The sequence below is a fragment of the Phyllobates terribilis genome, unplaced genomic scaffold (genome assembly GCF_046119375.1).
Source record: "Phyllobates terribilis strain yellow unplaced genomic scaffold, ASM4611937v1 Scaffold_12__6_contigs__length_324123572, whole genome shotgun sequence".
In the NCBI taxonomy this organism is placed as follows: Eukaryota; Metazoa; Chordata; class Amphibia; order Anura; family Dendrobatidae; genus Phyllobates; species Phyllobates terribilis.
Window position 1 is genome coordinate 29,075,697 of NW_027362772.1, and position 144,179 is coordinate 29,219,875.

At 46.2% G+C, this 144,179-nt stretch overlaps 1 protein-coding gene and 1 pseudogene across 2 annotated transcripts; one reads left to right on the plus strand and one right to left on the minus strand.

The window, feature by feature from the left end:
* The first annotated feature begins 19,036 nt into the window (after nucleotides 1-19,036).
* On the plus strand, nucleotides 19,037-28,822 carry LOC141171646 (phospholipase A2 inhibitor and Ly6/PLAUR domain-containing protein-like; annotated as a pseudogene).
* A 3,652-nt stretch (nucleotides 28,823-32,474) lies between these two features.
* Nucleotides 32,475-108,797, minus strand: LOC141172977 (uncharacterized). 2 transcript variants are annotated; one of them, XM_073657588.1, is made up of 11 exons: nucleotides 108,529-108,797; nucleotides 108,323-108,439; nucleotides 78,605-78,751; nucleotides 48,083-48,202; nucleotides 44,703-44,849; nucleotides 44,030-44,170; nucleotides 42,703-42,810; nucleotides 42,512-42,601; nucleotides 41,075-41,218; nucleotides 39,904-40,041; nucleotides 32,480-33,984 (listed from the first exon to the last, which is right to left on the minus strand). In XM_073657588.1, exons 1-11 carry the CDS (start codon nucleotides 108,626-108,628, stop codon nucleotides 33,779-33,781), a joined length of 1,458 nt encoding a protein of 485 aa, XP_073513689.1. In that variant the 5' UTR covers nucleotides 108,629-108,797; the 3' UTR covers nucleotides 32,480-33,778. The 2 variants fall into 2 exon arrangements, with proteins under 2 accessions (XP_073513690.1, XP_073513689.1); XM_073657589.1 differs by lacking the exons at nucleotides 78,605-78,751; nucleotides 108,323-108,439; nucleotides 108,529-108,797 and adding an exon at nucleotides 49,775-50,010 and having other exon boundaries at nucleotides 32,475-33,984.
* Nucleotides 108,798-144,179: the final 35,382 nt, after the last annotated feature.

The following is a 144,179-nucleotide window of genomic DNA, read 5'->3' on the forward strand; positions in this document are numbered from 1 at the left end:
TAGGCTAGATGCATTTAAAAATTCTTATTAGATACACAGGTGGTGCAGCTTGATTCGCAGCTGAGCTACTATGCCCAAAGTATTGCCTAGGCTAGATGCAGTTAAAAATTCTATGCTGACTAGCAGACACTGAAGCTTTGGAGCAGACCTCTGAGTAAACAGCTCTTCAGACTCATCCATCTGTGTTACCCCAAGCCATAGTGTATGTAGTTTCTTACAGTTAAAAGGGGGGGAGCGACCAAACCCACCTGGAATTGACGATGCCAACGTCACGTAAAACACAGCAAGGGGACTCCAAAAAGAGTCTCCATTTTTTCCAAAAATTGTAGCACAGACACCACTTAAGTGGCATCAATTGCCCCAGAGTTGCTTAAAACGTGAGGTGATTTTACCAAATCCTCAAGCTTTTAGTCTCCCCAGGATGACACAGGGGTAGAAAAGTCCTTGCGGATCCATGATTTGTTCATCTTTATGAACGTGTGTCTGTCTACATTCTCAGTGGACAGCCGCGTGCGCTTATCTGTCAGCACACCACCAGCAGCGCTGAACACACGTTCAGAGAGAACACTGGCTGCAGGGCATTGTAGCGTCTGCATCCCTGCCTCCTGCTAGGCAGGGACGCTGTTCCCCTCACCTCTCCACTCCGTTCCCGGCGTCCTCCTCCCGCTCTGCTGGCAGCGCGCGCTGCTTCCCGGCCACTGTGCTTAGGGCGCGCGCGCGCGCTCCCCTCTCTTAAAGGGGCCGCGCGCGCCGTCCTAAGGAGTCCCCGGCCAATGGCCGGAGGACCTCACCATATATAAGGCACCTCCTCCAAGATGGAGGTGCCCGAGCAATGTTGTTGCAAAGCCTTCACTCTGCTTCAGCCCTCAGGTCCCGTTACCAGTTACCTGCCAGTCACCTGCCAGATTCCTGCCTGTTACCTGCCAGTCACCTGCCAGATTCCTGCTTGATACATGCCTGATATCCATTTACCTGCTTGCAAGCCTGCGGTCCGACGGTCTGCCTTCCGCCACCTGTCAGTCTGTCTATGGACCAGCCTGCCCGCTCACCTGGGAGCGCTCATCTGCTACCTGCCTGCTAGCCTACCTGGAGGCTCCGCCGTCACTTGCCGTGACCACCTGCCTGTCCAGAGACTCTTGACTGCTCACCTGGGAGCGCTCATCTGCTACCTGTCTGCTAGCCTACCTGGAGGCTCTGCCATCACTTGCCGTGACCACCTGCCTGTCCAGAGACTCTTGCCTGCTCACCTGGGAGCGCTCACCTGCTACCTGTCTGCTAGCCTACCTGGAGGCTCTGCCGTCACTTGCCGTAACCACCTGCCTGTCCAGGGACTCTTGCCTGCTCACCTGGGAGCGCTCACCTGCTACCTGTCTGCTAGCCTACCTGGAGGCTCTGCCGTCACTTGCCGTGACCACCTGCCTGTCCAGAGACTCTTGCCTGCTCACCTGGGAGCGTTCACCTGCTACCTGCCTGCTAGCCTACCTGGAGGCTCTGCCGTCACTAGCCGTGACCACCTGCCTGTCCAAAGACTCTCGCCCGCTCACCTGGGAGCGCTCACCAGCCACCTGCCTGCTGTCCTTCTACCCAGAGACTGTCCCTGTCACTTGCCGTGAGTACCCGTCCTTCTACCCAGAGACTGTCCCTGTCACTTGCCGTGAGTACCCGTCCTTCTACTCAGAGACTGTCCCTGTCACTTGCCGTGACTACCTGCCCTTCTACCCAGAGACTGTCCCTGTCACTTGCCGTAACTACCTGCCCTTCTACCCAGAGACTGTCCCTGTCACTTGCCGTGACTACCTGCCCGTCTTCCCTGGGAGCCACCCGCTTCCTTACAAGGACCGCCCCCTTGTATAGTTGCTCAGAGGTTCCGCCTCCCAGACCCGTTACAGGCATGACAAGATCTCCAAGGCGTGAGTGACGAGCTCCAGCCATTTTTCCAGATTGGAAGACCAAAATGAGCAAGGGTCCAGTGACTCAGTCATAGCTTCGATGTTCAGTTGGAGATACTCCTGTACCATCGTCTCTAGGCGTTGACTATGTGTCAGACTTCTTGTCTCCTGTGGCCTTGCAAAGGATGGTCTAAAAAAGTGGTGAAACGATTCCACAAAATTGCTGTTACCAGCAGATACTGTGCCACTGTTACGGTTTGAGTGATGAAGACTCGACAGTCCCACGGTTTCAAGTTAGGACTGTGAGATTCACTACGTGCACCACTGGTGTTTTGTGGAAAAGCACATGTAAGATTCTGCAACAGCCTCTGCTGATACTCCTGCATGCGTGAATCCCTTTCTATGGCAGGAATTATGTCGGCAAATTTACTTTTGTACCGGGGATCTAAGAGTGTGGCAACCCAGTAGTCGGAATTACTTCGAATTCTCACAATCCGAGGGTCATGTTGCAGGTAGTGCAGCAAGAAGGCACTCATGTGTCTTGCACATCCAGGAGGACCAAGTCCTTGTTGTGTTGGTAGCAAGGTAAGAATCATGCTTCCTTCCTCTGCCCTCTCCCCCCAACCTCGCACAACAGAAATGTGATCAAGGTCTCCCTCATCTGATGAGTCTTACATGCCCATCGCCAGTTCGTCCTTTACTTCTTCCTCAGCTCCTGCACCTTCCTCAACAGTTTGGCTGCTAACTTGCGCCCTGGTTAATCCCTCTCCCCCACCCTCCCATGCATGCTGCCTTGGTGCTGCCGACCGTCTGGACGTTGGAGATGTTATCCCTTCTGCATACGACTACTCTTCTACTTCCTCCACCTCCTCTTGTCCCACCACCTGACTCTGAATTTTGTTTAACGTGTGCTCCAGCATGTAAATCACCAGAATAGTCATGCTGATAATGGCATCGTCGTCAGCACTAAACATCTTCGTCGCCATTTCAAAACTGTGCAGAAGGATGTGTGGTGCCCCTGAGGGTTCAGTTGCCACAGAGGTACTGCATCTCACCCAGAGGTGTGGTATCTCACCCTCAGGTAAGGAAGGAGTATGGTTTGGGACCCTAACACCTGCATCCAACACATACCCGCAGTGGGGGTAGGGCGAGATTGCTCCTAAGGGAGAGCACAGTCCCAGGTCCCTAGCTGGTGGGAGGGTCCTATGTAGTGGGTGTGGGTGGAGAAAGCAGCTTAGGGGAGCACATGACAGGGAGAGTATAAATAGGAAGCCATCTTAGAAAGAGCAAGCCAGTCAGAGGAGAAGTGACAGGAGCAGAGGCTCTGCATGAGCTCTGCTCCGGAGGCGGGCCTAGCCTGGGAGGCCCAGGACTGAAGGAGAGAAGAGAGGAGTGGGAGCAGGAAGGCTCCAGGAACCGAAGGGACCCTAGGGGTACGGGCCACCCGTACGTCCGCTGCTACCAGGAGGTAGAGGGGTCAGGCCAGATAAGGGGAACCGGTCCCTCAACTAGCGGAGAAACAGCAAGGCTCAACTAGAAACCGGAGGCTGCAGCAGTTCATGTACTACAGGCTAAAGTCCACACCAGTCTCACTAAGAAGGTAGCCACATAGGACCCAGGGGACGGAACACTTTTCGCATGCCTAGGCCCGAGGATACCGGATAGAAGTGTCACTGGGTGTGAGGTGCAGGGAGAAGGCCAGAGAAAGGACACACATAAGGGGGTCCTGCTAAGTACTCCGGAGCTATCTGGGGGTGGACTTAGCCCCTCACTGAGTGCGCACAGCACGACAGGGGAGATTGCTCTGGTACCTGTAATCCGGACTGCAACAACTGTGAGTAAAGATCTTGGGACTGCATCACACGGACTCTGTGTTCATTACTGACTCCCTGCACTACAACCACCATCATCCACCCACACTGCCCTGAAGCTACACTCTTCCTGTGGGGAGTAATAATACCATTGCTGCAAGACCACCAGCTTCAGAGGACTGTTCCGCAGCGGCGGCCCCTTTGGCCGCACTCCACAGGTGGCGTTGTCGGACATTATAAAACTCATATATACAAATTACCCTTGGATTGACCGCCCTGGGTCATGGACCGGGTCGCCGCCACAGTGCATGCAACCCCCAGCGTCTACCGGCCCGGCTCTGGGTACCCCACGGCCCAAGGGGCGCGTCAACTTCATTGGTCCCTGATCTGAGACCACTCCTGCAGTGTCATTTGCCCCTCCTCTGGATCTCGTTGGCCCAGGCTATAAATCAGAACGTATTGGACCAGGGCTTGTCGGTGCTGCCACAGTCGCTGCAACATGTGCAGAGCTAAATTCCACCATGTCGGCACATCGCATTTCAGCCGGTGAACTGGCAGGCCCAACGACTTCTGTAGAGATGTAAGTCGTTGAGCTGCGGGATGCGAACGGCGGAAGTGAGCACACAGCGACCGTGCCCTCTGCAGAAGGCCATCTAGTCCGGGATAGTGGGCTAAAAATTGCTGGACAACCAGGTTCAACACGTGAGCCATACAAGGCACGTGTGTGACATTGCCGCGGCGAAGGGCCGCACGCAGGTTTGCAGCATTGTCGCACACGGGCTTTCCTGGTTGCAGGTCCAGTGGAGACAACCATTCATGAAACTGGGTCTCCAGAGCTGACCACAACTTCTCAGCTGTGTGACTCACATTTCCCAGACATATCAAAGTAAACACTGCCTGATGCCATTAAGACCTGCTGCCAGCTCAGTAAGGAGGTGTGCAGGATTCCTTCTGCGCAGTTAGAAAGCGGGTGGCATTACCAGACAGGCTTTGGGTGCAGGTGGAGGACCGAGAGAAGGTTGAGGAGGCAGAAGCAGTGGAGGAACTTCTAGATAAAGAGGATTGACGTACAACTCGTGGGGACGGCAAGACTTGGACAGCAGGACAGCCCCTTGTCCTGCTGTCACCATAGTTACCCAGTGCCCAGTCAGCGACATGTAACGCCCCTGTCTATGCCTACTCGCCCAAGTGTCTGTGGTGAAATGCACCCTGTCACACACAGAGTTTCTCAAAGAACCTGTGATGGTGTGTGCGACATGCTGGTGCAGCGCAGGCACACCTTTCTTTGAGAAGTAGTGCTGACTGGGCATCTGGTACTGGGGCACTGGGACGGACATAAGGTCTCGAAAATCCTCTGTAACCACCAGGCGGAAAGGCAGCATTTCTGTAGCCAACAGCTTGCAGATGGTGAAATTCAACCTCTTAGCTATATCATGGCTAGGAGGAAATGGTCTTTTACTTGTCCACATCTGAGGGACCGATGGCTGGCTGTTGTGCTTAGACGGGGTTGAGTAGGGTGTCCCCGGCACACTTGCCAGTCTGTGAGGAAGATGCAGGTGGAAAAGTTAGGTTGCCTTGATCCAAAGGTGGTGCTCTCAATGTCGGAGAGCGCTCAACAGCAGCTGGTGTTTCCACTTCCAAATGAAATGATGACCTGCCAATCACACTGGCTGTTGCGGCTAAAGAGGTGGCAGGTCTGCATCCAAAAACATGTGTGACTGCTTTCCCCCCAGTCACAGAGGATGAAGAGGCCACGGATGCACAAGATGGGGCAGACGGTGGTTGGCTCGGCCCGCTAGGCCGCATTGTAGCACAGTGAGCTTCCCACTGCAACTTATGCTTCATATCCATGTGACGGTTCATGCATGAAGTACTCAAACTATGGATTTTTTGGCCTCTACTTAGCTTTTGGTGACAAATATTACAGATAACACGAGTTGGGTCATCCTTATCGATCTGAAAAAATGCCCAGGCTATGCAAGGCTTAGAGCCCATGCCACCTGAAGAGCCACTACGACTTGTGGTCAGAGGCAGAGTTGTGGTTGAGGATGCAGTTGTTGACGTACTTCCAGTACTCCGTCTCTGTCCAGGAAGGAGCAACCTAACCTCGTCGTCAATAGCATCTGTGATGCCCAGCTGCACTTGGCATCAAAGATCCTAGAACAGTGCATTGATGGAATCCTCCACAAGAGGCCCCCATAAACATTCACACATCTCTACCTTCCACCTCAGACTAGCAGAGGGAGCCCATTAGGGATATAAATAGGGAAGGTGGAGCTAGGCAGTTCAGTTCCTCTGAAGAGTTCCTACAGTAGAGAAGCCTCAGAGAGGTCAGTCTGCAGTGGAACTCAGTCTAGTCTAGAGAACTCAGTTAATAGTTCAGCAGTGGAGCACGAGGCTCCTGTTAGCTAGATTCAGGGAGCCCAGTTAGAGCTTAAGGTGTGCCGGCGCTATAAGATCGGTGAAGCGGGGCAAGCTGCCATTAGTGTGTATAGCCTAGTGAGGGCCCGAGTAGGCCGGAGGCGAGTGGAGAGTTAGTACATAGTGGGCAGAGGAGCTTAACCAGCTCACCCCGAAGCATTTACCGGACACCGGATCCGAGCTTACCGGGATCTCTATGACCCAGTAAGGCATAACCGGAATCCCTGGAGAAATACAAGTTCCAGGATCGCTAAGGTGCTGATATGTAACAGAGCCAGGAGACAATTAGGCCCCACATACTGGGAGCGTGAACTCCAAGACAATGCCCTACCACAAGGTCAGCCAGTGCAGGACAGAGACAAAGTTAGGCCTAGCTCCAGGCAGGTCAGAAGCTTACTACGCAGAGGCAAGAAATAGGAGGCCCTACACCCGCTCATTGGGGAGTATCCTGATATGCACCCTTCACCCTACAGTACTCCGGGATGTGCCTGAATTTCCACCAGTAAAAGGTACTGAAGTGACTACCGTGTCCGTTCCCGTTCTTGCTCTGACCCAGCTGGGTCTCGCCGGTCCTGCATTCCCCCTGCATACGCTTTTCTGAGGCCTAGCTCCACCTGTGGGGAGCTATACCATCGAGCTGCCTTATCACCGGCCTCAGTGGACTACTGCAGCGCTGGTGCTTCTCACCAGATACCACAGGTGGTGTCACGAACTCTTATAAAATTAACAATTATCCACCCTTTTAAAGACTGACCCCATGGTACGGGCCCGAGAGCCGACCACCGCGACATCCCAAAGGTCAGGCAAAGGTCCGGGTACCGAGTCATCCCCATCCCCTGGACTAGTCACATCCTCCTCCATCTCCTCTGCTGACCTCATCGACTGGCTGACTGTGGGTTGACAGTAAGTGGGATTGCCAACCTCGTCATCATCACCCTGTGTGTTCTCACACCCGTCGTCCTCAAAGCCAACCTCTTCCTGCCCTGACCGAAAAGTCAAGTTGTCGCTCCAATCATGTATTTGAGTCTCATCATCGTCTTCATCATTGTCTCCACCAACAGGAGTTACAGTTTTGGAACGAGGGTCTACATTATGCTCAGAAGCTTCTTCATCTGGTCCTGGATCCGACTCATAAAGATTCTGGGCATCAGTGCAGATAATTTCCTCGTCTGGATTAATAGAAGCTCTGGAGCAGGCCTCAGTTTCCCAGGCTATAGTATGAGTAAACAGCTCTGCAGACTCAACCATCTGTGTTACCCCATACTCAGACGGGCAGCTGGAGACTTGGGAGCTGTGAGGAAGCAAATGCGATTGGGGTGACACCTCTGAGGACTGGAGTATTTGTGATGTTGAAGTTGAGGTGAAGAAGAGCCCACTTGAAAGAGCACTTGATATCCGTTGAAGCACCTGCTGTTTTTGTGCCTCAACTGGAATTTGTAGCGATGGGCATGTCCGTAAGAAAGGGATCGTATTACATTGTCTACGAAAAGAAGTAGACATCTTAGTTTGGCTGGAAGATGGTCTTTCTTCTGCAGATGTTACTCCTCCCCATCGCGGGGGGGCTAGACCCACCAGCAGACAGGCACCAGTATTGGGAGAGGGTGGCTGGCCGTCAGGGTCCACCGCGGCTCTGGCACAAACCCGGCGACATGGAGGTCGCACGGGCAGGAACGGACTGGCCGTGTCGGCTTCGCACTCCAGCGTAGTCCCTCTGCCCGCTCACGCCCGTAACCTCAAAGGGATGCTCAAGCGGCTTTTCTCCCCAGGGCTATTCCCCGCCCAGCAGGAACGTGGCGGATCTCAGGTCGGCCTTCCACTGAACTCTCTTACCTCCCTCACCCTCTTTCCTTCTGTTCTCCATCTAACCCCTCGGCTCTGTGGTGTCCGCTCTCCCTTCAGCTCTCTCCTTCTCACAGGTGGACTACCACGTGTATTCACACTGTGGCGAATCTTTTAGGCCCAGGCATAAGAAGTTGTCGAGGTAATGGATAATATGTGCCCCCTTAGAAATGTCCATTACAACCCATTCGAGGAAGCAATTAAACGCCTCAAATAGTGAGCAGGATCTGAACCACCCCATGGGCAAACAGCTATCTATATAGTATGCCCCTTCCCTGAAGCAGCCCAATAAGTGGACACTATTTGGAGACACAGGTAGTAAGAAACCGGAACGCCGCATCAATGTCTGTTTTGGCCATTAGGGTGACCCTTCCCAACTTCTTGATCTGCCTGATTGCCTTGTCAAAGGATGTACAGTATATACTACTGTACTTGGTTCCACGTCGATGTTGTCGTTTACTGACCTGCCCCTTGGATATGACAAATGGTGGATTAGTCCGAATGTATTGGGTTCCATTTTTGGCACAACTCACAACGGGGATACCACTACGTCTTGTAAGGAAAGTGTTCTGACTGGAACCGCCATTCTACCTAAAGATATTTCTTTTTTTAATTTTCTTGTCACGACGTCTGGGTGTTGGTAGGCTGATTTTATATTTTTACTCCAGCCTTTCTTGATTTTAGAAGGGCATGACATGCCTATATCTGTGTCTCCCCCTCCTTTTACTCCTCCACCTCTTTTCTTTTCGCATGACTATATGTACTTGTCACTTTTCCATGTGTTAGTTGTGTCTTCTGAGCAGTTTGTCAGCTTTTGGACACCTTTGAAGTGTTTTCTATGTGTTTTCTATGTGTTCCTATGTGTTTTTGTTTGCCTGCCATTGGTTTTAATGATGTTCGAAGGTGTTCGACGAACAGTTCGATGAACAGTTCGACGAACATACGGGTGTTCGACGAACCGAACCGAACTCGAACACTACAGGGGTGGCTCAACACTAGTCTATAGCCTGTTCTTCCAGCTATTGTGGGGGAATAGGCTGAACCTAATCAAGAGGGAGGTCATGTACCGCACAAAGAAACTAGGAGGGTTGGGTATGGTCAACCCAGTGGTGTTTCTAGTAAACAACTTTCTTAAGGCAAACATCGCCAACCTCTGGTTAGAGAGGGCTGCTCCGTGGGTATTCTCCTGTGGGAGGTGGTTTCGGCCTTTCTTCTAGGAATGGGAGACAGGAGGGCAGGTGAAGGACCTTCGAACGCCTCATGGGCATCTTCTGGCTTATGCTACCCCAGTTCTGAAGGTGATCCGCCGGAGGGGTCTGGGAGTGTGGGAGATCAGGACATTGTCAAGGAGGTTACTTGACAATAGGGTCCTGTTGACCCACTTTCAGAAGCCCCTGGCGCTCAAGGATTGCCCAAGCCGGGATTTGGATGTAGGGCTTGGGTTATTAAACTCTAAATGGATCCCCTTGAAGTTTTGAGACTTGGTTTGGCGCTGCTTCCATGGGAGACTGTATGTGAGGGACAACCTGAAGTACAGGAACTCTGATGACCGGGATTGTCCCCACGAGGAGTGTGGCGGCATGTTTGAAAGCATGGAGCACTTCCTGCTTCAGTGTCCCTTTAATACAGAGGTCTACAGTAGGGAGGGTGCTTTTATTGGCTGGCCGAGGCTGGCAGGCCTTTCCTATGCGGAGTGGTCCTATGGGGCATTCAGGTCCCTTTTTCTTCTTTTTTTTCTTAGTTAGCTTAGTGACTAGGTTCTACACGTGGAACGCCCGGTGTTTAGTGTCCACCCAGCAGAAAGCCCTCCCCCGGGAAGAGGTGATTAGGAACATCCTGGGTGACCTGGCAAAAGTGCGCTCACTGGAGTATGAGAGGCTGGGTGCAGGGAGGGCTTCCCTTCTATGGAGGGGGTTCTCATTTAATGTGCCCTAGGGAGACTTAGGTTCCGTGTGTCTGTGATAGGGTGAGTTAATCTCTTTCTATATTTTATATTTATTTTGCAGGGTCAGACAGTTGTTTAGGGTCAGGGAAGAACAGATAGGGACAGTCTTCAGGGACAGGTAGTTAGTATTAGGTTGGTAGAGAGGGCCAGTGAGGGACAGGTAGGGACAGGTAGGGAAAGATCGGTAGGGACAGGTTTTCCTTTTTCTTTATTAGGGAGGGACAGGATAGTGTGTGTCAGATTAGGGTGAGAGCCTCTGTAGTCTCCAGTTCCCTGGTGGTGGGCTGCCACCCTTACTTGTAGTCTTTTGTTTTGTGATATTGGAAACTGGAATATAGGTCTTGCAAGCACCAAACTTGGGTCTGATTTTGGTTGTATCTAGTTCCTTAGGGTAAATTGTTATGTTGTCTAGATATATTGTTATGTTGTGTATTGTACTGTTATGTTGCATATCGTTTATTGTATGTATATTAAGTGGTATGTGTATTATGATGCGTGTGGGGAGGGGTTAGTTTAGGTTGGGTTGGGGGCTTTAGGGGGCAAGGGTTGTGGTGTTTTGTGGGAAAAATTGGACGTCCTGCGGAATGCCGGATAAGGCAAAAGGACCTTTTTGTGTGAAATAGGCCACAAACTTTAGTGGGACTTTGTTGTGGTAAGGCCACAGACTCTCGTGGGACCTTGGGTGTTAAAAAATGGTGGTGGTGGTGGGGGGAGAATAAAAAAAAAAAAAAAAAGACAGGGTTTTTCGTGTGTATAGGTGTTACGTTTTTTGGCCAGGTGGCCTGTCTCTTATTTTAGGCGATGGGCCAGATTTTTTAGCTTTCCTTTTGTTAGGGGGTTAGGTGTGAATGCTTGTGAATGTGAGCAAATGTTGGGGTTATTTTGAAAGGATGTATTAATAAAGGAAAAGATAAAGTAAGGTGTACATAAGGTCTTTCCTTGCCAGGGACATCCTTGGAAAAGTAAGGACATTTCTGAGTGCATGTATTTTGCTGGACTCTGGACTCAGGAGATTCTTGGACTCGCAGGATTCTAGGACTATACTTTGCTTGGGTTTTTGTTGTTCTTGTACAGTGTTTGTATTTCTGTTGTGTTTTTGTACTTTTCTAATTAAAAAAGACTTCCAGTTTTGTCTGCTGCTGGTGCTTTTACAGATATTTCTAGAAATAGCCCCAGGTATCAGCGGCAAGGAATATTTTGTTTTTGGATCTTAATCCTGATTATTTGCTTAAAAAGCAACCCAGAGAACACCGTTTTTCTGTTGCATTTGCTTGTTGGCACTGCAGAATACAGCCAGGTCCTTTCCATATTACAGCACTAAAAATCCATCTATTTAAAACTGTGGTTTGTCTGTCACACAGATCACATATAAGTGCGCTGAAAATTCTTCCATTTCTGGCCTCCATTGAAATTTTGTTTCAGTGTGTCAGTGAAGTTATTGACACGAGGTCGCTGTTAAAAATAGTTACCTACAGGCCAGCTATTTAAAATTGTGGTTTTCTGTCACACCTATCACAGTTCACTGCGGTTCAGACCCAGCCATTTGTAGTAAACGTGGAAAATATTGTCCTCCATTTAAAATGGGCAAGGCATGTAGCAAGGGACGGGGAAGTTGACGTGATGGTGATGATGGTGTATGCAGAGGACGAGCCAGAGGCCATAGGCTAGCCAAAATTGTGTCACAACAAAACCCACATCTTCTCGCTTGACCTTCCTGTCCCAATTAATAGTGGACAGCAGAACACCATTATTCAATACAGAGCAATGTGAAAAGGTTATTGGTTGGATTGCAGAAAATACTTCCAGTCACAAAGCCACCTCCACCATCACCCTGTCTTCCACACGGACATGTTTCAGTAGCCGTGAGTCTGGACTGCATATTCCTCACCCTGATCTTCCTTCCTCCTACCATGCCAAGTGCCCAGAGACAACTGATCCCACACTTGGACACTCCGAAGAGCTGTTCACTTTTCCATTTATAGATTCGGGCCTCTCGCCATGTCCACTTGAAGCGGGGCAACAGGAGATCGCATATAGCGATGCCCAAATATTTGGGCAACCATGGTCAGATGAAGGCGACGGTGGGAAACTGTCACAAGAGGTTGACGATGATGAGACACAATTGGCAGAAAGTCAGGAGGAGGACCAGGGTGCAGAAGTGGAAGACGAGGTGGTGGATGATATCGTAACAGACCCAACCTGGCAGGGGGACATACAGAGCGAGGACAGCAGCACACAGGAGGAGGGAGGCGTAGCACCAAAACAGGCAGGAAGAAGCAGTGTGGTGGCCACTGACAGAAGATGGTCAAAGACTTCCCGTAACATCAACATGACGGAAATTGCCAGTGCAACTATTAGGTTTTCCCGAGTCTGGTTGTTTTTTAAAGACTCTGCCGATATCCCCAAAAAGGTTATTTGCACCACCGCCAGGCCAGCATCAGCAGGGGTAGTAAACTTACCAGCCTGACCACAACCAGCATGATCAGGCACATGGCAGCAAAGCACCCGACAAAGTGATCTGAACCCCAGGGTCCAGGAACAGAGTCTGCGGGTGACACCACTGTTTCTTCCACTGTTGTGAGTACAAGCCAATCCTTTGTTCATGGTGCATGCAAAGATGCCTCCTGCCCAGCACTTGTTGTTGCACACTCTTAACTAGCACTATCAGCAAGCACGTCCACGTCCCTGTCCCAGCATTCACTTGTCCCTACCCCAGTCCTTGGAACGCAAGGGCAAATGCAGAGCCAGCGCCCCACAGGCCACACTACTAAATTCACACATTTTGCGAATGTTTACACTCAAAATGTTGCCTTTTAGTCTCTTGGGGATGGACGCAACCTGATGTTGGCAGCCGTCCCTTGGTACTCGGTCCCCAGCCGCCACTATTGCTCCCGGTGTGCCGTCCCCGCATTACACAAGCACGTGTCCCACAACATTAGCCGTGCCCTCAACAAAGCAGTCTCTGGGAAAGTCCACCTAACCACGGACAAGTGGACAAGTGTTTGTAGGCGGGGACAGTACATCTCGCTGATGGCACACTGGGTTAACATAGTGGAAGCCGGGACCCAGTCGGACCTTGGGACTGAACACATCCTCTCGATGCCAAGGTTTGCGGGCCCTGGGTCAATCAGGGTTGCCCTCACATTCTACAGCTCCTGCACCTCCTCCTCCTCTTTAGCATCCATCTTCGAAATGACCACATCATCTTTGAGACTACCTTAAACAAATGGTGGACACCGTGTTCTATCACATCCACATCTGTGTTTGGCTTCTACACCTCTCAGTTTACTGCACCAACCTGGCTTTCGCCTCATACATACCATCACTTATAATCTGTACACCGATGAAGGTCCTTTGCGACCTAAACATCTGCTTGTTGTACTATACAATTATTAAATATAATTCATAAAAAGAATTAACAAGTCAATCGAGTGCAAGGTTATTTATTGGTAGCTCTGAAAGAGCAGGCAGTTCTGTGGCTGGCACCACTGAACCTACAGCCAGGCATGGTCGTGTGTGACAATGGCCGGAACCTGGTGGCAGCTCTGAGGCGAGGCGAGCTCACACAAGTACCATTCCTGGCCCATGTGCTTAACCTCGTGGTTCAGCGGTTTCTTAACGCCTACCCGGAGCTGCCGAATCTGCTTGTCAAAGTATGTGTGCCCATTTTAGAAAGTTACCTATAGCTTCTGCCGCCCTTGTCGTGTTTTAGCAGCGTTTGCAGCTTCCGGCTCAATGACTGATTTTTGATGTCCCCACGCGTTGTATCTCTACATTGCAGATGTTGGGAAGGATTTGTGAGCAGAAAAGGGCAGTTGTTGACTACCAGCATCAACAAGGCCATCGGTATTCAGTTCAGACTCCACACATAAGACCTAAGAAGTGGACATGGATGTCAGGCATATGTACCATCCTCCAAAACTTTGAGGACTCTACCAAGATGGTGAGCGGCAACGACGCCATTTTTAGCATCACCATCCCGCTTCTCTGTCTTCTGAAATGCTCTCTGCTCACAATCAAAGAGGATGCTTTGCAGGCGGAGCATGGTGAGATGGAGCAAGGAACCATACAGGGTGACTACACACAGCCCAGCCTCATCTCATCCCAATGTGGATTGGGGGACAATGAGGAAGAGGAGGAGAAGGAGCTCATTTCAAGAGCTATAGATGGTACTACCTGCACAACTGTCATACCGTCTGTTCAGCGTGGATGGCCTGAGGACAGGGAGGAGGAGGAGAGCATGGTCAGCCTTCCTCTTGGTGAGAACACGGAAGTCTTGCCTGTTAGCAGTCTGGCATGCATGACTGAGTTTGTTACGCTGCCTTTCCAGTGACCCTTGCATTCTCAAAATTTTGGGTGACAGTCATTACTGGTTGGTGACACTTCTAGACCCACGCTACATGGAGAACTTTCTATCTCTTATTCCCGAGGTGGACAGGTCTACTAAAATGGGGCAGTACCAGAAGGCCCTTGTTGCGGAATTATTAAAAAAATTCTCATCTGAAAACGCTGGCAGCAGAGGTCACAGTTTGTTGGACAACCAAGGAGTACAGACAAGGGAGACACAACTCCAATCCAGCAGAGGCAGGAAAACAGTGTCAAAGTTCTGGGACAGTTTTCTCAGACCCTCCCATCTTACAGGCCCTGAGGCACGGGGTACTCTAACAAGGAGTGCAAAGTTTGGGAAGATGGTGAGGGAGTACCTTGCCAACCGTACCAACGTCCTCCGTGATTCCTCTGTGCCTTATAATTATTGGGTATCCAAGCTGGACACGTGGAATGAACTAGCTCTTTATGCCTTGTAGGTTCTGGCCTGCCCTGCCGCTGGCAATTTTCTCAGACTGGGTTTTTAGTGCCACCAGTGGAATTATAACCGATAGGCGCATTTGCTTGTCACCTGAAAATGCTGACAGGCTGACTCTTAGAAAAATGAACAAGGGTTGGATTGGGCCAGACTTCTCAACACCACCGAATGATAGCAGCGTAACAAACTCAAAAACTGTGTCTTTTTTTGTGAGGTCTAATTCTATTCACATGCACCTCTTCACACCCAGACGTGGGTATACGCTTCCTGATTTTGTCCATTTGCTCTTGTCCTCCTCCTTCTCCTCATCCTCTATCACCTTATCATTCACCACCATATCTATCATATCACCTCCTCTACGTGGCTTGCAAGGGGCATTGGAGTTCCTCCAATTTTTTGGCAGTTTTTGCATTCACTGCATAGGCAAACGCTATGGGAGACCCACTTCCTAATAATGGGAACATTATTTTTACGAGGCTCTCCGACCTCTACGTCTCTTCCAACTGGCATTGGAGTGCCTCCAAATTTTGGGCAGCCCTCGCAGTCACTCTATATGCAATAACAGTATAGGAGACCCACTTTTTAATAATGGGAACAACAAAGCATAGCCGGCTGATGGCTCTCTAACAATAGAGAGAGCCGACTGCTGGCCCTTTAAGAATAGTAAAGGCCACCTGATGGCCCTATAAAATAGGCTTTGTGACTTTCAGAGTTTTTCCATCATAAATGAAACAGGATGTGTCTGATGTGTCACACACCACATGGCCAGATAAGGTTGTAAAATGTTAAAATGACATTTCCCCGTGAATGCATCTGTCACGGTTGAAAGCAATGCAAAAGTGCAAAAAAGTGTCAAAAATGTTACGTGTGAACATAGCCCAAGGTGTGGAGGAGTATTTTTGTTTTTGGTTATTTATTTTGCCTTATATACATGTCATTACCCTGGAAAAGATGTTCCTTAACATATTTCCCAGGAAAATCCATTTTGGATTTGTTTTTGTATGTTTTATTGTGAATCCGTAATAGCTGCGTAATACCCCTGACAACGTTGATGACAGCAGTGACCTAGGAGTCAGAAATGCTTCAAGGGGTCTTCCCCATGCTGTTCCCATGCCATTTGCGCACTGTTCCCATTGATTTGGGCAATTTTTAGGCAATCCGCAGACCTCCTGGGGAAGCAGCCTGAAAAATGCTTGAATTTCTCATAGACTTACAATGGGCTCGCTGCTCGGGTCGAGCATCCGAGTATTCCAATGTGCTCAACCCGAGCATCGAGCACCCGAGCATTTTAGTGCTCGCCCATGACTTGCAAGGGGCATTGGAGTGCCTCCAAATTTTTGGCTGCTGTTGCTTCACTGCATAGGCAAACACTAAGGGAGACAAACTTCCTAATAATGGGAACATTGTTTTCAGGAGGCTCTCTGACCTCTACGTCTCTTACAAGGGGCATTGGAGTTCCTCCAAATTTTTGGCAACCGTTGCTTCACTGCATAGGCAAACACTATGGGACACCCATTTCCTAATATTGGGAATATTTGTTTTCAGGAGGTCCTCCGACCTCTACGTCTCTTGTAAGGGGCATTGGAGTTCCCCCAAATTTTTGGCAGCCGTTGCTTCACTGCAAAGTCAAACACTATGGAAGACCCACTTCCTAATAATGGAATATTGTTTTCAGGAGGCCCTCCGACCTCTATTTCTCTTGTAAGGTGCATTGGAGCTACTCAAATTTTTTGGCAGCCGTTGCTTTACTGCATAGGCAAACACTATGGGAGACCCACTTCCTAATAATGGGAATGTTCTTATTAGGAGGCCCTCTGACCTCTATGCCTCTTGCATGGGGCATTAGATTTCCTCCATTTTTGGCAGCCATTGCTTTACTGCACTTTAAACTCTCCTGAAGGAGAAGCCAGGGCCCACCGGAGGATTCTCCGTTTCTCTGGTGGGCCAGTATAACCCTGCAAGTGGTATGTGGAGGATGTTGCTGTAACTTTTTTTTCATGCCTGACTTACCAGTACCCTAATGACCCCAAGCCATGCTGATTCTATCTTCTACATTGCTCATTACCTATCAGTAACGGTCCAGCATTATGGACTAAACAAAAAATCTTCATGGAGTGAGTGTTTCTATCATTTAGTGAGTGTTTCTATCAACAGGCAAACTGAGATCTACTGGTCCCCGCAATAAGATCTACTGGTAAAGTACTATTTTGATATCATGGCTTTATGGCATACAATATACCCTAAATAATTTTGCAAATCGTAGTGGAAGTAGACAGTCAACTTTAGGTGCCACCAGATGAACACTATGCTGATTATTTCTGTTGCCAATCATATGATTAGTCCTATACATAAAATTGAAGTTCTAAGAAGTCAAACCTGCATGTAACAGGGTAAATCGAGGGTGATCAACAGGGCCACTGTGGCGCCCCTGAGGGTTCGACCACCACAGGGATGCTGCACCTCTTTAATGGGGTGTAGTGTCCCTCCTTTGAGGTAAGAACAGTGCGATGGTCAGGACCCTACCTCCACATCCAACACCACACTTCTCCCACCAGAGGGGGCTAGCAGGCACTAGGTGCTGCCCCTACTGGAAGTTGGGAGACTGGGGAACCAAAAGATAGGGGAACCAACTAGTGGGTGAGGGTGGAGGATTCACATTTTAGTGACACTTTAAATTTCATATTTAATAGACAGCCATCTTGGTTCTGGTTTCTTTGATCGTGACCTTCCTCCCTGAGCGTGGATCCTGTGTGGACCTGCAGAGGATGGAGGCACGGCCCTCGTACCCTGGCCTTGGGTCGAGGGGCAGGTTGCAGATAATGTATGTCTCAGCCCGGTCAAGGACCATGAACAAGAAGGCCCGGAGCTTAGGAGTGTAGCTCCACCGCAAATGGATCCCGGGTGGGGGATGCAGACGGAGCGGTATACGCAACCTGTCCTTGCCAACCTGATCTATTCATAGGGATTCCGGCTGCAAGAGGGGTACCGGCCCCCGACACCTGACCTTGCCACCCTACGTCCTGGTCAGGGAAGTCCGGTAGTCCCTGAGGATCCCACCTGGTAGCGGAAGGAGCGGAGCTGCTGCCGTACCCTTTTTCTGAGTGAAGTTCAGAGGGAGACCCGGCCTATCTACACACACAGAGACAGGAATGGACCTGGTCTGAAGTCTAGGAACACTCTGGTGCGGGGTCCTGATTGAACACTTGACTTACTCGGAGGTTGTTGGACCCCCGTTCCTGGTGACCGCAGAACTCCGCGAGGTGCAGGGAGAAGCCTTGCAGCTGTACTCTCCACCATGAGTAAAAACCCAGGAAGTTAACCCCTATGGCCTCTGGACTCTTTATTCTGCATTGCACCGGACTACGCAGCACTAGACCTCCTAGACTACAACCCCCTCCATCCTGCCTCTCTCTGCCCTGAGGCCCTGCTCTGCCTGTGGGGAGTAGTAACAACGACGGCTGCCATAACATCCTGCCTCAGCGGTCTGCAGCAGCGCTGGTGGCCTTCCCCAGGTGCCACAGGTGGTGTAGTCAAGATCAGCCACTCAACCCGGATAAGCCTTACCATCCTTTTTAGTGTGATGGCCCTGGGCACGGAGCGGGTCCGGGCCACAGCTGCACCCCATCTACCACACAGGACCCGGCTCTGAGTCCCCCATCTCCCAGGGTAGGGCATCCAGCGTCCGTCAAACCACCATCAGGGCATTACTGCCCTTACTGGTGTATGGGGCCCGGTGACCAAAGGGGCCCAGACAGGCCCCCCCTCTGCTCACTGGGCCCCAGCGAACTGAACTTGCGTCCTCGGATGCACATTCACTTTAAATCTATTACCATGCGGGAAGCTCCTCTATGGCAACAGTTAATAGCTGTCAGCCAATCACAGGCCAGCAGCTGACGTCAGCGCTCACGTCGCTGGAGTATGACTTCACTGCTGGGCCTGATCGATGATATCTGAGTGATCGAATTTTAATACCTTAACCTTGTGTACAAAGACAGTATATTCTGCCCCTAAATATACCATATATACTCACAGTACTGAAACTTATAATTGTTGGAGATCCATTGATTGTGTGGGACATTAGAAAACAAACAAAAAAAAAGCTAATAATGGGTCCACAAATGTATACAACATAGGGCGAGAGGAATGTTATAAAGTATAATTGCGCCTTGCTGTAATATTCGGGTTCCCCTGTAACATTATTCTTCTCATACAGTCAGTATCATTCTCTTTTGTTGCTCTCCGCCCATTAATTACTATGACACAAATGACGGAGTTTCTTCATAGAGTAACGCGGTAATCCAACACCTGCCATTCACCAGGAGGAATAATGAAGCCTCTGCGATTCATGTTGGTCCTCGCCGCTCTTATAACAAAAGGTAAACTTCCTGCTTCCGAATAATGTAGATGCTTTATAGATGTCCACACAAGCGTTATAATGTGATGTATATTGTATTTGTAGCTTACGGTGAAATAATTCATAACGGTTACTAATAAGTGATGGCATTAGCTGAGTCTTACCGGAGATATAAATGATGACTATAGACATGTTAGTGGTGCCCATCTGGGACGTGTTCCCCTCTCCATGGGCATCATGCCAACCACAAAGGAATGGGGGGGGTATATATGGTATATCAGGCAGATATTCTTGCAATAAATAATAAGTCAGCTTATCCCTTGTTATCAATTTTTTCTGCAAGAAGCTTAAATCAGAGTTGACCACTTATGTACAGAAGATCTTCTACCAGTTGCCCGAAAGTAAGGTGAGTATTTATTGCTTTTCCAAATTGGTCGCAAACTGAAACTGGAAAGTGGATAATGTACAATGGTCGGTGACAAGCAAGCTCTACCATACAATAGTCATCATGTTTCGCTCCATTCCTGGTCATATTCTAGTCTGTCCAAAGTTGAACTCACGACACCCCCATACACACTAGATAAAAGTAAGCAGAACCTGACAATTTCTTTATCATTGACTGACCATCTAACTTGTATGAGGGCATCGTGACTTTTCCCACACAGATGACGTCAGAAGTTAGAAGGATCAAGCCTGTTTAATTTTATGGATGATCCTTTTGTTCTCCTTGTAGATAAGTTACTGCCAGAAGTCTGGAGGGTATAGAGGTGTCTGGTGGACTGAGGATTCTGAAGGGCACAGAGGTGTCTGGTGGACAGAGGAGTCTGTAGAGCACAGAGGTGTCTGGTGGACAGAGGAGTCTAGAGGGCACAGAGGTGTCTGGTGGACAGAGGAGTCTGGAGGTCACTGAGGTGTCTGTTGCACAGAGGAGTCTGGGGGGCACAGATGTGTCTGGTAGACAGTGGAGTCTGTAGGGCAGAGAGGTGTCTGGTGGACAGAGGAGTCTAGAGGGCACAGAGGTGTCTGGTGGACAAATGAGTCTGTAGAGCACAGAGGTGTCTGGTGGACAGAGGAGTCTAGAGGGCACAGAGGTGTCTGGTGGACAGAGGAGTCTGGAGGTCACTGAGGTGTCTGTTGCACAGAGGAGTCTGGGGGGCACAGATGTGTCTGGTAGACAGTGGAGTCTGTAGGGCAGAGAGGTGTCTGGTGGACAGAGGAGTCTGGAGGGCACAGAGGTGTCTGGTGGATAGATGAATCTGGAGGGCACAGAGGTGTTTGGTGGATAGAGGAATCTGGAGGGCATAGAGGTGTCTGGTGGACAGAGGAGTCTGTAAGGCACAGATGTGTGTGGTGGAAAGAGTCTGGAGGACACAGAGGTGTCTGTTGGACAGAGAAGTCTGGAGGACACAGAGGTGTCTGGGGGAGAGAAGATTTTGGAGGGCACATAAGTGTCTGGTGGACAAAAGAGTCTGGAGGACACAAATGTGTCGCACAGACAGAGGAGTTTAAAGGTGACATAATAGTCTGGAGGCCACTTAGATGTTGGGTGGACAGAGGAGTCTGGAGGGTACAGAGGTGTCAAGAGGGAACAGAAGTTTGGAGAAGCACAGAGGAGTCTGGTGGGGACGTAGGAGACTGGAGAGAACGGAGGTCACTGGAAGAGACAGATGCGTCTAGAAGGGATAAAAGGGTTTGGAAAAAGACAGAGGAGTCTGCATGGTACAGGTAAGTCTGGAGATAATGGAGGGGTTGGGATTGGGCAGAGGTGTCTGAAGAGGACAAAAAAGTCAGAAGGAGGCAGAGGATTCTGGAAGGGGCGAGATGTGTTTCAGCAAATCTCTAATAGAGAACACATGAGCGCTTGACCATGCCAAGTGTTTATTTGTGTGGGGGAATTGGGAGAAAGAGCTGTCAGCCAAACAATTGTTTAGCAGTCAATTATCTAATGTGTAAGGGGCCTAAACATCTATCCATCTATATGACAAATGTGAGAAACTCTCCACTCCACACTCCAGTTCTCACATGAGCTGGTCTGTAAGCTGCCATCCTCTGTTGTGAAGCTCTTCTCTTCTTTCATTTTTTTCTTCTCACCTCAATCCAATTAGTTTTTCTTTCAGCAAGAAGCTTTAAGGTAAATTTCCCAATGGACTTATCCGCTTGTGTACAGAAGAAATTCTATTATTGCCTGTAAGACAAATGATAACTACCGTTATCTCAAACTGAGCCGAAACTCAAACTTGAAAAGAGTAAAAATATTAAGAGCACAAACAGACCTGTCACGACTCTCACTGGGGAAAGTGACTGAAAAGATGCAAAAAAATCATTTCAGGAAAAAAATTCCAGTGTGTCCTGTAGCGTATCCCTTCTGAAAAATCTTCTTGATCCCCAGACGTCTAAAATGCATTGTGTGCACATACCATTAGGACCTGATTCATCAAAGCAATTTTGCCAGAATTTTGGTGTAAATTGCTTTGAAAAGTCACAAAATTTTGGAACGGCTCAAAAATGTCCAAAAAACTTTGCGACTCTTGCCGTTTTCACGGTAGTTTCTCCTATCTGCACCAAAATGAGTGGAACAGGGGTGTGATGGGATGCAAGAGGGAGTGAAGCCATAGATCGAGCTAAGGCATATGGCATAACTTACGCCAGAAATCTTACTCCAGTCAGGCACTGGTGTAAGTTTTCTGGATTGGCGGTAATGAAACGTGCGTCTGACAATACCATGCACCTCATCAAGACCAGCGAGAGAATCAATGATGAATTGGGGTCTTAATGTACCCGTAAGAGCCATAAAGGTGTAACTTTAGATAAAGCTTCTGGAAAGCATTTGTTGAAGAATAACCATTTTTTTTGTTATTATTTCATAAATGAATAGAACACATGAAAATAAGCAACTGTGTAATATATCTTATCTGAGAAATTTATTCATGGGTAAAATCTCTAAAAATCAGTAAAGACAAATCTTCTCATTACTGAGATAGAAGTTGACAGTTAGTGCTTCACAAATTCTATGAAGGGGTGGAGTTACAGTCCACCATAGAACCTTATGAGCACCAACTGTTCTCTCTCATCTCAGGAATGGGAAACCTGAGGACAGATTGAATTGAGAATTTTGGAAGGGAATGGAAAAGAAAGAGGCAAATTTCTCTAATACGAAAAATTGCAAAGTCTCTTATTTGCACTTGCATTATTGATTTATAAAAAAATAAATAAATTAATAAATAAATTAATAAAACAACAGTTACTCGTTAAGGTCCAAAAGTCCTATCCCTGCATAGAAAAAATAGGGACCAGAGGAGAAATCAAAGTGGGACCCAATTACGGGTGCTAGTTTATCTCAATCACAATCCACCATCCTAGCAGTGGACCCCCTGAACTCTTTTCCATACTGCACACAAGGAGATGACACCATAGTATCTACAGTATATATTGTGTAATCCCCAGACACCACTTACTGTATAGCTTCTATGTATCTACATAAACTTACATTGCGTCCGACTTCTAGTTACATTGTTTCCTTCTGTGCCCAGTGACAAGTCTCTGCTCAGCAGTGGAAACTTTGTGACACTGGATATGAATGGTTGCCATGGACACCAGTGATACTTTGAAATCTCACAGACTTGATACAATGTAACTGTTTGCTTACAGTTCTCTTCACATGTGTTTGTCTCTTCCGTGAAAGTCCCAGAGGTTTTATTTCATCACGCTAATCAATTTCCCTCCGGAGTCATCAAAACATTGAGTCATCTGCTGATAACTGTTATTTATCACTGTACTGCTTTATAGCCCAGAGATTGGATGACAATCTAATGGACCTAAAGGTTTTTTTCACCCGGAGACCATAAAGATTAGGACTTTGTGAGACCATTATATTGAACAAAATCGGTAAAAGATAAATGTTTATTTCACAAGACAATGAGGATCTTAACGTCCCTTCCTCAACTGGATCAGTACTGAGCATGTGCGACCATTGCTCTACTCAATGTTTGTAGGAGTTGTGGTCGCACGTGCTCTGTTGCTACATTCACGCAGGTGACTTTAAGACCCTTTTATTGGAAACATTGGGGATATCAGCAGGCGGACCTCTAGCAATCAATCATTTATCATCCGTGGATAGGTTGGAAATATTGTTTATTGGAAAATTGATATCATTTCCAGGAAAGATAACACTCTAGAGAAGCGTGACCCTAAGGGAAAAATCATAGTAGAAAAAATGAACATGGGAGAAAATCACGGGAGAGAGACCATGATGTACTCGATATAAGAATAAGGAACCTGTACTATCGTCATAACAGGTACCATGTGGTCAAGAGCGAGCCTCCAAGTACAGGATCGCCATTTACTCCTGGATGTTTTTGGCTTCATTCCCTAAGGATATATTTTCCTTATTTTCAATAATTGATGCATTACATGTATTTACATACTTTGTATTTTTTTGCAGGTTTTTCCATCACATGTGAAAGCTGTTGGCATTTAGAGGGTGATCTGTGCGATGCCCCATTCATTACTTGTCCCACCGATCACGTCTGTTTGGCTACTTACTCTGTGACTACAGTAGGTATGTCATTAATGACAAGTGTTGGAAAATGAGAAAATAAAGAATGGAGGCTAACATGATCGTACCAGTTTGACATAGGAATTCTCTCATTGGTGTTCTTTCAATCTCTGTCTTGTCCCACCCCCACGGAACCTGCAGTAGGCATAATAAAGGGCATCCGGTGGAAAGGGAGAAAAATGAGTCTTTGCTAGTAAATATTAATTTTATTGAACAATAAGTTAAAAAGTAATACTTATTAAATACATAAAAAATATAATGGCAAACACAACAAACAACCAAGTAACAGGGTTGGTAATGTCACCATACATATAACTATATTTGCTAAGTGCTACACAGGATGATGCAATACTATACCCCTGAAATAAATACCACTCCTGCTTAATAGCCAGAATAATAGGTTATGTCCCTTTGTTGGATTTGGCAGCTGTCTGACCTATTAGAAATCCATCCAATAAATCCAAACAACCAGGTGCATATGTATGTATGTCATAAATGTATTAAGAGTATATTATCACATGGACTGCGCATCCATAAGACATCAGACATATAAAAATATAATGCAGGGGTATAGGAGGGATAAGCATGTATCAAAATAATTTACCCATGATCCTGTGTACTGGTGGCACACCAGCCTGCCGTGGCCCCGACGCATGTGACGCACCCCCTGGGGCCATGGGGTACTCGGTAGCTGGGCCGGTTGGTTCTTTTTGGGGTAGTCACGGTGGCAGTGACCCTTTCCGTAGCCCAGGGCGGTCGATAAATAAAGAAAAGAGGGGAATAAAGTTTTGGGTATAAAGTTTTGTGATGCCACCTGTGGTATGGCTATAGGTGGCCGCCACTGATGTTCAGATCCACTGGGGCCGTTGGTGACGCAGCAGAGATGGTTCAGCTCTCCACTGGCAGAGCTAGGCCCGAGGGCAGTTAATTAAGAGATTTTAGATGTTGTTGGTGTAGCGCAAGGCAGGTGATGCAGCAATTAAGTCAAGGACACAGCGGGGTGCAGTCTTCAAGTGTTTACTCACAGTTTTTATGGTGTTCCAGGTTACAACTGCTAGCCATGTTATAACAGCCCACGGAGTCCTGTGTCCTCCTGGGAAGTACTCCAGCCAACTCTCGGATAACTTGTGTGCACTTGATCGAGACCCCCTTCTTGTATACCTTCCCGGGTCGTCTCACTGCGCTGGCTCTCGCCTTCCTGTCCTGCGCCTCACGCACAGTGTCCCGAGCCAGTGGCCCTGGGCCCTGTCAGGCAACGTCCTCTCTGTCCCCTTGATCATATAAGGCCACCTTTTCAGCGAATATGTGTGGTTTTGGCTACAGCACTTAGAGATACCGCAGCCTCCGGTTTGCTAGCTGAGTCTTGCAGTCCTCCACTAGTCTGGGTCCAGTCCCCTTCTGCGACCTGATCCCTCCACGGTCAGCGTGAACTCGGGTGCACAGGTGGACTCCGCACTTCCCGTGCCCCTAAGAACCTCTCTCTGTCTCTGGAGCCCTTCTCTGACTCAGGTCTTCTCTCTTCACTCCATGTGACAGGCTCCTGTCACTAACTCCTCTGACTGACCAACTCTCTAACTCCTCCACGGTCCTCACTCACTGCGCTCTTGCTCCTAGAACCCTTCTAGATCTTTCTATCTTTCCTCTTATACTCTCTGTCATGTGACCCACATCACCAACCGTCACTCTATGTAGTTCCCTCTACATTCAGTCCTTCCTTGTGCTCCCCTAAACTACTTCCTTCACCTACCTCCTCTACCTAGTTCCCTCCTCCAGACAGGGACCAGGACTGTGCTCTTCCTTAGGAGCAATCTCGCCCTTCCCTTCTGGAGTGATGTGGTGTTGGATGTGGGTGTGTGGGTCCCGGGTAGTGCTCCCTCCTTACCCAAGAGTGGGGTACCACACCTCTGGCTGAGATGCAGTACCTCTGTGGCGACTGGACCCGCAGGGGCGCCACACATGTTTCGCTCTGTTTTTTTCCTCATCGCCCCCCGAGGAATTTCTTTATCATGTTCTTGTCTATAATCACAGTGTTCTTTTTACTGTATGTTGTACTCAGGTACATTGGTCATGCCACAATATTCGGTAACATGTGGGCTTCGGGGACATTGTAACGTCACTTGAAGTCTGACATTCAATAATGGCTCCATTAAATCGGGGACTTCATGCTGTAACACTGATAAGTGCAATCCGCCTCATCCAACATGTGAGTGTCAGGAGGAAACTTCATAAAACTTCTTTGTAGTTATAAACCATAAATAAGTGAATGATCAATAGGTAAAGCTCAAAAATTGAAAAATAGATAGATCATTAGTAGTTGATTCTAGCTCAAGTTAAAGTGGATCTGTCGCCTGATACCATATATACTATTAAATAGATTTCCTAGACCTGATGACACTAGTAAAATCCATGGCAGAATGGTTGTATAATCCTTTATGAAAGTTTAACCTTCATCTACTGCCACATAGCTTGATTGCCACGTCCTCAGTGTCTCTCCTCTCCGTTGTTGCTGAAGCTCTGCCTTCTTGTCCAGATTGACAGTTCCTCAGTGTCCCTCTTCCTCTGTAACCACTCAGATCTCACGCTGCTCAGTACGAGCTGCAGCCAGTCGGGCGGAGATTGAATACACTTGGAATAACAAAATCTCTCCCCCTATAGATGCAGTTCTCTTAATTTGAGGATTATACAACCATTCTTATATGGATTTTCATAGGAAGTACACTATGTTTACGTGGTTTATAAGTTCTAATGAACAATGTATGCAGTTTGTATTGTGAAAATTATGACAGATCAGCTTTGAATTCAATTTTTAAGAACATTTCTTTAGCTTTCTTTTTTCCCCTTTCGGCTGAAGTGCCGGCTGACAATTCATCAAGAAATGGATTGAGTTGTAGAACCTGCGCATCGGACACCTCTGATTACTGCTACACTGGAGAAACCATGAAGTGCACTGGAAATGAGACCAAGTGTGCCCGAATGTCCAGGAAACTGTCAGGTATCACACTGTAATGGGTGACTACTCCCCCTATGCTTCCATTCTATATCAAGTATTGGCTTGTTATTTAGAACTAGTTATTATGAGTCAATCTCCGAAAATTAGTTTCCCACAGATTGGATTTATCCTGAATCCAACTTGGGCATTGAACATTTCTCCACTCCACCTATGCATAGTAAATGTAGAACTGGGAAGGGATTAAAAAAATAATTAAAGATTATTTTCACCTGTTCTAGCACCATTCACCTGTCCTGCCACCATTACCCGCTAACCAGTGTTCTGCTGGCCTTGGATCAGATCTTCCTGCACTGTCTGCGCCTTATTTGGTCACTCTGCGGGCAATGATCATCGTTAACGTCAAGGACGTGTGTCACACCCCACGTGGCCATGTGAGGTGTGTGTCTTTAGGTGTCTGACTCAATATGTAAAGAGAGGAAAGAACAAGGCGCAATGGGTGACTCAGTATTGCAATTGTTAGAGGGGTGTGAGGATGGCTACTAACCTTATGAAGTTGTGCACCTCTGCACAACCCCAGTGTAAAGCTCCACAAGCTCCGCTCTGTTGGTGGCTGTCATCTAATTCCAGCGGCGTTCACAGATCCCGATCTCACGGTGGTGGGTCACGTGATCAGGTTAGTTGCATGTAACGCCGAGATGGGCGCCCAGCTTCACCAACACCCCAGGCAGCACAGCTTAGAAAACCTGGGTAGTGATTCTAATTAAATTCCTCCCACAGGTGAAAGAACAATAGATTAAAGGCAGCTCTACCGCACCCCAACAGGGGGAAAGGGACTGACACCTCTCCTTCACTAACCCCTGGGCTTGATGTCAGCAGACATTACACAGATGACATGACATCAACCCCCAAACCATTACCCTGTTTGTCAATGCACGAGGGCAATCGGGAAGAGACAAGGCTAAGCACCAGAATTGGTGCATCTAATGGATCAACCATTTCTGTGCTGCTGAGAGCTGGACTTATTAGTCTGGGAAGGAACCAATTTCCATTTTCCTTGTTTCCTTCCCAGCCTATTAATATCAGCCTGCAGTTGTCTGCTTTACCTTAGCTGGTTATTAAAAAATGAGAGACCCCATGCCATTTTTTAATGGTCCCTCCATTTTTAATAACTAGCAAAGGCTGGAGGTTGATATTAATAGATTGGGGAGGTCCAGGGATATTGGTCCCTTCCCAGACTGATAAGACCAGCTCTTAGATGTCTGCTTTCCCTTAACTGGTTATTAAAATAGGGGAGACCCTGCGCCATTTTTTTTACATTGGTTCCTAGAAAGCTGCCTGATAAGCTCCACAGAGCTTATTAAATATCTTGACTGCTATCTCTCTCTGTCTATCTATCTATCTATCTATCTATCTATCTATCTATCTATCTATCTATCTATCTATCTATCATCTATGTTCCTCATCGCTATCTACACTATTTCTATCTTTGAACATATTTAATACATACTGTAACACTCTTTAATTTCTATGCTGCATTTCATTCCATACGTGTCACACTGAAAGCACCCGGACACAGGGATACGGACAAACAAGTACACGTGAATGGCACGTGGACATGGACCACGGATCCCACCAGTACTTTTTTTTCCAGTACCAGAAACACCAAGACATGTGACGAGTGACTAACATTGTAAGGAAATAGTGCAGCTGATCACAACTTATCTGCTGGTCACTGCGGGTCTCAGTGGTCAGACCTGCTACAATCCCTTTAATTGATAAAATGCATTTTTTTTTTCCTCCTTTCACAGGCACAATCTCAAATACTCAGACCACACGTGGCTGCACAACCAAAAGCTTCTGTGATATACTTGGCACTCAACTTGTGACTATTGATGAGCTGAATGTTGATATGAAGATTTTTTGCACAGATGATGCTCTTGCCATCTATTCCACAGTGTTATATTCCATATTTGCTGCCATATGGGTGATATTCCTATTTCAGAAAGGACTTGCCATATTCAGCCTATATACCCTTGCTTGAAAGGACTCTTCACCTTTAAAAAAACAAGAATGGTAATAAAGCTGTGCATTATGGGTCGACCTGCAAATACCAAACTGTCTTGTAGGAAGTCGGGAGATAAATTTCTCTGATCTTTTTGTTCCCTTGATGATCCACTAGATCTTGGGAAGTTCTCGCTTAAATAACAGAGGAGAGTGTAAATTTGCATGGACTCCAGGGCAGAAACAACAGTAAGAAAACCTCTGTTATAGTAATCTGTCTGTCAGACAAGTAATCAAAGTAACCAGAACTCTGAATAATGCGCTTAACAAGGAAAAGAGAAGACAAAAAAAATACTTGGAGAATTCTCAAATGTTTATTCTATTTATATATTTAACATTAATAAAAGAATCAACACAGAAAGAAAGAATAGGGGATCTAACTGAGGATCATCACAGATAAGTAATGTTTGTACACAGTGACTGCACCAGCAGAATAGTGAGTGCAGCTCTGGAGTATAATACAGGATGTAACTCAGGATCAGTAATGTATTGTATGTACACAGTGACTGCACCAGCAGAATAGTGAGTGCAGCTCTGGAGTATAATACAGGATGTAACTCAGGATCAGTAATGTATTGTATGTACACAGTGACTGCACCAGCAGAATAGTGAGTGCAGCTCTGGAGTATAATACAGGATGTAACTCAGGATCAGTAATGTAATGTATGTACACAGTGACTGCACCAGCAGAATAGTGAGTGCAGCTCTGGAGTATAATACAGGATGTAACTCAGGATCAGTAATGTATTGTATGTACACAGTGACTGCACCAGCAGAATAGTGAGTGCAGCTCTGGAGTATAATACAGGATGTAACTCAGGATCAGTATAGGATCAGTAATGTAATGTATGTACACAGTGACTGCACAAGCAGAATAGTGAGTGCAGCTCTGGAGTATAATACAGGATGTAACTCAGGATCAGTATAGGATCAGTAATGTAAAGTATGTACACAGTGACTGCACTTGCAGAATAGTGAGTTCAGCTCTGGAGTATATTACAGGATGTAACTCAGGATCAGTAATGTAATGTATGTACACAGTGACTGCACCAGCAGAATAGTGAGTGCTGCTCTGGAGTATAATACAAGATTTAACTCAGGATCAGTAATGTAATGTATGTACACAGTGACTGCACAAGCAGAATAGTGAGTGCAGCTCTGGAGTATAATACAGGATGTAACTCAGGATCAGTATAGGATCAGTAATGTAAAGTATGTACACAGTGACTGCACTTGCAGAATAGTGAGTTCAGCTCTGGAGTATATTACAGGATGTAACTCAGGATCAGTAATGTAATGTATGTACACAGTGACTGCACCAGCAGAATAGTGAGTGCTGCTCTGGAGTATAATACAAGATTTAACTCAGGATCAGTAATGTAATGTATGTACACAGTGACTGCACCTGCAGAATAGTGAGTGCAGCTCTGGAGTATAATACAGGATGTAACTCAGGATCAGTACAGGATCAGTAATGTAATGTATGTACACAGTGACTGCACCAGCAGAATAGTGAGCGCAGCTCTGGAGTGTAATACAGGATGAAACTAAGGATCAGTAATTTAATGTATTTACACAGTGACTGCACCAGCAGAATAGTGAGTGCAGCTCTGGAGTATAATACAGGATGTAACTCAGGATCAGTAATGTAATGTATGTTCACAGTGACTGCACCAGCAGAATAGTGAGTGCAGCTCTGGAGTATAATACAGGATGTAACTCAGGATCAGTAATGTAATGTATGTACACAGTGACTGCACAAGCAGAATAGTGAGTGCAGCTCTGGAGTATAATACAGGATGTAACTTAAGATCAGAACAGGGTCAGTAATGTAATGTATGTACACAGTGACTGCACCAGCAGAATAGTGAGTGCAGCTCTGGAGTATAATACAGGATGTAACTCAGGATCAGTAATGTAATGTATGTACACAGTGACTGCACAAGCAGAATAGTGAGTGCAGCTCTGGAGTACAATACAGAAGGTAACTCAGGATCAGTAATGTAATGTATGTACACAGTGACTACACCAGCAGAATAGTGAGTGCAGCTCTGGAGTATAATACAGGATGTAACTCAGGATCAGTACAGGATCAGTAATGTAATGTATGTACACAGTGACTGCACCAGCAGAATAGTGAGTGCAGCTCTGGAGTATAATACAGGATGTAACTCAGGATCAGTAATGTAATGTATGTACACAGTGACTGCACAAGCAGAATAGTGAGTGCAGCTCTGGAGTATAATACAGGATGTAACTTAAGATCAGAACAGGGTCAGTAATGTAATGTATGTACACAGTGACTGCACCAGCAGAATAGTGAGTGCAGCTCTGGAGTATAATACAGGATGTAACTCAGGATCAGTAATATAATGTATGTACACAGTGACTGTACCAGCAGAATAGTGAGTGCAGCTCTGGAGTACAATACAGGAGGTAACTCAGGATCAGTAATGTAATGTATGTACACAGTGACTGCACCAGCAGAATAGTGAGTGCAGCTCTGGAGTATAATACAGGATGTAACTCAGGATCAGTAATGTAATGTATGTACACAGTGACTGCACCAGCAGAATAGTGAGTGCAGCTCTGGAGTATAATACAGGATGTAACTCAGGATCAGTAATGTAATGTATGTACACAGTGACTGCACCAGCAGAATAGTGAGTGCAGCTCTGGAGTATAATACAGGAGGTAAGTCAGGATCAGTAATGTAATGTATGTACACAGTGACTGCACAAGCACAATAGTGAGTGCAGCTCTGGAGCATAATACAGGATGTAACTCAGGATCAGTAATGTAATGTATGTACACAGTGACTGCACCAGCAGAATAGTGAGTGCAGCTCTGGAGTATAATACAGGATGTAACTCAGGATCAGTAATGTAATGTATGTACACAGTGACTGCACCAGCAGAATAGTGAGTGCAGCTCTGGAGTATAATACAGGATGTAACTCAGGATCAGTAATGTAATGTATGTACACAGTGACTGCACCAGCAGAATAGTGAGTGCAGCTCTGGAGTATAATACAGGAGGTAAGTCAGGATCAGTAATGTAATGTATGTACACAGTGACTGCACAAGCACAATAGTGAGTGCAGCTCTGGAGCATAATACAGGATGTAACTCAGGATCAGTAATGTAATGTATGTACACAGTGACTGCACCAGCAGAATAGTGAGTGCAGCTCTGGAGTATAATTCAGGATGTAACTCAGGATCAGTAATGTAATGTATGTACACAGTGACTGCACCAGCAGAATAGTGAGTGCAGCTCTGGAGTATAATACAGGATGTAACTCAGGATCAGTAATGTAATATATGTACACAGTGACTGCACCAGCAGATTAGTGAGTGCAGCTCAGGAGTATAATACAGGATGTAACTCAGGATCAGTAATGTAATGTATGTACACAGTGACTGCACCAGCAGAATAGTGAGTGCAGCTCTAGAGTATAATACAGAATGTAACTCAGGATCAGTAATGTAATGTATGTATACAGTGACTGCACCAGCAGAATAGTGAGTGCAGCTCTGGAGTATAATACAGGATGTAACTCAGGATCAGTAATGTAATGTATGTACACAGTGACTGCACCAGCAGAATAGTGAGTGCAGCTCTGGAGTATAATACAGGATGTAACTCAGGATCAGTAATGTAATGTATGTACACAATGACTGCACCAGCAGAATAGTGAGTGCAGCTCTGGAGTATAATACAGGAGGTAACTCAGGATCAGTAATGTAATGTATGTACACAGTGACTGCTCCAGCAGAATAGTGAGTGCAGCTCTGGAGTACAATACAGGATGTAACTCAGGATCAGTAATGTAATGTATGTACACAATGACTGCACCAGCAGAATAGTGAGTGCAGCTCTGGAGTATAATACAGGAGGTAACTCAGGATCAGTAATGTAATGTATGTACACAGTGACTGCACCAGCAGAAGAGTGAGTGCAGCTCTGGAGTATAATACAGGATGTAACTCAGGATCAGTAATGTAATGTATGTACACAGTGACTGCACCAGCAGAATAGTGAGTGCAGCTCTGGAGTATAATTCAGGATGTAACTCAGGATCAGTAATGTAATGTATGTACACAGTGACTGCACCAGCAGAATAGTGAATGCAGCTCTGGAGTATAATACAGGTTGTATCTCAGGATCAGTAATGTAATGTATGTACACAGTGACTGCACCAGCAGAATAGTGAGTGCAGCTCTGGAGTATAATACAGGATGTAACTCTGGATCAGTACAGGATCAGTAATGTATTGTATGTACACAGTGATTGCACCAGCAGAATAGTGAGTGCTGCTCTGGGGTATAATACAGGGTATAACTCAGGATTAGTACAGGATCAGTAATGTAATGTATGTACACAGTGACTGCACCAGCAGAATAGTGAGTGCAGCTCTGGAGTATACAGGATGGAACTTAAGATCAGTACAGGATAAATGATGCATTATAGTGCAATTCTATTCATAAGCTGTAAAGAAAATTATGGACAATCCCTTTACATTCTGTACTTTGTCAGTTTCTTTTTTAGATATCATCAACTTCTAATGGTGATTACAGGTATAGTCACAGTGATATGAATGAGATCCTCCAGCTTTTAGCCATTTTTATTATAAACGTTGGACATTCCCTTTTATTAAATGCGTAAACAAAAAACATCCAAACAATTACTAACTTTGTTACAAAATCTACATACATAAATAGATATGATACTATATTTACCAATATGCATCTACCCCGTCCCAGTGTCATCATATTTCATATTTGTAAATATTACAGTCACATTCATGTCCGGATATTACACCAGCAGACAGACATATCACATCTCCACATGACAGCCCACATTCACCCAGAAACCTGCCGTTGCATGCCTCCTTACACAAGCACGTATACAAATGTAATTTCCATTCCCCGCTGATTGTCGCCATGATGAGTTAGAGGCGATCGTCATCATCAAAACATTTATAGCAACAAAATAAGGATTCACGAATTATTATTTCATCATTCCAAGTAATAAATAACGATTGATTTCGGGTTTTGCAAAAAATGCTGATAAATTCGGATTTTTTTATACATCTATACGTTGCAGCGGAACGAGGGCCCATTAAAAATATTGAATTTATTTTCTATTTAGTCATTGATTAGAATCAGATATTTTAGAGTCAGCAGAGAGATGACAGCCGCGGTGACGAGGTCTCTCCGCACAGGAGCCGCTCCGCTGGTGCAGGTGAATTTAGTGGCTGAGGTTATTCCATCCACGGTGTAATCCTGCCTGGTGAGATCACAGATGCTCCTAGTGGTGCAGCTACGCATGGCTATTGAAGCTTTGGTTTTTCCTGGCAAATAGATAAACTTTATTTATACAAGTGTATGGTAAATGTCTGAATTACGTAATGTAACATAAGCTGCGCAATACCTAAGTTCACCTGAAGAGGTGCCATAGATAAATTGACCACTTAATCTAGACTTCTATTAAATTGCTTAAGGATGGGATAAGGCATTTTGTTATTTTCCTTTTGCAGATACGCCCTTCTAAGTGTAGGTTCACATGATTGAAAAAACGGACAGTATTCAAACCAATGTTATTCCATGGCACAGTGCGGATAAGCGTTTTTTTTTCTTTTTATAAAAACCGACCTAATTAGCACGTGAAAAAAAAGGCATCATGCACTAATTTTTGGAGTCTGTCATATGAGACTCACTTATTCTAGTCTATGGGTGAGTAAAAAAAAAAAAAAATCAGATTTCATATGTAGCCACTAGTGATGAGCGAGCATGCTCGCCACTGCTCTGTACTCGCCCTAGCATCTCAGTACTCGAAATGCTCGGAGCTCGCCGAGCACTTACGCGATGCTCGGGCGGGAGCTCGGGTCCCCGTCCTGCCTGTTTGGCGCTATTTAGAGCACCAATCATGCAGGGATTGTCTGCCACTCACTGTAATGTCACAGCCATGGTGGTTGTGGCATTACAGTGATTGCCCAAATCGATGGGAACAGTGCTCACAGTGAATCATGAAAAGACGGCAATTCAGCAGCGGCGTACACCGGTACCCAACAATGTAGAACAGAAGGACTAGAGCATCACACATAGATTAGACAGATAGAAACATGTCAGTCACATATATAATAAGTACAGTGACAGTGTTGGTTACTGTACTTGTTATTTAGTGTTAAAATAAAGGATTTATTAAAAAAAATAATAGTGTTTTCATGCACCGTCTCTTTAAAAAAGCCGGCCGGCAATTCATCAGCGGCATACATCGGTACCCGACAATTTAGAACAGAAAGAATAGAGCATCACCCATAGATTAGATAGATAGAAACATGTCAGTCACATATATAATAAGTAGAGTGACAGTTTTGGTTACTGTACTTGTCATTTAGTGTTAAAATAAAGGATTTATTTAAAAAAAAATGGCGTAGGGTTCCCCGTAATTTTAGTCTCTAGCGGAGGTTAAGCAGAAGGCTGGGGCAGATGTTTGAAGCCTGGGAAGGGGGTAATACCAACGGAGCTTCCCAGGCTACTAATATCAGCCCCCAGCTGAATACCTAGCCTTTACCAGCTATTAAAATGGGGGACCCCCCAAAAAAATGACGTGGGGTCCCACCTATTTTAATAATTCGCAAAGGCTAGGCAGACAGCTGGGGGCTGATATTAATAGCCCCGGAAGGGTGCCATGAATAGTGGCCCTCTCCCAGGCTAGAAACGCCAGCCGTCAGCCGCCCCAGAAATGGTGCATCCATAGGATGCGTCAATTCTGGCACTTAGCCTCGCTCTTCCCACTGCCCTGTAGCAGTGGCAGTGGGGTAATAGGGTTGGGGTTGATGTCAGCTTATCAAGCGCAGGTTAGTAATGGAGAGGCGTCTATAAGACACCCCCAATACTAACCCCATAGTCAAAGTTAAAAAAAAACACAAACACCCAGAATAAAGTCCTTTAATTGAAATAAACACACAATTCTTTAATGTTCTAAATTGAACCATACTTACCATCACGCCCATTCCAGCTGAAGCCAACGATCTCCTAAAATAAAAAAATAAAAATAAACCAACCTCATCCCTTACCTTTCCATGGTTTCCAGGACGGATCCAGCTCTGCTACATTCACATGACAGGCTGGATCGCAGCCGAAAGCTGCCATCCAGCTTGCCGTGCCGCAGACACTGAGAAGCGCAGGCATGCATGCGCACCTCAGCGTCTCGCTGTGACGGCATCCAGATGAGCCAAGTTCATGTCCAATGAATTCAGCTCACCTCATGCATGTCACTGACAGCGTGGGAGAATTCTCCTGCGCATGCGGTGAGCATGAGAGAATTCTCCCACGCTGGGATGGCATTGAGATGACATGCTGGATCGCAGCTGAGCGCTGCCATCCAGCATGCCATCCTTCATAGACACTGCAGAGCGCAGGCATGCTTGCGCTCTCCAGTGTCTCTGAAGGATGACAAGCCGGATGGCAGCACTCAGCTGCGATCCAGCCTGTCATCTCAATGCGATCCCAGCGTGGGAGAAATCTCCTGCTGAAGCACTGAGCGCAGGTGATTTCTCCCACGCTGTCAGCTAGGCAGCTGGTGGCTGGAATCCGCAGCGCAGGGAAGCCCAAGCTTTCTGGGCCCCACCCGCTGCAAATTGCAGTCCGCAGCCACCCCAGAAAATGGCGCGTTCATAGAAGCGCCATCTTCTGGCGCTGTACCCAACTCATCCAGGGCCCTGACAGCATGGGAGAAATCTCCTGCGCTCAGTGCTTCAGCAGGAGAATTCTCCCACGCTGGGATGGCATTGAGATGACAGGCTGGATCACAGCTGAGCGCTGCCATCCAGCTTGTCATCCTTCAGAGACACTGCAGAGCGCAAGCATGCCTGCGCTCTGCAGTGTCTATGAAGGATGGCATGCTGGATGGCAGCGCTCAGCTGCGATCCAGCCTGTCATCTCAATGCCATCCCAGGGTGGGAGAATTCTCTCACGCTCACCGCATGCGCAGGAGAATTCTCCCACGCTGTCAGTGACGTGCATGAGGTGAGCTGAGTTCATTGGACATGAACTCAGCTCATCTGGATGCCGTCACAGCGAGACGCTGAGGAGCTCAAGCATGCCTGCGCTTCTCAGTGTCTGCGGCATGGCAAGCTGGATGGCAGCTTTCGGCTGCGATCCAGCCTGTCATGTGAATGTAGCAGAGCTGGAGCCGTCCTGGGAACCATGGAAAGGTAAGGATGAGGTTGGTTTATTTATTTTTTTATTTTTATTTTAGGAGATCGTTGGCTTCAGCTGTAATGGGCGCGATGGTAAGTATGGTTTAATTTAGAACATTAAAGAATTGTGTGTTTATTTCAATTAAAAGACTTTATTCTGGGTGTTTTTTTTTTAACTTTGACTATGGGGTTAGTAATGGGGGTGTCTTGTAGACTCCTCTCCATTACTAACCTGGGCTTGATGTCAGCTGGCATTATAAGCTCACATCAACCCCAACCCTATTACCCCACTGCCACCGCTACAGGGCAGTGGGAGGAGCGAGGCTAAGTGCCAGAATTGGCGCATCCTATGGATGCGCCATTTCTGGGGCGGCTGACGGGTGGTGTTTCTAGCCTGGGAGAGGGCCACTATTCATGGCACCCTTCCTGGGCTATTAATATCAGCCCCCAGCAGTCTGCCTAGCCTTTGCTAGCTATGAAAATAGGTGGGACCCCACGTCATTTTTTTGGGGGGGTCCCCCATTTTAATAGCTGGTAAAGGCTAGGTATTCAGCTGGGGGCTGATATTAGTAGCCTGGGAAGCTCCGTGGGTATTACCCCCTTCCCTGGCTTCAAACATCTGCCCCAGCCATCTGCTTAACCTCCGCTAGAGACTAAAATTACGGGGAACCCCACGCCAATTTTTTTTTAATAAATCCTTTATTTTAACTCTAAATGACAAGTACAGTAATCAACACTGTCACTCTACTTATTATATATGTGACTGACATGTTTCTATCTATCTAATCTATGTGTGATGCTCTATTCTTTCTGTTCTAAATTGTCGGGTACCGGCGTATGCCGCTGATGAATTGCCGGCTTGCTTTTTTAAAGAAACGGGTGCATGAAAATCGGAGGGCATTAGTGTGTTCCAAGTGCCCTGATATGTTTTTTATGCACCCTCCTATATACCCTGCCTGCCTATCTGCCTATATATTCTGCCTGCCTGACGTTTAATTGAGCACTGTTCCCATCGATTTGGTCAATTTTTGACCTTCTGCAGACCGCCGGGGGGACCACCAAAAAAATGCTCGAGTTTCCCACAGACTTACATTGGGCTCGTTGCTCGGGTCGAGCACCCGAGTATTCCAATGTGCTCGTCCCGAGCTTGGAGCACCCGAGCATTTTAGTGCTCGCTCATCACGAGTAGCCACCATATAGCATCCAAAACTTAGCAATTCTTTATCATAAAAAACTGTGTTTGGTCTTATAAATTTTTAATTGCCGCTGCTCTATGAAAATGGATTGCATATGGATGACAAATGAGAAAAAATTTAAACAATTTTTCTAGATGAAAGTCGAATAATTTTTTTATATTATCATTTTTTTATAAGGGTATAAAGTAAAAGAACAATCCAGGAAGCCCCTGGAGATTAGTCTATAAAAATACAAACACTCCAGGAAGCCCCTTGGAGAATAAAATCATATGCCTATGTATTTCTTCTCGTCTTATCGGCCATAATATGAAACCCAGACTCTTCTATGATGAATTAAGTGAAATTCTAACATTTTAAAAAATGTTATCCTAAGAAAGAAACCTATTTAAGGGCAATATTTTGGATAAATGCTCTTGATAATAATTATTATTTTGCAGATCTCACTATATCTTTTATTACTAGTCAATTTCATGCAGTAGTGACAACAGGCAACCAAATATTTACATACAGTCATGGTTGAAAGTTTTGGCACCTTTGAAATTGTTCCAGAAAATGAAATATTTCTCCCAGAAAATTATTGTAATTCCACATGTCAGTGTGTATTTGAATAACACAAAAAAGCACTACATTGCAACCAAAAATCCTTTGGTAATCTTCAGATTTCATGATGCCTTGCACACAGTCAACGCATCCAGTGCGGGAGGCAGTAAAACAACCCCTAAACATCTTTGAACCACCACCATATTTGACTGTAGGTACTGTATTCTTTTCTTTGTAGGCCTCATTCCATTTTCAGCAAATAGTAGAATGATGTGCTTTACCAGAAAGCTCTATCTTGTTGGTCTCATCTGTCCACAAGACACTTTCCCAGAAGAATTTTGGCTTACTCACGTACATTTTGGCAAACTGCAGTCTACCTTTTTTCTGTCTCTGTGTTAGCAGTGGGGTCCTCCTGGGTCTCCTGCCATAGGATTCCATTTCATTCAAATTTCAATGGATAGTTTGTGGTGACACTGATGCACCCTGAGTCTGTAGGACAGCTTGAATTTCTTTGGAACTTGATTGGGGCTACTTATCCATAATCTGGTCTATCTGGAAATGCAACCTTTCAGCAATTTTTCTCTGCCATCCACGTCAAGGGAGATTAGCTAGAGTGCCATGGGTTGCAAACTTTTTGATTATGTTGCGCACCATGAACAAAGTAACATCAAGATCTCTGGACATGGACTTGTAACCTTGAGATTGTTTATGTTTTTTAACAATTTTAGTTTCCAAGTCCTCAGACAGTTCTCTTCTCTTCTTTCTGTTCTCCACGCTTAGTGTGGCACACACAGACACACAATGCAAAGACTGAGTCAACATTTCCGCTTTTTATCTGGTTTCAGGTATGATTATCATATTACCCACACCTGTTACTTGCCACAGGTGAGTTTGAACGAGCATCACATGCTTAAAACAAAGTTATCACCTTTCCAAAAATATGAGTTAACAACTTTGTCCAGAACATTTTTGAGGTTTTGTGTGAAATAATGTCCAATTTTCCTTTTTTTTCTCTGTTTTTTTTGTGTTGGTCCAATACACACAAAGGAAATAAACATTTTTTCTGGGAGAAATACTTAATTTTCTGGAACAATTTCAAAGGTGACAACTCTTTCGACCATGACTGTTTATTGAATAAGTATACTTTGTGATCCATGTAGACTTCTAATCTAACAGCACACCTTGTGGTCTGGTATAGTATTGCAAGTAAAAGATTTATGTCAAAAGTTAAGAATATAACTGATAATGTGCTGATAATAACAACACTTTTTTATGTAAGATTTAAGACCACATTGATATCTCATAGAGCTGGACATTTTTTATGACTTACCAGTGAGCTGTGTTGTCTGTAGTAGGCATTCTCGTTCATCCCCAGTACATTTCATCGTCTGTGAGCTGTAGCAGTCAGTATCTGCTGATATGCACTTCCGACATGTCACACCATTAAGTTCCGTTTTCTCTATTGGAACTTTTAAAAAGAAATGAAAAATATCAAAATTTTGCAAAAACTCTACATGTGCATTGAAAATCTTAGAAGAACATGTCGAGGTCTGATTTTTGGTCCCAGAAACAGCACCTCACTTATCTACAGGATATATCCAAAATTGCAATTGAAGCCTTTTTTGCTCCTTTTCTGTCCATCATGAAGGAGGTACAAGTGTATGGAGCTGCTTAGGTGCTGTTTTATGCAGCCAGCATGTGACTGTACCAGCAGCGACTGGAACTAGCTCCAATCACTGCTGTTTAACCACTTAAATGCCATTGTCAATCTCTATCAGTGGTATTGTAGTGGTTAAATCAAGCTGATGCTCCAATTCTAGTGCTCATCTTTCCACTTTTCAGGATCATAAAGTACCAATATTGTTTGTTGCATATAGTAAACCCATACAGTGCCAGAGGCTGCAAAACAACCCCAAAACATCTTTGAGCCTCCACCATATTTGACTGTAGGTATGTACGAAATAATTGCAATATATAGTAAAATGATCAAATGATTGCAGGTTCAAGTCCCCTAGGAAGACTAAAAAATAGAGTGAAAAGTAAAAAATGTTTTACTAATATAAAAAAAAAATACACCCAATATTCTGTGTGATACTATTTTGAGAAAATAAAGTAAACCCTTTTCTTTATTCTCATGCAAAGTTTTTAACAATTTTTATTATCTTCTGCCAGAAAGAAATATTTAGTTCCTCACTGATCTGGACATTTTCGAGAATTCTTGCTTGTAACGTAAATCTACCTTGCTAAACTTGCTGCATCGTTGCGCCGTTGCATTATCAATGCTAATGTTTAATAATGACAAGCTACTTGTTCTACTTGTAATACCAAGTCTGGCCCCAAGGCAGAAAATATACTAGTGAGTAAAAGAACTAAAATTTTCAAATAAAATTGTATCGCCATCTAGTGGTTGTAAAATATTTTTGTGCACAGATTGTGACTTGTGTCACAATAATAAATCAAATCAAATTAATCAAATGCAATCAACTTAAATGGCCGCTTACACTCTGGAAAAGATAAACTGCAGTTATCTATCGAACAGACAGACATTATCTTCATATTTCCATTAGGGATACTCGCAATTCCTGATATTCCACATTGATTTATGGGTGAACATGTTTTGGTAAATCGTTCCGAGCTTGCATCACCTATATGGCAATACAATAAGAAAAAATAAAAAAAACAATAAGTATTTCATATACTTTCATACACATTCTTATTAGAAAGAATGAGGTTATACCAAGAAGTTAAAGTTTAACTATATTTTCAAGTAACTTTTCAGGATAAGCCATCATGTGTGTCTGTACAGGAGAAAGTAAAAATAAAAGAAAAGTTTTGAAGTCTGAGCTCTACAATGGAGGTAGCTGAGCCAAACAGAGGTAAATTGGATGTTTTATTGGATTATGTGTTTCGGGGATGGCCTGTTTCCTTCATCAGGTACCTGCAAACAGGATGTCAGGAGGTAGAACACTGTTCCTGGCTATTATATAACTTGTATCTTGCATTTTTAGCAGTTACTCCTCTGCAGGCTCGATTTCTTAATTTGCAATTGACTCTGAGCTAGTGGGAAGAAATGAGCTCATATGATAACTAACACAACACACACACAGAGGAATTCCTGCTCTTCATTCCTTAGTTTGTTCGCAAAGTTAAGCAGCAGAAACATGGAGGACATTATACAGCAACACCGAGCAGTGTAGACGTGAATCCAGCTTTGCAGTGAGGTAAAAGACTTGTTAGAAAGCTCAGGACAATCTTTCTTTGTCTCTTTCTACCTGTTTTCTCACTCTGCTCTTAAATCTCCCTCTCCATAAAGTATAATAGGAGTTGTTCTCTGACACATCACCATCCTGACTGTCTGGCTTGTCTTGGGCAATAAGGAATGAAACGGTGTTTTTTCACAGTTGCTGAATGGGGTGGGGGTGGGGGAAGAAATGGAGGCTGGGGGTGGGCGAAGAAGTCTCTGATAGTTGGAGAAGAAAGCAGATTTCTCTTAGAAAATATATTAAAATAATTTTACATTCATCTGTACAATTAATTTAGGAAAAGATTTGTTGAAAGTGTTGCTCCCATTTAAAGGAATTGTCCACTTTGTTCAATTTCATTTTTATAGAGTGAGATAAGTGATTGGAGCAGTTAATATCAGCTGGTGGGATTTTCATCAATCAATTTATTAACATCAAGCTTTCCATTTTTTTTTTCTGCAGCGCCACCACAGGGTAGATGAATTATTGAATGGTTCTCATTAATGCTTCTTATATGCACTGAATGAAGGACATCCCCCTTTTTAAAGGAATTGTTTGGATTTTTATTTAAAAAAAAGAGGCTGTTCTTTTTTTCTAGAAATAAGTGCTTTGTAATAACTCCGATGTCCCATAAACAAAGAAGTGAAAGATTTGGGTAAATTTTGCTAAATTTTCAATGACTATTTTTTTTCTTACCGATAGTAGTGACGGCATGCACTGTGGCGCAAACGGTGCCGGCAGCGCAGGTTACATTGGTGTCTGAACACATTGTGGATGTGGGAGTTCCTATATTATTGAGAATATAAAATAATTGTGAAAAGGTGAGCAGCAGCAATATCCCCCCAAACACACTGACCCTATCTATCTCAGTAATAAGGGACCGTTACCTCCACAAGTGCAGGTCAGGTCATATGCGATGTTGCTTCCATTCACATTGTATGTTTGACTGCCGCAGAGACTTTTTGATGCACAGCCTCGAAATGAAGATTTGTTCCCTGTTTACAAAAAAAATATTGCAAAAGTTTAAATCCCTACATCTTCTTGTATATAGTAATAGTCACCATTCTGGAATGACCTGGGCATCCTCTGTATATTATTATAGGTACAGCTGCTATAACCTGGACATCTCCAGTACATAATTATATATGTACAGCTGGTATAACCTGGGCATCTCCTGTATATAATTATATATGTACAGCTGGTATAACCTGGGCATCTCCTGTATATAATTATATACGTACAGCTGGTATAACCTGGGCATCTCCTGTATATAATCATATATGTACAGCTGGTTAAACCTGGGCCTCTCCTGTATAGAATTATATATGTACAGCTGGTATAACCTGGGCATCTTCTGTATATAATTATATATTTACAGCTGGTATAACCTGAGTATCTCCTGTATATAATTATATATGTACAGCTGGTATAACCTGGGCATCTCCTGTGTGTATATATATATATATATATATATATATATATATATATATATATATATGTACAGCTGGTATAACCTGGGCATCTCCTGTTTATAATTATATATGTACAGTTGGTTAAATCTTGGTATCTCCTGTATATAATTATATATGTTCAGCTGGTATAACCTGGATATCTCCTGTATATAATTATATATTTACAGCTAGTATAACCTGGTCATCTCCTGTATATAACTATATACGTACAGCTGTTATAATCTGGACATCTCCTGTATATAACTATATACGTACAGCTGGTATAACCTGGGCATCTCCTGTATATAATCATATATGTACAGCTGGTATAACCTGGGAATCTCCTATATATAATTAATCATATACAGGGGACGGCCAGGTTATACCAGCTGAACATGTCTAATTATATACAGAAGATGCCCAGGTTATACCAGCTGTCTATATAAAATTATATACAGAAAATACCCAGGTTTAACCCGCTGTACATACATAATTTTATACAGGAGATACCCAGGTTATACCAGCTGTACATATATAGATATGTACAGCTGGTATAAATTATACATTGACTTGTTTATAGCGATCTGGATTATGCTGGTATAACCCGGGCATGTTTGATATGCTTTGTAATATACATTACAATTGAAACTTGTATATTCTGGATATCTATAGTTAAAGTATCATTTTACTGCAGATTTGTAACATTGTCTTTATTAAAAAATGAATTCATACAATTTGGATAAAATAAGAGAATTTGATTTACCGTCTCTTGTTGTAGCATGCAGGACACAGACGTTCTCAAACCCTGAGCAGGGTAAAGTATCGCCACTGTAACACCAGTCTGAATCTGACGCCTGGCAGCTAGGACAGATCACCCCATTGGGCTGTGAGCTGAAAGATGGCGCTATAATAGGGGAAGGACATGCAAAGATCAAATGTCATTGTCTTCTTAATATTATGCATGGTACATTGAGCTGATACACAGCTCCAAATCCTCTGCACAGACATTACAATTCCATAAAATAGTCACTATTAGGGTGTTTTACAGTGTATATATGTACAAAGTACACATTATGTGGTCAGCTCCAAAGCTCCCTCTAGAGGTGGTAGAATTATATACAGTATGCAGTCAGCTCCAGAGTTCCCTCTAGTGGTGGTAGAATTATATAGCTTTATTTCTATGGATGTGACTGGACGATTTTTTCTTTTATTTTTCTTGCATTTTTGTATTGTCTGATGGCATAAAGTTATATACTTGTACATAAAATATATTCAATTTTAAATAGTAAAGTTTCAGCAAAAACTATGTTACGACAACAGGGGCTAAGCAATATTTTTCTGAAATAAAGCTTTAAAAGGAAACTCTATGTCCGTATGAAGTGTATGACATGACAATAAGGAAAGGAAGAGAATAGAAAAGATGGCTGGGTACTCACCTGTGGCATTGGATAATGTGCAGTTGTCAGATTCACAGCATGATGTGAACATCCACATCTTTCCGGATGGAAAACTAATGGTCCCTGAAATGTTGCACTGACTGTTTGGAGCACAGGATCGGATGAATTCTAATGAGCTAGTTCCATCTGTGTACAGTATATAGAAGATCATTAAATGAAGAGTCACTATAATGAGATGATGATCGAATCAGTTTGTCACGAATCACTTGGGGATTCGTGGCAGCTCTGGATATGCTGTAATTTAAATGTAGTTTTTTTTCCTTTCGTCCAGCATGGGTTAATGTTAGTCTCTTACTGGCAGCTTTTTGAGGATGGTCAGCTGATGTTGGTTGGTGCCACTCCCACATTTAAATAGCCACATGACCCATCAGCTGACCGCCGGTTATAGTTCATTCTATGCTTACCTCTTTGAAATAGCCAGTCTCTGGAGAAGCTGCGGTGCTCGTTGTAGCTGCAGCAGTGAAGTTTCCTGTTCGAAAGCTAAATGTTCTGTCTTCCATTGTTTGTCTTCCCTTCCTTGTGTTGTCTTATTGTGGTGGTAAGACTAGTTTCCCGCTGGCCTGTGCACTAGTCATGTTAAGTCAAGGGCCAGCGAAGGTTTAGGCATGTGATCACGAAGGGGGGGAAGGACCTGTCTAGGGACGCTAGGGGAGCTTAGGGACAGAGACAGATTGGTGTCAGGAGGTGTCCCTTACCTCGTTACCTCGTTCCCTACAGTTAAGGCCGTCTTCCCCCCTGTATAATCCCGCTGCATCCGTGTGTTGTGCCATCTGCTGGACATCCATTTATCCGTCCGTGACACAGTTTGAGGAAAATGAAATTAACTTCAAATTCTCCCCAGAAATCAAATTCCTTTAAATCTGATATTTTTGTGACTCGGTTTGTGCAAACTCAATGAAATCATGGTCATCCGGTCACTATATTGATGATTTGTAGAGGGGTGGAAAAAAATACTCATCTCACCCGCTACAACCTCACGTCCAGTCCTCCGCAGAGCCTCTTCTGGTACTGTGCACATGCCGCCCTCTTCTCCCCTTTGGGCAACTTTACTTGATTTCGGGGCTTCCGGTGGCTAGTAGACCTCTGTGGTCACGACGCATGCCTAAGGTTGTCAGGAGCACCTCGGGTGATGCAAGTCATGACGTAGTAAGATCACTATGCACATCATGGTATCAAGCAATCTATGACTTGATGATAGAGGCCCTGTTGTCAAGTTAAAATGCCGGAATAGACGTTCTCATATGCAGTGCCGGAGAGATATCTTCAGAGGACAAGATTGAGGGGCTGAGACGGTAGAACAGATGAGTATTTTTTTCCACAATTCGAAGCATAATAAAGAACATTTGATTCCCATCGAATAACTTCAATGTGGATGTGACATATAAAACATTAAGATCAATAACACACTCCAGTGAGGGGGCATTTACCCCCCCTCCTCTCTCGCACAAAATTTCAAGGAGAAAGAGCTTGCAATCTAAAATTTCTTGAAGTAGAATTACACAGTTGATATATAGGAAGTGAGTAATTTACGTATAGCTAAGAAGTGACAAAACAAATTAATCCCTTTTTGGAAGCCCAGACTCCCTGGTATGGATAGGTAATTAAGACTGGTATATTTGCTAGGAATGGTCATAAAGTCTGGGGTTTGTTTTATTAAGGGAGGAGCAGTAGGCTCTACTCCAAGATGAGCTGCTATGATGAAAGAACTTCCCTAGGCTTTGTGTCTGTGATGGAAAGTTATATATTGAATATTGGGGTTTGTATAGATCCAATATTGATGGGACATACATTTTCAACTTCATGACTATTAGAGGAAGAATATGCATATTTTTTTCATAACTGTGACACCTGACTATAAGTCACAAATAAATAATAACCAGATCGATGACAACAGCCATGCCATGTTTCATCTATGAAAAGGTAAAATCCCGATAAAAAGTATGACAGCAACATCGAATGTCTGTGATCGTCAGGAGTGACGATAATGTGAATGTTGATAATATCATAATTTTCAGGAACTGAAGCCACATCTCATGACCATCCCTATTGTGAGTCATCAAGGGGAGATGTGTGGGTGCTGATAAAAGAACAAGGCAAAGTATGATCTTTGTTCTCTGTCGGAAGTTACCTAACAGTGTAGGCAGGATCCATGTTTACGGACGTTTTCAATCGGATAGCTTCCATCTGCTTAGCTGAGCCATCTCTGTGACCAGCGTACCAAGTTTCTCTGTTAATTCATTTTATTTTAAGTAACTATATATTCTGTATTGTTTGTCCCCTTTGTAAAATCTTTCGTATATTTTTTATAAACATCTATCTTTCTGGATTAAATATAAAATGTAATAATCCTGTTCCATTTGTTCTGTAAAGCACACTCCTAAAAGCCATACACTACCTGAAATGGTGTCCAATCGGCCGTAAAACGATTGGTGGTGGCAGCTAATGATAGTTCTTGGATTTTTGTGGAGTTAGCAGTGACCGTACTGGGGTATATATATATATATATATATATATATATATATATATATTCGATTGGTTGGAATCGGAGGTGTATTTACCATCCGCTCACTGTTAGTTTCTCAATAACAGGCCTAGTAGTCGTAACAGCCTGCGGCCTCCTCCATTAATTGATGGTCAATTGCGTAATTGTCCAGACGATATGCAGCAGTAGAGGGCTGTTCATGACAAAAAGTTAACAGTGTGTTGAATCCAATGTCCCCCCTCCCCATCTGTGATGCTTTGAGGGAACTGATGAATTCAAATTTTGACAGATTCACTTATATCTAACCATAATGTATCATGGCAATTTTATGCAGTACATTGTACTTATCCACCTTTGTATACACACAACCAATTTAAGTTAAAGGGACTCCATCAGCAGGTGCTTGTTTTGTAATCTGAGAGCAGCATGATGTAGGGGCTAACACCACAATTCTAGCGATGTATCACTTACTGGGCTGCTTGCTGTCAGTATGACTAACTATGACTGTTGTCTCTGCTGCATATCTAGCAGTGCTCAGAATGCTGAGCTGTGTATAACCATACCCACAACACTGATTGGCAGCTTTCTGTGTACATTGTATATTGAGAGACAGCTTTGAATCAGTGTTTGAGGACGTGGTTGGACGAGGAGGCACGAGACAACTAATCCTGAAATGATAATCTCCTCCTAATAAAAGAGAGATTTTATTGAGAAAACTACACAGAGCCCAGTAAGTGACACATCGTTGAAATCAGCATCTCAGCCTTTACATCATGCTGCTCTCAGATTGCATAGCAGAAACTTGCTGAAAGATTCGCTTTAATACTTGCTATATCAGTACACTCACAGATTTGCACAAGCTGTCTCTAATGCTTACCATTATTCCGAGTCTCAGTGTAGGAGGAAGCACAGACATAATTTGTACTACACTGCACACTCTCACCAGTGCACGAGGTGGAATTTGTCGTCCTGCATTCTGTACAATTCAGGGAATAGGCTGCAAAAGAAAATAAAGTCCTGTTGATTGATCTGATGATCCCCTTGAAACTGTTCTCATGGAGTCATTGCACCAGATAACGTTTTCCAGATAATATTTATTTGTGACAATGTGACAATAACGAGAGGTGTGTTTGGGAATGGATCTCATATGGACACTCATTGGGCGTTTTTGTTTTATACCAAGGAACTGTCCCACCAGGACCACCCCTGTCCTTGTGCCCTATTAAAAAATATGGACATCAGTTATCAGTATAAGGAATAAGAAAGAATGTGTCACGGTGTGTCAGATGTGGCAGTTGGTTGCAGAAGATCTTTTCGTTTGGCATTACAGACATCTTCTTTGCTATTTCACTCTGGGACCCAGCGGCTACCTCCCTCCTGCTCTAATTGACACCCTTGCCTGGGTGTTTAAGTAGTTTCACTTTACTACTGGGCAATGCTGATGATATTCACATGTTTCCTTGTGAAATCTTGGAGCGAGTGCAGTCAGTTACTTCCTCTCTGGTGCTTTCCCCCATTTCTACCTACCTTGTTTTCTTTAGTTGTTAGTGGGGAATGACTAGTGCTCACTCCCCCCTTCTTTATCCAGGGCCACGCACTAGGGAAATACAGGGATATGTTCCTGTGCAGCGATTGGAGAAGAACCAATATAGTGATGGTAAGGGAGACAGGGTGATATCAAATCAGCCTAGGAGGTCTCCACTTCCCCCTTTCCTTAGAGTCTGGACTCCCTTCCCTTCTTCCCTTTGTGTTGCACTTAATCTTTCCCAAGCCTTGCGTGACAGAAGGGGTCTGGAACATAACAATACAAGAACTAGTACTGTACCGATCTAGTAAATGTGAACGTGACTCACAAAGAACCATCTTGATAATTTGTCCCAGAAGGTTATCACAGACAGCTTAGGATATTTGACAAGCTATTGACAAATGCCAAGTTAGGTGTCAAATTCCATTGTTTTGTGGGAGCATATCACTGTGATGTGTTATCAGAGTCAAGGTAACCTTTGGTAGACCTGTAGCACAAATTAGAGGTGGAGGTGAAACATAATTCGGCCAAATTCAAATTGGAGTTGATCTACCTGAATCAAATTTTGAGATATGAGCTCACCTACAAAAGAAGGCTTAATATCTTTATCCAGTTTGTGGCAAAATTTACTAAATTTCTACCACATTTCTCCCTTACTCTTTAACTTTCTACCTCAATACTACTCTCTCGCCATACAGAAGACATGAGCGCTCCCTCTGGAGCGAACCGCTCCTTCTCGCTCGAAACCATCAAACACAACCTTAAATTCCCCTTCTTAATGAAATCCTGCAAGGATCAATATCTTTTCTTCATCCACGCTGACGCATGAGCAGTTTTGACCTACTTTTTTCTTAACTTTTAGTTTGTCAACCCTGATTCGCATGGTTCCTACATATTGTGCTTAGTTTGCCAGGAGCAGTTGTTCGATGTCTCACTAAGTATAATCTGTATCTTTACAGCTCATGAACCATATCATGTTACATTAATGGAACTCCAATATACTAATATTGAAGGACTAGACCTCCAAAGCAAAGCCATACTTACTGGTGGATGGAAGAGTAGAGAGCAGACACAGGATCCCGACTAGGAGCATTACTTTTAGCACTCGCCAAAACTTTCCTCCGTGGTTCATTTATTCCCCAGTTGTCTTTTCAGAAGGCTTTCACTGCGAGTCATGTATACTGGATGGAGATCCACCCCAGAGGCTGATTGTCGATGAAGGTGGGACACCGAGGCCAATCCTTTTCTCACATACCTTCCAGTGTTACGCTCGCAGAAGAAGAAGTGCTGGATTTCTTAGGTGTCAGGACATGTTTCACAGAAAGATGGTATTTTGGAGACAAAGGTCTGCTCTCATCATCAGCTGTGTCAGTAGAACAATATGTCAGTAGGTATGAAGACTGGTGTTGTTATTAGGGTGCTCCGTCATTAGGCTCTACGGTAAAGGATCAGTGTCAAAGGATGTAAACACCTGCAGGTGTTTTTTTTTTTACTTAAAGCGATTTAGTCACTAGGTTTTTTACCACCAGAGAGCAGCATAAAATAGAGAGAGTGAGAAACCCTGATTCCAAACAATGTGTCAATTACTGAGCTGCTTGCTGTAGTTTTGATGAAAACGGAGGAGGAGGAGATTATCACTAGAGGACCAGTAAACCTGTTGCAAGGTAGTCTTCCAGGCAGCATTGGCAGTTGAGTACATTCATATGGGCGGAGTTATGCAGAGCTCAGAATTCAGAGAACTGGAGGATCTGTTACAGAAAAAACTGTGATTGGTTCAAAATTACAGCAAGTAGCCCACTAAGCGACACATCATTAAAATCAGGTTTTCTAACCCTAAATTATGGTAATCTCAGATTACGTGGCAAAAAAAAACTGATGACAGATTCCCTTTAAAGGGTTTGTCCCTTTTCAGAAAACTTTTTCCCATAGGCTAAATTGGGTGTAAAAAAACAATTTAAAAATAACTTACCCCCCCGGTGTTCAGCGCAGAGTTTCTGCCACTGTCCCATTTTGTGTTGTTTAGCTGCAGCATTGATAGCGCTGCAGCGAATCACTGAGCTCAATGGACTAGTCACTGAGCTCAGTGATTGACTGCAGTGCTGTCAAAATAACATCACAATTGTGGCCCCCAGCATGTGGCTCCCCAGCAGTATTCAGGTGGAGATACAATGATGCATAGGTTACAGCATTGATATTTCTATATATTTATCATACGTTAACTGCAGATTTATTTCTAGACGAGAGGGACGCAGAGATCTGTCTGACTACAGTAAGATCAAGGAATGTGGAGCGACTTGTTTTTCTGGCAATTGTATCTCCATTAAGCTTCTACACCCCTGGAGTCAAGTCTGAAAAATGATTTAAGGGACCATGTATGTTACTTCGGCTTCACATTTCATTAAGTAAATCTTTTTAGCCCATTATTGTGAGCCGAAGTGAGAATACAGCAGAGATGAGTTTGTCTATTGGTTGAGCTCAGTGTCAGACTGGGATGCCAAGGGCTCACCAGTAACCAACTCCAGGGATTCACTTTTCGGCTTCATGCAAAAGTGACATTGTCCTCCATCACAAATTTATATAAAAATTTATATAAAAATGAACTGGGTAGATTGTTAAATGAATTTGTCTGTACATAGTGATTCAAGTATATTTTGCCAAGTACTGCTCATCTAAGAGGGTGGTGGCCCACTTTTGCACAGCGGCCCACCAGAGGATTCTCCTGTTCTCCAGTGGGCCAGTCCAAGCCTGGTTGAGCTCATAAAAGAATCAGGACGTGTCACCTACAGGTTTACAAAAGATTACAGGTACATTTATTTATGGCAGATGTCAGTTGCTAATATTTATAGATTGGTCTCTAAATTAGGTACATTTGAACCCCTTCTTATTGAGTGATACACTGGCACAGTACATAACACAACAAGTATCAGTGTATAGAGCAGGCTCAGGATGTGAGTGCATGCCATACAGGGTGTAAGGTGGCAAACGGTCGCATAGTCGAAGGGAGGTATGTGTCAAAGAGATGGCTGTCCTCTGTGATGTGACCCGGAGTGTCGCTCTAGTGCATGTAAGCACTAAAAGGACTGACTGGTGCACCTGGGATTGGGTTATGGGTAGTTTGGAGAGCTGGTCGGGTCCAGATACCTACATACCTCACCTCTGAGTGTGGTTAACAACCTATAAAATGGAGGCCGTTGTTAGGCACATGTGTGGCCTGTGTGTTTGGAGGGAGAAGGCCCCCTGTGTGGTGTTGTCTCCAGACCGAGCCAGGATACTGGATGCTATCCAGCCTGTGTGCCCACAGGACTGGCTAAGCAGAGACTTGCTTAAAGGACACTTTACTTTGCTTGCCTGAACTAAAGGATGTTCGTTTTTCCTTTTTGCTTTTTGGTTTATGAAGTAATAAACCGACATGGAACATGCTTTCTGTTTGCCTCCTGTATCACCCAAGTGAGTAAAAACCCTACAATGGGAAATGACAGCTGTGTTATACAGCCAGCTCTTGCCCCTAACAGCAGCACCTGGAGCTGGGCTCCTATCACTTCTGTTTAAATTCTGTTGTTAATCTCTAACAGGGAAGACGAGCAAATCTGGGGGTACTTGGTTTCAGGCGACAGTCGACATCCTGCCCTGCTTATCATGGGGTACCAACAAGTTGCTGAAAGACATTGTCAATGCCATCTTGGTACTCCTTAAAATAGTAGATCGTAATTCTTGCCATAAACTGTAATATAATGGTGTTGCAGAATACAGAATAAGCAATCAAATACTTGCATGTTCAAGTCATCTCTGGGGACTTAAAAAAAAAAGTTATTCAAAACTAGTAAAAAAATGGAAATTTACATCACCCCATTTTTACCCTCTTTAAAAATACAAAAAAAGACATTGGAAAAAATAAAATATATAAAGATATTTCCTATTACTGTATCCAAAAATGTCTGGGGTATCAAAATCTAAAATGATTTAAGTCGTGCAATGAACACCATGAAAAAAAGAACCTGAAAAGCCAAGAGAGTTGTTTTTGGTAGAGTGAATAGTGTCATAAATTTGCCATGCAAATATCAGGCCATCAGATTAATGGAAAAATGAAAAAAATATCACTCTTGATAGAAGGGAGGAAACAAATAAAAGAACTCAAATGAAAATTTGTTCAGGCAAGAAAATATTAAATTATGCCTCCTGATATCAGAAATTCACTGATAGTTCTCTGTTCTCTTTTTGCATAGAATTCTGGCATTTTCCTGCAGCTGCCACTAGGGGGAGCGCAACACACAGATCTATACAGCAACCATTACCATAGCGGAATAAGTTAATATGTATTGTGCTCCCCCTAGTGGAGAATTCAGGTCTATCATGCTCTGTGCATCAATTTAAAGGGATTTATCATTGTATTTTTGTCAGTTGGTAAGTTTAAATAGAGAAAAGGTATTTAAAAAATTAATGAATGTTTCTACCGAATCTCACAAAAAGTAATTTTAGGCCAATCCATTTAATGGAAAAAGTGTTTGTTTTATTATGGCAGGTAATATAGAAAGGTTCTTCTATGGAGAGGTGGAGGAACAAGCTTGTTTATATCAAGATGATCTCTTGGTCCTTATAGTAAGTGTAAACCTGTTGCTATTCAATATTGGAGCCTTAATTACCAAATCTGTAGAATGCTTTCAATCACTTAACATAGAATGAGCTACAAATTGGAAAAACAAAATGGGAAAATGGTGAGAAGAAATTTTGATTTTTTTATTTTAAGTCATTTCTTTTGTTATTGCATAAATTGGACATGTAACCAGTCGACGTGATGTAGCTGAATATGTTTATTTATTTTTTTATTTCCTTATTTTTTAATTGGTAAATGGTGGTGCTTAAACCTTAACAATTTTTTTTTTGTAATATTAATACATTTTTAACTTTAAGTTAATTTTTAATCCTTATAAGGAACTTGAGCATACCCAAACTTTAAAGTTTGGAGCTCAAACCGATGTTGAGCTTTGAACACTGTCTTCTCCCGGAAGTCTGTTTTAATGTTCAAAAGTCCGGGGGAAGAAAGAGAGAGAGAGAATTTTCCAGGTGCAAAATTTGGGTCCCAACAGAATTCAATGGGATTCGAGTTCAGGTTCAAGTTCGGATAAAGTTCTGGTACCCAAATCGAAGTTTGGTCGGGTACCAGAACCCAAACTTCCATGGATCCGCTCATCCCTACATACCATAATTTGATTGATTGTACTATAAACTTCAAAACTTTAGTTCTTGATCCTTTCTCATACAGCTACATCTGACTTATAATGTATTATTTCAACATACGTTGGGAAGGAGATAAATATCTAGGACTTAAAGAGATTGTCCACTACTTTTACATTGATGGCCTATCCTTAGCATAGGTCATCAATGTCTGATCGGTCGGGGTCTGACACCCGGCATCCCCGCCGATCAGTTGTTATCGGTGATGGAGGCCAGAAGTACTTAGTTGCGGAGCTTTCCATCTACTTGTAGTGGTAGGGGCTTGTTACTGCACATCCTCTGTATCTGCACATCCATAGCCATCAATGTAAAAGTAGTGGACAACCTCTTTAAGGTAAGTAGAGATGTAGGTGAATATCTGTTCATTAAAATAGTTGCTCAAATAATAAAAAAATGTTTTTCAAAAAGCTAAGCCAGATTTACAAAAGGAAAAGAAATAAAAGAATACTTAACCTCACTGATTCCCCATGGCTGCTGTTTTGATGCTTATCTAGTGCCCGACTTCCCGTACCCTCCCAATACACCAAAATGATAAGAAAAAGAATGATCAGCCAATCACTAGCCACAGTGGTGACACGCCTCTTTCAGTGATTGGCTAAAGGATCATTTCCTGATATAAGGTTGAGTTGAGACCAGGAAGTAGAGACCAGCAGGGACTAGAGTCTGTAGGGGATCGGTGAGGGTGAATATCTGCTTTTTTTATTATTTTTTTATCCCACTTAAAAATATATAGATTTTTTTTTACACTAAACAACCATTTTCAAATTCCTGAGTTCATTGTTACACAAAGATATTGCAAATAATGACACAAAGACAGTTTGTACAAAAGTAACTTTATCAGCAAAAATATATACAGTACAGTACAATCGGCGATTTATATAGAGAGGAGGAATCTGACAGCAAAGAGATCATTGGAGCTAATGATCTTCCATCACGGTGCTAGGTTTTACCACCCAGGACAGAAGGGTCTGGAGTTGTTTCCATAAACCATGAAACGACTTCTAAGCTCCTTTCTTTGATACAAAAAAATACTTCCAGTACAGAGGGAAGCCCTTCCCCATCTGGAAGCATAGACGGCGCTGGGCTTCATCTTTTCTCAGTTACCATAAATCCTATACTTTTTGCTTCTATAGTGACTGTTATGATTTAGCTGGAACGGTTTTATGAGCCATACAACAAAAATGGTGTAGTTTATGAAATCACACCCAAAAATAGACTCAAATTGTTAATTATTACTCCTGAGGAAGGACCACAAATATGGCCACGATCTGAGCAAAACATCATAAGATATATTTGTTCTATAGTATTTGTGATTTCGGTTTCATCTCTGTTCTCAATGGCAGTGAGGTAGATTTAGTTGGTGCCTGTATTCAACCAGATAAGTCCATGTATTAACCGGTTAGTACAATAATTTAGAAAACTACTAGTTTTGGTGGCCCCAAAAGATTACAGCTGATCTCTCTCTGTTCCTATTATTACCAAAGGCCCCACACTAATAAAAGGAGATAGTCCAGTGTATCAGAACAGTCCAGGACCCAGTTCATCACTTACATTAGACATTAGTCATATTTTTATAAGAACAGAACCAAAAAATGGAGTAAGAGAAGTTACCCGACAATTTATATAATATAATTTTATTAGAATATTATTAAAAAGTTAATACAATAATCAGATATCAGAGAAGGGAATGTTGATCTCACAGCAATAAATCTGGATTAGATTAATGAATATATAATTAGATCATAATATAGATATATGACAAAGATTATGTTCCGGGCCCTAGAGAAAGCCGGAAGCGAAACATGACTCTGGATAAAATGGAAGTCACAGCATTTACTACACTTATGTGTCACCCTGACCTGGATGCCACAAGAGTAATTAAAGCTGTGTCTGAGAGCAAGGGGGAGGTTCTCTAGTCAGGGGAACATTAGCATGCAATGCCTCCTGTCTCAGGCCAGTAGGGGGAGCTGGCTGCCCCTATAAAAGCTGGTACTGAGGGCAGGGTTAGGGAGAACTGGATTGCCTGTCTCAGCACTGAGAAGTGTCCCAGAGTGGAGCAGGGACAGACAGTTGCACTGCACCTAAGAGGAAGTGTGGCAGGAGGAGAGCCACAAGCCAGAGACAAGAGGCGAAGAGAGCCTGTCTTGGCAGAGAAAAGACTTAATTTTACCAGACTTTGGTGTCTGAGGCTGAGAGGATTCTACATCCTCCAGCAGATAACCAGTCCGCAAGGGACTGTATATTCCTTGGCCTAAGAAGCCTGGAGGCCCTGCCACAACCGAAGGGACCAGTAAAGCCGTACAAGGCTGGGAGCAGAAAGAAACCCACGTCGCAGGCCATACAGGCGATAATACACGGAAAGCTCGGAAACGTGGGCTGTTACCCTATCAGGAGGAGATAGCCAGAAGGAGCGCAGAAAGCACGGTAGGCCTACACCCTCACCCTGACCAGGGCCAATTTCCCCGTTGCTCTCAGACATCCAGGTCCCCTCCTAGCTGGGACTGTTTATGGGTCAGTTTACCTGTTTCAGTAAAGACCCTGGACTGCAACCTGTTGTCTGTGTGCTCCTTGCTCCTCAAGCACTATCGGCACTGGGACTCTCACTACCATCACTCCCACCATCCACTACACTGCCCTGGGGCCACACTCTTCCCGTGGGGAGTCACACTACCCTAGCTGCACACCTCATCAGCCCCAGCGGTCTGCATGGAGCGGCGGTTCCTAATAACCGCAATCCACGGGTGGCGTAGTCGGACATTATCAATAACACATAACGGGCTACCACTGGCCTGACCACCCTGAGCCACGGAACCGGGTTGCCACTACTACTCCCATCGTTCCCCTATTGCCCGGATCCGAGTGCCCCACGGCCCAGGGGGCGAGTCAGCTTTGGCGTAGTCGGCAGGATTTCGTGCCCGCAACCACCGGGTACTGCGTGCCTGAAAAAGACTTACCTGTGGCAAAGTTTCCCGCCGTCCGGAGTCGTTTCCCACCGTCCGGAGCCGATTCCCGCCATCAGACACCATCTTGGACCGTTTCCCGCCGTCTTCTGCCTTCTTCCCGCCATCCGCAGCTGCTTCCCGCCATCGGACGCCATCTTCAGGACGCCGCGCGGGAAGAAGAGGGGCGTGGACGTCAAAACCGCGCGAGATAAGGAAGCTCCGCCCCACGCACAGACGCTGCGCAAGGTCCAGGAAGGGAGAGAGAGCGACGCTGACGTCATCAGGACGCGACGCCAGGTCCTCGTCCATAGCAGCAGCAGCGGAGCCGCGGCCTACAGGAGAGGATCGTCGGAAGGTAGGCCACGCTTAACTAGGGGGGAGGAAGATGTCGGATACAGAGGCTCCCACTACCACCAACGCAGCTGCAGCAGCGGTGATGCCCTTTTCCCTGCCTTACATCCATGGAGCGGCCTGGCTGCCCAAATACTCAGGGGAGCCCCATGCCCTAATTGACTTTAAAGAAAGGCTGTACAGTTTGTTCCAGGTTTACCCCTTGACAGAGGAGCAGAAGGTCAGCATATTGACAGGGCAGTTAACTGGCGCAGCCCAAAGGGAGGTAAAATCATGGCCCACTGAGGAGAAAAGGACTGTGAAGGGTATTCTGGCCCGGCTGCGGGGTACCTTTGACACACGTACCTCCGCTGAGATTAAAATGAAGTTCTATGGATGTAAGCAGCGGGCACAGGACAGCATCAGAGACTATGCCCTAAATCTGCAGGAAGCCTTGAGGGCTATTCAACAAACTGAACCTGGCAGTGTGCAGGAAACGGATAAACTGCTAACAGAACAATTCATAGAAGGTCTGCTGTCTAGCGTCCTCAGGGCCCAACTGCGCCTCATGTTCTTTCAGAACCCCGACCTGACCTTTGCCCAATTTAAGGACAGGGCCATAAGGGTGCTCCGTGAATCTGCAACCAGTGGCGCTATAAACCCCCGGCGCCCTGCTATCACCTACCACCAGGAGGCGGCGCCCTCCTCTATGGACCCCGTGGGGGCTGATGCACAGGCCCTGAACCAAGCCCCGTCGAAAGACCTGCACCACCAAGTCCAGGAGCTGACCAGGAGCGTCACGGCATTGACCAGGACCGTCCAGGCGTTGCAAGTGGACCCGTCAAGACCCATCGAGCTGGCTTCAAGTCCGGAGGATGTCCCGTGGCGTCGACAGAGGAGGATCCCGTCATTCCGAGGGAGGCCCACAGACCGCTACGCAGAGGATGGACAGCCCATTTGCCGTCGATGCAACCAGCCCGGACACATTTCCAGGTACTGTAATTTAAACGGGTCCAACCTGGGGCAGAGGGCCAACCCCCAGGCATAAGATCACCAGGCCCTTACAATTGGCGTAATAAGTATGTTGGGGGGCGCCCAGTTTTACCCGTGGTGCTGGACAGTATCCCCATGAGCGCCTTGCTGGATACTGGGTCACAAGTAACCCCTATCCCTTATGTACTTTTTAAGCAGTATTGGACTGATGCTGATATCACACGGTATCCAGACAGTAACTTGAGCATCATCACCAGTAATGGCTTACCCGTGCCGCAGATGGGGTTCAAGGAGATGACCATTAAAATTGGTAAAGTTGAACTGCCGGCACAGGGAGTAATTATTGTGGACATTGACCATCGTGAAAGTCACCCTAAAATAACTGTGGGTACTAATGTAATTGAAAATTGTCTTTCAGAGGTAATTGTAATTCTACAACAGGTGGCGGTGAATGCTAGTTCCAGCCAACAGAGAGTCCTCAACAAGGAGATAAAAGCCCTGATGAGACGGCAGCAGGTAGAACTGTCTGGTGGTGAGATCGGTAGCGTAAGACTGAGTGACCCATTCCCCATTTCCATGCCTCCCAAAAGTGAAATGATGATCTGGTGTCGGACTGCAATCGGGTTGAGAGGTAGAGTCTACCAAGCCATGGTAGAACCCGTGTACTCAGACAGCAGGCCCACCATTTTGACAGCCCGGGGGGTGGTTGATGTCCGTCATGGGAGGGTGCCCGTCCGCATCCTCAACATTGGGGAGAGGGAGGTACACTTACCCAGGTACGCTACACTCGCCAAACTGTTTGTTGTCGAACACAAAGCTATCAGGGCCGTGGAACCCTTGCCTCCATCTCCTCAGGCGGAGGGTAATGGCTCCCAGAAACAAAAGGAGGACTGGTGCCAGAAACTCCATATGGGTGCTGACTCCACTCCCCTGCACCAAAAAAAAGGAGTTTACCGGGTGGTACAGGAGTACGAGAGTCTTTAGTAAGCACCCGCTAGACTTCGGCAGAGTAAAGGGGATAGAACACCACATCCCCACAGGGAGCCACCCACCAATAAAAGAGAGACACAGGCCTGTACCCCCTGCACATTATCAGAACGCCAAGGGTATGCTGCGGGAAATGAAAGAAGCTGGGGTCATTAGAGATAGCTGTAGCCCCTGGGCAGCCCCACTGGTTCTGGTAAAAAAAGAAAGACGGCACCATGAGAATGTGCGTGGACTATAGACAAATCAACCGTATCACCCACAAAGACGCATATCCGCTGCCTAGAATAGAGGAGTCTTTAGCCGCACTAAAATCTGCTAACTTCTTTTCTACTTTGGACCTTACTAGCGGGTACTGGCAGGTTCCTGTGGCAGAGGCTGACAAGGAGAAGACCGCCTTCACCACCCCGATGGGACTGAGCGAATTCAACTGCATGCCCTTCGGGCTCTGCAACGCACCAGGGACCTTCCAGCGGCTGATGGAATGCTGTCTAGGGCACCGAAACTTCAAGACGGTCCTCCTTTACCTGGACGACGTGATCGTCTATTCGAAGACCTACGAGGACCATCTCAAACACCTGGCTGAGGTGTTCGAAGCCCTGGCAGGCTATGGCCTGAAGGTGAAACCATCGAAGTGTCACCTGCTGAAACCATAGGTCCAGTACCTAGGGCACATGGTAAGCGCGGAAGGAGTGGCCCCCGACCCTCACAAGGTCACGGCAATCAAGAGCTGGCCAAGCCCCTCGAACATCAAAGAGGTGAGACAGTTTCTCGGGTTGGTAGGCTACTACCGAAGGTTCATCCCCGGGTTCACTAAGATGGCAGCTCCTATGCAGGACCTCCTGATCGGACAGTCTAAGTCCAGAAGTCAAAAGCCACCCTTCAAGTGGGATAAACCGGAAGAGGAGTCCTTCCGCCAGTTGAAGATGGCCCTCACGGGGGATGAGATCCTGGCCTACCCTGATTATGGCCAGCCTTTTATTCTCCATACAGATGCCAGTAATGTGGGACTTGGAGCAGTACTGTCCCAAAACCAACAGGGCAGAGAACGGGTGATCGCGTACGCCAGCCGGAAGCTGAGACCCACTGAGAGGAACCCGGAGAATTACAGCTCCTTCAAGCTAAAATTCTTGGCAGTGGTGTGGGCCGTGACGGAACGCTTCAAGCATTACCTGGCCTCCGCAAAGTTCACCGTGTACACGGACAACAACCCGTTGACACACCTGGACAATGCAAGACTGGGTGCCCTAGAACAGCGGTGGATGGCCCGTCTCTCCAACTATGACTTCGTGATCAAGTACCGGGCCGGCAAAACCAATGCCAACGCTGACGCCCTATCGAGGATGCCTCACTTACCTGAAGGTGACGAAGACCCAGAAGAGCTGGAGGAGGTAGAACTCCCCGCGTTTCACCGGTATGGAGCCGCTCAATACTCTCACCGCGTGAAGGAGGAGGATCTAACAACTGTGATGATCAATCCCCTACCTCACCACAGCTGGGCCGAGACCCAAGATAGTGACCCTGCAGTCCGCCTGGTGAAAGATCTGCTGACCCGGGAAGACGCCCGCTTAGATCCAGATGCCCCAGAGGAAGCCAAGCAGCTATGGAAGGAGAAGAGCAAACTGTTCCTCTACGAAGGCAAGTTGTGCAGAAGGATTGTCAACCACCGGACGCACGAGCTGACCTGGCAAGTCGTGGTCCCAAGGCGGGATGCAGCTATGGTCCTGGGGGCTTACCATGACTGAGCGGGACACTTCGGTTGGAAGAAACTGGAGTTCCTGCTAAGAGGAAGGTTCTTTTGGGTCGGCATGAGAGGAGCTGTAGAAAATTGGTGCAGAGACTGTGGCCCTTGTCACCTGAGGAGGAAGGACCGTGCCAGCCAGAGGACACCCTTGAGGCCCATCGTCACCACGCAGCCTCTTGAGCTGGTAGCTCTGGACCATGTCAAATTGGCTCCCAGCCGGTCAGGATACATCTGTGCCCTGACAATCGTGGACCACTATTCCCGTTTTCTAGTGGTGGTCCCGGTAAAGGACTTGACAGCCCAGACAGCCGCCAGAGCCTTCCAGCAATACTTCTGCCGTCCACACGGGTATCTGGAACAGGTCCTGACAGACCAGGGTCCTGCGTTCGAGGCTGAAATCTTCCAGGAGTTCTGCAACCTCTATGGCTGTAAGAAGATTCGTACAACGCCTTACCATCCACAAACCAACGGGATGTGTGAGAAGATGAACAATATAGTCATTGATCTCCTGAAGACGTTGCCCCTGGAGGAACGCAGCCTGTGGCCAGAAAAACTGCCGGACCTGATAGACCTATACAACAATATCCCGGTGAATGCTACAAACTGCACCCCGGCTTACCTGATGCGAGCTAGACCAGGTAAGCTGCCCGTAGACCTGGAGATGGGAGTCCTAATACCTGAGGACACCTCCCCGGATGCGGACTGGGATACGGAAAGGCAACTGCAGTACAAGAAGGTACAGGAGAGTGTGGAGAAGAGCCTGGCCCAGGTGAGAGAGAGGCAAGAAAAACTCTTCAATCAACACGCCCCTGCTGGTCCCCTAGAACCTGGTGAGCAAGTGATAAAGCGAAAAAGAAGGCTACATAAGTTGGACGACCAGTGGGAAAGGGAACCCTACACCGTACTGCAGTCTGACCACGACAACCCAAAGGTGTGCGTGATCACCAAGGATGGAGGAGAAACCACTAGTGTCGTCTCCAGAGACCACCTCAAAAGGTGCCCCGAGCAACTCCGTAGTGCAGAAGAAGATCAGAGTGACCTTGAACCCGCAGAGGACAAGGAAGAAATGATCAGCACCGTTCTCGGAGAGTTCCCTCAGTCCTGGACTCGCATAAATGATGCCATAGTGGTACCCGTCCTGCATTTCCTGCAACCGGCACAGCAACAACCAACACCAGAGCCAGAAGGTGAAGAGGAGCAAGCGGTTCCAGAGGCAGAAGAGCCTGTACCAGCAGCCCAGGAGAGTCAACCCTCTGCTGACAGTGAGCCTGCCATGCCTGCGGTAAGCCAAAGGACCCACAGACAGCTGCCTGCCCTACCTGTACACCCAGCTGGTAGCTGTACCCCTAACGCTAGTCGGGAAAGCCAGGTTGGTCCACCACCAGACAGTGGGCTAAGGAGGTCAACCAGGAGCACAAAGGGGCAGATACCCGCTCGCTGGAGAATATAGAGTGTACTAAGATTGTAAATAACCCTGTTACCAACTGTTGAATTGTTTGCCAAGTTACGTGCATGTTTGGTAATTCTGTGTTTCAGTTTCTTGCAGCTACCGTAAGGACTCAAAGGTTATGGACTTTTTTATAACCGGGACCTTGTATGGACTGCATTCGGAGCCTAACCCAGGAATGAACTAAGACTGTAAAGGACTTGGGGTAGGACAGACCCCCACCTGGTTAAGGCTCCCGTTGTATTGGTGATATGGACACCCGGTCACAGACCATACTGTGACCTTAAGAACTCAATTTGTGCGTCGTCTGTCTATTAATGTCTATTAATGTTTTATTGTCTTTGTTTATTGTTTAGTCCCGGAGTACTAAATTTCACTAGGGGGGAATGTGTCACCCTGACCTGGATGCCACAAGTGTAATTAAAGCTGTGTCTGAGAGCAAGGGGGAGGTTCTCTAGTCAGGGGAACATTAGCATGCAATGCCTCCTGTCTCAGGTCAGTAGGGGGAGCTGGCTGCCCCTATAAAAGCTGGTACTGAGGGCAGGGTTAGGGTGAACTGGATTGCCTGTCTCAGCACTGAGATGTGTCCCAGAGTGGAGCAGGGACAGACAGTTGCACTGCACCTAAGAGGAAGTGTGGCAGGAGGAGAGCCACAAGCCAGAGACAAGAGGCGAAGATTTAATTTTACCAGACTTTGGTGTCTGAGGCTGAGAGGATTCTACATCCTCCAGCAGATAACCAGTCCGCAAGGGACTGTATATTCCTTGGCCTAAGAAGCCTGGAGGCCCTGCCACAACCGAAGGGACCAGTAAAGCCGTACAAGGCTGGGAGCAGAAAGGAACCCACGTCGCAGGCCATACAGGCGAGAATACACGGAAAGCTCGGAAACGTGGGCTGTTACCCTATCAGGAGGAGATAGCCAGAAGGAGCGCAGAAAGCACGGTAGGCCTACACCCTCACCCTGACCAGGGCCAATTTCCCCGTTGCTCTCAGACATCCAGGTCCCCTCCTAGGTGGGACTGTTTATGGGTCAGTTTACCTGTTTCAGTAAAGACCCTGGACTGCAACCTGTTGTCTGTGTGCTCCTTGCTCCTCCAGCACTATCGGCACTGGGACTCTCACTACCATCACTCCCACCATCCACTACACTGCCCTGGGGCCGCACTCTTCCCGTGGGGAGTCACACTACCCTAGCTGCACACCTCATCAGCCCCAGCGGTCTGCATGCAGCGGCGGTTCCTAATAACCGCAATCCACGGGTGGCGTAGTCGGACATTATCAATAACACATAACGGACTACCACTGGCCTGACCACCCTGAGCCACGGAACCGGGTTGCCACTACTACTCCCATCGTTCCCCTATTGCCCGGATCCGAGTGCCCCACGGCCCAGGGGGCGAGTCACTTACATTGAATTATATTGTCTGTACTCATTATTTATCATCTCTCAGGGAGTTAGCACTTGCACTTTACTTGATGCTTAATTGTTTCTGTTGCTATACTACTGTCAAGGATATATATTGTACTCTACATTAAATATAAACTTTTGCTCAACAGAACCACAACATTTGCACTTTATTATTATTATTTTTCCTGTGTATACTTTTGGTTATCAAATAATTTGGGATAAATAATCATATATTGATCTTATTTCGGGGATGTATTAAATCATGTACTTCTGGATTGTATGAACATTCTCTTTGTTATATATCTAATTATTTATTCATTAATATAATCCAGATTTATTGCTGTGACATTAACATTCCCTTCTCTGTTTTGATACCCTCCTTATTGACCTCAGATCAGTTTATTAAAGAAGTTGTCCACTACTTTTACATTGATGCTCTTTCCATAGGATAGGGCATCAATGTATAATCGGCCGTGGTCCCGCACGTGGCACCCCCGCCGATAAGCTGTTATCGGTGCCGGTGGCGTCCGCTGGCCGGAAATGCTCGCCTGCGGGGCTCCGCCGTCAAGTGGTAGTGGCCGCTGGGGTATACTGCACATCTGCCTCCTATTCAATTGAATGGAAGGCGGATGTGCAGTACACCGTGGAAGCCACTACCACTTGACGTCAGAGCCCCGCAGGTGAGCACTTCCGGCACCGATCATACATTGATGCCCTATCCTACGAAAAAGTAGTGGACAACTCCTCTAACTTTTTAATTATTTTCTAATAGAAATTATATTACATAAATTGATGGGTGATCTCTGTTACGCCTTTTTTTGGATATATATTGATGGAGGAACCCTCTAAATTAAGTTGTGTTCCTGAGCGAAAACAAAATAAGTTGTTCTATATCTATTCCATATTAATCATAGTTTGCCTAATTCGTAAAATATTCCCCAATATTTTTTTTTATTGTCCCTTCATGACCGGAGCATTTTCCGTTTTTGAGTTTTTGTTTTTTGCTCCCCTTGTTCCCAGACCGTTTTTTTTTTAATTTTTATTCAATATGGCCATGTGAGGGATTATTTTTTGTGGGACGAGTTGTACTTTTAGACGCCATTACTAGTTTTACCATATTGAGTACTGGAAAATGGGAAAATAATTCCAAGTGCGGTTAAACTGCAAAAAAATGCAATTCCACAGTTTTTTGTTTTTTTTTCTTTCCACGTTCACTGAATGCTAAAACTGACCTGCCATTATTATTCTCCAGGTCATTTTGAGTTCGTAGACACCAAACATGTATAGGTTCTTTTTTATTTAAGTGGTAAAAAAAAATTCAAAGTATGCTTTAAAAAAAAAAAAAAAAAAAAGCGCCATTTTCCAAGACCCGTAGCGTCTCCATTTTTCGGGATCTGGGGCTGGGTGAGGGTTTATTTTTTGTGCACAAGGCTTATGTTTTAATTGATACCATTTTGGAGTAGAGCCGATGTTTTGACCGCCCGTTATTGCATTTTATTGCAATGTTGCGGTGACCAAAAAATCATAATTCTGGCGTTTGGTATTTTTTTCTCGTTACGCCGTTTACTGATCGGATTAATTCTTTTTTTATATTGATAGATCGGACCAATCTGAATTTGGCGATACCAAATATGTGTATGTGGGGTTTAATTTGTATTATTTTATTTTGAATGGGGCTAAAAGGGGAGTGATTTAAACTTTTTTTTTTTATTTTTTTAAAAGCATTTTTTTTACACTTTTTGCTTGTTTCTATAGTCTCCACAGGAGACTAGAAGCAGCAACTGTCCGATCGCCTTTGCTACATAGAGGCAATGAGCAGATCACCTCTATGTAGCAGAAATGGTCCTGTGCTATGAGCGCAAACCACTAGGTGGCGGTCATAGAAATCTTTACATGACAACCACTGAGGTCTGCTGCAGACCCAGGGTTGTCATGTCCACCCATCAGTGACCCGCGATCAGTCAGTTGTGAGTGACGCGGTTCCGGTGTGGCACTGTTAAATGCCGCTGTAGAGATTGACAGCAGCATTTAACTAGTTAACAGCCGCGGGTGGATCGCGATTCCACCCGCGGCTGTTGCGGGCACATGTCAGCTGTATAAATCAGCTGACATGTGCCTGGTTCAGTGCGGGCTCAGCGCCGGAGCCCCCGCTGAATCGGCCTTTCCAACATGGTGCGTACTATTACTGACCACTTCGGAAAGAGGTTAATTCATTCATTCATCATATTAAAGGCAGCTGATGGACACAAAGATGATTCCAAAAGAACAAAACATCAAACCACTTTGCAAACCAGTCGATTGAAAGAGCATGAATATCTTGGAATATTTGACGATGGCAGACCACAAGAACTTGAAAAGCTTTCAGAAGAACCATTTCAGCAGTAGAAGACATGCAACGGTTGGAGTCAAGACGACTTTGACAGCACCACCAGTGCACTCATACTTAGTCTCCACTATCATTCCAGAATGGTTACGGACTTGTAAGCCAAGATCGCAGAGGCTTTGCGTTGCACATGCTGCCACGTATGATGGTGAGTTGTGTCCTGCAGAAATTTCATGTTTTTTAGTAAATAAAATTCCACTTACAATAATTTCAACGCTACATGATCTTTACAATGACTAGGTGTCCTAAATACTGTTCCACCGGTGCAACACATCAGCTATATAGAGACCAACCAAACCTGGGAACCCTTAAGCCAAATTTACTGGCTCTTTTCACTTAGAAATCATTGAGGGGTACTCAGGAGCTGCTGCTGAAAACAGCATTTTCTTCATATTTCCAATATTCTTCAATAACATACTGTATATTTATAAAAAAACATATCAATAAATAAATTGATGATCATTTTTTAAGGATGCAAAGCTCCAAACCCCCCTCTTCCCATTACATACAATAGCTATAAATTTATATGACAATATTGCACCTATCTCTAGATACCACTAAGTGTAGCTCACCCCACACATACTTATACAGATTCTTCTTAAACATGAAGGACATTTCCAGTTCCTTAAAATGATTTGCCAAAACTTTAGAATGCACTGAAATATCAAATTGAGTCACACTCCCGGTTTGTATCTCCAGCTCTCTCCAGCACTCTCATACCTTCACTTCCCAGTTTCATTGCCACCCTTTGTACTTCCTGTTCCTCTCCAAAGAATTGGCTGCAGTGAATGGTTGCAAAAGTCACATGTCCATCTTGAGATGGATCAGGAAGTAGAGAGTCCGTCAAGGGAACTATAGAATCAGTGGCATGAGAACAATGGGGATTTGAAGCTCTGTAGTGTACTGTATGTAAAAAAAATCTTAAGCTAGACGTACCATAAATTTGATCAGCTCAGACATTTGAATCTATTCAAGATATAAAATAACAGGCATATCCATGAAAAAAAAGTTTCCCTATTAAAAATTCCTTTAATACAAAGTGGCAGAAATCCCAAATAAAATAATGGGATGCATTAAAAGAGGCATAGATGCTCATGAGGAGAAGATAATTTTACCTCTATACAAGTCACTAGTGCGACCACACTTAGAATACTGTGTACAGTTCTGGTCTCCGGTGTATAAGAAAGACATAGCTGAACTAGAGCGGGTGCAGAGAAGAGCGACCAAGGTTATTAGAGGACTGGGGGGTCTGCAATACCAAGACAGGTTATTACACTTGGGGTTATTTACTGTGGAAAAAAGAAGGCTTAGGGGTGATCTTATTACTATGTACAAGTATATGAGGGGACAGTACAAAGACCTGTCGACTGATCTTTTTACTCTGAGGCCAGAGACGGGGACAAGGGGGCATCTTCTACGTCTGGAGGAAAGAAGGTTTAATCATAATCACAGACGGGGATTCTTTACTGTAAAAGCAGTGAGACTATGGAACTCTCTGCCGCATGATGATGTAATGAGTGATTCACTACTAAAATTTAAGAAGGGCAAGGATGCCTTTCTTGAAAAGTATAATATTACAGGTTATATATACTAGATTCCTTGATAGGGCGTTGATCCAGGGAACTAGTCTGATTGTCACATGGAGTCGGGAAGGAATTTTTTTCCCCAATGTGGAGCTTAGTGTTTGCCACATGGGTTTTTTTTTGCCTTCCTCTGGATCAACATGTTAGGCTATGGGTTGAACTAGATGGACTTAGTCTTCCTTCAACCTTAAAAAATAAACAAAAAACTATGAGATATTATAAGAGTTACCTGGGGGGCTTTTGTGTCACACGTAGACATCTATTCATAGGTCCACTGCACTTTACAGTTTCTAAAGTGTTACATACATCATCCCGCATGCAAGATGGACAGACCACACCATTGAGCTCAGAGCTGGTAGATAACACTGTCATGAAAGAGAGCAGTAAATACAATTGTACAAGGACTCTTTTAGATAAAGTGTAATTGACGCGCCCCTGGGCCTGTGTCGCGCTGCGGTGCGCACGCGGGAGCTTACCCGGAGCCGGATCCGTGGAGGGTTGTAGTCTCGTGGCGGTGACCCGGTCCGTGCCCAGGGAGTCAAACTGGACGGCAGTCTACTAGTAGTAAATAGTTGATGACTACGCCACCCGTTGAGTGCAGCCAGGGAGCTGCTGCTGCGGGGCAGACCGCTGAGGCCGATGGTAGGATTATGCAGCGTGATAGTATAACCCCCAACGGGAGGGGTATGGTCTCAGGGCAGCCGACGTGGATGATGGGGGTAGCAGGAACCACTCAGAGACGGTACGGTGTAGTTCAGGGTCTTTACTGGTGACAATGATAGACCCTCCCGGAGTACTTGCTAGCGAACGGGGCCTGGTCAGTCCTTGAGCAGATGGGATCTCCCCTGGCCAGGCGTAGTTGTAGGCCTCCCAAACTGACTGTACTCTTCTGGCTACCTTGCTAGAAGCTGATGTAAGTAGCCCACGTCCCTGAGTGTACCGTGTGGTGCTCACCCGTATGGCCGGTGACTCGGGGCCTTCTAATGGCTTCCGCTCCACGATGGCGGTGCTGGTCCCACGCGTGTGACCGTGCCTTCGGGCTTCTGGGCCAGAGGACCTGAAATCCCCTGCCTGACGGATTCTGCTGCTGGGTAGGAGTTAGTCCCCACAGCCTCGGACTCCGGGTCCGGAAAGAAGTCTTCTTAGTCAGGGCGAGCTCTGCGGCTGCCAGCCCCTGACTCCTTGTAACTCTGCTGTTTCCTATGCTGCTTCTTGTCTCTACTCCACTTGTCTGACTCACCCTGCCTCAGCCCCGGGTTTATACAGGGGAAGTTCTTCCCCTCCCAAGACTGGGCAGGAGGTGTGGCATGCACAGGATCCCTGACCAAAGGACCTCCCACCTGCTCTCAGACATAACATTACATTACTGTGGAAAACCAGACCCCTGGGGTGCCACATTCCCCCCTAGTGAAATTTAGTACTCCGGGACTAAACACATTTAGAAAAACATAACAAGGCAAAAACATTAATAATACAATAAGAAAACATATAAAGATGGTTACGGCGTGTCCGCAACCGGGTGCAGTCTCTGAAGAGAGCAAGGTGTCCATTTCACCAACACAGGGAGACGTAACCAGGTAGGGGTCTGTCCTACCCCGAGTCCTTAACAGTCTCTAGTCCATCCTGGGTTACGCTCCAACTATGTACAAGGATTCCCGGTAAATCCACCAAGGATTCCTAAAAATAACTAGAAACACAACATTATACACAAGCAACAAGACACAGAAAAACATAAATAAAACAATTTATACATTTTAAATTCTCCAGCGTGCGGGTAACTGGCCTCTAGTGGCCCGAGTGGACCTACGGAGCTGACTGTCTGGCCCTGAACTACAGGGTGTAGGAGCTGTCAAGGGTAAACTGGGCAGCTGTCTACCGGCTCTTTGTCTCACTAGGGGTACGACAGGCTCACTATAAGCAGAGGGTTGATTCTCCTGTTCTGCTTGTGTGGAGTCTTCTGCCTCCTGGACCGGCTGTTCTTCCAGCTCTACCCGTTGCTCCGTAGGTTCTTGGGATGATGGTTGGAGGAAGGTGAGTACGGGTACCACAACTGCACCATTGACTTGAGTCCAAGACTGAGGGAAGTCCCCGAGCACGGTACTAACCATATCTTCCCTTTCTTCCACGGGTCGATGGTCTTCTTGTTCCTCTTCAGGGTTCCTCAGTTGTTCGGGACACTTCTTCAGGTGGTCCCGGGATACAATGGCTGTGGTTTCCCCTCCGTCTTTACTGATGGTACAGACCTTCGGGTTCTCGTGGCTTGAGGGCAGTACGGTGTACGGGTCCTTCTCCCACTGGTCGTCCAACTTGTGGAGCCGTCTCTTCCTCTTCAAGACCTGCTCTCCGGGTACCAGGGGAACAGCGGGAGCATACTGGTTGTAAGTTTTCTCTTGTCTTTCCCTAGCCTGACAGAGACTTCGCTCCACGCTCTCCTGTACTCTCCGGTACTGCTGCTGCCTCTCTGTGTCCCAGTCTGTTTCTGGTGAAGTGTCCTCGGGGGTCAGGACTCCCATTTCCAGGTCAACAGGTAACTTACCAGGTCTTGCCCTCATTAGGTAAGCCGGGGTACAGTTGGTGGAACCTACCGGGATGTGGTTGTATAGGTCCACCAGATCGGGCAACTTTTCAGGCCACAGACTGCGTTCTTCCAGGGGCAACGTTTTTAGAAGATCCATTACCACCTGGTTCATTTTTTCACAAAGTCCATTAGTCTGCGGATGGTAGGGTGTCGTCCTTATCTTCCGGCAGCCATACAGATTGCAGAATTCCTGAAAGACCTCCGCTTCAAAGGCAGGTCCCTGGTCCGTCAGCACTTGGTCCGGGTACCCGTGTGGACGGCAGAAGTGCTGCTGGAAGGCTCTAGCTGCTGTTTGAGCCGTTAAGTCCTTGACGGGGACGACAACCAAGAACCGGGAGTAATGATCCACGATGGTTAACGCGTAGACGTAGCCACTTCTGCTTGGGGTCAGTTTTACATGATCCAAGGCTACCAGTTCCAACGGTTGCCGGGTGACGATGGACTGCAGGGGAGTCTTCTGGCTGGCTCGGTCCTTCCTTCTCAGGTTGCACGGGCCACAATCTCTGCACCACTTCTCGATGGTTCCCCTCATGCCTACCCAGTGGAACCGCTCGCGCAGCAGGAACTCCAGCTTTTTCCACCCAAAGTGTCCAGCTCCGTCGTGGTATGCCTCCATCACCATGGCTGCGTCTCTTCGTGGCACCACTACTTGCCAGAGTAATTCATGCGTCCGGGAGTTAACCATTCTGCGGCACAACTTCCCTTTGTAAAGGAACAGTCGACTCTTCTCTGCCCATAGTTGTTTGGCTTCCTCCGGAGCGTCTGGTTCAAGGCGAGCCTCCGGCCGAGTCAGCATCTCCTTCACCAGTCGGACGGCAGGGTCGCTGTCTTGCGTTTCCGCCCAGTTGTAGTGGGGTAAGGGGTTCAACGTAGCAGCCTGCTTACTCCTTACCCGGTGGGAATACTGAATAGTCCCATGACGGTGGAACGCAGGGAGTTCAACTTCTTCCAGTCCCTCCGGATCTTCTCCTCCGTCCGGCAGGTTGGGCATCCTGGACAGGGCGTCCGCGTTGGTATTGGAGCGTCCTGCCCGGTATTTAATTGTGAACTCGTAGTTGGACAGACGGGCCATCCACCTCTGCTCCAGGGCACCGAGTCTTGCCGTGTCCAGGTGTGTCAGCGGGTTGTTATCCGTGTACACGGTGAACCGGGAAGAAGCGAGGTAATGCTTAAAGCGCTCAGTGATTGCCCATACTACGGCCAGGAACTCTAACTTAAATGAGCTGTAATTCTCGGGGTTCCTTTCGGTGGGTCGCAGTTTTCGGCTGGCGTAGGCGATTACTCGTTCCTTCCCCTGCTGGATCTGGGACAGTACGGCTCCTAGCCCGATGTTACTGGCGTCGGTGTAGAGGATAAAGGGCTGGCTATAATCCGGGTACGCCAGGATTTCGTCCCCCGTGAGGGCCATCTTCAGCTGGCGGAAGGACTCTTCTTCCAGCTCTTCCCATTTGAAGGGCGGCTTCTGGTTCTTGGCCTTCCGGGACTGGCCTATCAGGAGGTCCTGCATAGGTGCTGCCTTTTTGGTGAAACCGGGAATAAACCTTCGGTAGTAGCCTACCAACCCGAGGAACTGCCGCACTTCTTTTACGCTGGAGGGGCTTGGCCATTCCTTAATTGCGGTGATTTTATCAGGGTCGGGAGCCACTCCGTCAGCGCTCACTACGTGTCCCAGGTACTGCACCTTTGGTTTCAGGAGGTGACACTTGGAGGGTTTCACCTTTAGGCCGTAACTCGCCAGAGCCTCGAACACTTCCGCCAGGTGTTTCAGGTGGTCCTCATACGTCTTGGAATATACGATGACATCGTCCAGGTACAACAGGACCGTCTCGAAGTTTCTGTGGCCCAGACAACACTCCATTAGGCGTTGGAAGGTTCCTGGTGCGTTGCAGAGTCCGAACGGCATGCAGGTGAACTCGCTAAGTCCCATCGGGGTGGTGAATGCGGTCTTCTCCCGGTCCGCCTCTGCTACAGGAACCTGCCAGTACCCGCTAGTGAGATCCAAGGTAGAGAAGAAGTTAGCAGATCTTAAAGCAGCCAATGACTCCTCTATCCTTGGTAAGGGGTACGCATCCTTGTGTGTGATACGGTTGATTTTCCGGTAATCTACACACATCCTCATGGTGTTGTCTTTCTTTTTGACTAAAACTAATGGGGCTGCCCAGGGGCTACAACTATCCCGGATTACCCCAGCCTCCTTCATGTCTCTAAGCATCCCCTTGGCGTGTTGGTAATGTGCAGGGGGTACGGGTCGATACCTCTCTTTTATGGGAGGATGATCTCCCGTGGGGATGCGATGTTCTACCCCCTTGACTCGCCCGAAGTCTAACGGGTGTTTACTAAACACTCTCTCATACTCTTGAACCACCCGATAGACTCCTTGTTTCTGATGTGAGGGAGTGGAGTCAGTACCCAGATGTAGTTGCTGACACCAGTCCTCCATGTCTTTCTTAGAGCCGTTACCTTCCTCCGGGTGAGATGGAGGCAAGGGTTCCACAGATTGTATAGAATTTTGATTAGTGATATATAATTTGGCTAGCGTGGCATACCGGGGCAGGTACACTTCCCTCTCCCCGATATTTATTATGCGAACGGGCACCCTCCCATGGCGTACATTGACGACCCCCCGTGCTGTCAAAATGGTGGGCCTACTGTCTGAGTAAACTGGTTCTACCATTGCCTGGTAATCTCTACCTCTCAGACCAATAGCTGCCCGGCACCAAATCATCATTTCACTTTTTGGGGGCATGGCAATAGGAAAAGGGTCACACATTCTTACGCTACCAATCTCACCGCCGGAGAGTTCCACTTGTTGCCGTTGCATCAGTGCCCGGATCTCTTTCTGGAGCACCCGCTGCTCGCCGGAGCTGGCATTCTTGGCAACCTGCTGTAAAAGGAAAATCACCTCTGCAAGACAATTTTCAATTACATTAGTTCCTAGAGTTATTTTTGGGTGACTCTCATGTTTATCAATATCTACAATGATCAGTCCCTGTGCGGCCAGTTCGACTCTACCAATTTTGATGGTCACCTCTTTAAATCAGATCTGTGGCACGGGCTGACCATTGCTGGCGATGATACTCAAGTCGTCGTCGGGGTAGCGGGTAATATCCGAGTCATTCCAGTACTGCTTGAAGAGCACGTACGGGATGGTGGTGACCTGTGACCCGGTGTCCAGTAGGGCACTCATGGGAATGCCATCCAGTACCACAGGCAAGACTGGACGTCCTCCCACATATCTGTCGCGCCAGTTCGATGGGCCTGGTGATCTTTTTCCTGGGGGTTGGCCCTCTACCCCAGGTTGTGCCCGTTTAAAGAACAGTACCTTGCCATATGTCCGGGTTGATTGCAGCGGCGGCAGATGGGTCGTCCGTCCTCACTGTATCGGTCACTGGGTCTTCCTCTGGCCGGTGGGGTCCTCCTTGGTCGACGCCACGGGATGTCCTCCGGTCCGGATGCCAGCTGGATCTTCGCTGGGGTGGAAACCTGTAAAGACTGCACAGTTCGGGTTAGCGCAGCAACGCTCTTAGCTAGCTCTTGGACCTGATGGTGTAGGTCTGGAGCCGGGTCATTGTCCAAAGCCTGCGCATCAGCTCCCACAGGCCCTGCTGACAAGGGCGCCGCCTCCTGGTAGTAAGTGGTAGTGGGGCGTCTGTGGGTCACAACGCCACCTGGTGCCGGTTCTCGGAGCACCCGGATGGCTCTGTCCTTGAACTGTGCAAAGTCCAGATGGGGATCCTGTAAGGCCATTGCCCGCAACTGGGTTCGGTGGGCATTGCAATATAAACCCTCTATAAATTGTTCAGTCAACAGCCTGTCCTCGTTTCCCACCCCATCAGGGTCGGTCTGCTTTATGGCCCTCAGGGCCTCTTGTAGGTTTAGTGCATAGTCCCTTATACTCTCATGCGCTCGCTGCTTGCACCCGTAGAATCTAAGCTTAATCTCGGCTGAGGTGCGGGTATCAAAGGTGTCCTTCAGCCGGGTTAGTATCCCTGCGACAGTCTTCCTCCCAGGTGGCCAGGATTTTACTTCCCTTTTGGCTGCCCCTGTTAGTTGGGCCACCAGGATGCTCACTTTTTGCTCTTCTGTGAGGGGGTACACCTGGAAGAGGCTATCCAGCTTTTCTCTAAAGTCATGCAGGGTATGTGACTCCCCTGAGTACTGGGGTAGCCAAGCTGCTCCCGGGATATAGGGCATGGTGAAGGGCATAACTGCAGCAGCGGTAGCGCTGGCGGGGGTTGAGGCAGTGAAGCTCTCCTCCGTATCCGACATCTTCCTCCCCCCTAGTGGACCGTGGCCTACCTTGCGATGATCCTCTTCCGTAGGCCGCGGCTCCGCAGTGGATCGTCAGGGTTGAGGACCTTCCGTCGCGCTCCTGTGACGTCGGCGTCTGCTGGGCTCCTTCCAGGACCTTACGCAACGTCCGGACGTGAGGCGGGGCTTCAGTTCTCGCGCGCTTTCGGAGTCCACGCCCCTCTTCTTCCCGCGCGGCGTCCTCAAGATGGCGTCCAATGGCGGGAAAACTCCACGGATGGCGGGAAGAAGGTCGAAGATGGCGCCGGATGGCGGGAAAACTTTGCGGATGGCGGGAAGAAGGTAGAAGATGGCGCCGGATGGCGGGAAACCTCCACGGATAGCGGGAATCTTCACCACTGGTAAGTTTGAACAGTCTTTGCTTTTCAGGCACGCAGTACCCGGTGGTTGCGGGCACGAAATCCTGCCGACTACGCCAAAGTTGACGCGCCCCTGGGCCTGTGTCGCGCTGCGGTGCGCACGCGGGAGCTTACCCGGAGCCGGATCCGTGGAGGGTTGTAGTCTCGTGGCGGTGACCCGGTCCGTGTCCAGGGAGTCAAACTGGACGGCAGTCTACTAGTAGTAAATAGTTGATGACTACGCCACCCGTTGAGTGCAGCCAGGGAGCTGCTGCTGCGGGGCAGACCGCTGAGGCCGATGGTAGGATTATGCAGCGTGATAGTATAACCCCCAACGGGAGGGGTATGGTCTCAGGGCAGCCGACGTGGATGATGGGGGTAGCAGGAACCACTCAGAGACGGTACGGTGTAGTTCAGGGTCTTTACTGGTGACAATGATAGACCCTCCCGGAGTACTTGCTAGCGAACGGGGCCTGGTCAGTCCTTGAGCAGATGGGATCTCCCCTGGCCAGGCGTAGTTGTAGGCCTCCCAAACTGACTGTACTCTTCTGGCTACCTTGCTAGAAGCTGATGTAAGTAGCCCACGTCCCTGAGTGTACCGTGTGGTGCTCACCCGTATGGCCGGTGACTCGGGGCCTTCTAATGGCTTCCGCTCCACGATGGCGGTGCTGGTCCCACGCGTGTGACCGTGCCTTCGGGCTTCTGGGCCAGAGGACCTGAAATCCCCTGCCTGACGGATTCTGCTGCTGGGTAGGAGTTAGTCCCCACAGCCTCGGACTCCGGGTCCGGAAAGAAGTCTTCTTAGTCAGGGCGAGCTCTGCGGCTGCCAGCCCCTGACTCCTTGTAACTCTGCTGTTTCCTATGCTGCTTCTTGTCTCTACTCCACTTGTCTGACTCACCCTGCCTCAGCCCCGGGTTTATACAGGGGAAGTTCTTCCCCTCCCAAGACTGGGCAGGAGGTGTGGCATGCACAGGATCCCTGACCAAAGGACCTCCCACCTGCTCTCAGACATAACATTACATTACTGTGGAAAACCAGACCCCTGGGGTGCCACATAATATTGTGTAGAACAGTCTAAACACATGGATTATTGAGACCTTAATCACATTTTATTTGAGGATTGAGCATACAATGCTATATGTCACCGATAGGACACTTATTTAAAAACTGTTTGTCTCTGCATAATCAGTTACATGTCATGGCTCAGTTTCGGGATTTAATTCGGTGACCTTATTCTGTGTGATCTATTTCCCTCTCTGTTGAGCCACAGCCTGATTAGTCTCTGTCCAAATGCTGATGGTTCTTTTGTCCTTGCTTTCCTTTTTTTTGATTTGCTTCACTTCAGGTGTTTTCCATTTTCTCTTTTGTTTCTGTCCTATCACATTTTGGGATGGGCTTTATAAAAATCACTTTTCACTGACTTTCTTTGCTGGCTATACTTCTATTAAGATGGTGTAAGGAGTTCAAGCTCATCAGCTAGGGATTATCTTGCTTGATTAACCCCCGTTTCTTTTCCTGCTGTCTGTGAGTCCTTCTACCAAGCACCCATTTCTTTATGTTTGGAGGTCTGGGAGGTTTTTCACTTTGTCTATTTATTTTTTGGTTCTCTGTATTTTTCCCTGTCTATCCTGCGTGAACGTGTTTAGTTTCTTATTCTGGTTTCTGGTGTCTCCCTGCACGTGCTCCTTTCCCTTTCAAGGATTTGTGCTGTGGTCTCTTCTCTTATTCCTCAGGAGTACTGAGAAAAACCTCAACAGCCTTTTAGGGAGCCAGGTCCAAAGAGGTGTTTTCTAGTTGTGTGGTTAGGGGCCTTCCTAATTTGTACATGGACCAGTTGGGTGCAGGTACAGCGTCTCTCTTTGTATGTCCTTTTCTTGTACCATTAGCCATGTGAGTGTGTAAAAAGGTTCATAACATTATGCTAATAAATATGTTGAAGAAAATGCCAATGCACCGGGCCCAGCATATGCCAAAAGAGGGTAAATGATATAGATACGTTTGGCCTATTTGTGCCAGGAGCGCACCTAAGAACTTTGAGTGTTATTTGCTTTCACTTACTGTGATCAAATTTAAGTGAGACAGTTTCACATGGGCTTTGGCTCCCACATTTTTTTTTTACTCTTCTTTGTTTTTAAGTTGTTCATAAGGTTTTCATGTTTAATTTTTTTTATACTTTTTAAAACAAAAACTACATGTTTTTACCTCATGCAACTAAATCGACCCTATGGGGGTAAAGTTGGCATATCCGGGGAGAAACATATCCCAGATTTGCCAACCTAAGCCAACTCATGAAACACATAGATACATAGGAGAAAAACGAGTTAATTGGCGTAAAAAATATATAAATTTTTATTCCATCAAATTTAAAAGCGTACATAGTAGAGAAAGAAATGACATAATACGGATAGTATAGAGACACTAATTAAATTACCAGTGTGGCAAGATATGTTACAGAGTATACACATATAGTCACGCATATGGTCACAGTGGGACATAAGCAACATAGATCATATAGCATAAGGCTGGTATATCAAAATAATCCGATGAGTATAATAATATATCATGTTTTTACCTCAACATGTGAAGAAAGCTTTAGCATAGCCTTTTTTTTTAAATTTTGCAATTCAATGTCAAGTCCAAGGAGAATCTCTTGCTCTAGAGTACTTGGAAGAACTATATTTTATATGGCCTTCGATTGGCATCTCGGACCCATGTACATTTTCTAGACGTTTTACACAATGATACTACTTATTTTGTCCTAAGTCATTTCAAATAGTTGTAGTACTATGTGACTTCTGTTAATTCCTGACAATGCTCTTACCTTGTCTTTGTATACGACATCTGTTTTCTGAACTGTTATCCTGGTGACTACCTTTGGCTTCCTTCGAGATCATGCATCTCACCAGTGATGATATCATATACAAGCATATACAATGGTGGACAAAGTTAGAAGAGGGCCAGTCAGGGCTGCCATCAGGGCATTACTGCCCTTACTGGTATATGAGGCCTGGTGAACAGAAGCTAAGCGGGGCTTGAACAGTTCCTACCTGTGATATTTCCTAGTCTTGTCAAGCTCTAGGACCTACTTCTAGCCTTCTGCTAAACAGCAATGCACCATTGATGCCAATTTTTGTGAATTAGATCCTGCTATAAGGATAGCACTCTGGATAAGCAGGATTCATGTATTTTCCCACATCTAGCTGACGATTTTGGTGTTTTATTGATGTCTTATGCATCCACAATGCCATATGTTCCTGATGAAACTTAGCAAATTTACTGTTCAGATGTTTCAAATCTACCCAGTTGTTAATATAGCCAAATCTACTATTCAAATTCTTTTCCAGGATTCCTCCAGTTCTTAAAAATGCCTACAATTTCTCTCCTGTGTCCACTATCCCTGTTTCACAGCAGTTTTGGATTATTGCCTGGAAGATTCAAGACACGATGCAGTAAGTTTCCTAGTCACTTCCCTACAACAACTTCTGGTCCTTCCAGGTAGTTCCCTCTGTCCCCCATCCCCTTGTCTATAGTGCGTGAAGATGGTCATGTATTTGCATATGCGAGCAGTGCGGTACCTTAAAAATAAAGTTTCTGACTTACATTGAGGAATAGGAGGAGCACAGTTGTCGGTTGAACAACATGTAGTGTCAGTCCGCAATTTCATTTGTGTTGTAAGAAGATTTCCTTTGATGTTGCATTCCAATTTATCTTGACATTGTCTCATGATTGCTAAATGACTTTCCTCCTCTGAAAAGGGGCATAAAGGGGATTGCTTTCTCAAAGAATGTAAAAAAATACAATATAGAGATAATAATGATATGAATATCCCATTACAGAGTTTTCTTATCAAGACAACTGCTTTTAAACTCTTCATGACCTTGCGATTTTTGTTTTTTGCACTTTCTTCTTCCAAGAGCCATAACTTTTTAATTTTTTTCATCAATATAGGGCTTGTTTTTTGTGGGTCGAGATATACTTTTGAATGACACCATTGATTTTATCATATAGTGTACTGAAAGACGGGAAAAAAATCCAATTGTGGTGAAATAACATAAAAAGGGCAATTCCACAATTTTTTTATATTTTTTTTTATTTACCATGTTTAATACATTGTAAAACTGACCTGACAGTCAGTTACTACATTACCGGAACCTTTATCAACACATAAATACATCACCAGAACCACCATCAGTACATGAGTATAAAACCAAATCCACTGTCAGCACATGAATACATCACCAGAACCACCATCAGTACAAGAATATAAAACCAAATCCACTGTCAGCACATGAATACATCACCCTAACCACCATCAGTACATGAATAGATCATCAGAACCACAGTCAGTACATGTCTACATCATTAGAACAATCATCAGTACAGAAATACAGCACCAGAACCACCACCATGTTACGCTCATGCCCGGCCTGACTGGCATGAGCATGGTTATTGATCCCACTGGACCATGAACTGAGGAGTGCCTGGAGGGGCATGACTAAGTATTAACTCGGTCCGACCAAAGTCGCACAGTGGCTTAGTCGACTCTGTGAACCAGGGAGGAACGGAGCAGAGGGACCAGGTGCTACTCCAGGACAGACCCTGGTCATGGCTGTTGACCCACACCGAGGAATGCAGGAACGGGCAGGCACAGCTGGTATGCAGATAGGTGGGTACTGGCAGGCACGGCTGGTATGCAGACAGGCAGGTACTGGCAGGCACGGCTGGTATGTAGACAGGCAGATACTGGCAGGTATGAACGCAGGCTGGATAGGGACCAGTACAGACTAGGATACAGGAACAGAGCCGCGGGTGCGGTGGACAAGCGGGGCCGAGCAGAGCGAAACCACAGGTGCAATGGACAAGCAGAGCAGAGCAAAACCGCAGATTCAATGAACAAACAGAGTAGAGCGAAACTGCAGGTGCGGTGGACAAGCAGAGCGTAGCGAAACCGCAGATGCGGTGGACAAGCAGAGCATAGCGAAACCGCAGGTGGGGTGAAAAAGCAGAGCAGAGCAAAACTGCAGGTGCGGTGAACAAGCAGAGCAGAACAAAACCGCAGGTGCGGTGAACAAGCAGAGCAGATCGAAACCGCAGGTATACTTAACAAGCAGAGCAGAGCGAAACCGCAGGTGCAGTGAACAAGCAGAGCAGAGCGAAATTGCAGATGCCGTGGACAAGCAGAGCAGAGCGAAACCGCAGATGCGGTGGAATAGCAGAGCAGAGCGAAACCGCAGATGCGGTGGACAAGCAGAGCAGAACAGAGCAGAAGGTGCAGGCTGACAGGACAGGGCTCTGTTCACATGGAACAGACTGGAAAATACAGGAAGATAGTTAGAATACAGGAGGTAGATATGTAGACAGGGAAACGGGACAAGCAGATCCAGATACACACAAGGTACTTACTATGAAGTAGCGAATGGACACAAAACTCACAAACAGAAGTACAGAGACAACGAGTTGGAGTTAGGTGCAGATTCAGACACTGCAGTAAAAGGGAAGGTTCGGACATAGAGACAAAACAGGTAACTGGCTAGGACACAGTTCAGACAGGAACTGAACCAGGAACCAGATACAGGAACCTGGGAACTCAGCCTCCAGGGAGGCGGAAATAGACTAGAAGTCACAGATACAGGTAACAGGCCTGGGAATACAGCCCCCAGGGTGGCAGAACAGACTAGAAGTCACAGATACAGTTAACAGGCCTGGGTATACAGCCCCCAGGTTGGCAGAAACAGGCAAGAAACAGGACAGGACCCTGCAACTCAGTTGCACACAACACACTGTAAGAAAGTTTTGCTCAGGCCCCTCCAACTGGGTGGAGGGGATTTAAGTATCCAGTGACTCACTGCAATAGGCTCGGGAGGCATTAGGAGTGCGCACACAGTAACTAAAAGAATCAAGCAGTAACCGCGCTGCCGCCCTAAGCAATCAGACAAGAGACACACACAGCAGGTACTGGAGCAAAGTGTGCAGCCTGGACTGATAGGTAAGATGGCGGTCTTGCATGGTGGTAGGTGGTAAGCCATGCCAGCACGCCACCAGGGATGTTACAGTACCCCCCCCCCCTTTACGCCCCCTCTTCTTCAAGCCTGCAAGGATTTTCTGCAGAGAATTTGGAGGCCGATCCTTCTCTTCAAGAAGATTACCTCTTCTGTCCACTAGAGGGAACGAAACTGGTCTCACCATCTTGGTGACTAGGATGATTCCTCCCATCGAGTCATCCTCAGCAACAGATGAAGTGAGTGAAGTACCAGGAACAGGACACAGGAAAATCTCTCTCCATTTGTTAATATCGCGTAGCACCCCAAAGGATTCACGGGACAACTGGAGATCCTCCACCTGGTTGGAGGGGTGCAGAGACTCGTGGGTAACCACCGCCTTGAAGTACACTTTTCCAAGATTACTGGATGAAGTGGGCGAAGTACCAGGTACAGGGTGCAGAAAAGTCTCTCTCCATTTGTTATCAGGTAGCATCCCGGAGGATTCAGGAGACAACTGGACATCCTCTGCCTGGTTGGAGGGGTGCAGAGTCTTGGAGGTAGCCACCTCCTTGATGGACTTATTGCCAGATTTATTAGAGATGGAGGATCCTTGCTTAGGGACCAACTTCACTCTGGTTTCTGAGATGACACGTCTGCGAGGCGGGGTGGTACCTGAAGCCAGATCATTGGTACAATCGTTGAGACTGAGTGGGGACAATGCCTCGGCTTCCCTTCCTTCGGAGACTTCAGTGCACACCTATTCAGCGACTAGCAGATCTGGTGATGAAGAAGAAGACACTGCTGACTGTCCTGAAGATATGGGGACTGGACACCCCTTGTACCTCAGCAGTCCCCCAGGAAACACCATGCAGGATCTCCAGACCTGAGCGGGCACTATATCTCTCGGCTCTGGACGAACTGTGGGTAAACCAGACAGCACCTGGAATGTGAACTTCTTCATGTGTAATGCTCCAATCTGTAGTTTAATTTGTACAGACATATTTTGACTGTTTCTGAGTAGGGCTCGTCCTTCCGCTGACAATGCCCAAACCGGATTCTGGAGTTGTCGAACAGGAATCAGACACCGACTCTTCAAGGCTTTATCCCCGAAACTTCCGGTTAATCAGAGGTCTTCACTTGCCACGGAGACAGTCATGGTCATCTGTGGAGAGGAAACACTAATGCTAAGGGCAGCCTCTCCTACAGGCCTAATATCTTGGGATTCTCCAACCTTCGCTGGACAAAGACCATCAGGGTGTCCCAAGCCACCGCAGCGGGACCGCAATCCGATTTTGTGACTGAGTACCGGCTTCTGCTTTGCCTTATGAACATGGTCAACCTTCATAGATTCTGTGCGGGTAGCTGCCTCTACAGGCTGGGGAACAGGATGTCTTTGGGAGGACAGAACCTGGCGTGATGGTTTACCTCTACGCCTTGCACGTCTGGACTGCCTCTTGAGGTTGGGAAGAGAAGTATTCTGTGGAGCATTGTCATCCTGTGTGGATTCTGTGTGGGCAGCAGCCTCTTCTGGCTGGGGAACTGGTGGGCTACCTACACGCATCACCCATTGGGACTGCTCCAGGATATTGGGAAGGGAAGCTTTAGCAGAAGCTTCAGGGATAGGGTCATCGAAGACCATTAGAAAGGCGACCAGGAAGGCCTGCATGTCAGAGACGATAGGATCCCATGCTTCCCATTGGGAGGTGATCCAATTCAAGGCATCCCCCGCTAGGTAGGATATCAGAAATGCTACTTTAACCCGATCAGTGGGAAAATAGTGAGCATGGAATTTGTAATGCAGCATACATTGCTCCATAAATGCACGACTTTGTTTTGGATCCCCATAGTACCCTGGTGGATCCACAGGGACGAGTGCTGATAGTTCCATTTGGGCTAGTGCGTAAATCGCCTGGATTTCAGCTTGAGAAAAAAATTTTCCTTGGTGCATGTATTCGCCAGACAAGGATTCAAATGTCTCCGAGAGCGAAGGGCCGTGGGGCTCAACGGGGACCATGGCCTGAGCAAACTGTTACGCTCAAGCCCGGACTGACTAGCATGAGCCTGGTTAGTGATCCCACTGGACCATGAACCGAGGAGTGCCTGGAGGGGCGTGACTAAGTATCAACTCGGTCCGACCAAGGTTGCACGGCGGCTCAGTTGACTCCGTGAACCAGGTAGGAACCGAGCAGAGGGACCAGGTGCTACTCCAGGACAGATCCCGGTCACAGCTGTTGACCCACACCGGGGAATGCAGGAATGGGCAGTCACAGCTGGTATGCAGACAGGTGGGTTCTGTCAGGCACAGCTGGAATGCAGACAGGTGGTACTGGCAGGCACGGCTGGTATGCAGACAGGTGGGTACAGGCAGGCACGGCTGGTATGCAGATAGGCGGGTACTGGCAGGCACGGCTGGTATGCAGACAGGCAGATACTGGCAGGTATGAACGCAGGCTGGATAGGTACCAGTACAGACTGGGTTACAGGAACAGAGCCGCAGGTGCGGTGGACTAGCAGAACAGAACCGCAGGCGCGGAGGACAAGCGGGGCAGAGCAGAGTGAAACCGCAGCTGCGGTGAACAAACAGAGCAGAGCGAAACTGCAGGTGCGGTGGACAAACAGAGCGGAGAGAAACCGCAGGTGTGGTGAACAAGCAGAGCAGAGCAAAACCGCAGGTGCGGTGAACAAGCAGAGCAGAGCGAAACCGCAGGTGCGGTGAACAAGCAGAGCAGAGCGAAACCACAGGTGCGGTGAACAAGCAGAGCAGAGTGAAACCGCAGGTGCGGTGAACAAGCAGAGCAGAGCGAAACCGCTGGTGCGATGAACAAACAGAGCAGAGCAAAACCGCAGGTGCGGTGAACAAGCAGAGCAGAGCGAAACCGCAGGTGCGGTGAACAAGCAGGGCAGAGCGAAACCGCAGGTGCAGTGAACAAGCAGAGCAGGGCGATGCGAAACCGCAGGTGCAGTGAATAAGCAGAGCAGAGCAAAACCGCAGATGCCGTGGACAAGCAGAGCAGAGTGAAACCGCAGGTGCGGTGAAGAAGCAGAGCAGAGCGAAACCGCAGGTGCAGTGAGCAAGCAGAGCAGAGCGAAACGGCAGGTGCGGTGAACAAGAAGAGCGAAACTGCAGGTGTGGTGAACAAGCAGAGCAGAACGAAACCGCAGGTGCGGTGAACAAACAGAGCAGAGCAAAACCGCAGGTGCAGTGAACAAGCAGAGCGAAACCACAGGTGCGGAGAACAAGCAGAGAAGAGCGAAACCGCAGGTACGGTGAACAAGCAGAGCAGGGCGAAGCGAAACCGCAGGTGCAGTGAACAAGCAGAGCAGAGCGAAACCGCAGATGCGGTGGACAAGCAGAGCAAAGTGAAACCACAGATGCGGTGGACAAGCAGAGCAGAGCGAAACCGCATGTGCGGTGGACAAGCGGGGCAGAGCAAAACCGCAGGTGCAGTGAACAAGAAGGGCAGAGCGAAGCGAAACCGCAGGTGCGGTGAACAAGAAGAGCATAGCGAAACTGCAGATGCCGTGGACAAGCAGAGCAGAGCGAAACCGCAGATGCGGTGGAATAGCAGAGCAGAGCGAAACCGCAGATGCTGTGGACAAGCAGAGCAGAGCGAAACCGCAGATGCGGTGGACAAGCAGAGCAGAACAGTGCAGAAGGTGCAGGCAGACAGGACAGGGCTCTGTTCACATGAAACAGACTGGAAAATAGAGGAAGATAGTTAGAACACAGGAGGTAGATACGTAGGCAGGGAAAGGGGACAAGCAGAACCAGATGCACGCAAGGTACTTACTATGAAGTAGCGAATGGACACAAAACTCACAAACAGAAGTACAGAGACAACGAGTTGGAGTTAGGTACAGGTTCAGACACTGCAGTAAAAGGGAAGGTTCGGACATAAAGACAAAACAGGTAATGGGCTAGGACACAGTTCAGACAGGAACTGAACCAGGAACCAGATACAGGAACGAGCCTGGGAACTCAGCCCCCAGGGAGGAGGAAACAGACTAGAAGTCACAGATACAGGTAACAGGCCAGGGTATATAGCCCCCAGGGTGGCAGAACAGACTAGAAGTCACAGATACCGGTAACAGGCCTGGGTATGCAGCCCCCAGGTTGGCAGAAACAGGCAAGAAACAGGACAGGACCTGGCAACTCAGTTGCACACAACACATTGTAAGAAAGTTTTGCTGAGGCCCCTCCTACTGGGTGGAGGGGGTTTAAATATTCAGTTACTCACTGCAATAGGCTGAGGAGGCATTAGGAGTGTGCACACTGTAACTATAAGAATCAGGCAGTAACCGCGCCGCCACCCTAAGCAATCAAACCAGAGACACAACAGGTACTGGAGCAAAGTGTGCAGCCTGGACTGATGAGTAAGACGGCGGTCTTGCATGGTGGTAGGTGGTAAGCCATGCCAGCACGCCGCCAGGGATGTTACACACCAGTTGATAATTACATCACCAAGAATAGCACAGCGTGTCAGCGATCACTTGCAATGTCAAGTTATCCCTCAGTTATACACTTGTATAGCATGAAACTGCAACTCCCAGTGTGTCCTTAACAATGGCAAGGAGATGATTGGAGTTGTAGTTACCAATCATGATTAAACTACGGACCATACAGGAACCACAGTACTGATTAGTTGCAAGCCAAAGCACTAGTAAACATTTAAAAAGTAACTTAAATGGGTTGTCCGAAATCCAAGAAATTTCATTCTAAATCCTTATATATTTAGTGGCATAATATAAACTATTTTTAAACATACTCATATTAAAGTTTCCCTATCCTTCCTTAACTACATTATCTAATTGCTTTTCGTTCTTTTTTTATACTATTTTTTTATGATGCTTTGCTTGAGAACCCCAGTGCATGCTGGGATACTTAAATAAAGCATTAGCTGTCACTGCCACAGCTTTTCCTCCTGCCTGAAATGTAGTGTCATAAGTGACGCTCATTTCAGGGGCTGGGCTAGTCTCCACGCGATTTGCACTGTGCGATTTGCACAATGACAGTGCGCCTCTGTCAGCTCACATCAGTGGTAATGAGCTGGCACCAGAGTGGTGTCAGAATACTCGGCTTACAGAGTCCAGCACCAACCCCACAAGTGACATCACTAGCCTCTGCATGCTGGCTATTCTGACACTGCTCTGTTATCGGATTATTACCACTGATCTGAGCTGGCAAGAGAGGTGCTCTGTCATTGTACACATCGGACAGTGTGCAGGGACTAGCCCAGCCCCTGAAATGAGCATCACTGATGACACTTCATTTCAGGGAGGAGGAAAGGATGTACTGGGATTCTCAAATGAAGCATCAAAAAAGAAAGTATAAAAAAAGAAAGAAAAGCAATTAGATCGTGTAGTTATGGAAGGATAGGGAATTTTTAATGCAAGTATGTTAGAAAATAGTTTTGATTATGGCACTAAATAAATAGGGATTTAGAATGAAAATAGCTTTGCTTTTGGACCATCCCTTTAACTTTTGGGAGATAACTTATATGTTTTAGGTCCATTAATTCAGAACAGGTTGGTGCAGCAATGTGTGCTGAGACCGCCATTGATTTCTCAAAAGACCTCTTAGAAGTGAACATTAAAAGTGGACAGCTCGGGAGACAGAACGATGACTTTCTACTGCATCCGTTCTGCTCTGTGTGCGCTCTAGTCTCATGAGCTGTTCTTTTCTAAGGTCTTTTGAGAGGTTGGTGGGGCACTCGGGACGATGTTCCCCACAGATCTGCTCAGAATTAATGATCCTAAAACATATAAAATAATCTCTCGAACATTTACTCTTTAAGGTTCATTTACACTGAGCTGATTATCGGTTTGCCTAAACAAGCCATCAATCACCAGATGCAGGAGCAAAACATTTGTTCGTAGGGTGAAATTTTTAAGCTTACTTAAAGGGAGACTGTCACCCAAAAAATGGCAATTAAAATGCATAAACATGTATAATAGGTAATGTAGCACATACAAAAATCATACCAGGTGTATAGCAGTTTAACTTAACATTTGCTGAAAAATCCAAGTTTTTTTTAATATGCAAAGGAGGGCGCCTCAGTGCACCCTTTGCATGGTCTATGCCTTGGTGCACTTTTATGCCCTAATATTTGCATATTAAAGCTAGTCCCTTGTATTGATTGACAGCGGTCCGCTGAAAACAGCTAGTGCTCCAAGTGTCAGTGCAAGTGTGCACACAATGTGGCTACAGATGTGCTCTGATGTGTGGATTCGGCCTGTCTGTGGTCACCGCATGGCGCTCCTGGAAGTGCAGCGAGCAACTTCATGGAAGACAGCACCATGTGACTTGTACATGCTGCCTGTTTACTTAAACACCCCTCATCCTTCTCATTGAATCTGCAGCCAAATTCAGAAAGGAACCAGAAATAAGAACACATCTGCGGCCACATTGTGTGCACGGCCACACTGACACTTGGAGCAGAGTGATTTTAGGCAACGCTCCATCTTCCCAATGGAGTGCTGTCAATCAGGGAATTGGCTTTGATATGCAAATAGAAGGGTGTAATGGTGCTACAAGGCATAGGACGCGCCAAAGGAGCACCGATGCAACCTCATTTGCATAAAAAAATAACAAGGATTTTCATTATTAGGTTCATCTGTGTATACCTGGTATGATTTTTATATGGGCTACATTCCCTAAATAAATGTTTATTTAGTTTAGTTGTCATTTGCAGAATTACAAACACCCTTTCATCTTTCTTGGCAGCACCTTGTCCTGTGCACATAGATTAACATTGTTCTTGGCAGCATGTGATCACAGGACAATCATGTAAGGATCGTCCTGTGCATATGAAAGTACAGTCACAAACTGTCTAAAAAGGCTATTAAACGACTGACAATCTGTTTGCTATATCTGATCAGTGGTCATTTAAAACCTACATTTAGCTAATGTATTTAGTAGTGATGAGCGAGCACTAAAATGCTCGGGTCGAGCAAATCTTAATGCTCAAGTGCTCGACCCAAGCAAGAAGCCCAATATACTGTAAGTCAATGGGAAACTCGAGCATTTTTCTGGCGGCCCCCCACCGGAGGTCTGTATGGGGCCTAAAAATTGTCCAAATCGATGGAAACAGTGCTCACATGATATGAGAACAGCATGGGGAAGTCACCTGGAAGCATCTCTGACTCCCAGGTAACTGCTGTGAACAATGTTGTCAGAGTATTATGCCACTTTTATGGACTGACAATAAAACATGCAAAAACGAAGCCAAAATAAATTTTCCTGGAAAAAAATGTTGAGGAACATTCTTTCCAGGGTAAAGACGTGTATATAAGGCAAAATCAATAACCAAAAACAAAAATGCTCTTCCACACTTTGGGCTATCTTCACACAGTGTTTTTCATGCGTTTTTGCACTTTTGCATTGCTTTTAATGGTGAAAAATACATTCACTAGTAAATAACATTGTAACATTTTACTACCTTATCTGGCCATGTGGTGTTTGAGAGATGATCAGACACATCCTGTTTCATTTATGAAGGAGGGACTGTGAAAGTCCCAAAACCTATTTTTACAAGGCAATCAGGCGGCCCTTACTATTGTTAGAGGGCTAGCAGTCGTACCTCACTATTGTTATTGCGTATGCAGTGATTGCAAGGGCTGCTAAAAATTTGGAAGCACTCCAACACCCCATTGAAGAGACATAGAGGAGGGCTACAGTAAAAAAAAATGTTCCCATTATAAAGGAGTGGGTCTCTTATACTGTTATTGCTTATGCAGTGAGTGGCAGGGCTGCCAAAAATTTGGACGCATTCTACTACCCCTTTGAAGAGACGTAGAGGAGGGCGAAATTAAAAATAATGTTCCCAATATTAAGGAGTGGGTTTCCTATAGTGGTAATGCCCATGCACTTACTGCAAGGGCTGCTAAAAATTTGGACAAACGCCAATACCCCTTTGAATAGATGTAGAGGAGGTCCTCATTAAAAAAAAATGTTCCCATTATTAAGCAGTGGGTCTCCTATAAGTGGTAATGCTCATACACTAAGTGCATGGGCTGAGGAACATTTACCCCTGGGGGGTATACATGAACAAACTGTATAACATACAGAAAGTTAGTGGTAGGCCTCTAAAAAAATTTCCTACGGGTATCATAAACACCCTTAAAAAAATTATGTGAGTGTTGCATGATGGCCACCCTCTCGATATGGTGGTGGAAGATGAGGAGAAGGTGAAGGAGGAGGGTGACATAAAATAGAAAAAATCTGGAAGCATATACCCATGTCTGGGTGTGAAGAGGTGCATGGGAATAGACCCCCCCAAAAAAAACCCCCACTAGATTGACTTTATGTTCCAAAGCTATCATCCGGTGGTGTTGAGAAGTCTGTCCCAATCCAGCCCTTGTTAATTTTGATAAGAGTCAGCCTGCCAGCATTTTCAGTTGACAGACGGATGTGCCTATCAGTTATAATGCCCTCGGCAACACTAAAAACCCGCTCTGACAAAACTCTAGTGGCAGGACAGGACCTCCAAGTCATAGAGGACCAGATCATGCCACGTGTCCAGCTTGGATACCCAATAGTTATAAGGCACAAAGGAATCACGGAGGACATTGTTACGGTCAGCAAGGTACTCCTTCAGCATCTTCCAAAACTTTCCCCTCCTTGTGAGAGTACCCTGTGCATCAGTGTTTGTGCTCTAGGAGGATCTGAGAAAACTGTCCCACAACTTTAACAGTGTTCCCCTGCCTCTGCTGAATCATATTTGTGTCTCCCTCGCCTGTACTCCTTGGTTGTCCAACAAACTGTGACCTCTGCCGCCAGTGTTTTCATTAGGAAATTTTTTTAAGAATTCCTCAACAAAGGCCTTCTGGTACTGCAACATTTTATTAGACATCTCCGACATGGGAAGGAGAGATAGAAAGTCCTCCTTGTAATGTGGTTTTAGAAGTGTGATCAACCAGTAATTACTAGTGTTGAGCGAGCATGCTCGACACTGCTCGGTACTCGCCCGAGCATCTCCCTACTTGGGATGTTCGGCGAGCACCGAGCATTTCCGGGTTACTCGGGCAGGACCTCGGGTCTCCGCCCTGCACGTTTGGCGCTCTTTACAGAGCCAATGAACATGCAGGGATTGTCAGCAAGTCACTGTAATGCGGCAGCCATATTTTTTGTGAGCATTACAGTGGCTAGCTGGCCGCACAGCGTCACCTCGAGTATTTAAAATCGGGCGCCGCCATCTTAGACACAGTCGCCAGGGATCAGACTGTGTAGGGAGAGTGCTGCTGAGTTAGGGAGAGATATATAGTGCAAAATAGTTAGTGTAGGGTCTCTAAAGGCTGCCAAATAAAACAAACAGTCCTTCTCAGGACTAATATCCATCCCAGATATCAGGCAGGCAGGGAGGCTGTATAGGAGATGCAGTGGTTATACCAACAAGCAGTACATTACAGTCCTGTGTTCTCCTGCTGGTCAAATTGCTAGACTTATCCCCCGGTCTCAGGGGCCAGGAAAAATCCTTTTTTTTCCATCTAAATCCAGTATTTTTTTTTCCCTCAGTCAGACTGTACAAATACGCGTCTTATTAACCTTTTGGTATCCCACCCCCCCACCCCCCCAAAAAAAAAATTGAGTGTGTCTGTGACTGTTCAGACACCAATATGTCTGTTTAAAATATTCTGGTGTAGGCCACATAACTAGAAGTTTGGTTTTGCAGTTCTACGGTTCAAATCTCTGTATTATCCAGCTTTTGGCCTTTTTTACATAAAAAAAACAGTTTCAGTGTCTCACTGACTGTTCAGACACAAATATATCTGTTCAAAAGATTCTGGTGTAGGCCAGAGAAATAGATTTGTGGTTTTCTTCTTCCACGTTTCTAATCTCCTTTTTATTACCCTTTTTCCATTGATAGTGCGAGTGTAAGCTATTTTGCTTCATTTACAATGGGCAAGGCACGTGGCAAGGGACGTGGAACTGGACATTCTGGTGATGGTGCATGTAGAGGATGGGGCCGTGGCCAAGGTGAAAATGTGCCACAACCAACAGCCACATCTTCTCGCTCCCACTTCTTGACTTGATTACTAGGGAAGCACACTACAACACCAGTATTGCGAAATGATCAGTGTGAACAGGTTATTAATTGGATAACAGATAATACTTCCAGTTACCTGGGCACCACAACCTCTGGTCTGTCTTCCACACAGTCAAGTTTTAGTAGCCATGAGTTTCGACCGCATACTCCTCCTCACCCTGATGCTCCTTCCTCCCACCATACCGAGTGTCGTCAGACAGCAAGTGATCCAGATTTGTGCCCCTCGCCTGCTCCGCTTGAAGTGGTGGAAGAGGAGATCCCATGTAGTGATGCCTAAATATTTGAACAGCCACGGCCACAGGAAGGCGACGCTGGCAATTTGTCACAAGAGGTGGACGATGACGAGACACAATTGCCAGGAAGTGAGGAGGAGGATCGTGGTGCACAAGTGGAAGAGGAGGAGGTGGTGGATGATCTAGTAACTGACCCAACGCCAACGTGGAAGGAGGACATGCAGAGCGAGGGAGGAGAGTACCCCAACAGGCAGGAAGAAGCAGTGTGGTGGCCGCACACAGAAGGCGGGCAACAGTTACCCGTAACATCAACACGAGGGACGTTGCCAGTACAACCGGTAGGTCTTCCAGAGTCTGGAATTTTTTTAAAGACTCTGCTGATAACCCCAAAAAGGCCATTTGTACCACCTGCCATGCAAGAATCAGCAGGGGTGACAAAACTACTAGCCTGACCACCACCAGAATGATCAGGCACATGGCAGCAAAGCACCCGACTTTTTGGGTGCACGACCAGTGTCAGCAGATGTCACCACAGCTTCTTCTGCTGTTGTGCGTGTAAGAGAACCCCCTGTTTTGTGTGCAAGGCAATCCCCTGTCCATACTGCATGCAAAGATGCCCCCTCCTCTCAGTCTTCACTTGTTATGACAGTTTCTCAAGAAACAGCATCAACGTCCACGTCTACGTCCCACCCCAGCGTTCAATTGTCCATATCCCAGACCTTTGAATGAAAGCGCAAATTCGCAGCCAACTCCCCACAGGCCACAGTCCTAAATTTGCGCATTTCTTGACTGCTTGCATTGGAAATGCTGCCTTTTAGGCTGGTGGAGATGGAATCTTTTCACAACCTTATGGCGGTGGCCGTCCCTCGGTACTTGGTCCCCAGCCGACACTATTATGCCCGGTGTGCCATCCCGCACTACACAAGCACGAGTCCCAAAACATTTGCCGTGCCTTCAACAATGCAGTTACTGGGAGAGTCCACCTGACAATGGACACGTGGACAAGTGCTTTTGGCCAGGGATGGTACATCTCCCTGACGGCACACTGGGTAAACATAGTGGAAGCCGGGACCCAGTCGGACCTTGGGACGGAACACATCCTCCCCACAGCGAGGATTGCGGGCCCTATGTCAGTCAGAGTTGCCCCCACAGTGTACAGCTCCTGCGCATCCTCCTCCTCCTCATGTTCAGCCTCCATCTCAGATATCACCACATCAGTTACAAGCTGGACGCACTGCAGGACAGCCTCAGCCAAGCGGCAACAGGTTGTGCTGAAACTCATAAGCTTAGGTGATAAACCTCACACTGCTTGTGAGTTGTGGACAGCTGTGAAAGAGCAGGCAGTTCTGTGGCTGAGACTGCTGAACCTACATCCAGGCATGGTCGTTTGTGACAATGGCCGTAACCTGGTGGCGGCTCTGAGGCGAGGCGAGATCACATACATACCATGCCTGGCTCATGTGCTTAACCTCGTGGTTCAGCGGTTTCTTAAATCGTACCCCGAGTTGCCAGATCTGTTCGTCAAAGTACGCCGCCTGACAGCTCATTTTCAGATGTCGGCTACAGCTTCCGCTGCCCTTGCTGTATTGCAGCAGCATTTGCAGCTTCCAGCACACCGACTGGTGTGTGATGTCCCCACACGTTGGAACTCTACTCTCCACATGTTGCAAAGGATTTGTGAGCAGAAGAGAGCAGTTGTGGAGTACCAGCTGCAACAAGGCCGTCAATATTCAGGTTAGACTCCACACATTAGACCTCAGGAGTTGACCTGGATGTCTGACTTAAGTACCATCCTGACAAATTTTGAGGAGTCCACCAAGATGGTGAGTGGCGATTACGCCATCATTAGAGTCAGCATCCCACTTATCTGTCTTTTGCAATGCTCTCTGCAGAGCATTAAAGAGGAGGCATTGCAGCCAAAGTATGATGAGATGGATCAAGAAGCCGTAGTGGGCGATTGCACACAGCCCAGCCTCATCTCATCCCAACGTGCATTGGGGAAGAATGAGGGAGAGGAGGAGGAGGAAGAACAGGAGCTGGTATCATGCGCTGTAGATGGTAGTACCTGTACAACTGTCATACCGTCGGTTTAGCATGGGTGGCCTGAGGACAGGAGGGAGGAGGAGGAGGAGAGCATGGTAACTCGTCTTCTTGGTGAGGACAAGGAAGTCTTGCCCGTTACCAGTCTGGCACGCATGGCTGACTTTATGTTATGCTGCCTTAACTGTGACCCTCGCGTTGTGAAAATGTTGGGTGACAGTCATTACTGGTTGGTGACACTTTTAGACCCCCGCTACAAGGAGAACTTTCCCTCTTTTTTTCTTGAGGTGGAGAGGACTACAAAAATGTGGCAGTACCAGAAGGCCCTTGCTGCAGAATTGTTAAAAAAATTCCCATCTGAAGACGCTAGCGGCAGAGGTCACAGTTCGTTGACCAACCAAGGCATACAGGCAAGAGAGACACAACTCCAATCCAGCAGAGGCAGGGGAACACTGTCAACATTCTGGGACAGTTTTCTGAGACCCGCCGAGCTTACAGGCCCTGATGCATGGGGTACTCTAACAAGGAGTAGAAAGTTTCAAAAGATGGTGAGGGAGTACCTTGCCGACCGTACCAGCGTCCTCCGTGATTCCTCTGTGCCTTTTAATTATTGGGTATCCAAGCTGGACACTTGGAATGAACTCGCTCTGTACGCCTTGGAGGTCCTGGCCTGCCCTACCGCTAGCGTGTTATCGGAGCGTGTTTTTAGTGTCGCTGGGGGAATTATAACTGAGAAGCGCACTCGCCTGTCAACTGACAATGCCTACAAGCTGACCCTTATCAAAATGAACAAGGGCTGGATTGGGCCAGGCTTCTCATCACCACCAAATGACAGCAGAGTAACATAGAGTCCAATCCACTGTGTTATTTCAGGAGGTGTATTCCCATGCACCGCTTTACACCCACACATGGGTACACGCTTCCTCATTTCAGCTGTTTTTTGCTCTTCTCCTTATCCTCAGCCTTCACCACCACTATACCACCAGGGTGACCGTGGTCCGTGTTGCCAGCATTGCAAGTTCCTCCATCCTAATTTTTGGCAGCTTTTGCTTGGAAGGCATAGGCAAAAACTATGGGAGACCCACTCCCCAATAATGGGAATAATGTTTTTAATATGCTGTACTGCATGGCTCTTGTAAGGGGCATTAAAATCGTCTTGTTAATCTACTGTGACGTCCACCACTCTTTCAAGGGGCATTAAAACCATCTTGTTAAGTAACTGCGACCTCCACCACTCTTCCAAGGGGCATTAAAACCATCTTGTTAAGCTACTGCAACCTCCACCACTCTTCCAAGGGGCATTGATATTTTCTTTCTATTCCATTGTGACCTCCACCACTTTTTCAAGGGGCATTAAAACTGTCTAGTTAAGCTACTGCAACCTCCACCACTTTTTCAAGGGACATTAAAAGCGTCTTGTTAAGATACTGCAACCTCCACCACTCTTCCAAGGGGCATTAAATTCGTCTTGTTAAGCTACTGTGACCTCCATCACTCTTCAAAGGGGCATTAAAACCGTCTTGTTAAGCTATTGCGCTCTCCACCACTCTTCCAAGGGGCATTGATATTGTCTTTTTATTCCACTGCGACCTCCACCACTTTTCAAAGAGGCATTAAAACCGTCTTGTTAAGCTACTGCGACCTCCACCACTCTTCCAACGGGCATTAAAATCATCTTGTTAAGCTACTGCGACCTCCACCACTCTTCCAAGGGGCATTTAAACCGTCTTGTTAAGCTACTGCGACCTTCACCACTTTTCCAATGGGCATTAAAACCATCTTTTTAAGCTACTGCGACCTCCACCACTCTTCCAAGGGGCATTAAAACCGTCTTGTTAAGCTACTGCGACCTCCACCACTCTTCCAAGGGGCATTAAAACCGTCTTGTTAAGCTACTGCGACCTCCACCACTCTTCCAAGGGGCATTAAAACCGTCTTGTTAAGCTACTGCGACCTCCACCACTCTTCAAAGGGGCATTAAGAGCATCTTGTTAAACTACTGCGACCTCCACCACTCTTCCAAGGGGCATTAAAACTGTCTTGTTAAGCTACTGCGACCTCCACCACTTTTCCAAGGGGTATTAAAACCATCTTGTTAAGCTACTGCGACCTCCACCACTCTTCCAAGGGGCATTAAAACCGTCTTGTTAAGCTACTGCGACCTCCACCACTCTTCCAAGGGGCATTAAAATCGTCTTGTTAAGCTACTGCGACCTCCACCACTCTTCAAAGGGGCATTAAAAGCGTCTTTTTAAGCTACTGCGACCTCCACCACTTTTCCAAGGGGCATTAAAACTGTCTTGTTAAGCTACTGCGACCTCCACCACTCTTCCAAGGGGCATTAAAACCGTCTTGTTAAGCTACTGCGACCTCCACCACTCTTCCAAGGGGCATTAAAACCGTCTTGTTAAGCTACTGCGACCTCCACCACTCTTCCAAGGGGCATTAAAACCGTCTTGTTAAGCTACTGCGACCTCCACCACTCTTCCAAGGGGCATTAAAACCGTCTTGTTAAGCTACTGCGACCTCCACCACTCTTCAAAGGGGCATTAAAAGCGTCTTTTTAAGCTACTGCGACCTCCACCACTTTTCCAAGGGGCATTAAAACTGTCTTGTTAAGCTACTGCGACCTCCACCACATTTCCAAGGGGCATTAAAACCGTCTTGTTAAGCTACTGCGACCTCCACCACTCTTCCAAGGGGCATTAAAACAATCTTGTTAAGCTACTGCGACCTCCACCGCTCTTCCAAGGGGCAATAAAACCGTCTTGTTAAACCACTCTGAACTCCACGGCTCTTCCAACGGGCATTGCATTTCCTCCTTATTTTAGTCAGCTTTTGCTGTTCAATGCATCGGCAAACACAAAGGGAGACCCACTCCACAATAATGGGTAGAAGGTTTTTAGTACGCTGTAATCCATGTCTGGTACAAGGTTCATTGCAGTTCCTCATAATTTTTGGAAAGCCTTCCATTCACTGCTTAGGCCAACAGTGTACAGGAGACCCAGTTTCTATAAATGGAAAAAACGGTTTAGTTAAGGCCCTCTGACCTCCATGTCACTTCCAAGGGGCATTGGAGTGCCTTGAAATATTTGGTAGGCATTGCACTCACTGTATGCCCTATAACTGTGTAGCCGAACCGCTCCTTTTGGCACAGAAACATATCCTACAAGACATGTGTGGTTGACTGGCCTGATATTGATGTGAATGGTCCCTGTTCCTCCTGCTCTTTCTCCTTTGCCACCACCTCATCCATCATTCTTCACCTGAAGCTTTGTTTTAATGGTAGTCATAGAACTGGGATAGTAGCAGGAAAACATCCAGCAATCCTTGGAGGTGGTAGGATATGCGCCAAAACGCTGACCACCTCAGGCCTAGCCGCTGCTACATACATGCGCTTGCATTCCAAGGAACAGAAAGCTAAGGAGATGGATGGTCTCATGATCATGAATAATTTACTCGTTGTGTAGGAGGCCGACCACTGCTGCTGTCTACCTTCTGAACTTTGTGTTGAAGCCTGATTGACCCAGGACCCGCAATTCTCTATGTCTGGAGAACGTGTTGCATCCCAGTGTCCAACTGTGTCCCTGCTTCTACAATATTAACCCAGTGTGAAGGCATTAGTGAGATGGACCATCCCTGGCCACATTCACTTGTCCACGTGTTTGTGGTTAGGCTGTCCTTCAAATAGGGGCGGCTGGGGACCGTTTATGAACACCCGGCCACCCCCTGGCGGCTGGGGACCAAGCGTGGACACCCGGCCGCAAGGCAGCTAGGGACTGAGTATGGATACCAGGCCGCCGACGCAGCCATGACGTGGTGGCCAGATTCCGCCTCCACCTGCCTAAAAGGCCCAATTTCAAGTGCAAGCAAGCTAGCAGTATAGTATTTCAGCCTGGGGGTGGGTGGGTGGCAGGCTGCACACTTACGCTTGCATTCCAAGAAAACAAAGCAGATGCTAACTTCTATCATCATCATCATGCTCCTCACCTTGGCACTCTCAACTCCCCTGATGGATAAGCCAGGGCCCACCGGAGGAGTCTGGTTGTCTGGTGGGCTCGGCCAATGCTGCCCTAAAGCAGGCCAGGCTAAGAAAAGTGTGGGGAAGGTTACCGGGTCAAATAGGGGTGGCTGGGGACCATTTATGGACACCCGGCTGCCCCCTGGTGGCTGGGGACCAAACGTGGACACCCTGCCGCCGGGCGGCTGGGGACTGAGTATGGATACCAAGCCGCCGACGAAGCCATGAGGTGGTGGCCAGATTCCACCTCCACATGCCTAAAAGTCCCAATTTCAAGTGAAAGCAAGCAGTATGGTATTGCAGCCTGGGGGTGGGTGGGTGGCAGGCTGCATACTTGCGCTTGCATTGCAAGGAATGGGGGAGGTACATTTTAACACTGCCCTAGGACAAGGACTTGCAAGTCTGATGCAGCAAGAATCACTTCTGATGGGCACACTTTTAGGCAGTGGCCTGGGTGTCAGAGATGCTTCCAGGGGTCTTCCCCTGCTGTTCCCATGTCTTTTCAGCACTGTAAGCATGTGTCACACAGCACATGGGCAGATAAGGTTGTAAAATGATAAAATGACATTTCCCGGTGAATGCATTTGTCATGGTTGAAACCAATACAAAAGTGCAAAAACACATAAAAAAATGCTACTTGTGAACATAGCCCAAGGTGTGGAGGAGTATTTTTGGTTTTGGTTATTTATTTTACCTTACACACAATTCTTTACCCTGGAAAGGATGTTCCTTAACATATTTCACAGGAAAGCACTTTCAGTTTCGTTTTTGAACGTTTTATTGTGAGCCCGTAAAAGTGGCTTAATAACTCTGACCACGTTATAGACAGCAGTGACCTGGGGGTCAGAAATGCTTCCTGGGGCAATCCCCATGCTGTCCCCATGTCATTTGAGCACTGTCACTAGTGTTGAGCCACCCCCGTAGTGTTCGGGTTCGGTTCGGTTCGTCGAACACCGGGATGTTCGAGGAACTGTTCGTCGAACTGTTCGTCGAACACCTTAGAACACCGTCGAACACCGTTAAAACCAATGGCAGGCAAACAAAAACACATAGAAACACATAGAAAACACCTGCAAAGGTGTCCAAAAGCTGACAAACTGCTCAGAAGACACTCTCTTTAAAAAAGCCGGCCGGCAAATTCAGCAGCGGCATACACCGGTACCCGACAATTTAGACAAGAAGGAATAGAGCATCACACATAGATTAGATAGATAGAAACATGTCAGTCACACATATAAGAAGCACAGTGACAGTGTTGGTTACTGCACTTGTCATTTAGTGTAAAGGATTTATTAAAAAAATATTAGTGTTTTCATGCACCGTCTCTTTAAAAAAGCCGGCCGGCAATTCAGCATCTGTACCCGACAATTTAGAACAGAAAGATAGAGCATCACACATAGATTAGATAGATAGAAACATGTCAGTCACATATATATGAAGTACAGTGATAGTGTTGGTTACTGTACTTGTCATTTAGTATTAAAATAAAGGATTTCTTATTAAAAAAATTGGCGTGGGGTTCCCCTTAATTTTAGGCTCTAGCGGAGGTTAAGCAGACGGCTGGGGCAGATGTTTGAAGCCTGGGAAGGGGGTAATACCCACGGAGCTTCCCAGGCTACTAATATCAGCCTCCAGCTGAATACATAGCCTTTACTAGCTATTAAAATGGGGGACCCCCCCAAAAAAATGACGTGGGGTCCCCCCTAATTTAATAGCTAGCAAAGGCTAGGCAGACAGCTGGGGGCTGATATTAATAGCCCAGGAAGGGAGCCATGAATATTGGCCCCCTCCCAGGCTAGAAACACCAGCCGTCAGCCGCCCCAGAAATGGCGCATTCATAGGATGCGCCAATTCTGGCACTTAGCCTCGCTCTTCCACGCTGCCCTGGTGCGGTGGCAGGGGGTAATAGGGTTGGGGTTGATGTCAGCTTATAATGCCAGCTGACATCAAGCCCAGGTTAGTAATGGAGAGGCGTCTATAAGACACCCCCATTACTAACCCCATAGTCAAAGTTAAAAAAAACACAAACACCCAGAATAAAGTCCTTTAATTGAAATAAAGACACAATCCTTTATTGTTCTAAATTAAACCATACTTACCATCACGCCCATTCCAGCTGAAGCCAACGATCTCCTGCAATAAAAGAAAAATAATAAAGCAACCTCATCCTTACCTTTCCATGGTTCCCACGACAGCTTCAGCTCTGCTACATCGAGATGACTGGCTGGACCGCAGCAGAACGCTGCCATCCAGTCTGTCATCCCGCAGACACTGAGAAGCGCAGGCATGCTTGCGCTCCTCACTGTCTCGCTGTGACGGCATCCAGATGAGCCGAGGTCATGTCCAATGAACTCGGCTCACCTCATGCACGTCACTGACAGCGTGGGAAAATTCTCACGCTGAAGCGCTGATTGCAGGAGAATTTTCCCACGCTGTCAGTGACGTGCAGGAGGTGAGCTGAGTTCATTGGACATGAGCTCACCTCATGCACATCACTGACAGCGTGGGAGTATTCTCCTGCACTCAGCACTTCAGCGTGAGAATTTTCCCACGCTGTCAGTGACGTGCATGAGGTGAGCCGAGTTCATTGGACATGACCTCGGCTCATCTGGATGCCGTCACAGCGAGACAGTGAGGAGCGCAAGCATGCCTGCGCTTCTCAGTGTCTGCGGGATGACAGACTGGATGGCAGCGTTCTGCTGCGGTCCAGCCAGTCATCTCGATGTAGCAGAGCTGAAGCTGTCGTGGGAACCATGGAAAGGTAAGGATGAGGTTGGTTTATTATTTTTCTTTTATTGCAGGAGATCGTTGGCTTCAGCTGGAATGGGTGTGATGGTAAGTATGGTTTAATTTAGAACAATAAAGAATTGTGTCTTTATTTCAATTAAAGGACTTTATTCTGGGTGTTGTGTTTTTTTTAAATACTTTACTAGAAATTCATGGCGGTCATGTCTAATACTGGCGTGACCCCATGAATTTTGGGCTTGGGGCCAGCTGATAATACCAAGCTGGCCCTAACCCCTTTATTACCCAGTGAGCCACCGCACCAGGGCCCTGGATGAGTTGGGTACAGCGCCAGAAGATGGCGCTTCTATGAACGCGCCATTTTCCGGGGTGGCTGCGGACTGCAATTTGTAGCGGGGGTGGCCCAGAAAGCTTGGGCCTCCCTGCGCTGCAGATTCCAGCCCCCAGCTGCCTAGTTGTACCTGGCTGGACACAAAAATAGGGCGAAGCCCCACGTACTTTTTTTTTAATTATTTCATGAAATTCATGAAATAATTAAGAAAAAAAGGGCTTCCCTATATTGTTGTGTCCGGCCAGGTGCAAATAGGCAGCTGGTGGATGGGGGCAGCCCGTTCCTGCCTGCTGTACCTGGCTGGACACAAATATAGTGCGAAGCCCCACTTCAATTTTTTTTAATTATTTCATGAAATTCATGAAATAATTAAGAAAAAAAGGGCTTCCCTATATTGTTGTGTCCGGCCAGGTACAAATAGGCAGCTGGTGGATGGGGGCAGCCCGTTCCTGCCTGCTGTACCTGGCTGGACACAAATATAGTGCGAAGCCCCACTTCAATTTTTTTAAATTATTTCAGGAAATTCATGAAATAATTTAAAAAAAATTGACGTGGGGCTTCGCACTATATTTGTGTCCAGCCAGGTACAGCAGGCAGGAACGGGCTGCCCCCAACCACCAGCTGCCTATTTGTACCTGGCCGGACACAACAATATAGGGAAGCCCTTTTTTTCTTAATTATTTCATGAAATAATTTAAAGAAAATTGACGTGGGGCTTCGCCCTGTTTTTGTGTCCAGCCAGGTACAACTAGGCAGCTGGGGGCTGGAATCCGCAGCGCAGGGAGGCCCAAGCTTTCTGGGCCACCCCCGCTGCAAATTGCAGTCCGCAGCCACCCCGGAAAATGGCGCGTTCATAGAAGCGCCATCTTCTGGCGCTGTACCCAACTCATCCAGGGCCCTGATGCGGTGGCTCACTGGGTAATAAAGGGGTTAGGGCCAGCTTGGCATTATCAGCTGGCCCTAAGCCCGAAATTCATGGGGTCACGCCAATATTAGACATGACCACCATGAATTTCTAGTAAAGTATTTAAAAAAAACACAACACCCAGAAAAAAGTCCTTTAATTGAAATAAACACACAATTCTTTATTGTTCTAAATTAAACCATACTTACCATCACGCCCATTCCAGCTGAAGCCAACGATCTCCTGAAATAAAAGAAAAATAATAAAGCAACATCATCCTTACCTTTCCATGGTTCCCATGACAGCTTCAGCTCTGCTACATCGAGATGACAGGCTGGACCGCAGCAGAACGCTGCCATCCTGCCTGTCATCCCGCAGACACTGAGAAGCGCAGGCTTGCTTGCGCTCCACAGTGTCTCTCTGTGAGGGCATCCAGATGAGCCGAGTTAATGTCCAATGAACTCGGCTCACCTCATGCACGTCACTGACAGCGTGGGAAAATTCTCCTGCACTCACCGCTTCAGCGTGGGAGAATTCTCACACTGAAGCGCTGAGTGCAGGAGAATTCTCCCACGCTGTCAGTGACGTGCAGGAGGTGAGCTGAGTTCATTGGACATGAGCTCACCTTATGCACGTCACTGACAGCGTGGGAAAATTCTCCTGCACTCAGCGCTTCAGCGGGAGAATTCTCACGCTGAAGCGCTGAGTGCAGGAGAATTCTCCCACGCTGTCAGTGACGTGCAGGAGGTGAGCTGAGTTCATTGGACATGAGCTCACCTTATGCACGTCACTGACAGCGTGGGAGAATTCTCCTGCACTCACCGCTTCAGCGTGAGAATTTTCCCACGCTGTCAGTGACGTGCATGAGGTGAGCCGAGTTCATTGGACATGAACTCGGCTCATCTGGATGTCGTCACAGAGAGACGCTGAGCAGCGCAAGTAAGCCTGCGCTTCTCAGTGTCTCCGGGATGAGAGGCTGGATGGCAGCGTTCTGCTGCGGTCCAGCCTGTCATCTCGATGTAGCAGAGCTGAAGCTGTCGTGGGAACCATGGAAAGGTAAGGATGAGGTTGCTTTATTATTTTTCTTTTATTGCAGGAGATCGTTGGCTTCAGCTGGAATGGGCGTGACGGTAAGTATGGTTTAATTTAGAACAATAAAGGATTGTGTCTTTATTTCAATTAAAGGACTTTATTCTGGGTGTTTGTGTTTTTTTTAACTTTGACTATGGGGTTAGTAATGGGGGTGTCTTATAGACGCCTCTCCATTACTAACCTGGGCTTGATGTCAGCTGGCATTATAAGCTGACATCAACCCCAACCCTATTACCCCCTGCCACCGCACCAGGGCAGCGTGGAAGAGCGAGGCTAAGTGCCAGAATTGGCGCATCCTATGAATGCGCCATTTCTGGGGCGGCTGACGGCTGGTGTTTCTAGCCTGGGAGGGGGCCAATATTCATGGCTCCCTTCCTGGGCTATTAATATCAGCCCCCAGCTGTCTGCCTAGCCTTTGCTAGCTATTAAATTAGGGGGGACCCCACGTCATTTTTTTTGGGGGGTCCCCCATTTTAATAGCTAGTAAAGGCTATGTATTCAGCTGGGGGCTGATATTAGTAGCCTGGGAAGCTCCGTGGGTATTACCCCCTTCCCAGGCTTCAAACATCTGCCCCAGCCGTCTGCTTAACCTCCGCTAGAGCCTAAAATTAAGGGGAACCCCACGCCATTTTTTTTAATAATAAATCCTTTATTTTAATACTAAATGACAAGTACAGTAACCAACACTATCACTGTACTTCATATATATGTGACTGACATGTTTCTATCTATCTAATCTATGTGTGAAGCTCTATTCTGTCTGTTATAAATTGTCGGGTACAGATGCTGAATTGCCGGCCGGCTTTTTTAAAGAGACAGTGCATGAAAACACTATTATTTTTTTTGATAAATCCTTTACGCTAAATGACAAGTACAGTAAGCAGCACTTTCACTGTACTTCATATATATGTGACTGACATGTTTATATCTATCTAATCTATGTGTGAAGCTCTATTCTTTCGGTTCTAATTTGTCGGGTACAGGTGTATGCCGCTGCTGAATTGCCGGCTTTTCATGTTTCACTGTTGGCACTGTTCCCATCGATTTGGGCAATCACTGTAATGCCACAACCACCATGGCTGTGGCATTACAGTGAGTGACAGACAATCCCTGCATGATTGGTGCTCTAAATAGCGCCAGACATGCAGGACAAGCTTTTGGTGCACGAACAGTTATCGAACATAACCTCGAACAGCCGAATTTTTTGCAAATCGTTCGGGTTCGTCGAACAACTCGAACACCGCCCAAAACAGCTCGAATTTGAGATTGGCGAACAGTTCTAGTCGAACACCGCTCATCTCTAACTGTCACTACTGTTTTGGGCACTTCTTAGGCTTTTTAGGCTTTCTACAGACTGCCGGGTGTGCCGCCGGCAGTCGAGCACCCGAGCATTTTAGTGCTCGCTCAATACTAGTAATTACTATTGCCTAAAATGCATACAATGTGATGGTCACGGTAAAGGCAGCCATGTGTGCCAGACTGTCAACAGCCAAGACTTCCCTGTCCTGACCAAGAGGATGACTGCCCATACTCTCCTCCTCCTCATCCTTCTCCTGGTCCTTCTCCTAATTTTCCCTCTCCGCAGGCCATTCACGCTGAACAGACGATATGACTTTTGTGTGGCTAGTACCATCTGTAGTACAGAATAACAGCTCCTGCTACTCCTCCTCCTCATCTTACTCCCTCTCATTATCACCCAATCCGCATTTAGATGAAATGAGGCTAGGCTCCTTGCTCCATCTCATCATGCTCCGCCTGCAATGCCTCCTCTTTAGTTGTGAGTGTAGCACCCTGAGGATTCGGCTGCTACAGGGGTATTGCACCTCAAGCCAGAGGTGTGATATTCCACTCCCGGGTAAGGATGGAGTGTGGAACTGAGCTCAGTAGGCTGCATGCACTACACACATCCCATTTCCGGGGGACAGATCGACGGTACTCCCACCAGTATATGTGCAGGTACGACAGTGTCTGTCCCTGGCTGGAGTGGGAGGGGGGTGGAACATCCCAGTAGTGTAGGGGCAGATAGGGGGAGCAGTCTGGGTAAGGCTAGGAGCTCATTGGGTGCTTGTCACCTGAGCTCACACATAGAGGGAGTATATAAGGTGGGTACCATCTAGAGACAGGGTCAGTCAGTCAGTCAGTCAGTCTTTTGTAGAGGGTCAGTCAGTCCTGAGAGAGGTCCAGGAGCGCCTGCAGAGAGAAGAGAGAGAGGAGAAGAGAAGGACCCAGAGGGGAAGAAGAAGGAACCCCAAGAACCCAGTATACAACCAGAAGGGTGAAGGGTTGGCACGCAAGGGAACCGGATCCCAAATTAGTGGAGGAGAGAAACAACCCTCAGCTAAGAACCGGAGGCTGCGACATTACATGTGGAGCAGCCCCTCACCAAGTCCACTAAAAGGCACACCGAGCATAGGGTCAGGGAAGCCAAAGAAGGTTCACCCAACAGGAGACCCGAGGGAGCCGGACATAAGTGGACCCCTGGTGGGAACGGCCAGTAGAGAGGACAGTCAGAAAGGGAGCTCAGGACCACGCTCCAGAATTGCTTGGGGGTTGGCCGAGTCCAGGACCTGGTGGACGCAGCACGGCTCGGGCGGTCACTCAAGGCCAGAGTGACCCACAGAACAGCAGTAAGTAAAAACCCTGAACTGCACAGCCCGACTCTGAGTCTTCTTAACATCCACACTGCACCACCACTACCACCATCCTCTACACCTGACCCCCTGAGGCTATACCCCTCCCGTTGGGGGTTATACTACCACAGCTGCATATGTACCACCAGCCTCAGCGGACCCTGCTGCAGCGGTGGCCTTTTGACCGCAAATCAACGGGTGGCGTAGTCGACACTAAGAACAACTAATAACATCTGTAAAGACTGCCACACACTGAGTTTGACACCCTGGGCACGGACCGGGTCGCCGCCACTCGGAGACTACAACCCCCTTCTGATCCGGCTCCGGGTAATCCCCAAACAGCACTGGCCCAGGGGGCGCGTCATGAGCAGCGATCGTTTCAAAAGATAGAGAAGCGGGATAGTGACGCTAATTATGACATTATCGCGCTCACCATCTTGGTGGAGTCCTCAAAGTTTTGCAGGACGGCACAGATGTCAGACATCTATGCCCAGTCACAAGCTCTTATGTGCGGAGGCTGACCTGAATACCTATGGACATTTTGAAGCTGGTACTAAACAACTGCCCTGTGCTGCTCAAAAATGCTTCCAAACATATGCAACGTTGAGTTCCAATGCGTGCAGTTGGTGAGCTGGAAGCTGCTAACGTTGCTGAAGCAATACGAGGGCAGTGGAAGCTGTAGGTGACTTTCAGAAATGGGCACATAAGAAGCGTACTTTGACAAGCAGCTCAGGCAGATCTGGGTAGGTTTTGAGAAACCACTGAACCACTAGGTTGAGCACAAGGGCCAGGCATGGTACGAGTGCGAGCTTGCCTAACTTCAAAGCCGCCACCAGGTTCCAGCCATTGTCACACACGACCATGCCTGGCTGTAGGTTTAGCGGTGAAAGCCACAGATCTGCCTGCTCTGTTACCGCTGTCAACAACTCTGCAAAAGTGTGTGGTTTGTCCTCTAAGCATATTAGCTTCAGCACAGCCTGTTGAAACTTGGCCAAGGCAGTGCTGCAGTGATTCCATCTTCCAACTGATGTCATTTCAAAGATGGAGGCTGAAGAGGAGGAGGAGGTGCAGGGGCTGTGGAATGATGGTCAACCCTGATTGACCCAGGGCCCGCAATCCTCGGCATCGGGAGGATGTGTTCCATCCCAGGGTCCAACTTGGTCCCAGCTTCCACAATATTAACCCAGGGTGCTGTCAGCGAGATGTACTGGTTAGGTGGACCTTTCCAGTAACTGTGTTGTTGAAGGCACAGGTAGTGTTCTGAGACACGTGCCTGTGTAAGGCAGGGACGGCACACCGGGAGAAATAGTGGCGGCTGGGGACTGAGTACCAAAGGATGGTAGCCACCATGTGGGTGTGGAAAGATTCTGTCTCCACAAGCCTAAAAGGGAATCATTCCATAAATGTGGCAGTTTAGTGCTGTGACTGTGGGCGGTTGGCTTCGTATTTGCGCTTGTTGTCAAAGGACTGGGGTAGGGACAACTGAATGCTGCTCTGGGACAAGGACGTGGATGTGACTGTTGATGGTGGTGGTTGCAAGTGTGCAACAGCAGGTGCAGGGTGGTAGGCATCTTTGCCTGCACCATGGACAGGGGATTGGCATGCATGCACCACAGCAGAACAGGCAGTGGTGTCAGCCGCAGACACTATTTCTGTGATGTCATGTGCCTGAACATACTGGTAGTGGTCAGTCTGCCCCTGCTGATCCTGGCATGGCAGATGTTGCAAATGACCTTTTTGGGGTTATATGGCCAGTTTTTAAAAAAGACCTAGACTCTGGAAGACTTGGACTGGCAACTTCCCTCGTGTTGGTGTTCCGGGGAACAGTTGCCCGCCTTTTGCCTGTGGCCACCCCACTGCTTGCTCCTGCCTGTTGTGGCGCTATGCCTCCCTCACCCGCTGTGCTGCTGTCTTTGCTATGCATGTCAGCTTGCCAGGTTGGGTCAGTGGCTTCATCATCTTCCACCCCTGCACCCTGGTCCTCCTCCTGACTTTCTGGCAATTGTGTTTCATCATCATCCACTTCTTGCAACATTAATTGCACTTTCCCACCATCGCCTTCATGTGACCCCGGCTGCTCAAATATTTGGGCATCGCTACATGTGATTTCCTCTAACCACGCTTGAAGCGGGTCGGGCAAGAGGCCCGAATCAATAAATGGGAAATTGAACAGCTCTTTGAAGTGTCCAAGTGTGGAATCAGTTGTCGGGCACTCGGCATGATGGGACGAAGGAGGATTAGGGTGAGGAATGTGTGATCCAGACTCATGGCTACTGAGACTGGACCCCAAAAATTTCACGATTATTACCGCAGTAATATCCTACCACATTTCATGACCACAGTTTTAGCCAGTGGCCTTGTAGTATGGCATTGGTCAGCAACCAATTGTGAATAGATTGAACAACACACAACTGGCAGACTTGAATTGGAGTGTAATATTTGGCACGCTCCAAAAAATGTGATGATTATTATCGCAGCAATATCGGATCACATCTGATGAACAAGTTTCTCTTCTTCCACAATACAGCAATGGGAATAAAATCAACCAAATCTGGCAGTATTCTGCTAACAAGCAAATGGAGCAGCAAAATGGTGTATTATATTGCTTTTTAAGCAAATAATCAGAATTAAGAGCAAAAAGAATATTAGCCCTGATATCTAGTGCTATGGATATCTGTAACAGCAGCAGACAGAAAGTGCAATGGACCCTATTGTGCTCCATATACTCTCCACAAACTCTGCCTGCCTAACTCCTTCTATCACCAGGATTAACATATGCATCTGGATTAGTTCAGATGTATATGTATATATATATGCAATTTTTGATCAAAAACAGTGGTGCTAAGAACCGTATTTTATTTAGATCTTATTTTGCTTTTTATTTATTTATTTACAACAGGGTTTATGTTCATTTTGCTTCTTAAATAAAAAAGAACCTATACATGTTTGGTACGTACGAACTGGGGAATCATAATGGCAGGTCAGTTTTAGAATTTAGTGAACATGGTAAAAAAAACAGAAACCATTGTGGAATTGCACTTTCACCGCACTTGGAATTTTTTTTCCAACTTCCAGTACATGATATGGTAAAACCAGTGGTGTTCAAAATTATAACTCACCCCGCAAAAAACAGGTACTCATATGGTCATATTGATAGAAAAATAAGAAAGTTATGGCTCTGGGAAGAAGGGGAGCAAAAAACAAAAACACAAACATTGAAAAACCCAAGGTCCTTAAGGGGTTAAAGAGACAACAAAGATGACAAAAGATTGTATTTTACCATTTGGTAACTCACCATTGCTGAGTTCTTGAAGTATAGCTGCACACACTTCGCCAGGAGCACAAGCGACACTGTTTCCTGAGCATGTATCGGTATTGCCAGCTGAACACTTCGTACAAAAGAGTGAGTAGCCTAAATAACAAAATTCTGCTGTAAAACAAGTTTGTACATTTTCCATACATCATCCAATAGAAGGATAAATGAAAGTTTTCAACATCTACCTGTTGCTGCAAGTACAGAGAAAACAGTGAGAATTCCAAGGATGGACGTCATAATGGTGATCTTCTTGCTCTTACTTAGAAGTCGTACATAATAATGCATAGACTTGTGTGTGGGGGGGGGTATTTATACAGTTTTACAAGGGGCAGGAAATATAAGGAAGAAGGAGCTCAGGTATATTGATTAATATGCTGATTGGGGAACAAGAAATTTGAAGCTTTGAGGTGTTGGTGGAGGTGGGGTAGGGGATGAAGGTACATACTTAGCATATTGCTAGTAAAATATGCTAATTTTTATTCTAAAGTCCATTTTTTTCCTCTTTTCCTAACTAATAAGTAACTTTCAATGACGTCAATTATAATCTTAATTGCTCTTCCAAATGCTCTGCTGCTGATTACACATTATTATTATTAATGTGTATAGCACCATTGATTCCATGGTGCTGTACATGAGAAAAGGATTTCATAAAAAATACAAATATCCCTTACAGTAAACTAACTAACGATGATAGACTTGTACAGATGGAAGTGGACCCTGCAGAAGGAGGTCTTGTGAGGACCGGAGATTATGTGAGGAAAGATATCGGGAGATTAGTTCAGAGATGTATGGAGGGGAGAGGTTATGGATGGCTTTGTAGGTCAGTGTTACTAATTTGAACTGGATAAGCTGGGGAATTGGGAGCCAGTGAAGGGATCTGCAAATTGGGGTAGCAGAGGAGTACTGAGAAGAGAGATGAACTAGTCGAGCAGCAGAGTTAAGGATGGACTGGAGATGTGCAGTAGTGTTAACAGGTAGGCCACAAAGGAGATTGTTGCAATAGTCAAGGTGGGAGATGATGAGGGCAGATTCTGGAAATATATTTGAGTTGGAGGTGTCAGGAGGTGGAAGAGCTTGGATGTGCGGTTTGAAGGACACGTCAGAGTTAAGGGTTACTCCAAGGCAGCCAATTTCCGGTACAAGGGAAAGAGTGATGAAAAATAATAAACCAACCTCATCCTTACCTTTCCATGGTTCCCAGGATGTCTTCAGCTCTGCTACATTTACATGACAGGCTGGAGCGCAACAGAACACTATGGATGCGCCATTTCTGGGGCGGCTGACGGCTGGAGTTTCTAGCCTGGGAGGGGGCCAATATTCATGGCACCCTTCCTAGGCTATTAATATCAGCCCCCAGCTGTCTGCCTAGCCTTTGCTAGCTATTAAAATATGGGGGACCCCACGTCATTTTTTTTTGGGTCCCCCATTTTAATAGCTAATAAAGGCTAGGTATTCAGCTGGGGGCTGATATTAGTAGCTTGGGAAGCTCCGTGGGTATTACCCCCTTCCCAGGCTTCAAACATCTGCCCCAGCCATCTGCTTAACCTCCGCTAGAGATTAAAATTACGTGGAACCCCACGCAAATTTTTTTTTTAATAAATCCTTTATTTTAACACTAAATAACAAGTACAGTAATCAACACTATCACTGTACTTCATATATATGTGACTGACATGTTTCTATCTATCTAATCTATGTGTGATGCTCTATTCTTTCTGTTCTAAATTGTCGGGTACTGATGATGAATTGCTGGCCGGCTTTTTTAAAGAGACGGGTGCATGAAAACACTATTATTTATTTTTAAATAAATCCTTTATTTTAACACTGAATGACAAGTACAGTAGCCAACACTGTCAATATACTTATGTGACTGACATGTTTCTATCTATCTAATTTATGTGTGATGCTCTATTCATTCTGTTTTAAATTGTCGGGTACCGGTGTATGCCGCTGCTGAATTGTGAATTGTAAATTGAACTGTGTCCCCTCCTCCTTTTACTCCTCCACCTTTGAAGGTGTTTTCTATGTGTTTTCTATGTGTTTCTATGTGTTTCTATGTGTTTTTGTTTGCCTGCTATTTGTTTTAACGGTGTTCGACTAACTGTTCGACGAACATGCCAGTGTTCGACGAATCGAACCGAACCCGAACACTACGGGGGTGGCTCAACACTATTCACAAACGCTCTCCATTCAACCTCACTGAGCTCGAGCTGTTTGCAAGGAACAATGGCCAAGAATTTCAGCCACTTGATGTGCAAAACTGATAGAGACATACCCCAAGCGACTTGCAGCTGTAATTGCATCAAAAGGTGGTGCTACAAAGTATTAACTCAAGGGGGCCGAATAATATTGCATGTCCCACTTTTCAGTTTTTAATTTTTTTAAAAAGTTTAAAATATCCAATAAATTTCGTTCCACTTCACGATTGTGTCACACTTTATTGTTGATTATTCTCAAAAGATTTGAATTTTATATCTTTGTTTGAAGCCAGAAATGTGGCGAAAGGTAGAAAAGTTCAAGGGGGCAAAATACTTTCACAAGGCACTGTAAGTCATTAGTAATTTTGGTCAGGGCAGTTTCGGTGGAATCGTTTGAATGGAAGCCAGATTATCCGTTGTCGAAGAGAGAGCTTGATGAGAGGTCAGAGGAAAGTTCAGCGTGATCATGATGCTCAAGGAGTTTGAAGGCAAATGAGAGGAGCGATATGTGGCGGTAGGTGCACATAGCGGTCAGGTCAAGGAATGGCTTTTTGAGGATGGGCGTGATTGTGTTTGAAAGCAGATGGAAAGGTACCAGCAGCACGGTGGCTCAGTGGTTAGCACTGCAGCATTGCAGTGCAGGGTTCCTGGGTTCAAATCTCACCAAGAACAACATCTGCAAAGAGTTTATATGTTCTCCACCCAGACAATTTTGTGTTTTCCATGAAAACTCATACTTTTATTTATCAAATAAGTTGCAAAATGATTAGAAAATATAGTCCAGACATCGACAAGGTTAGAAATAATGATTTTTATTAGAAAGAATAATTTTCTCCTTCAGACTTTGCTTTCGTCAAAGAATGCTCTCTTTGCAGCAATTACCGCATTGCAGACCTTTGGTATTCTAGCTGTTAATTTGCTGAGGTAATGTTGAAAAATTTCACCCCATGCTTCCTGAAGCCCCTCCCACAAGTTGGATTTGCTTGATAGGCACTTTTTGCATACCGTACGGTCAAGCTGCTCCCACAACAGCTCAATGGTGTTGAGATCTGGTGACTGCGCTGGCCACTCCATTACAGATAGAATACCAGCTGCCTGCTTCTTCCCTAAATAGTTCATGCATAATTTGGAGGTGTGCTTTGGGTCATTGTCCTGTTGTAGGATGAAATTGGCTCCAATCAAGTGCTGTCCACAGGGTATGGCATGGCGTTGAAAAATTGAGTGATAGCCTTCTTTATTCAAAATCCCATTTACCTTGTACAAATATCCCTCTTTAACAGCACCAAAGCAACCCCAGACCATCACATTACCTCCACCATGCTTGACAGATGGCGTCAGGCACTCTTCCAGCATCTTTTCAGTTGTTCAGCGTCTCACAAATGTTCTTCTGTGTGATCCAAAGTCCACAAACTTTGATTTGTCTATCCATAAAACTTTTTTCCAATCTTCCTCTGTCCAATGTCTGTGTTCTTTTGCCCATATTTATCTTTTCCTTTTATTAGCCAGTCTCAGATATCGCTTTTTCTTTGCCACTTTGCCCTGACGGGCAGCATCCCGGAGTCATCTCTTTACTGTAGGTGTTGACACTGACATTTTGCCTGTACTATTTAGCGAAGCTGCCAGTTGAGGAGCTGTGAGGCGTCGATTTCTCAAACTAGAGACTCTAATGTACTTGTCTTGTTGCTCAGTTGTGCAGCGGGGCCTCCCACTTCTCTTTCTACTCTGGTTAGAGCCTGTTTGTGCTCTCCTCTGAAGGAAGTAGTACACACAGTTGTAGGAAATCTTCAGTTTCTTGGCAACTTCTCACATGGAATAGCCTTCATTTCTAAGAACAAGAATAGACTGTTGCGCTTCACATGAAAGTTTTATTTTTCAGGCCATTTTGAGAGTTTCATAGAACAAACAAATGTAATGTTCCAGATTCTCAACTAGCTCAAAGGAAGGTCAATTTTATTGTATTTCTAATTCATTTAATGTCAGCTTCATTAAAAAAAATTTTGCTTTTCTTTCAAAAATAATGAAATTTCTAAATGACTCCAAACTTTTGAAAAGTAGTGTATGTAAAGAGCTGCGGAATATGTTGGCGCTATATAAAAATAAAGATTATTATTATTATTATTATTACCAGAATTTAGTGACAGGGTCAAGAGATGGGTTAGGGATGGGATGATTGTGGGGGTGAGGTTGGGGAGGAGGTGGTATGGAATGGGATCAAGTGCACAAGTGATGAGGTGTGATTTAGTAAGGAGGTAGTAAGCTCTCCTTCAGTGATGTTAGAGAGTGAGGTTATGGGGAAAGGGCATTGATCTGGTAAACAAAAATGGTTGTGGTGGTCAAACAATATACACTTGCCTTGTTTAGTCAATCTTGTTTTTGAAGTGGGTGGCAAAGTACTCAGCAGAGATAAGGTGGATCGGAGGGGGCAGTAGAGGGCGGAGGAGAGAGTTAAAAGTGTTGAATAACTGTTTGTGACTGTAGGATAAGGAAGATATGAGGGTTGTGAAGTAGGCCTGTTTAGCAGAGGTGAGGGCTGATTTGAATGTGAGTGTTGCTTGTTTGAATACAGTGAAGTCTTCTTGCGAATGTGTTTTCATCCAAAACCGCTCCGCAACCCTGGACACTTGCCGAAGCTTTTTAGTGAGGTTATTGTGCCAGGGTTGTCTATTGATTCGCCGCACTCTGCCATGAACGAGGAGGGCAACCGCATCAATAGCTGATGCGAGAGTGGCGTTGTAGAAAGCAGTGGTGCTACACATTTCTATATAGTATGGAGGAAATTTACTAATACTCTGTTTTCATGAATTTTTTGCGGAAACCGGAAAATGCATGTTCCAGTTCTCCTTAACGCCTTTACGATGAGGTCAGTAATAGTACATACCTGCGTTCTTGTCCTTATAGACCAGCTACATACTATTATGCGCACTAGTATAGCGCCCGCACACAAGCGGTGCGGTGCGATCGCCGCCAGGTGTCAGCTGAATGTCACAGCTGACAACCGGTGCTATGTGCCAGGAGTGGTCCCGCACCACTACCGGCACATTAACCCCTGAAATGCTGCAATAGAAGTCAATCGCAGCATTGGGGGCAAGGGCAGGTAAGCACCGATACTTACCTCCTCTGCCGGCATCCCGCGATGTCTGCGGCGGCTCCCTGATGTTGTGATGGTGACCCGATATCGTCATGACAACATCTGTATCACCAGACAGCAGGAAGTTACTTTGATCATGCGCAGTGCATGACCAAAGTAACTTCTCCCTGTGCAACACCGACAGGCTGCATAGGACAGGGAGCTGCTGCTGCTCTCTGTGCGATACAGTCTGTAAAAAATGAAAGTCTCATAGTGGGACAAAGTCTAAAAGTAAAAAAATTGCCAGAAAGTGAAAATTTTTATGTTTTAAAAAAATATATAAAAAAAAATAATGATATACTGTACCCGTAATATTTATTTATTATGAAAAAAAAACAAAAAAAAACAATAAAAGAACATATGTGTGGTATCGCCGCATCCGGAACGACCTGACGTATAAAACTGTCCCACTAGTTAAGCCCTTTAGTGAACACGGTAAATAAAATAAATTAAAAACTAAGCAAAAAAAGATGCTTTATCATCATACCGGCAAACAAAAAATGGAATAACACGCGATCAAAAATATGTATGTAAATAAAAATGGTATACCGCTGAAAACGTCATCTTCCCCCTCAAAAAACAAGCTGCTATACAGCTCCATCAGCCGAAAAATAAAAAGTTATTGCTCTCAGAAAATAAAATAGTTTTTATTGTGTAAAAGTGCCAAAACATAAAAAAATATATAAATGTGGTACCTCTGTAAACGTACTGACCCGAAGAATAAAGTTTTGTCAATTTTACCACACGCGGAACGGCATAAAAAAACCCCCAAAAAATCAATTCCTGAATTGTTGGTTTTTGTTTATTCTGTCTCCCAAAAATCATAATAGAATGCGATGAGAAAATGTCACACGCCCGAAAATGGCACCAATAAAAAAGTCAACTTGTCCCACAAAAAACAAGCAATCACATGACTGTCGGCCGAAATATGGAAAAATTATAGCTCTCAAAATATGGCGATGTAAAAACTAGTCTTTGCAAAAAAAGTATTTTAGTGTGTGACAGCTGTCAATCATAAAAACCCAATATGAATCTGTTATCACTCTAATCACACCAATCCGAACAATAGAGTCATCTAATCACTTATACCGCACGAGGAACGGTGTAAAAAATAAACTCTAGGGTTAGGGTTAGGGTTGTGCTAGGGTTAGGGTTGGGGTTAGGGTTGTGCTAGGGTTAGTGTTGTGCTAGGGTTGGGGTTATGTAACAGTTAAAGTTGTGCTAGGTTTAGGGTAGTGCTAGGTTTAGGATTGTGATAGGGTTAGGGTTGTGCTAAGGTTAGGGTTGTGCTAAGGTTGGGGTTAGGGTTGTGCTAGGGTTGGGGTTAGGGTTGAGGTAGGGTTGGGGTTGTGCTAGGGTTGGGGTTAGGGTTGTGCTAGAGTTGGGATTTTTTCAAATGTACAGAAAAGAAAAATAATGACGATATGGCGACCAGTGTTGAGCGCAAGTGCTCGCTAATTGTGTTAGCATTGGGTGCTCGGGTATGCACTGAGTATCACGGGTGCTTGAGTCTCTGCCCCATATGCTTCACGGCAGAAAAAAAAACTTTGCCTGCCATGCACGAGTGATCCCCGCAAGGATATTTTTGGGTGTCTAACAACCGTGAAACGCGTAGTGGGAACTCGAGCACGTCATGCGAGTACCCGTGATACATGGTGCATACCCGAGTACCCGATGCAAACTCAAGTAGCGAGCGCTTGCACTCATGACTAATGACAAATTATTCAATATGATGACCAAATGTTATCAAATTCTGTCATACCTCTGGGTTCAAAATGTACACTATACCCCTTGATAAAATCCTTGAGGAGTCTATTTTGCAAAATGGGGTCACTTGTGGGGAGTTTCCACTATTTAGGCACATCAGGGACTCCCAAAACGCAACATGGCGTCCGCTCTTGATTCCAGACAATTTTTGCATTCAAAAAGTCACACAGTGCTCCTTCCCTTCTGAACCCTGCAGTATGCCAAAACAGTGTATCTCCCAACATATTGGGTATCAGCGTACTCAGGAGAAATTGCACAATAGTTTTTTGTTTCCATTTTCTCCTCTTAACCTCGTGAAAATAATAAAATTGGGGCTAAAAGATCATTTTTGCGGAAAAAGTTAGATTTTTTTATTTTCACGGCTCCATGTTTTAAACTTCTGTGAAGCACCTGGGGGTTCAAGGTGCTCACCACAAATCTAGATAAGTTCCCTGAGGCGTCTAGTTTCCAAAATGGTGTCACTTGTCGGGGTTTCCACTGTTTAGGTACATCAGGGGCTCTCCAAACGCAACATGGCGTCTGCTAATTATTCAAGCAAATTTTTCATTCAAAAAGTCAAATGGCACTCCTTCCCTTCCAAACCCTGCTGTGCGCCCAATCAGTGGTTTTCATCCACATATGAGATATCGGCTTATTCAGGAGAGATTGCACAAATAATTGTATGGTGCAATTTCTCCGGTTACCCTTATGAAAATGCAAAACTGGGGGCTGAAAAAGATTATTGTGTGAAAAATGTGAAAATTTTATTTTTACGGCTCCATGTTTTAAACTTCTGTGAAGCACCTGGGGTTTCAAGGTGCTCACCACAAATCTAGATAAGTTCCCCGAGGGGTCTAGTTTCCAAAATGGTGTCACTTTTGGGAGGTTTCCACTTTTTAGGCACATCAGGGGCTCTCCAAATGCAACATGGCGTCCGCTAATCATTGAAGCAAATTTTACGTTCAAAAAGTCAAATGGTGCTCCTTCCCTTCCGAACCCTGCCGTGCACCCAAACAGTGTTTTTTTCCCCAAATATAGGGTATCTACGTGCTCAGGGGAAATTGTACAACAAATTTTTGGGTAAATTTTTTCCTGTTACTCCTGCGTAAATAAAAAAAATTGGGTCTAAAATAACATTTTTGTGAAAAAAGTTAATTGTTCATTTTTTTTCTTCCCCATTCCAAAAATTCCTGTGAAGGACCTGAAGGGTTAATATACTTTTTGAATGTGGTTTAGAGCACCTTGAGGGGTGCAGTTTTTAGAATGGTGTTATTTTTGGGTATTTTCTGTCATATAGACCCCTCAAAGTGACTTCAAATGTGATATGGTCCCTAAAAAAATGGTTTTGTAAATTTTTTGGAAAAATGAGATATCGCTGGTCAACTTTTAACCCTTATAGCTCCCTAATAAAAAAAAATTGGTTCCAAAATTGTGCTGATGTAAAGTAGACATGTGAGAAATATTATTTATTAACTATTTTGTGTGACATACTGTATGTCTCTGATTTAAGGGATTGCAAATTCAAATTTTAAAAACTGCAAAATTTTCAAAATTTTCGCCAAATTTCCAATTTTTTACAAATAAACGCAAGTGATATAGAAGAAATTTTACCAGTATAATAAAGTATAATATGTCACGAAAAAAAATTCTCAGAATCAGTGAGATCCGTTGAAGCGTTCCAGAGTTCTTATCTCACAAAGTGACAGTGGGCAGATTCGCAAAAATTGGCCTGGTTATTAACGTGCAAACCACCTTTGGGGGTAAAGGGGTTAAATGAACAGATATTTTTTGCTCTTAATCCCAAGTGTTGATCAACTGGATTAACATTCAAAACAAAAATGTTATACATTTAATAAGTGTTTATGTTAATTTTTTTATAAAATAGCATCTAAACCACTACTTTAAACCAGTTTGCACAGTTCTTACAGAAGCAATCCTATCTGTATATTTTTTTTAATAAATCTTTGTATATATGCATGTAATTTAGTGTGAGTGTATTAATATACTCGGCTACTGCGGCTCTTTCCTGTGTCCAGTGGCGTTCCGCTCTGCTTCTCAGTGATGTTACCGCAGTTGTGACTAGATGGCTCACTCTGTGCTCCATGCGTGAGGTGGAAGTCTCTATTTGAATAAAAGAATATGTGGCCTCATTCAAAAACTCTATAACTGTACATTTCTGGTTCACGCAGAATGAAAACGTCTGCAGAGAACCACTGAGGAAGACACAGAAGTACATGGTGTTCAATGCTCAGAGACACAGTCAAGGTGAGAAGGCTGAGCCAACCACCACTGAGTAAGGCCTGGAAAAAACAGTATTGGAGATATCCATGTCTGTGTGTACCTGTGTGGCATACGTGTGCCGCGTCACATCACACGTACTGGCGCCTGTGAATCAGCAATACAGTTAGTGCATACTTGTCTATGAGCAGAAACGCGTTGTGTGAATTGTTTGACCAATTTTAATGTATAGTAGCGATCCTCTTATGATCTCATATTTTTAATAAATCCAGATTTTTTAATTTGTTGTGGTCATTAGTGTTGAGCCAGCCCCGTAGTGTTCGAGTTCGGTTCGGTTCGTCGAACACCCGTGTGTTCGCCGAACTGTTCGTCGAACTGTTCGTCGAACACCTTCGAACACCGTTAAAACCAATGGCAGGCAAACAAAAACACATAGAAACACATAGAAAACACCTTCAAAGGTGTCCAAAAGCTGACAAACTGCTCAGAAGACACAACTAACACATGGAAAAGTGACAAGTACATATAGTCATGCGAAAAGAAAAGAGGTGGAGGAGTAAAAGGAGGGGGAGACACAGATATAGGCATGTCATGCCCTTCTAAAATCCAAAAAGTGAGAAGCCGAGACGGCCAGTCCGCTCCTGCCCGTGCCACCTCCGTGTCGCCGGGTTTGTGCCAGAGCCGCGGTGAACCCTGACGGCCAGCCCCCCTCTCCCAATACTGGTGCCTGTCCGCTGGTGGGTCGAGAGAGCCCCCCTGTGGTGGAGGCAGCTCTAAGCTTTTTAATTTAAATTGTCCCTCTAATTTGAATGAATACACTTTAAATCCATTTACAAGGATCTATTGGAGGGCAAGTCTCATGCCAGCAGCCGCGTAATTCCAGCTCCAGTAGCGTCCACTAAAGCTGCTGCAGTTAAAAAGCTTTTATAAGGATCGAGCTCGGCTGTCCACCGCAAGGCATCCTAGTGCCAGTCCCAGCCCCTATGCCTTGGGGTGCCTCCTGATGCTCTTCACTAAGTATCCCGTGGTCCCGAAGCATTTCCTTTGAAAAAATTAAGTGTCCAAACTACAGGTGGTGTAGCTTGCTTAACAGCCGGGATAATCCGCTGACTAGCAGACACTGCTACTAGGCACAAAGTATTTCCTGGGCTAGATGCAGTTAAAAATTTGTAAGTAGATACTCTCGTTGGATGCTGAGAAAGCATTCCATAGAGTCTCCTGGCACGCCATATATGATTCTCTTAAAAAGCTTGGGGTAGGGGTCTAGGGGACCCTTTTATAGCCAAAATCACGGCCCTGTATCACAATACGTCACCTAGGCTGAAGATAAATGGAACTGTAGCACCGAGGGCTCGGTTGCTACAGACGTATTGCACCTCACCCAGAGGTGTGATATCTCACTCTCAGATAAGGATGGAGTGTGGATCAGGACCCGACACCTGCATGCATTACACCACATTGCCGTGGGGCAGGGCGACCAATATGCCCCTGAGATGGGCACGACAGTCCCTGTCCCTGGCTGGAGTGGGGGGAGGGAACACTGAGGAAGGGGAACCCTGCAGTGCAGGAGCAGGGAGGAAGCAGTTCCTGGGTGCATTGAGAAGGGAGTATAAAAGGTGGGCACCATCTTAGTTCAGTGCAGAGAAGTCTGAGCAGAAGTGGCAGGGAGCAGGGGCTCTGCATGAGCTCTGCTCCGGAGGCGGGCCTAGTAACAGAGGCCCAGGCCTGCAAGAGGGAGAAGGAAGGAAGAGGAGCGGAGAAGGCTCCAGGAACGAGGAATGAAGGGATCCCAGGAGTGCGGACGGGCGAGTCGCCACCGCACGCCCGAATCCACCTGCGTGGAGGGGTCAGGCCAAAGGGGGAGACCGGTCCCCGAACTAGTGGAGGCAGGAAACGACCCTCAGCTAGAAACCGGAGGCTCTGACATTTTATGTGGCGCAGCCCCTTGCTCCACCCGCTAGGAAGGCACCACATAGGGTCAGGGAAACTGGCGCCAAGTTTACCAAGAGGAGGCCCGAGGCAGCCGGACAGAAGTGTTGGTAAGAAAGGCCAGACAAAGGACACACAAAGGGGGTCCTGTGAAGCGCTCCAAAGTTATCTGCGAGTTGTCTGAGCCCCTCACCTGGTGAGCACAGTACGACGTGGGCAGCCGTTACCTGCAGACGTGGTCTGGATAATAAGAACTGTGAGTAAAGGCCCTGAACTGCATCACTGACTCCGTGTCGTTACTGCTGCTGCCCTGCACCATCACCCCCATCCTCCGCATACACTGCCCTGAGGCTATACTCCTCCCGTGGGGAGTTATGCTACGCTCTGCTGCACCCACAACACCAGCCTTAGCGGTCTGCCCTGTAGCGGCGGTTCACTCTGACCGCAATCCACGGGTGGCGTAGTCGGACATTTAAACATCAAAACCACATAAATAGTTCCGCCACTGGTTTGACCGCCCTGAGCCACGGAACCGGATCGCTGCCACGAAGACTACAACCACCAGCATCCACCAAAAAGTGTCCGGCTCCGGGTGTCCCAAGGCCCAGGGGGTGCGTCAGAACATTTTCATCACCTTTCACAATCACCAATGGGACAAGGCAGGGATGTCCTCTGTCCCCTCTCTTATACATCCTAGTGACGGAGCACCTGCTCTCATCAATTCGCCATAACCCCAATATTAGGTGGATTGAGGTGGGAGGCACCGAGTACAAGTGCTCTCTATTTGCTGATGATGTCCTAGTATATATCACTCAATCACATATATCCATCCCTGCTGTTATGGCTGAAATAGATCACTTTGTTACATGGTAAAATTTTAAAATCAATGCAGCGAAGTGTGAGGCCCTCGATGTCTCCCTCCCTAAATCCATATAGGATTCCATCCAGTCCAACTTTCCCTTTGCCTGGCCCTCACAGGGTATCAAATACTTAGGAATTCCTATTCATAGAGACCTCTCCCATCTATGTTATCTTAATTTTGGGCCCTTTATTGAACAATTCCATACAGACCACGGTTGGCAAGTTAGAACTGTAAGATTCACTACGTGAACCACTGGTGTTTTGTGGAAAAGCACATGTACACCGCGTTCCAAATTATTATGCAAAAAGTGTTTAGGAGTGATAAGGGAAGAATTTGTTTGTTTGTCAGTTAAACTCATTGATGGTGATGTGTGTCAGGGCTCTTTATATCACTGTAAGCAATTGCAGACACCTGTGCTAATTAGTTTGGCAGGTGTGTCCAATGAAAGGCAAGACTACTTAAGAAGGCTCTCTCACATTATTAAGCAGCCTACATTTTCTGCCAAAATGGGAAAGAAAAAGGATGTGTCGGCTGCTGAGAAGCAACAAATTGTGGAGTGTTTAGGTCAAGGCATGACTACAATCAACATTGTGCGATGATCAGGATGAAGTGTCTTGGCAATCAAGAAGTATGTAGCTGATTCACAGTACACACGTGTGCGTGCTGATAAGGGCAAATTGAGGACTCTTTCCTACAGGCAATTACGTCAGGTTGAAACAGCAGCGGCAAAAAAGCCTTGTCATAGCAGCAGACAAGTTTTTGAAGCTGCTTGTGCCTCCAACGTCCCCCGAACAACAAGATGCAGGGTCCTTCAGAGGTTTGCAGCTGTGCATATGCCATCCTGTCGACCTCCTCTATCCACTTCACACAAGCAGAAACGGCTCCAGTGGGCCAAACATTACATGAAGACTGATTTCAAAACTGTTTTGTTCACGGATGAGTGCCGTGCAGCGCTCGATGGTCCAGATGAATGGAGTGGAGGATGGCTGGTTGATGGACACCCCACGCAAACACGGCTACAGCGCCAACAAGGAGGAGGTGGAGTAATGTTTTGGGCTGGAATCATGGGGAGAGAGATTGTCGGCCCCTTTAGGATCCCTGAAGGCGCTAAAGATGAACTCCATAATGTATGTGGATTTTCTCAAACAGCACTTCCTGCCATGGTTCAAGAAGAAGAACCGTGTATTTCACAGCAAGATCATTTTTCTGCATGATAATGCACCATCTCATGCTGCACATAAAACATCTGCATCTCTGGCTGATATGGGCATAAAAGGGGACAAACTTATGGTGTGACCCCCATGCTCCCCTGACCTCTACCCCATTCAGAACCTTTGGAGCATCATTAAAAGGAGTGTCTATGATGGCGGGAGGCAGTTCACATCTAAGCAACAGCTCTGGGAGGGTATTCTGTCCTCATGCAAAACAATTGAAGCAGAAACCATCCAAAACCTGACAAATTCAATGGACGAGAGAGTTCAGAAGCTCCTTTCGAACAAGGGGTCCTATGTGAAAATGTAACATCACCTAGAATAAAGTTTTGAGTTGAAAACTGTTTGATTTCAGTTTCTAACAACCTGCTAATGCTTATAATTTCAAAAATGACCATTTTTTTGGTCTTTATTAAAATGAAAAGGTTGATCGAAAAGTTTGGGGGATCTAAGAGTGTGGCAACCCAGTAGTCATGATTACTTCGAATTCTGACAATATGAGGGTCATGCTGCAGGTAGTGCACAAGAAGGCACTTATGTGTCTTGCGCATCTCGGAGCCCCAAAATTATTTTCCGGGCTAGATGCAGCTAAAAATTATTTTTAATTTTAAATCTGGTGAAGCTTATTATAGATGGCCTAATAGGATCAGTGCTGCACACTGCTACAAAGCCCAAATTATTTTCCAGTCAAGATACAGATAAACATGATTAGTAATTTGAAAGCTTAAAACGGTTGGTAGGGTGATTTTAACCAATCATCAAGCTTTTACTCTCCCCAGGATGACACAGGGGTAGAAAAGTCGTTTCGGATCCATGATTTGTTCATCTTTATGAACGTGAGTCTGTCTACATTATCAGTGGAGAGCCGCGTGCGCTTATCTGTCAGCACACCACCAGCAGCGCTGAACACACGTTCAGACAGAACGCTGGCTGCGGGGCATGACAAGATCTCCAAGGCGTAAGTGGCTAGCTCCGGCCATTTATCCAGATTGGAAGCCCAAAAAGAGCAAGGGTCCAGTGACACAGTCGTGGCTTCAATGTTTACTTGGAGATACTCCTGTACCATCGTCTCTAGGCGTTGACTATGTGTCAGACTTCTTGTCTCCTGTGGCCTTGCAAAGGATGGGCTAAAAAAGTGGTGAAATGATTCCGCAAAATTGATGTTACCAGCAGATACTGTGGTTCTGTTACGGTTTGAGTGCTGAACACTTGACGGTCCCACGGTTGGCAAGTTGGAACTGTGAGATTCACTACGTGCACCACTGGTATTTTGTGGAAAAGCACATGTAAGATTCTGCAACAGTCTCTGCTGATACTCCTGCATGCGTGCATCCCTTTCTATGGCAGGAATAATTTCTGCAAATTTACTTTTGTACCGGGGATCTAACAGTGTGGCAACCCAGTAGTCAGGATTATTTCTAATTCTCACAATTCGAGGGTCATGTTGCAGGTAGTGCAGCAAGAAGGCACTCATGTGTGTTGCGCATCCAGGAGCACCAAGTCCCTGTTGTGTTGGTGGCGAGGTAACAATCATGCTTCCTTCCTCTGTCCTCTCCCCCCAACCTCGCACAACAGAAATGTGATCAAGGTCTCCCTCATCTGATGAGTCTTCCATCAGTTCGTCCTCCACTTCTTCCTGGGCTCCTGCACCTTCCTCACTAGTTTGGCTGCTACCATGCGCCCTGGTAAAACCATCTCCCCCACCCTCACATGCCTGCCGCCTTGGTGCTGCCGACCGTCTGGACCTTGCAGATGTTAGCCCTTCCGCATACAACTCCTCCTCCTCTACTTCCTCCACCTCCTCTTGTGCCACCACCTGACTCCGAATTCTGTTTAACATGTGCTCCAGCATGTAAATCACCGGAATAGTCATGCTGATCGTCAGCAATAAACATCTTCGTTGCCATTTCAAAACTGTGCAGAAGGGTGCATAGGTTCCTGATCTGAGACCACTCCTCCAGCGTGATTTGCCCCACCTCTGAATCTCGTTGGCCCGTCAGAACGTATTGCACCAGGGCTTGTCGGTGCTGCCACAGTCGCTGCAACATGTGCAGAGTTGAATTCCACCGGGTAGGCACATCGCATTTTAGCCGGTGAAGTGGCAGGCCCAACGACTTCTGTAGAGATGTAAGTCGCTGAGCTGCGGGATGCGAACGGCGGAAGTGAGCACACAGCGACCGTGCCCTCTGCAGAAGGCCATCTAGTCTGGGATAGTGGGCTAAAAATTGCTGGACAACCAGGTTCAACACGTGAGCCATACAAGGCACGTGTGTGACATTGCCCCGGCGAAGGGCCGCACCCAGGTTTGCAGCATTGTTGCACACGGCCTTCCCTGGTTTCAGGTCCAGTGGAGACAACCATTCATGAAATTGGTTCTCCAGAGCTGACCACAACTCCTCAGCTGTGTGACTCACATTTCCCAGACATTTCAATGTAAAAACCGCCTGATGACGTTGAGCCCTACTGCCAGCATAGTAAGGAGGTGTGCAGGATCCCTTCTGCGCAGTTAGAAAGCTTGTGGCATGACCAGACAGGCTTTGGGTGCAGGTGGAAGACCGAGAGGAGGTTGAGGAGGCAGAAGCAGTGGAGGAACTTTGACATAAAGAGGATTGACGCACAACTCGTGGGGACGGCAAGACTTGGACAGCAGCCCCTTGTCCTGCTGTCACCATAGTTACCCAGTGCCCAGTCAGCGACATGTAACGCCCCTGTCCATGCCTACTCGTCCAAGTGTCTGTGGTGAAATGCACCCTGTCACACACAGAGTTTCTCAAAGAAGCGGTGATGTTGTGTGCGACATGCTGGTGGAGCGCAGGCACACCTTTCTTTGAGAAGTAGTGCCGACTGGGCATCTGGTACTGGGGCACTGCGACGGACATAAGGTCTCGAAAATCCTCTGTGTCCACCAGGCGGAAAGGCAGCATTTCTGTAGCCAAGAGCTTGCAGATGGTGAAATTCAACCTCTTAGCTTTCTCATGGCTAGGAGGAAATGGTCTTTTACTTGTCCACATCTGAGGGACCGAGGGCTGGCTATTGTGCTTAGACGGGGTTGATAAGGGTGTCCCCGGCAAACTGCCGGTCTGTGAGGAAGATGCAGGCGGACATGTTAGGTTGCCTTGATCCAAAGGTGGTGCTATCGATGTCGGACAGCGCTCAACACCAGCTGGTGTTACCACCTCCAAAGAAAATGATGACCTGCCAATCACGCTGGCTGTTGCGGGTAAAGAGGTGGCAGGTCTGCGCCCCAAAACAGGTGTGACTGCTGTCCCCCCAGTCACAGAGGATGAAGAGGCCGCGGATGCACAAGATATGGCAGACGGTGATTGGCCCGGCCGGCTAGGCCGCATTGTAGCACACTGAGCTTCCCACTGCAACTTATGCTTCATGTCCATGTGCCGGTTCATGCATGAAGTACTCAAACTATGTATTTTTTGGCCTCTACTTAGCTTTTGCTGACAAATGTTACAGATAACACGAGTTGGGTCATCTTTATCGATCTGAAAAAATGCCCAGGCTATGCAAGGCTTAGCACCCATGCGACCTGAAGAGCCACCACGACTTGTGGTGAGAGGCAGAGTTGTGTTTGAGGATGCAGTTGTTGACGTGCTTCCAGTACTACGTCTCTGTCCAGGAAGGCGCAACCTGACCTCGTCGTCACTAGCATCTTCCTCCACCTCCTCTGCTGACCTCATCTCTTGGCTGACTGTGGGTTGACAGTAAGTGGGATCTCCGACCTCATCATCATCACCCTGTGCGTTATCACACCCGTCGTCCTCAGAGCCAACCTGTTCCTGCCCTGACAAAAAACTAAAGTTGTCGCTCCAATCAGGTATTTGAGTCTTATCATCGTCTTCCTCATTGTCTCCACCAACAGGAGTTACAGTTTGGGAATGAGGGTCTACATTATGGTCAGAACCTTCTGCGTCTGGTCCTGGATCCGACTCATAAAGATTCTGGGCATCAGTGCAGATCATTTCCTCGTCTGGATTCACAGAAGCGCTGGAGTCGACCTCTGATTCCCAGGCTATAGTATGAGTAAACAGATCTGCAGACTCAACCATCTGTTCTACCTCATACTCAGACGGGCAGCTGGAGATTTGGGAGCTGTGAGGAAGCAAGTGCGATTTGGGTGACACCTTTGAGGACTGGAGTATTTGTGATGTTGAAGTTGATGTGGAGGAGAGCCCACTTAAAGGAGCACTTGATATACGTTGAAGCACCTGCTGTTTTTGTGCCTCATCTGGAATTTGTAGCGATTGGCGTGGCCGTAAGAAAGGGATCTTATCACATTGTCCGCTAAAAGAAGTAGACATTTTAGTTTGGCTGGAAGATGGTCTTTCTTCTGCACCTACCCCACGGACACAACCTTTTTTCCCCTTCCCAACACGCCTATTCCCCTTTCCACCAGCAGCAGGCCTTTTTCCACTCATTTTGGTGGTTAACTAATTCACAACTCTGGAGTTGTTTGCACAAAAAAACAATGGATGGTAACCGAGCAGAGCTGAGTGGCCAAACTGTGGTATTAGGCCAAAACTATTGGCTGGGCTAGATGCAGAAAAAAATTATTTTTAATTTGCAACCTGATGGAGGTCAGTATAGATGGACTAATAGAACAAGTCCCACACGCTGCTAGAAGCCCAAATATTTTTTCAGAGATAAATGAAGAAAAAAATTATTTTTAATTTGCAACCTGATGGAGGTCAGTATAGATGGACTAATAGACCAAGTCCCACACACTGCTAGAAGCCCAAATATTTTTTCAGAGCTAGATGCAGAAAAAAATTATTTTTAATTTGCAACCTGATGGAGGTCAGTATAGATGGACTAATAGACCAAGTCCCACACACTGCTAGAAGCCCAAATATTTTTTCAGAGCTAGATGCAGAAAAAAATTATTTTTAATTTGCAACCTGATGGAGGTCAGTATAGATGGACTAATAGAACAAGTCCCACACGCTGCTAGAAGCCCAAATATTTTTTCAGAGATAAATGAAGAAAAAAATTATTTTTAATTTGCAACCTGATGGAGGTCAGTATAGATGGACTAATAGACCAAGTCCCACACACTGCTAGAAGCCCAAATATTTTTTCAGAGCTAGATGCAGAATAAAATTATTTTTAATTTGCAACCTGATGGAGGTCAGTATAGATGGACTAATAGACCAAGTCCCACACACTGCTAGAAGCCCAAATATTTTTTCAGAGCTAGATGTAGAAAAAATTATTTTTAATTTGCAACCTGATGGAGGTCAGTATAGATGGACTAATAGACCAAGTCCCACACACCGCTAGAAGCCCAAATATTTTTTCAGAGCTAGATGCAGAAAAAAATTATATTCAGTTTGCAACCTGATGGAGGTCAGTATAGATGGACTAATAGAATGATGCTATGCCCAAAAGATTTTACTTCACTAGGTGCAGTAAAAAAATTGGTATTCTATACACAGGTGGTATATCTTGCAACACAGATAGGCTACTCCACTGACTAACACACTCTGCAATAGGCCAAAAAGGATTAGATTTGCTAGATTCAGCCAAATGCTGTGAAAAAAACTTGCACAGCACTGGCACAGACCTGCCTGGCAAAAACTGATAGGAACTGATGTAACCTAGTCCTGAAAAGGACTCCAATTACAATTAGTCTTTACTCCCACAATCTATCTATTTAAGAGCACAGACCTGCCTGATAAAAGTCGTAGGAAATGCTGTAACCTAGTCCTTAAAAGGACTGCAATCACAACTATTCCCTACTCCCAAGCTATCTGTATATTTGTGCGAAAATTGGCTTGAAATTAACAAGGTATAGCGCACACAGCAACAGCGGTGCCGTCTAACACGCAGCTGCAGCAGTGAGAAAATGGTGGCGACGGGGAAAATGGCTTGGTCTTATAGGGCAAGGACATGTGACATACACTGCCAATCACACATGCCCTTGCTTGTGTGATAAAAAGCACTTCGCTCCGTGTGTGCGCTGCTGATAGGCTGACAGATTGCACCTCCCCACTGCAAATGCGGGAAAGAGAAAAAAAAATGGAGATCTTCATTGTTCCTGCAGAGATCCATCCCCTGCCCCTCCCCCCGCCCCGCTGTACACTCAAACTGCGTATTAACATTAATTTTCATCATTACTGAGAAAAAATCCAGTTATGATTTTGGTGCACGAACAGTTATCGAACATAACCTCGAACAGCCGAATTTTTCTCAAATTGTTCGTGTTCGCCGACCGGCTCGAACACCGCCCAAAACAGCTCGAATTTGAGATTGGCGAACAGTTCAAGTAGAACAACGCTCATCTCTAGTGGTCATTCTAATATCCGAACCACGGAAAATACCAGAAGTCCCATTACCCATTGGGGAACTCATCGTTCCACGGGAGCTCCTCCAGGATCAAACTCCTAAAGCTTTGTGTACTCTGTAACACATATCTGTGAGAGTACTGTCTAGAGATGAGCGTTGTTCTACTCGAACTGTTCGCCAATCTCAAATTTGAGCTGTTTTGGGCGGTGTTCGAGCCGTTCGGCGAACACGAACGATTTGAGAAAAATTCGGCTGTTCGAGGTTATGTTCGATAACTGTTCGTGCACCAAAATCATAACTGGATTTTTTCTCAGTAATGATGAAAATTAATGTTAATACGCAGTTTGAGTGTACAGCGGGGTGGGGGGAGGGGCAGGGGATGGATCTCTGCAGGAATAATGAAGATCTCCATTTTTTTTTCTCTTTCTTGCATTTACAGTGGGGAGGTGCAATCTGTCAGCCTATCAGCAGCGCACACATGGAGCGAAGTGCTTTTTTTCACACAAGCAAGGGCATGTGTCATTGGCAGTGTATGTCACATGTCCTTGCCCTATAAGACCAAGCCATTTTCCCCATCGCCACCATTTTCTCACTGCTGCAGCTGCGTGTTAGAAGGCACCGCTGTTGCTGTGTGCGCTATACCTTGTCAATTTCAAGCCAATTTTCGCACAAATCTACAGATAGCTTGGGAGTAGGGAATAGTTGTGATTGCAGTCCTTTTAAGGACTAGGTTACAGCATTTCCTACGACTTTTATCAGGCAGGTCTGTGCTCTTAAATAGATAGATTGTGGGAGTAAAGACTAATTGTAATTGCAGTCCTTTTCAGGACTAGGTTATATCAGTTCCTATCAGTTTTTGCCAGGCAGGTCAGTGCCAGTGCTGTGCAAGTTTTTTTCACAGCATTTGGCTGAATTTAGCAAAGCTAATCCTTTTTGGCCTATTGCAGAGTGTGTTAGTCAGTGGAGTAGCCTATCTGTGTTGCAAGATATACCACCTGTGTATAGAATACCAATTTTTTTACTGCACCTAGTGAAGTAAAATCTTTTGGGCATACATCATTCTATTAGTCCATCTATACTGACCTCCATCAGGTTGCAAATTGAATATAATTTTTTTCTGCATCTAGCTCTGAAAAAAATATTTGGGCTTCTAGCAGTGTGTGGGACTTGTTCTATTAGTCCATCTATACTGACCTCCATCAGGTTGCAAACTGAATATAATTTTTTTCTGCATCTACCTCTGAAAAAATATTTGGGCTTCTAGCTGTGTGTGGGACTTGTTCTATTAGTACATCTATACTGACCTCCATCAGGTTGCAAACTGAATATAATTTTTTTCTGCATCTAGCTCTGAAAAAATAATTGGCCTTCTAGCAGTGTGTGGGACTTTCTCTATTAGTCCATCTATACTGACCTCCATCAGGTTGCAAATTAAAAATAATTTTTATCTGCATCTAGCTCTGAAAAAATATTTGGCCTTCTAGCAGTGTGTGGGACTTTCTCTATTAGTCCATCTATACTAACCTCCATCAGGTTGCAAATTAAAAATAATTTTTATCTGCATCTACCTCTGAAAAAATATTTGGGCTTCTAGCTGTGTGTGGTATTTGTTATATTAGTCCATCTATACTGACCTCCATCATGTTGCAAACTGAATATAATTTTTTTCTGCATCTAGCTCTGAAAAAATATTTGGCCTTCTAGCAGTGTGTGGGACTTTCTCTATTAGTCCATCTATACTGACCTCCATCAGGTTGCAAATTAAAAATAATTTTTATCTGCATCTAGCTCTAAAAAAGTATTTGGCCTTCTAGCAGTGAGTGCGACTTTCTCTATTAGTCCATCTATACTGACTTCCATCAGGTTGCAAACTGAATATATTTTTTTTCTGCATCTACCTCTGAAAAAATATTGGGCTTCTAGCTGTGTGTGGGACTTGTTCTATTAATCTATCTATACAGACCTCCATCAGGTTGCAAACTGAATATATTTTTTTTCTGCATCTACCTCTGAAAAAATATTTGGGCTTCTAGCTGTGTGTGGGACTTGTTCTATTAGTCCATCTATACTGACCTCCATCAGGTTGCAAACTGAATATAATTTTTTTCTGCATCTAGCTCTGAAAAAATATTTGGCCTTCTAGCAGTGTGTGGGACTTGTTCTAATAGTCGACCTATACTGACCTCCATCAGGTTGCAAATTAAAAATAATTTTTTGTCTGCATCTAGCTCTGAAAAAATATTTGGCCTTCTAGCAGTGTGTGGGACTTTCTCTATTAGTCCATCTATACTGACCTCCATCAGGTTGCAAACTGAATATATTTTTTTTCTGCATCTACCTCTGAAAAAATATTGGGCTTCTAGCTGTGTGTGGGACTTGTTCTATTAATCCATCTATACAGACCTCCATCAGGTTGCAAACTGAATATAATTTTTTTCTGCAACTACCTCTGAAAAAATATTTGGGCTTCTAGCTGTGTGTGGGACTTGTTCTATTAGTCCATCTATACTGACCTCCATCAGGTTGCAAACTGAATATAATTTTTTTCTGCATCTAGCTCTGAAAAAATATTTGGCCTTCTAGCAGTGTGTGGGACTTTCTCTATTAGTCCATCTATACTGACCTCCATCAGGTTGCAAACTGAATATATTTTTTTTCTGCATCTACCTCTGAAAAAATATTGGGCTTCTAGCTGTGTGTGGGACTTGTTCTATTAATCCATCTATACTGACCTCCATCAGGTTGCAAACTGAATATATTTTTTTTCTGCATCTACTTCTGAAAAAATATTGGGCTTCTAGCTGTGTGTGGGACTTGTTCTATTAATCCATCTATACAGACCTCCATCAGGTTGCAAACTGAATATAATTTTTTTCTGCATCTAGCTCTGAAAAAATATTTGGCCTTCTAGCAGTGTGTGGGACTTGTTCTATTAGTCCACCTATACTGACCTCCATCAGGTTGCAAATTCAAAATATTTTTTTGTCTGCATCTAGCTCTGAAAAAAATATTTGGCCTTCTAGCAGTGTGTGGGACTTTCTCTATTAGTCCATCTATACTGACCTCCATCAGGTTGCAAACTGAATATATTTTTTTTCTGCATCTACCTCTGAAAAAATATTTGGGCTTCTAGCTGTGTGTGGGACTTGTTCTATTAGTCCATCTATACTGACCTCCATCAGGTTGCAAATTGAATATAATTTTTTTCTGCATCTAACCCAGCCAATAGTTTTGGCCTAATACCCCAGTTTGGCCACTCAGCTCTGCTCGGTTCCCATCCATTGTTTTTTTGTGCAAACAACTCCAGAGTTGTGAATTAGTTAACCACCAAAATGAGTGGAAAAAGGCCTGCTGCTGGTGGAAAGCTTAATAGGCGTGTTGGGAAGGGGAAAAAAGGTTGTTTCCGTGGGGTAGGTGTTAAAGCAACAGTAACATCTGCAGAAGAAAGACCATCTTCCAGCCAAACTAAAATGTCTACTTCTTTTAGTGGACAATGTGATAAGATCCCTTTCTTACGGCCACGCCAATCGCTACAAATTCCAGATGAGGCACAAAAATAGCAGGTGCTACAATGGATATCAAGTGCTCCTTTAAGTGGGCTCTCCTCCACATCAACTTCAACATCACAAATACTCCAGTCCTCAAAGGTGTCACCCCAATCGCACTTGCTTCCTCACAGCTCACAAATCTCCAGCTGCCCGTCTGAGTATGAGGTAGAACAGATGGTTGAGTCTGCAGAGCTGTTTACTCATACTATAGCCTGGGAATCAGAGGTCGACTCCAGCGCTTCTGTGAATCCAGACGAGGAAATGATCTGCACTGATGCCCAGAATCTTTATGAGTCGGATCCAGGACCAGACGCAGAAGGTTCTGACCATAATGTAGACCCTCATTCCCAAACTGTAACTCCTGTTAGTGGAGACAATGAGGAAGACGATGATGAGACTCAAATACCTAATTGGAGCGACAACTTTAGTTTTTTGTCAGGGCAGGAACAGGTTGGCTCTGAGGACGACGGGTGTGATAACGCACAGGGTGATGATGATGAGGTTGGAGATCCCACTTACTGTCAACCCACAGTCAGCCAAGAGATGAGGTCAGCAGAGGAGGTGGAGGAAGATGCTAGTGACGACAAGGTCAGGTTGCGCCTTCCTGGACAGAGACGTAGTACTGGAAGCACGTCAACAACTGCATCCTCAAACACAACTCTGCCTCTCACCACAAGTCGTAGTGGCTCTTCAGGTCGCATGGGTGCTAAGCCTTGCATAGCCTGGGCATTTTTTCAGATCGATAAAGATGACCCAACTCGTGTTATCTGTAACATTTGTCAGCAAAAGCTAAGTAGAGGCCAAAAAATACATAGTTTGAGTACTTCATGAACCGGCACATGGACATGAAGCATAAGTTGCAGTGGGAAGCTCAGTGTGCTACAATGCGGCCTAGCCGGCCGGGCCAACCACCGTCTGCCATATCTTGTGCATCCGCGGCCTCTTCATCCTCTGTGACTGGGGGGACAGCAGTCACACCTGTTTTGGGGCGCAGACCTGCCACCTCTTTACCCGCAACAGCCAGCGTGATTGGCAGGTCATCATTTTCTTTGGAGGTGGTAACACCAGCTGGTGTTGAGCGCTGTCCGACATCGATAGCACCACCTTTGGATCAAGGCAACCTAACATGTCCGCCTGCATCTTCCTCACAGACTGGCAGTTTCCCGGGGACACCCTTATCAACCCCGTCTAAGCACAATAGCCAGCCCTTGGTCCCTCAGATGTGGACAAGTAAAAGACCATTTCCTCCTAGCCATGAGAAAGCTAAGAGGTTGAATTTCACCATCTGCAAGCTCTTGGCTACAGAAATGCTGCCTTTCCGCCTGGTGGACACAGAGGATTTTCGAGACCTTATGTCCGTCGCAGTGCCCCAGTACCAGATGCCCAGTCGGCACTACTTCTCAAAGAAAGGTGTGCCTGCGCTCCACCAGCATGTCGCACACAACATCAGCGCTTCTTTGGGAAACTCTGTGTGTGACAGGGTGCATTTCACCACAGACACTTGGACGAGTAGGCATGGACAGGGGCGTTACATGTCGCTGACTGGGCACTGGGTAACTATGGTGACAGCAGGACAAGGGGCTGCTGTCCAAGTCTTGCCGTCCCCACGAGTTGTGCGTCAAAAGTTCCTTCACTGCTTCTGCCTCCTCAACCTCCTCTCGGTCTTCCACCTGCACCCAAAGCCTGTCTGGTCATGCCACAAGCTTTCTAACTGCGCAGAAGGGATCCTGCACACCTCCTTACTATGCTGGCAGTAGGGCTCAACGTCATCAGGCGGTTTTTACTTTGAAATGTCTGGGAAATGTGAGCCACACAGCTGAGGAGTTGTGGTCAGCTCTGGAGAACCAAATTCAAGAATCGTTGTCTCCACTGGACCTGAAACCAGGGAAGGCCGTGTGCGACAATGCTGCAAACCTGGGTGCGGCCCTTCGCCGGGGCAATGTCACACACGTGCCTTGTATGGCTCACGTGTTGAACCTGGTTGTCCAGCAATTTTTAGCCCACTATCCCAGACTAGATGGCCTTCTGCAGAGGGCACGGTCGTTGTGTGCTCACTTCCGCCGTTCGCATCCCGCAGCTCAGCGACTTACATCTCTACAGAAGTCATTGGGCCTGCCACTTCACCGGCTAAAATGTGCCTACCCGGTGGAATTCAACTCTGCACATGTTGCAGCGACTGTGGCAGCACCGACAAGCCCTGGTGCAATACGTTCTGACGTATAGCCTGGGCCAACGAGATCCAGAGGTGGGGCAAATCATGGTGGAGGAGTGGTCTCAGATCAGGGACCTATGCACCCTCCTGCACAGTTTTGAAATGGCGACGAAGATGTTTAGTGCTGACGATGCCATTATCAGCATGACTATTCCAGTGATTTACATGCTGGAGCACATGTTAAACAGAATTCGGAGTCAGGTGGTGGCACAAGAGGAGGTGGAGGAAGTAGAGGAGGAGGAGTTGTATGCGGAAGGGCTAACATCTGCAAGGTCCAGATGGTCGGCAGCACCAAGGCGGCAGGCATGTGAGGGTGGGGGAGATGGTTTTACCAGGGCGCATGGTAGCAGCCAAACTAGTGAGGAAGGTGCAGGAGCCCAGGAAGAACTGGAGTACGAACTGATGGAAAACTCATCAGATGAGGGAGACCTTGATCACATTTCTGTTGTGCGAGGTTGGGGGAAAGGACAGAGGGAGGAAGCATGATTGTTACCTCGCCACCAACACAACAGGGACTTGGTGCTTCTGTATGCGCAACACACATGAGTGCCTTCTTGCTGCACTACCTGCAACATGACCCTCGAATTGTGAGAATTAGAAATAATCCTGACTACTGGGTTGCCACACTGTTAGATCCCCGGTACAAAAGTAAATTTGCAGAAGTTATTCCTGCCATAGAAAGGGATGCACGCATGCAGGAGTATCAGCAGAGACTGTTGCAGAATCTTACATGTGCTTTTCCACAAAACACCAGTGGTGCACGTAGTGAATCTCACAGTTCCAACTTGCCAACCGTGTGACCGTCAAGTGTTCAGCACTCAAACCGCAACAGAACCACAGTATCTGCTGGTAACATCAATTTTGCGCAATCATTTCACCACTTTTTTAGCCCATCCTTTGCAAGGCCACAGGAGACAAGAAGTCTGACACATAGTCAACGCCTACAGACGATGGTACAGGAGTATCTCCAAGTAAACATTGAAGCCATGACTGTGTCACTGGACCCTTGCTCTTTTTGGGCTTCCAATCTGGATAAATGGCCGGAGCTAGCCACTTACGCCTTGGAGATCTTGTCATGCCCCGCAGCCAGCGTTCTGTCTGAACGTGTGTTCAGCGCTGCTGGTGGTGTGCTGACAGATAAGCGCACGCGGCTCTCCACTAGTGTTGAGCCACCCCCATAGTGTTCGGGTTCGGTTCGGTTCGTCGAACACCGGGATGTTCGAGGAACTGTTCGTCGAACTGTTCGTCGAACACCTTAGAACACCGTCGAACACCGTTAAAACCAATGGCAGGCAAACAAAAACACATAGAAACACATAGAAAACACCTGCAAAGGTGTCCAAAAGCTGACAAACTGCTCAGAAGACACTCTGTTTAAAAAAGCCGGCCGGCAAATTCAGCAGCGGCATACACCGGTACCCGACAATTTAGACAAGAAGGAATAGAGCATCACACATAGATTAGATAGATAGAAACATGTCAGTCACACATATAAGAAGCACAGTGACAGTGTTGGTTACTGCATTTGTCATTTAGTGTAAAGGATTTATTAAAAAAAATATTAGTGTTTTCATGCACCGTCTCTTTAAAAAAGCCGGCCGGCAATTCAGCATCTGTACCCGACAATTTAGAACAGAAAGAATAGAGCTTCACACATAGATTAGATAGATAGAAACATGTCAGTCACATATATAATAAGTACAGTGATAGTGTTGCTTACTGTACTTGTCATTTAGTGTAAAGGATTTATTTAAAAAAATAATAGTGTTTTCATGCACTGTCTCTTTAAAAAAGCTGGCCGGCAATTCAGCAGCGGTACCCGACAATTTAGAACAGAAAGATAGAGCATCACACATAGATTAGATAGATAGAAACATGTCAGTCACATATATATGAAGTACAGTGATAGTGTTGGTTACTGTACTTGTCATTTAGTATTAAAATAAAGGATTTATTATTAAAAAAATTGGCGTGGGGTTCCCCTTAATTTTAGTCTCTAGCGGAGGTTAAGCAGACGGCTGGGGCAGATGTTTGAAGCCTGGGAAGGGGGTAATACCCACGGAGCTTCCCAGGCTACTAATATCAGCCCCCAGCTGAATACATAGCCTTTACTAGCTATTAAAATGGGGGACCCCCCAAAAAAAATGACGTGGGGTCCCCCCTAATTTAATAGCTAGCAAAGGCTAGGCAGACAGCTGGGGGCTGATATTAATAGCCCAGGAAGGGAGCCATGAATATTGGCCCCCTCCCAGGCTAGAAACACCAGCCGTCAGCCGCCCCAGAAATGGCGCATTCATAGGATGCGCCAATTCTGGCACTTAGCCTCGCTCTTCCACGCTGCCCTGGTGCGGTGGCAGGGGGTAATAGGGTTGGGGTTGATGTCAGCTTATAATGCCAGCTGACATCAAGCCCAGGTTAGTAATGGAGAGGCGTCTATAAGACACCCCCATTACTAACCCCATAGTCAAAGTTAAAAAAAACACAAACACCCAGAATAAAGTCCTTTAATTGAAATAAAGACACAATCCTTTATTGTTCTAAATTAAACCATACCTACCATCACGCCCATTCCAGCTGAAGCCAGCGATCTCCTGCAATAAAAGAAAAATAATAAAGCAACCTCATCCTTACCTTTCCATGGTTCCCACGACAGCTTCAGCTCTGCTACATCGAGATGACAGGCTGGACCGCAGCAGAACGCTGCCATCCAGCCTGTCATCCCGCAGACACTGAGAAGCGCAGGCTTGCTTGCGCTGCTCAGCGTCTCTCTGTGACGACATCCAGATGAGCCGAGTTCATGTCCAATGAACTCGGCTCACCTCATGCACGTCACTGACAGCGTGGGAAAATTCTCACGCTGAAGCGCTGATTGCAGGAGAATTTTCCCACGCTGTCAGTGACGTGCAGGAGGTGAGCTGAGTTCATTGGACATGAGCTCACCTCATGCACATCACTGACAGCGTGGGAGAATTCTCCTGCACTCAGCACTTCAGCGTGAGAATTTTCCCACGCTGTCAGTGACGTGCATGAGGTGAGCCGAGTTCATTGGACATGACCTCGGCTCATCTGGATGCCGTCACAGCGAGACAGTGAGGAGCGCAAGCATGCCTGCGCTTCTCAGTGTCTGCGGGATGACAGACTGGATGGCAGCGTTCTGCTGCGGTCCAGCCAGTCATCTCGATGTAGCAGAGCTGAAGCTGTCGTGGGAACCATGGAAAGGTAAGGATGAGGTTGGTTTATTATTTTTCTTTTATTGCAGGAGATCGTTGGCTTCAGCTGGAATGGGTGTGATGGTAAGTATGGTTTAATTTAGAACAATAAAGAATTGTGTCTTTATTTCAATTAAAGGACTTTATTCTGGGTGTTGTGTTTTTTTTAAATACTTTACTAGAAATTCATGGCGGTCATGTCTAATACTGGCGTGACTCCATGAATTTTGGGCTTGGGGCCAGCTGATAATACCAAGCTGGCCCTAACCCCTTTATTACCCAGTGAGCCACCGCACCAGGGCCCTGGATGAGTTGGGTACAGCGCCAGAAGATGGCGCTTCTATGAACGCGCCATTTTCCGGGGTGGCTGCGGACTGCAATTTGTAGCGGGGGGGGGCCCAGAAAGCTTGGGCCTCCCTGCGCTGCAGATACCAGCCCCCAGCTGCCTAGTTGTACCTGGCTGGACACAAAAATAGGGCGAAGCCCCACGTACTTTTTTTTTAATTATTTCATGAATTTCATGAAATAATTAAGAAAAAAAGGGCTTCCCTATATTGTTGTGTCCGGCCAGGTACAAATAGGCAGCTGGTGGTTGGGGGCAGCCCGTTCCTGCCTGCTGTACCTGGCTGGACACAAATATAGTGCGAAGCCCCACTTCAATTTTTTTTAATTATTTCATGAAATTCATGAAATAATTAAGAAAAAAAGGGCTTCCCTATATTGTTGTGTCCGGCCAGGTACAAATAGGCAGCTGGTGGATGGGGGCAGCCCGTTCCTGCCTGCTGTACCTGGCTGGACACAAATATAGTGCGAAGCCCCACTTCAATTTTTTTAAATTATTTCAGGAAATTCATGAAATAATTTAAAAAAAATTGACGTGGGGCTTCGCACTATATTTGTGTCCAGCCAGGTACAGCAGGCAGGAACGGGCTGCCCCCAACCACCAGCTGCCTATTTGTACCTGGCCGGACACAACAATATAGGGAAGCCCTTTTTTTCTTAATTATTTCATGAAATAATTTAAAGAAAATTGACGTGGGGCTTCGCCCTATTTTTGTGTCCAGCCAGGTACAACTAGGCAGCTGGGGGCTGGAATCCGCAGCGCAGGGAGGCCCAAGCTTTCTGGGCCACCCCCGCTGCAAATTGCAGTCCGCAGCCACCCCGGAAAATGGCGCGTTCATAGAAGCGCCATCTTCTGGCGCTGTACCCAACTCATCCAGGGCCCTGATGCGGTGGCTCACTGGGTAATAAAGGGGTTAGGGCCAGCTTGGCATTATCAGCTGGCCCTAAGCCCGAAATTCATGGGGTCACGCCAATATTAGACATGACCACCATGAATTTCTAGTAAAGTATTTAAAAAAAACACAACACCCAGAAAAAAGTCCTTTAATTGAAATAAACACACAATTCTTTATTGTTCTAAATTAAACCATACTTACCGTCACGCCCATTCCAGCTGAAGCCAACGATCTCCTGAAATAAAAGAAAAATAATAAAGCAACATCATCCTTACCTTTCCATGGTTCCCATGACAGCTTCAGCTCTGCTACATCGAGATGACAGGCTGGACCGCAGCAGAACGCTGCCATCCAGCCTGTCATCCCGCAGACACTGAGAAGCGCAGGCTTGCTTGCGCTCCACAGTGTCTCTCTGTGAGGGCATCCAGATGAGCCGAGTTAATGTCCAATGAACTCGGCTCACCTCATGCACGTCACTGACAGCGTGGGAAAATTCTCCTGCACTTAGCGCTTCAGCGTGGGAGAATTCTCACACTGAAGCGCTGAGTGCAGGAGAATTCTCCCACGCTGTCAGTGACGTGCAGGAGGTGAGCTGAGTTCATTGGACATGAGCTCACCTTATGCACGTCACTGACAGCGTGGGAAAATTCTCCTGCACTCAGCGCTTCAGCGTGGGAGAATTCTCACGCTGAAGCGCTGAGTGCAGGAGAATTCTCCCACGCTGTCAGTGACGTGCAGGAGGTGAGCTGAGTTCATTGGACATGAGCTCACCTTATGCAAGTCACTGACAGCGTGGGAGAATTCTCCTGCACTCACCGCTTCAGCGTGAGAATTTTCCCACGCTGTCAGTGACGTGCATGAGGTGAGCCGAGTTCATTGGACATGAACTCGGCTCATCTGGATGTCGTCACAGAGAGACGCTGAGCAGCGCAAGCAAGCCTGCGCTTCTCAGTGTCTGCGGGATGAGAGGCTGGATGGCAGCGTTCTGCTGCGGTCCAGCCTGTCATCTCGATGTAGCAGAGCTGAAGCTGTCGTGGGAACCATGGAAAGGTAAGGATGAGGTTGCTTTATTATTTTTCTTTTATTGCAGGAGATCGTTGGCTTCAGCTGGAATGGGCGTGACGGTAAGTATGGTTTAATTTAGAACAATAAAGGATTGTGTCTTTATTTCAATTAAAGGACTTTATTCTGGGTGTTTGTGTTTTTTTTAACTTTGACTATGGGGTTAGTAATGGGGGTGTCTTATAGACGCCTCTCCATTACTAACCTGGGCTTGATGTCAGCTGGCATTATAAGCTGACATCAACCCCAACCCTATTACCCCCTGCCACCGCACCAGGGCAGCGTGGAAGAGCGAGGCTAAGTGCCAGAATTGGCGCATCCTATGAATGCGCCATTTCTGGGGCGGCTGACGGCTGGTGTTTCTAGCCTGGGAGGGGGCCAATATTCATGGCTCCCTTCCTGGGCTATTAATATCAGCCCCCAGCTGTCTGCCTAGCCTTTGCTAGCTATTAAATTAGGGGGGACCCCACGTCATTTTTTTTGGGGGGTCCCCCATTTTAATAGCTAGTAAAGGCTATGTATTCAGCTGGGGGCTGATATTAGTAGCCTGGGAAGCTCCGTGGGTATTACCCCCTTCCCAGGCTTCAAACATCTGCCCCAGCCGTCTGCTTAACCTCCGCTAGAGCCTAAAATTAAGGGGAACCCCACGCCAATGTTTTTAATAATAAATCCTTTGTTTTAATACTAAATGACAAGTACAGTAACCAACACTATCACTGTACTTCATATATATGTGACTGACATGTTTCTATCTATCTAATCTATGTGTGAAGCTCTATTCTGTCTGTTCTAAATTGTCGGGTACCGCTGCTGAATTGCCGGCCGGCTTTTTTAAAGAGACGGTGCATGAAAACACTATTATTTTTTTTGATAAATCCTTTACGCTAAATGACAAGTACAGTAAGCAACACTGTCACTGTACTTCATATATATGTGACTGACATGTTTCTATCTATCTAATCTATGTGTGAAGCTCTATTCTGTCTATTGTAAATTGTCGGGTACCGCTGCTGAATTGCCGGCCGGCTTTTTTAAAGAGACGGTGCATGAAAACACTATTATTTTTTTTGATAAATCCTTTACGCTAAATGACAAGTACAGTAAGCAGCACTTTCACTGTACTTCGTATATATGTGGCTGACATGTTTATATCTATCTAATCTATGTGTGAAGCTCTATTCTTTCGGTTCTAAATTGTCGGGTACAGGTGTATGCCGCTGCTGAATTGCCGGCTTTTCATGTTTCACTGTTGGCACTGTTCCCATCGATTTGGGCAATCACTGTAATGCCACAACCACCATGGCTGTGGCATTACAGTGAGTGGCAGACAATCCCTGCATGATTGGTGCTCTAAATAGCGCCAGACATGCAGGACACGCTTTTGGTGCACGAACAGTTATCGAACATAACCTCGAACAGCCGAATTTTTTGCAAATCGTTCGGGTTCGTCGAACAACTCGAACACCGCCCAAAACAGCTCGAATTTGAGATTGGCGAACAGTTCTAGTCGAACACCGCTCATCTCTACTCTCCACTGATAATGTAGACAGACTCACGTTCATAAAGATGAACAAATCATGGATCCGAAATGATTATTCTACCCCTGTGTCATCCTGGGGAGAGTAAAAGCTTGATGATTGGTTAAAATCACCCTACCAACCGTTTTAAGCTTTCAAATTACTAATCATGTTTATCTGTATCTTGGCTGGAAAATAATTTGGGCTTTGTAGCAGTGTGCAGCACTGATTCTATTAGGCCATCTATAATAAGCTCCACCAGATTTAAAATTACTAATCATGTTTATCTGTATCTTGACTGGAAAATAATTTGGGCTTTGTAGCAGTGTGCAGCACTGATCCTATTAGGCCATCTATACTAAGCTCCACCAGATTTAAAATTAATAATAATTTTTAGCTGCATCTAGCCCGGAAAATAATTTTGGGGCTCCGAGATGCGCAAGACACATACTGTAAGTGCCTTCTTGCTGCACTACCTGCAACATGACCCTCATATTGTCAGAATTCGAAGTAATCATGACTACTGGGTTGCCACACTCTTAGATCCCCCAAACTTTTCGATCAACCTTTTCATTTTAATAAAGACCAAAAAAATGGTAATTTTTGAAATTATAAGCATTAGCAGGTTATTAGAAACTGAAATCAAACAGTTTTCAACTCAAAACTTTATTCTAGGTGATGTTACATTTTCACATAGGACCCCTTGTTCGAAAGGAGCTTCTGAACTCTCTCGTCCATTGAATTTGTCAGGTTTTGGATGGTTTCTGCTTCAATTGTTTTGCATGAGGACAGAATACCCTCCCAGAGCTGTTGCTTAGATGTGAACTGCCTCCCGCCATCATAGACACTCCTTTTGATGATGCTCCAGAGGTTCTGAATGGGGTAGAGGTCAGGGGAGCATGGGGGTCACACCATAAGTTTGTCCCCTTTTATGCCCATATCAGCCAGAGATGCAGATGTTTTATGTGCAGCATGAGATGGTGCATTATCATGCAAAAAAATGATCTTGCTGTGAAATACACGGTTCTTCTTCTTGAACCATGGCAGGAAGTGCTGTTTGAGAAAATCCACATACATTATGGAGTTCATCTTTAGCGCCTTCAGGGATCCTAAAGGGGCCGACAATCTCTCTCCCCATGATTCCAGCCCAAAACATTACTCCACCTCCTCCTTGTTCTCGCTGTAGCCGTGTTTGCATGGGGTGTCCATCAACCAGCCATCCTCTACTCCATCCATCTGGACCATCGAGCGCTGCACTGCACTCATCCGTGAACAAAACAGTTTTGAAATCAGTCTTCATGTAATGTTTGGCCCACTGGAGCCGTTTCTGCTTGTGTGAAGTGGATAGAGGAGGTCGACAGGATGGCATATGCACAGCTGCAAACCTCTGAAGGTCCCTGCATCTTGTTGCTCGGGGTACGTTGGAGGCACCAGCAGCTTCAAAAACTTGTCTGCTGCTATGACAAGGCTTTTTTGCCGCTGCTCTTTAAACCTGACGTAATTGCCTGTAGGAAAGAGTCCTCAATTTGCCCTTATCAGCACGCACACGTGTGTACTGTGAATCAGCTACATACTTCTTGATTGCCAAGACACTTCATCCTGATCATCGCACAATGTTGATTGTAGTCATGCCTTGACCTAAACACTCCACAATTTGTTGCTTCTCAGCAGTCGACACATCCTTTTTCTTTCCCATTTTGGCAGAAAATGTAGGCTGCTTAATAATGTGAGACAGCCTTCTTAAGTAGTCTTGCCTTTCATTGGACACACCTGCCAAACTAATTAGCACAGGTGTCTGCAATTGCTTACAGTGATATAAAGAGCCCTGACACACATCACCATCAGTGAGTTTAACTGACAAACAAACAAATTCTTCCCTTATCACTCCTAAACACTTTTTGCATAATAATTTTGAACACAGTGTACATGTGCTTTTCCACAAAACACCAGTGGTTCACGTAGTGAATCTTACAGTTCTAACTTGCCAACCGTGGTCTGTATGGAGTTGTTCAATAAAGGGTCCAAAATTAAGATAACATAGATGGGAGAGGTCTCTATGAATAGGAATTCCTAAGTATTTGATACCCTGTGAGGGCCAGGCAAAGGGAAAGTTGGACTGGATGGAATCCTATATGGATTTAGGGAGGGAGACATCGAGGGCCTCAGACTTCGCTGCATTGATTTTAAAATTTTACCATGTAACAAAGTGATCTATTTCAGCCATAACAGCAGGGATGGATATATGTGATTGAGTGATATATACTAGGACATCATCAGCAAATAGAGAGCACTTGTACTCGGTGCCTCCCACCTCAATCCACCTAATATTGGGGTTATGGCAAATTGATGAGAGAAGGTGCTCGGTCACTAGGATGTATAAGAGAAGGGACAGAGGACATCCCTGCCTTGTCCCATTGGTGATTGTGAAAGGTGATGAAAATGTTCTGATGCACCCCCTGGGCCTTGGGACACCCGGAGCAGGACCCTCTTTGGTGGATGCTGGTGGTTGTAGTCTTCGTGGCAGCGACCCGGTTCCGTGGCTCAGGGTGGTCAAACCAGTGGCGGAACTATTTATGTGGTTTTGATGTTTAAATGTCCGACTACGCCACACGTGGATTGCGGTCAGAGTGAACCGCCGCTGCAGGGCAGACCGCTGAGGCTGGTGTTGTGGGTGCAGCAGAGCGTAGCATAACTCCCCACGGGAGGAGTATAGCCTCAGGGCAGTGTATGCGGAGGATGGGGGTTATGGTGCAGGGCAGCAGCAGTAACGACACTGAGTCTGTGATGCAGTCCAGGGCCTTTACTCACAGTTCTTATTATCCAGACCACGTCTGCAGGTAATGGCTGCCCACGTCGTACTGTGCTCACCAGATGAGGGGCTCAGACAACTCCCAGATAACTTTGGAGCGCTTCACAGGACCCCCTTTGTGTGTCCTTTGTCTGGCCTTTCTTACCAACCCTTCTGTCCGGCTGCCTCGGGCCTCCTCTTGGAAAACTTGGCGCCAGTTTCCCTGACCCTATGTGGTGCCTTCCTAGCGGGTGTAGCGAGGGGCTGCGCCACATAAAATGTCACAGCCTCCGGTTTCTAGCTGAGGGTCGTTTCCTGCCTCCACTAGTTTCGGGGACCGGTCTCCCCCTTTGGCCTGACCCCTCCACGCAGGTGGATTCGGGCGTGCGGTGGTGACTTGCCCATCCGCACCCCTGGGATCCCTTCATTCCTCATTCCTGGAGCCTTCTCCGCTCCTCTTCCTTCCTTCTCCCTCTTCCAGGCCTGGGCCTCTGTTACTAGGCTCGCCTCCGGAGCAGAGCTCATGCAGAGCCCCTGCTCCCTGCCACTTCTGCTCAGACTTCTCTGCACTGTACTAAGATGGTGCCCTCCTTTTATACTCCCTTCTCAATGCACCCAGGAACTGCTTCCTCTCTGCTCCTGCACTACAGGGTT

Bases quoted from the DNA above. Each gene is read 5' to 3' on its own strand.
- LOC141172977 (XM_073657588.1), bottom strand. From the start codon at position 108,628: ATGCATTATTATGTACGACTTCTAAGTAAGAGCAAGAAGATCACCATT. The intron at 44,171-44,702 runs GTGAGTACCCAG...CCCCTATTATAG, and splicing joins CACATTATCCAATGCCACAG to CGCCATCTTTCAGCTCACAG. The intron at 33,985-39,903 runs GTAAGTCATAAA...TCTATTTGCCAG, and splicing joins ACAGACAACACAGCTCACTG to GAAAAACCAAAGCTTCAATA.